Consider the following 117,187-nt stretch of genomic DNA (forward strand, 5'->3'; position numbering starts at 1 on the left):
AGTGGGGCTTTAAGCCTGCAGATCAAATGCAGCCCTCCACACTTACCGGTAGCTATCAGGCCCCTGGAACTGTTTCCAGCCACAACCACTTTCATCAGGCCATATCACCTCACCACACCCTGTTCCAGACCCTTCTTAATTGCTTTTGCCTGGCTGGAATGTGTCTTTGAAGTGTCATTATGCCTCTTACTTGACTGTATGCTGGTGAGTATGTGTAGAAACTTCTGGCTTCAGCATGGCTGGAAAATACCCTACCATATAAAGATAAGAATCATATCCATTGTTCTGCTCGCTTTTACATCTAGCCTCATCCACTTTTGTTTCCGATCTCATTCAGCACTGACATGTACATATCCAGAAGGTTGCCTGCAGTGAGAGAATGTGGCCTCTGGGATTAAAAAGATTCCTTAAAGGTAAAGGTAAAGGAGCCCCTGACCATTAGGTCTAGTCGCGGATGACTCTGGGGTTGCGGCGCTCATCTCACTTTACTGGGAGAGGGAGCCAGCATACAGCTTCCAGGTCATGTGGCCAGCATGACTAAGCTGCTTCTGGCAAACCAGAGCAGCACACGGAAATGCCGTTTACCTTCCCGCCAGAGAGGTACCTATTTATCTACTTGCACTTTGATATGCTTTCGAACTGCTACGTTAGCAGGAGCAGGGGCCGAACAACGGGAGCTCACCCCGTCGCAGGGATTTGGACCGCCAACCTTCTAATCGGCAAGCCCTAGGCTCTGTGGTGTAACCAACAGTGCCACCCGCGTCCAAAAAGATTCCTTTGTTTAGTCGTTTAGTCGTGTCCAACTCTTCGTGACCCCATGGACCAGAGCACGCCAGGCACTCCTGTCTTCCACTGCCTCCCGCAGTTTGATCCAAAAAAGATTCCTTACTATTGCCTATATATTGATGCTGGAACCTTACTTCCAGTAAAACCTAGAGCCATTATTGCCACACTGTGTGCAGTATCTAGGACACACTAACATGCCAGGCTGTGTACACACCATACAGTTAGAGCATGTGATTCCCCCTAAAGAATCCTGGGAACTGTAGTTTGTTAAGGATGCTGGGAATGGTAACTCCATGAGAGGTAAAGTGCAGTTCCCAGGATTCTTTGGGGGAGCCATGTGCTTTAAACGTATGTTGTCTGAGCATCTAAATAAAGCTTGTGAATAAACTCTGGAGTGAGTTTTTGTTTGAAAGAACCATGGACTGTGATATGAGCTGAACAGAGGGACCCTTTCCCTTAATTCTAAGATCATATGGCCATACCCACCCACTCCAGCAGCAATTTTGCACTTGCCTTCATTTTGTGGACGTTAGACTTTTAGTGTAAGAACAAAGTTGGTATTGTAAGCTTGCTGTCTTCCGCTTTTTTAAATATAGTATAACTGTGTAGACATGTGCCTCTGTAGATGTCTGTCTTTGATTTGTGCACGCTAAGTGGAATGTCCTAGGAAAACAGATGTTATGCAAGATTTTGCAAGTTTAAACAAATACTTTAACCAACATTTACAGGAAAGACTGTTTGCAAAAGAAATCATTGACCAATGAAATCATACCCCTACCCTTCACACTTAGCAGGAGGTCACTCCTCCCTCCCATGTGAAAAGTAAGAAAGTTATCCCTTGTCATGTGCAAAGAGGGGAGTCATCCTAGCTTTCTTGGGGCTCCCTCACAGGTTAGAAAAATATTATGTGGAAGAAAGAAAATCCAAACACATGGGACACCATACTCAGGAATGGGAGATCTATTGTAAACAATACTGTATTTGATAATATACTGCTACAAAATGCAACAAAATGTTGCAGCATGGAACCACCACAAAAATTTGTTGTGTGAAATCCTTCAGGCCCATTTTCAGCATACTGCATTCCAGAAACCAGAGGTAGCTTGTGAGGTAAGCAAAAACAGTGGCATCCTCCCACCAGCAGCACTGCTGCACACAATACGGATCTCCTTCACTGTTGTTGTGATTATCGCCCTGTTGTTCGATATAGTCTAAGTGTAGGCTCTGAAAGGCCTTTAAAAAAAAATTAACCTCAAGCTTCTTTATTTATTAATTTTTATTGAATTTTACAAGAAAAGAAAAAGAAACAAAAAACAATACATAATACTGTAAACACATTTATATACATGTTTTCCAAAATGCAAACTAAAAAAGAAAATACTTTTCATAACCAATAATATTACCAAATTCATGCCTAAAACATTACAATATATAAATCTTAGTTAAAATATTATAAAAGGCCTTCATGTGGCAACCACATTGCTGAAGTTAAACAGGTCTCAGCCTGCTCAGTGCCTAGATGGAGTAGCCTGATGTATGCACCCTTGTAAGTAATAAATAATAACTGTATATGCTTACTTACAAATCAGTATTATCACAGAACCTAATTACTTGTTACAGCAATTAATTTCTGTTGCTGATCATTAATGCATAGATTAAAAAATAGGGAACCCTCTCCACATGAGCCAACCTGGACCCTGCAATCATCCATCTGAGGCCCTTCTTCATCTGCCCCATAGGAAGTTCAGAGTGTGAAAGCACAAGATCTGGCCTTTTCAGTGGTGGGCCCTTTCCAGTGAGGCACACTTGGTGCCGTCTTAATCCGTCTTTAGGCACCAGGTAAATACTTTTATTTTCCCATGGCCCTTAACTTTGGCCCATAATTTGAAGGGTAGCATGGTTCTGCCTTTGTTCGGCATAGCTATGTTTTTTTATATTTTTATGGGATGTTTTTACTGGCTTTAAAGGAAATGTAGTAGTGTACTGAATTTCAGGACATTTTAGAATTTCCAACATCTCCTCTCTTGCCCATCCTTTAGCCTTTCACTATAAATTAGACCCTTAGGCACCACCCCTTCCTTCAGAATGAGTATTTATAGTTCATCACAAGCTGAACATGAGATTGCAGAGTGATGAGACTGCAAAAAAAGACAAATGTGATTTTTAAGTTGCATGAACAGCTACATAGTTGGCCTAAGACTTATAAAGCCCCATATGACTTAGGTCCAAGCTATCTGAAATACCATATTCCCTCACATGTGTTGTTTCAGGGGGGAAATAGGTAAATAATAATAATAATTTATATGCTGCTCATCTAACTGGGTTGCCTCAGCCACGCTGGGCTACTTCCGACAAATTAAAACACAGTAAGACATCAAACATTAAAAACTAATGTGTTATATATAATCAAATATCGAGAGAGAGAACATGTTCTGTACAACACTTTTCCCAAACAGAGGGTCTGCATTTTGCAAGCAGCCTTCGGCGGCTTCGCCCCTTATACGTGTGTTGAAATAAATAGGTAAAGGTAAAGGACCCCTGACAGTTAAGTCCAGTCGCGAACAACTCTGGGGTTGCGGCACTCATCTCGCTTTATTGCCACAGCGCCACCCGCGTGTTGAAATAAATACAAATAAACAAAACAACAGTGCCAGCCTGTATACAAGCCTCCTCTGAGGTAACTCCTATTGAGTTAAATGGGGCTTACTCCAAAGTAAGTGGATCCAACATTGCAGCCCCATTTAACTCAACAAGACTCGCCTCTAGAGGGGGCTAGTTAGTTATAAGAGCCATAGTAAGAGACGCGGAAACAGTAGGCGGGGACATTGACAATAAAAGGCGGGAAAGCGCCCAACGACCTAAATCTGGACGAAGAACAGTTAAAAAGAGACAGCGAGGGGGGCGGGGCGTGTCACTGCGGGAAGCCCCGCCCCCGCGCTCCAACCCTCTCTCTCCTTTTCAAGCCATCAAAGATGGCGTCGCCGGGCTGTTAAAAGGATCCGCTTGTCAGCGTGAGGCAAATCCTCACCGGCGAGCGCTGAGCCGCCGCCTTCCTGTTTAATTTCCATCAAGTCTCAAAACTGGAGGGAAGAAGGAAAGGGGAAGACGGTCGAGAAGACATATATATAAAAGCGAGCCGGGCCACGAGCGAGCCCGGCCGCGGCTCCCCCGCAAGCCCTCGATGTCAGCCGTGACGGTGAGGCTCGGCCCGCGCCCTGAGGGGTTGCCATGGCGACGGGAGTAATCAAAGCGGCGCCCTCAGGGAACGCAGGCGGGAAGTGGCCGTTGGGCGGCTGCCGTTGAGTGGCTTCGTCCCTTCAGCGCATCCAAGGGGGAAGGAAGAGTCGGGGCGTCCTTACTCTCTTTGGGGAGGTGTTTGGGGTGTCGGACCTCAGGGCCCCAACACAGGTTAAGGGAAGGAGGAAGGGTTAGTTTATTTTCTCTCTCTCTCTTTCTAGATATTTGAATATTTGGCTATTTGTTGACTTTTAGAAGTAAGTGGATGGGATGTTTTTTTAAATGTGTTTCTCTTTCCTCATGGTTTTAATGTATCTAAGTAGGCTTTATTGTCTGTCTGGTTGTAAGTGGTTTAGGGTTGCCGTGGGCAGGATCATTATACTGTAAATCGCCCTGTGCTCCTCAATTAATTAATCAATAATAAACAACGGGCAACTTTGATAAATAATAAATAAATAATTTCTATCCCACACACTTTCAGCATAAATTTATGTTTTAACAGGGTGAATGGTAAGAGTAGTTTCAGGGGGGTGGGGCCAGAGGAAGAAAAGGAACGAAATAAGCTCTGACCTTTCCTTTTTAAAGAGAAAGAAGCTCCGGTTGTGTGCACTTGTCACATATGCAATGACAAGTATTACTACAAGTGTTCATTTGTTAAGGTTTTGTTTTTGTTTTAAGTGTAAGTAAAGGTAAAGGGACCCCTGACCATTAGGTCCAGTCGTGGCCGACTCTGGGGTTGCGGCACTCATCTCGTTTTACTGGCCGAGGGAGCCGGCGTACAGCTTCTGGGTCATGTGGCCAGGATGACTAAGCCACTTCTGGTGAACCAGAGCAGCGCACAGAAACGCCGTTTACCTTCCCACTAGAGCGGTACCTATTTATCTACTTGCACTTTGACGTGCTTTCGAACTGCTAGGTTGGCAGGAGCAGGGACCGAGCAATGGGAGCTCATCCCGTTGTGGGGATTCAAACCGCCGACCTTCTGATCGGCAAGTCCTAGGCTCTGTGGTTTAACCCACAGCGCCACCTGCGTCCCTTCTGTTTTAAGTGTACCTGGTTATAATTGTTTTATCTGTAAATTGCCTTAAGATGGTGATTTATAAGGTGATTAATAAATCAATAATAATAGTTCCTACTGAGAAAACAGACCTACTGAAAATAATGAGCATAACTTACTTAGATCTGTTATTTTCAGTGGGTGTCCTCAGTGTAGAACTTAGCTGAATACAACCAAATCCTTTAAAATAAAGCACACTACATATCTTCCAGGGTTGCAAACAGAATACAGTCGTACCTTGGAAGTCGAACGGAACTTCAAAACGTTCAGAAACCAAAGCGCAGCTTCGGATTGGCTGCAGGAAACTCCTGCAGCCAATTTGAAGCCGCGGAAGCCCTGTCGGACATTTGGGTTCCAAAGAATGTTTGCAATCCGGAACACTCACAGGTTTGCAGCATTTGGGAGCCAAAAGGTCCGAGTACCAATGAGTTCAGGAGGCAAGGTATGACTGTAGTAAGACTGTAGTAAGAAAGAGAGAAGTGCAATTTAAAAATAATGTTCATAATAAAAAATACTCGCATTACATGTCAGTCTTCTTTTTAAAAAATAATCATAATAATTTCATTGCATATCAGTGCAATTTAAATATGATTATCCTATACCACTGTTTCTATGTCCTGCTAAATAAATAAATGATGATGATAAATAATAATAATAATAGAAAAATATTATTATGACCTTCCTTTTTCAAAAATCCTTTAAAGTAGAGATTTTTATCCCAGTCTGTGTCTGCCTTGGATTTGACATTGTTTTTACTGTTGATTTATTATTGGTGTTTTTATTGTTACTTTCTTCAAAGTGTTTCATGGGAAGCTATTCATAAATGAAATGCAATAATAATGCACACTAATGTAGCAAATTAAAACAACAAATTCAAGCAACAGCAGCCCTATTTTCCACCCAACTTTCTTGGTAATCCAGAAAAGATGAGGAACCCCACCCACAGGGGAGAATGAACTAAAGCTCCCGCTGAACTGATTCAGGTTTACCTGAGTATAGTATAGCACAGTTAAGAATCTCCAATGCAATCTACAGTGCATGTCTATTCAGGAGTAAGAACCATGGAGTGCAAGGAATTTATTGTCAATATGCGAGTATAGGATTGCAAGCCTTTCATGACAGACGTTTCATTGGTGAACAGACAGCATGCTAAGAGCTCGAGGCTGGTGTCTAGTTCCCAATTTCTTATGTAAAAAATTTAAATAGAGCAGCATGATTAAAAGAAGCAGTTCTTTTTAAGGATAGTAAATAAGCTGCCTCAAGAAGGTACTTGTTCTGCACACCAATATAATCACAGGGCTACCCTATTTCATACATCACAATGACCAGAAGCAACAGCATTTTCTCTGTTTAAAAGTGTTGTTTTTGCACAAGGGACTTTAATATTTAATATTTCATTCATGCCACACATGAATGAAAAACTGGGGATTTCCCACCCCAGAATAAGTGAAAACATGCACTACAAGAGGGAAACTCTCCTGTATGAAGCACAATAACATCATGTCCAGTCCAACACTGTTTTGATACAAGATGCTGTTAAACATAGCACCCCTATGCTAATAATACACATATAAATGAATAAAGAACTGGAGGTGTGCAGCCCCAAATAAGCTTTGGGCCACTGCAAATCCTACTCACACACACTCCAAAAAAAGCTTCCTCTAGGAAATGCCTTTGTATCACATGTGGCCCAATGCTTCTTGAAGAATGATTGGGATAAAGATGTAATAAATAATCTGCCCTTCTTTCAAGTGCCACATTGTTGGGGGAGGCTGTTCATGTTTCCCAGCTTCTTCAACCTCTCTGCTTTGAGCGTTTCATGTCTTCCATATTTTGGAGACAATCTACTTCTAGGAGCGTGTGGGATTGTGATGTACAATATGGTGATTGTTGTCCAACATCATATGGATATGAAAACAAAGTTCTGTCTGAAGTTACATTGGCTTGTTTTATAAAGCATCATCAAAAAGACAGCTCTTAAAAAAATAAACTACTCTGAGTGATGTGTCTTTTAATGATGCTTTCAGTAAACAAGGATAAAGAGCAGTATCAAACGAGTCTGAAGTATTTAACCACCAACCACAATGTTAAATAGCTAGGAAAGAAAAAGTGAAGATGAAAGAAAGATAATATGTGGGCAGATTAAACAAATCAATGAAGCTGTTTGCAGGATATGTAGGATTATGAGTATTAAAATCTAGGTGAAATAAATTAGAGCATGTATGACAAAAGGGTTTTTGTCAACCGAGCTCTACTCAGCAGGGCTTTTTTTTCAGCCGGAAGTTGCCAGAACACAGTTCTTGCACCTCTCAGGTGAGCACCTTCGCCATTCTAAGAGAACAAGGGAGGTGTTCATTGTAAGTTCCAGCATCTCTTTTTCTAGAAAAATAGCACTGCTACTCAGAGTAAACCCATTGAAATTAATGCATCTAAGTTACTTTTGTCCATTATTTCCAATAGTTCTGCACTGAGTGGGATTAGCATTGGCTAAAACCCAAAAAATACTCTTTTTTTGAATTTTCTTTTTCATCTCAGCCTCACAATGTTAGTTTTGTTAGTTATACAAGTGTTTAAGAAGCTAGTTAAAATAATAAATGTGCTATTCTTATCTTATAAAGAACCCATTGTTCGCAAGTGTTGCAGAGAGATTAAAAGATAATTCAGTCCTTGCCTGCAGACTCACAATCTAATAGACATGTATGAAAAAGAATGGGTAGGGGAAAGGAAAGAAGCTAATTTAGACACCAGTTCTTGATGTTCTTGTTCTCTCAGCATTAATACTATATTTCAGGCATGTCCAACAGGTCAATAGTGATCTACTGGTTGATCCCGGGGTGTTCCTGGTCAATCTATGGAGTTGGACGTCCCTGCTGTATTTGATCTGGAAAACTGAGCCTCCCTGCCTTTACATTCACACAAATAAGAAGCCTTTGGCAGAGACCAATTGGCTGTGCACACTCAGGGCAACTGGCAGTTGGAGCTGAGTGTTATTTCTGCCAGAGAGGACAGAAGCAAGCTCTGTGCCGCTTCTCCTTCTGCAGCCAATGAATTGGGCCACATTCATTTCTCTTTTGCCATGATGTGCTTCCTAGGAGAGGGGACACGGGTGGCACTTATGTCTAAACCACTGAGCATCTTGGGCTTGCTGATCAGAAGGTTGGTAGTTCAAATCTGCACGACAGGGTGAGCTCCTGTTGCTCTGTCCAACCTAGCAGATCAAAAGCATACCAGTGCAAGTAGATAAATAGGTACCTCTGCCATGGGAAGGGAAACAGCATTTCTGTATACTCTGGCTTCTGTCATGGTGTTCTGTTGCACCAGAAGTGGTTTAGTCATGCTGGCCACATGACCCAGAAAGCAGTCTGTGGACAAACACTGGCTTTCTTGGTCTGAAGTGAGATGAGCGCCACACCCCATAGTCGCCTTTGACTGAACCTAACCGTCCAGAGGTCATTTACCTTTTGCCTTACCTGCTTCCTAGGAGACAAGAGGTATGGTCTTCCCTGGCCATTGGATCCCTGACTGGTGGCAGAGGTTAAAGTGTACTTTCCTTTCCTTCTGCAGACTCATAGCAGCAGAGAATGTTAGGGAGAAGTACCTTAGCGTAGCAGTTTAATAAACAATGGCCTTGGTTTTAAGTTAGCTTTGGGCAATATGACTGGTTGCTTTGAAGAGCCTACAGCAGAGACCATATGAGTCATCAAAAGGTGCATGCTTTATATATCAAGTGAACTAAAATTAATGTTGTGATCTGCTTTTTGTTACTGTCCAAATGAGATGGCAGATAGTAGATGTGCTTTAGCAACAGAAACAGTTTGAACTGCCTTTAGGTATTCTTGGGAAGGCAATGTGTTATGTAACACAGGGTATTACATATAATACACACAGAGGGACACACATGCTGGGCACAAAACACTCTTAGGTGTAGACTTCCACCCTACAAATCTCAGTTTTAGTTGTTTGTTCTCTGGTGTATATGTGTGTGTGTTTACCATTTGTCATCTGTTTGCCTCCCATTTTGCTGAAACAGTTAAGGAGAAAACAGGCCTGATGTTTGCCATTCATGTTTATAACTGTAATAGGCAGGCAACTGACAATACTCTTCCTCAAGAAAGTAGTTGTAGGTGGAGGAATCTCTAAGGTAGTTTGCTTCTTTGGCTGGTTTTCTTATCCTACAACTCTAACAGAAACTGTTCATATAAGCTAAAGTGTTTCTGCACTAGTGGGGGTGGGGTGGGAAACCACAGCTTCCTGAAAGCAAACTGAGGACATGGTAAGTAAGCAAAGATAGAAGGCATGAAATTTGAGTTAGCTCTGGCTGCCTAGGCAAGTTGCACTGAGGGACGTGTGCACTAGTGGCTTTCCTTATTATTTTTTGGTTTATCCTCATTTTTAAAGTTCATTTTGTAAGTCACTTTGAGTTTCACTTTTTGAAAGAACAGTTAAAAATAAGGATGAAGAATGAGAGTTGTAAAAGCTCTGAAAGAAAGTTTCTTTAATGTTCATTTAACATAACCAATAATTAAGATCTGTAGATTACATTTGAGCAGCTATATGAATATTTTTATGCCCTTGGAAACGATTTAAAGAGGATCTTGTGTTTGTCTGCTTGTAGCTTTTCACCTAATACTATGCAGCATTCTGTGCAATAAGGAAAGGCCAGCCACAAAGAGCACCACTTAGAAAGAGACTGTTGTCTTCATCTCGAACCCGGAGTCCAATGTCTACTGTGAGTTCAAGCAGCAGGTCACCATCTCCATTGAGCAGACGAGGTATTCCAGCTACTTATCTGACAAAGGGGAAAAGGCATCAAGGAAATGCACCTGAAGAAAGTGATACAGGAATTCCCTCTGAATCTTCAATTGGACAAGGTATAGTAGTTAATAGCATTTTAAACTATACATTTTTGACATTTAGATCTATACATATGCCCGGATTTTATTTTGGTGGGGGAACAATAGAATATGGCTTTTGAACTAGCTTTTATTTCTTGATTGTTTGATAACTATGTATTCCACTATAGAGCACGGTATTTCCAGGCACCTCAACAAATTATAAAAATAAAAACAGTAATACCAAGATAAAATTTCATATAATAATAACACAGGAAAAAAAGAGTTAAAGACAGGAAATAACACAATGCCTTGTTTCACCTGGCATGAAAATGACATCAACAGAAGGTACCAGGTGATGCTCCCTAGGAAGAGCATTCCAGAAACTAATATCTATTTAGAGCATTTTGTAGATAATAAGAGCACAACGTGTTCTCAGGCAGGTGCAGCTGAGTGTGTTTAGAGGTGCCAGAGGGCCCACTAGAGAGTTCTTTTGTTCAGAACCGGAGGTCCTTCTCCATGTGCCCCATCCGAAAGAAGGTCAGAGGTTGGTGACACAGGAGAGGAGCTTTTCAGTTGTCCCAGCACACCTTGCCCCAAACTATGGCATGTTTTAATGTAGCAGCAAAAAGTTGTTGAAGTCAGCACCAGGCAGGGCACACTGAGAAGAACATGGTTGGTGAAAGGACCCTGAGTGAGTGACTGGGAGAAGAAAGGAAAGAGGTGGGAGGGTCCACCACTTTCTGTGTGAGACAAGAGTTAAGAGCTACCTTTGAGAGAGGACTTTCTCTATTTTTGTTTTTGTTAGATTAGTTTCTTTTATCTTGCTGTATTATTTGGAACTCTGGACTTGCCATGGTGGAGAACTTAGCTGCACCCATGTGGGTGGTAAGCTGCAGGCAGCAGTTTTCCCACCAGCAATAATTCACAGAAAGCTCTGAAAGGGGGAATTCTAGGCCAAAGACAAAGACTGGCAGCTTTGGAACATAGGATCTGGGTATGTTCATGTTGGGATAAGTGTTCTGTCAGGGTATGCCTGCTTGGTTTCAGTTGGGAGTGAAATCTAAGCATTAGGCCAAAAGGTTTCATGGAAAAGTAATTTTTAAGAATGCCTTTAAAGTAAGAGATGTTCAGGAAGAGAGTTCAGGAGAAGAAGTGAGGGGAAATGGAAGGAACCATAAAAAATAGAAAAAGAATTATTGAAAGATAATACCCTTCTTTGAAAAGACAATAACTGAACTTTTAAAACAGGGATGGAGAACCTGTGGCCCTCCAGATGTTTTGCCCTGCAGCTACTATCACCCCTGACTTTTGACCATACTAGCTGGGGCTAGTAGGAATCGGAGTCTAATGATATCTGGAGGGCTACATGTTAGGCACTCCTATTGTAAAGAGACATGATAATGGAAAGCAAAGGGGACAAATGGCAAGTTTGATGGTCAATAAACATAGACCATTATGAGGTTCATGATGGAAGTGTCAGTATCCAAAGTTATTAGCTCAGTGATAGAAACAACTCACTAATAGGTTTGCTTTGTCATACTACATATTTTATGAACATGCTAAAAGCACTTTTTAATGCAATCAGATATTTTGTCCTTTATGACAAAACTTTCAGTTGAATGCTTTTCTTTCTATTATTGTATTGTCACACACAGCAACACCTTATTGTTCATTTCAGATGACAACTGTATCAGTCCAGGTATCAGATACATAACTGAGACTCTTATCAAGAAGCTGTCCAAACAGGAAAATCTGGCACGCGTAACTACTCTAAATCTTTCCCTTGCCAAAGATGGGGGAAAGAAGTTTAAGGTATAATGTTTATTATTATTTTTCCTCTCACCTTTCCCCCTGATGGGACTCAGGGGAATGTCACACTTGTGTCTATTCACCTAGAACAAAAAAATTGTTGCATATAGAGCTACCACTGCACATTCCAATTTGCCTACAAAAACTACCCATAGAGTCCTTGACTTTATATCATGCCTTTTAAAAAGTATACAGTCGAATTTTTTATACTATATATTGCTGGTACTCCCTGTTCCAATGACTTGCTTCTGGGGCTATTTATCAAGGCAAATTATCCAGACCAGAAGAAGTGAATTCCCTAGCTTAGAGGTTTTATCTAAAAGCAATAACCTTTCTACAGCCCAAGCAAGGGTGGAAAACCAGGCTCTCCAGAATTTATATCGAGTAGTCAATGCAGAGCATTCATACAAATTGCAAATCACAGAGGCTGATGTTCTACACCTTTATTTCCTTCTGTGCCTGAAGAGAGTAGTGTAAACAAAAAGACCCCTAGTGAGTTCACTTGGCTGGATCCCATTCTGAGAGGGCAGGAGGCTCCCCAAATAAGTCCTGACACCATTTTAATAAACTAAATACAATAGCATATTTCACATTTCATTATAGACCAGGAGTTGCTAGTATGCCCTATATATGTGGGACTAAAACTCCCATCAGCCCCAGCCAGCATGGCCAATGGTAAGGGATAATGGGAACATCTAGAGGAGGTACCATGTTGGCTATCTCTGCAGTAAACCATAGTTAATGGTTTACCCTGAATATTGTTTCCCACTAGCACATGGAGAAAACAAAATAAACCCGTGACTTAGCATTATATTCCTGATTAAAGGACCCCAGTCAGTAAACCAAGAACAAACCATGACTCCAGTTCCTGATTTTGGGGGTAGTGTAACAAAGCATCATCCCTGATTTGAATGTAAAGCTACACCAGCAATTTGTTTCCTTCTAGCATGCGTTGGAAAGAGCAAAAATTGGCCAAGATCAGCACATTCACAGCAAACCATTGACTATAGTTTACCAGGAAGTGTGAATAAGACAATTGGAAGAAAAAATAAAACGTGGTGTCCTGTTGAAGAGAATTAGGCACAGCTTAAAATAACTTTAATTCAATTGAGTTCATTTGCTTAAAATGATGAGTAACCACATGGGTGTAGCCAAAGGTTTTTAGGGGAGGGAAGGTGCCCCTGCCCCAATTCAAATAAGTAAATAAAAATATTTAACTAACTAACCAATTGCATCACAAATAACTTGGTTCTGCGCCCCCCCCAACATAAAGTCTGCCACCCTAAAATAAATCGTGGCTATGCCCAAAGGTAAGCAGAAAACCTAGTAATGATGTCTTTCTTTGCAATTTCTTTCTCAGTAACAGACTGAGATAAAGCTGTTTTTTTACAACCGTTTTACATCTCTGAATTTGGCCACTTGAGAAGCTGCCTCCAAATATTTAAGATGCTCAAAATAAGTTTTTAAATGCCTCTTGGGTGAAACTTTAAAAAAAATTCAAAATCAGTTGGTACAATTACACTCAATTATTAATCTCAGTTGATAGCATGATTGTTTGTCAGCATGGCTCTGAAAAATAGAAGGCTACTGTTTTATCTCACTGTCAACACTATTCTAGTAGTTTTATATCTTGTGTATATTTTCAGTACCTAGAAAATCTCGAGAAGTGTGGTAAACTCGAGGTCCTCAATCTCAGTAACAATCTGATTGAGAAGATTGAAAAACTAGACAAACTTTTAAAGCTACGTGACCTCAATCTATCATTCAACAAAATATGGTAAGCAAGATTATAGCAAAATACTGTTTTCTTAGTATGGTGCATTAAAAGATTCATTGTTGCAAAATGTTGCTACATTGGGATTGTGAACCATGAAACAGGAACAGCTTCCACCAAAGAGAGAACTAAAAATAACCCAGGCTGTAGGAGTCTGTAGCTCTAGTGCTTTTGTTTTGGTCCTGGTACTTTTTTAGCAAAGCAGCTTTCATAATTTGATGCAGAAATGGCATCAAGGTATTAAAATCCTTCATGATTGTAGAGGTAGAACATGGGAAGCTGTCTTATGCCACGTTCTATACCACATTGGTTGTGTTCCTGCTCACTCTGGATATGTAAGTTATACCTTGGAAGTCGTACAGAATCCATTCTGGAAGTCCATTCGACTTCCAAAACATTCAAAAACCAAAGCGTAGCTTCCGATGTGTTATTGTGGGGTCCAAAGTCCCCATGGCCCCTAGGAATTGGCTCCTTTAGTGGTCAGTGGACTAGGGGGACTAGGCTAGTCCCCTAAATGTTCCCCTGGTGCCTCCTTCCCAAAGTCTGGGAAACTTCTGCCCAGCTTAAGGAGGCACAATGCTCCGACGGGTCCAGGATCCCTTTTGTTACCTTCCCAAAACCTGGGAATCTTCTGCTTGGCTTAGGGAGGGAGGCGCAGTGCTCACATACATGATGTCCTCCCCACAATTACTCTCTCAAGCTGGCACCTCTGACCTTACTGTTGCCCTACAGAAAATTTTGCTGCATGCCACTGCTTTGAAATACCCAGCCAGATGGGCAGGGTATAAATAATAAATTGTTTGTTTGTAGGTCAGAGCGAGAACATAGATTTGCAGACCAGGTATTACCAAGTGTCTGTATTTAAAATGACAGGCTGCAATCCTAACCCCATTTACCTAGGTGTAAGCATCATGGAATATGATAGGACTTTGGATGACACCGGTTTTCACTGTCAGGCTGCAACACTTCAGAATAGATATGTCTAGGATTGCAGAGTTAGCTCTGTGAAGTTAAGTTGCCTAAACCTGAATGCTACCATTTAACTATCTTTTTGGATCAGGCTGCCCATTGATTTCTACACACTACATTTGATGCAACTTCCTCACTTGGTGAAACAGCTTTTCTATGATGAAATGTGGATTAGAGCAATGAGTTGTGTGGGTTTTTTTAAAAACAGCAACAACACCAAGGCATAACAACGCAGGCATGATAAACCTTTTCAAACGAAAGCAGAGAAGGGCACAAGCAATTTCCCTCCTACCATATGCTGATTAGAATGGTATAGTTTTTGGAGCGTAAAATAGAACCTTTCCAAACAGTCAATAGTATTTACAATAATATTTTAATGAAGTTTTGCTTAACATTCCTGAAAATCCACAACAATATTGCAACAGTTTTCTGATTTCAGAAATTTTATTTACTGGCATAGAATCTTGATAGCTATCGTTTGTCCTCCCTAAATAAATGTTTTATTCTATATTTGTTTTAAAATGGCAAAATGAAAACAGTTATGCAAACACGAAACCAGGTATCAAGCCGAAAAGCTGCATGTAGTTTTGGAGGAACTCAATTTACATGAAATAATCATTTATCAAACATCTATTGTAATTGCATCTTACTCTTTCTTGTGCTTGCTGTAAATTTAATTCCTCAAAGCTTTTTGGCTTGGAGTCTCATTTTCTGCTTGTAGACTAAACAAAACATACTTTACAGATGCAGAGCACTAGGATTCCATGACTCCAAATCCAAAGGTTTAGGAAGAAATAGTAGAATATTCAACAGGTCTCCAGTGTTTGTGGCTAAGCCTTTTAAAAAACTATGAAGCCAGATGTGAGCACGTATGAGAGTTGTTCCTGGTTTTAGAAATCATGGTTTGAAAATGTTCCCTGTGTCCTAGGAGAAACTTAAAGGTATACAGATGTTGTTCATCTTATAATATATAACTTCAATATTTCTCTCTGTTCACCAGTAAAATAGAAGGTATTGAACATCTACAGAATTTACAGAAGCTGAACCTTGCTGGGAATGAGATTGAGCATATCCCAGCATGGGTAGGGAAGAAACTCAGGTCCTTGCGCATCCTGAATTTGAGAAAAAACAAAATATCATCAGTAAGTGATTTCAACTTGGAGCGATGCTTGCAGAACACTCCTTGTTTTTGGATTTTAGTTGTTGTCTGCTTACTTCTTTCTTTAAGCCTTTTCCTTAAGATAACACTTATAGACATTTGAAAATCGCTGTCTCTGTAGAAGATTGATAATAACCATGTGTACCAGTTAGCTAGATTTAATTATTATTTCTTTACTTTTAAAGAATGAGCCTTCCAAGCACCTGTGAATGCTTTCATCTGGTGAAAAATCACAGAAATACATGATTTTAAAGGAAGATAAGATGAAGTAGGGTACATTTCTCATGTGAGGAAATGTAAAGAGGACTAGAAAATGAGAGACAATCATATAGTTCCAGCAATTTTTCCATAAAGCCAGGAGCAAGTGTCAGTGTGAGGATTTCCCCCCAGAGATTCCCACTGTATGATGATTAGAATTATATGTTGACATATGCTAAGGCAGTAGCTTGCAAAACTATTTTCCAGAAGACCTTTGGAGCTTTTCAGGAGTTCTTCAGTGAGAAGATTAGTAATTCTGGCTGAGTGCCCCTGATAGGCACATTGCTCTCCAGTGGCACTCTCTCCAGCAATGCGCAGCTGGAGGAGAGTGGGTGTGTTCTCCATCCAAGTGGAGAACAATAAGGTTGTATATATCAGTTCCCTGTATGAGCTTAGTGACTGTCCTAGAATTTATCATAGAGTGCTACGTGGAGCACTGAGATTCCATAACAGTCACATTAGAATGCCCCAGCAGACACAATATGCTAAAGGATTCCTGAAGTTTTTTTTTAACCTATTGAACTGAGGCCTTTTGTCTTCATTCAGGTCCATGTATCACAGATGTTGGGATCCTTTGACCATCAGCCCCAGCAAGCATGGCCAGTGGGTAGGGATGATGGGAGTTGCAGTTTAGCAAAATCTGGAGGGTCAAAGGTTCCCCACACCTGATATATTTTCTTCATTTTAACTAGGGCTGAGTCAAAACTATTCAGTTTTGCTTTAATTTTTGGATGTGCTTCATTGAATTATTTAAGCTTAAGACCTTCACAAAGTTTCTTGCACCATTAGAAACAGCCCTTGGAGGCATTTTGTACAATACTCTGAACAATACTTGTGTTTAGGACTTGGATGAAAACTAGAGAAACAGTTCTGATGGGGGGGCATATCTCTTCATGGAAAGATGCGCCCTTGTTGGGAACACATGTTTCAGCACTCAAATGAAATCTCCTAACATTTTGACTCAGGAGCTCTGGTGTTTTTTTGCCTTTGTGTAACACTGTTAATGCCTTGTTATCACTGACACAGTATGATTTCACTGGTCTGGGTTCAGTTTTAACATAAATAATTGACTTAATATTTTATGTTAGATTATGTGTCTATAAGCAGAAAATGGAATATGTTTCATGCTTCAAAGAATATCTAATTCTTGTACCTCCCCTCCTTTCTTTCAGCTCCATGAGGTAGCTAAACTGAAGTCTCTTAAAGACTTGACTTCTCTGTTTCTGGCAGACAATCCTGTTGTAAACCTTCCTCATTATCGTCTGTATACCATTTTCCATTTGAGGTCACTGGAAGATCTTGAGGGACAGCCAGTGACAAACCATGACAGAGAAGAAGCTCTTGAGAGGTTTAATTTAGGTAAATATGATAATCATAGGATTATAAAACAACAGTTCTAGCTAATACATGTCTACTCATTCCTGTTGAGATCTTACACGATGAGGGGCTGGAAGAATAAAGGAAAGCTCTCAGCTGAAAGCTGGGAGGGTCCACCACTTTCTGTGTGAGACAGGAATTAAGAGCTACCTGTGTGAGAGGACTCTGCATGTTCATTTTCTTTAGTTTATTTTTTTAACTGTATTGTATGGTTTGTCAGAAGCGGCTTAGTCATGCTGGCCACATGACCCGGAAGCTGAACGCCAGCTCCCTCGGCCAGTAAAGTGACATGAGCACCGCAACCCCAGAGTCGTCCATGACTGGACCTAACAGTCAGTGGTCCCTTTAACTTTACCTATTATAAGTACAGTAAAAATGTTTTAAATCTTGCCAAAAAAAGGAAAGTGAGAAAGCCATAATAAACATGAGTAACAACAATTACTTGGGAAGCCATGGTTGGATGTGACTCTTTTTATTGTCTTATTGGCAGCACACATGGGTAGTTTGTAAAGAGACCTAAGATTCAAAATATATAGGCAGTAGATATAATTTTACTTTGGGAGTATCACATCTACGAAAAGCACAAGGCATGTTCAGGCGTTCACTTGAGTATGTGAATCTGAATCTTTAAATGAAAGGGTGGATCTGAACACAAATCCTGCCTCCAACATCCCTACCACGTGTGGCCCTGCCTCATAAGTCCCCAATGTTCTCTGTGTTGAGCAGAGACAGTTGTTATTCCACAGTCATAAACCATTCAGAAATAGGTTGGCTCTTCCACTTATTCATATAGGCCAGGCTTCCTCAAACTCAGCCCTCCAGATGTTTTGAGACTACAATTCCCATCATCCCTGATCACTGGTCCTGCTAGCTAGGGATCATGGGAGTTGTAGGCCAAAAACATCTGGAGGGCTGAGTTTGAGAAAGCCTACAATAGGCAGAACTTATGCAAATAAGCTTTGGAATCTTTGTCCTTGGCAGTTAGAAGGACAACTGCTCTTTTCTGACCTGTCTGCTGTGTGGTGACAGGGCTTCAGAGGAGTTCCAGCTTCCCTGACTTTTTTAAAACAACAAGTGTGAGGGTGGTAGGTATCTTCTCACCTGAACCTAGATTAGATTGGATGGGAAGACCTCTTCCTTCTGTCTATTAAACTGTGAGACTTGGTGTTGATTTTATGCCCATCAAGTAATTTGCACGCTTTAACCACATGCATCTTTGGGAAAAGCCACTAGTGTCTTTGGTTTCCTTTTCTGTCAGTGATCAGTAAATGTAGCAAAAGGAGTGTATATGATTTGCTGATTTGCCTTATTCTGCAGAAGAGATAGAAAATCTAGAAAAGGAGTTGGAGAAAACTGTGAAAGAGTTGGAAGACCTTAAAACCAAACACTCTGACCTGGGTGAACAACTTCAGCAACAAGATGACCTTAACAAATCATTAAAACAAAAAAATCTGCAACAGAAACAAAGCTGTCATGATCTGGAAAGTGAAATAGAGACACAAAATGAGCTGGTAAAGCAACCTTGGTTCTTAAAATCCCAGTAGACTGTTGAATATCTCTAGAAATTTCTTATGGCATTGAATGATACTGTTTTGAGGAGGACACTAGGTTAACATTTACAGTGTGGTAGTACAATTGACTCCAGTAGGACTACAGCAGTACAGTCGTACCTCGGGTTACATATGCTTCAGGTTACAGACTCTGCTAACCCAGTTAAGAACTTTGCTTCAGGATGAGAACAGAAATTGTGCTCCGGCGGCACAGCAGCAGCAGGAGGCCCCATTAGCTAAAGTGGTGCTTCAGGTTAAGAACAGTTTCAGGTTAAGAATGGACCTCTGGAACGAATTAAGTACTTAACCCGAGGTACCACTGTATATCAAGTAATGGGAATAATCTCATTATTTGGCTTTCTATTTGGTTTATCTGACAATAGCCATTATTATATTATCATTATATTTGTATGTGTTATGTTTAAAATTATTAGAAAGCTAAATGTTTTCTAGCCTTCTTAGTACACATTTTTTGTCTTCAGATAGATGGATTTAAATGTTTTCTGGTTGGGCATTAAGCCATGTGTTCTGTTGTTGCCATAAATCCCATTGTATCTATGGTTTATTTCTAACATTCAATGTGCTTCTGAACAGAGCCCCAACTTTTATTTCTGGATGTAAAATCCACAGGTGGTTTGGTGGATTTTGTATGCAGAAATGAAAAATTAGGATTGTATTTAAAAACCTTAATGGCTAATTAAGCTTTGAGTTTCTTTATTAAATCATTATTTGTCATGTCTGCAATAATTACTGGGAGTTAGGTCTTCCCTTTTAATTAAGATTCTTCAGAGCTGGGCTTAATGAAAACTGGCTTTGTAAGGTGTGTGTCTTTATGACCACGCTGTCATTATCCCACTGAAATGAATGGGAGCTAGATTTTTTCAATGGATTGTATTCAGTAGATAACACACACATCCAATTGAATAAACAGAACAGACAGTTTAATCTTATTAGTATCTTGATCTGGTAATGTATATTTTTCAGCACTGTCTTCTCTTGTCCTTCTGGTGACTGATTTAGTTTGCTCCTCTTTTCGTTTAGCCTGTATCTTGTTTTGTTTGATCCATTTCCTTTATTGCTGACTGAGCCTTTATTCTTCACTAAAGGTAGCCTCTGTGTGTATAAGCTTGACTACACTTTTTTTTGGCTGCAATCCATAGTGCTTCTTTGCATGGTCCTGTTTCGAATTATTCAATAATGTGAAAGCTGTACTTGTTTTATCATTATTTGTTCACCAAAAACACTTCCCTGTGTCAAATATTTTTCTAAATTAGAAGTTGTGCATGGTGTTGGATACTTTGATTTAGAAATCTAATTCTTTTCCTTCTTCCAATCTTTCCTGTTTCTACCCTTTTCTCTCCCCGTCCCTTCAGTTCTTCCTACTGCTACCTATTGGAACCTTGCTGCATGCTCTCCTTCAGGTATCCAACAATAAAACAGTCAAAAGAGAGAGAGCACCCACTTCTCTTCCAGATAAACGAAAATAATAGGATAGTTTCAAATTGGGACTTCTTATGTTTCCATCAGTCTGTTTGGTTCTTCAAATATATTTGTGATTATAGGTAAAGGTACATACAGATTTAGGTGGATCCAATGCATTTATGATTCTTAAGCATTGTTTGTTTTCCATATTTCATGGTTAGGCACAAATCAATATATGAAACCAAGGTTTGCGTGAGTTGTGGTTAAGTGTTATAGTTGCACTTGATCAAGTCAAAGTTAAGGCAGTTTCTCCATCAGAAAAGAGGAGTTTTCTGATGGCAGTTTTCTAAGGCAGTTTTTTCTAAGGCAGTTTAGGTGAAAGAAGATTCCACCTAAACATTAGGAAGAACTTCCTGACAGTAAGAGCTGTTCGACAGTGGAATTTGCTGCCAAGGAGTGTGGTGGAGTCTCCTTCTTTGGAGGTCTTTAAGCAGAGGCTTGACAACCATATGTCAGGAGTGCTCTGATGGTGTTTCCTGCTTGGCAGGGGGTTGGACTTGATGGCCCTTGTGGTCTCTTCCAACTCTATGATTCTATTATCACTCATAGTAAGAAGGTCTCCCGGGTGGCTCTGGAGTATGCATGAACTCTGGGGCAGGATGAGCTGCAGTTGACTGTTAACCAGGCTTAGGCTACAAACCATGGTTTGTGCTTTCCATCATCAAGTATTATATCTGCAGAAGGCAGTAGTCCCAATACAACTTACATGCAAAAAGTAACTGGAAAAATATGACCAAGACAGCATTTTTATTTTTGTTGTGTTCTGCTAGCTTCTAAAAGTAAAAGAGGAAAAAAATGCTAACAGAGTAAGTGCCTCATTCTATTCAGTTCAGAAAAATGGAAATAATGAGGCTAGAGCACTTGGTGCCCTATTTTTATTTTAGTATCAGATTTGTCAATATTTGAATACTACAGTAAAGTGAATGACTGGTTAATTCTTTTTTATTTTGAGTGTACATGTATTTTCAGCATTGTGCATGACATACCATTTGCAGATACCTTAACGTGATTTGCATTAGATAGTAAATTGTTGTGATGCAGCAAATCTTGCATACAACTATTGCCAGCCGCTCCATAGCAGACAAGCCACTCCATAGCTGACAATTTGAAAAGACTCGAAGTGCATGCTTGGACTGGCTTGCTTTGTCATGGCCGGTGTGTGTGTGTGTGTGTGTGTGTGTGTGTTTTGTTTAACTATCTGTATAAATGCAACATCTAAAGCAAAATGCATTTTGTTATGCAAGTCTGACTAGTGTACCCTGTATTTTTACTATATAAAGATGTTTGTGTTGTGTCACTCATGCATGGATCATATAGCGACCCATGACACTGGCATTCCATTTAAATATATTTGTTTATAAGACACAATTTGTTAACCTTTTGTTTGTTTTTTTGTTTGTTTGTTAGCTAAAGCAGAAGACGGTGGAATTAACCCGAGCCTGTCAGAAACAATATGAGCTGGAGCAAGAGCTGGCTTTTTATAAGATTGATGCCAAGTTTGAACCATTAGGTTATTATCCAATAGAGGTAATTATTTGAAAATAGTATTTTCAGTTTTAGAGAGCCTACTTGATCCCAAACATGTGCTGCACATCTGAATCAAAGTACAAAATCAGAACTGACACTCTGTTCCCCTCCTCAACTCCAAACTGATGGTGAGGATGGTAGAGGAGCATATCTCCAGTTGCACTAAACTGCCAAGGCACTCCAGTCTGGCTGAATTTGTACTATTATGTCCTATTTCAGGATGTTGAACTTGATGATGTACCAGGTGAAAGCCCTTACATTGGGAAATCTAGATACAAAAGGAACATGTATGCTGTAGAAGGCTATATCCCTAGCAAGGCTCAGAAGATGCAGATGGGAAATCTGGAAGAAGCAGAAGAACAAAAGATTCAGAAGCTGAAACTGAATATTCTTCAGTCACTAGATGCACAACTAGAAGAAAAAGAGAGAAAGGTTAAAGGAGGTACTTCCAACTTCCCCTCCCCTTGCAAAGTTAAATGTAGAAAACCTTTCACTCTGTGTATTGTCTTCCATCTGATGCTCTTGATTTCTGCTGAATGTTAAAGCTGACAGTTAAATTACTAACTCAACAGCATCTGAGTATCAGTCTAGTGAGGCGAGGGCTGAGGTGACATTTGAATACAAGACTTCCCAGTTTACACTCCTAGCCATTACAGTAGGTTTCAGTAGGCCAAAGGAATGGGTTTTACCAAAGCAGCTTCAGATCTCCTTCAAAGTGGAGCAGTTCAGCAGTTTTAGGCCCTGAACTTAATGGTCTAGAGGGGTGGCCATATGTGTTACATCAGTGTTATGTTAAAGCAAAATCCAAACAAGTTTGCCAACCCTGATGAAAAGGAAATGCTCTGTGCATGTTCCACAGTTCAAAGCCAAATCATGGCACCATCATGACTACAGAAATAAAATGTGGCTTGCTTCTGCCACCCCAATTGTAAACACTTCTACTTGGGAATAAGAATCATTTGGTTATGGAAAAGGATAACATGTTTATCTAGTAACAATAAATAACCATGTGCAACCATGTACAAGTGTAGTCGGTTATCTCTTGATTATAAAACATTTTACAATATAATAAGAAAACATGCTGTAGCAACCAGAAGCAGGCCAGGTACAGTACTGGACCTGTTTGCCACTGTCATCCTCATCTGCTGTTCTCTGGGTGGTTATTTGGGGCCCCAGATTTAGTCCCAAGACCCAGCTCTAGTCTGCACTATTATTCAGTCACTTGAATGCAACTCCATTCAAACTGGCTCACAATTGACCTTTTTCCTAACACCTTCCTAATTTTTGACCTGCTAGATCTCATTCAGTAAATCTATGTAAGCATATACATAAAAGACTACATATAATGCAATCCAAGCCTGCTCAGAAGCAAGCTCCATTGCCTTCAATTGAATTTATTTCCAAATCAGTGTATATAGCACTATAGCCTAAAAGACTTGCAGCATCCACAAACTTTCCTGTGCACTTCCCTGCATTGTGACCGCTGCTTTCTACCCTTCTGGAGACATTCACCATAACTGCAACATATGTCCATGTTGGCACTGGATAGCTGCAATTGGCATGTCTTTATCATTGTTTCTCATTTTCCCAGCCCAAGAAAAATTAACAGAATTGCTAGGTGAAGTAGCCAATGCAGAGCACCGTGTTTTAAAAGCAACAGAGGAGCTTAAACTAGTCCAAGATGTTGTGGCTCAGAAAAAGGTATGTATATAAGCCTCTACTCCCCTGCTAGGTTCTTCCCTAGAGCATTCTGTACATATTTATAGGCACAAGGTGAAAACATTTCTCTGTAACTATGGCCTTTTAAATGTGTTTGTGGGAGGGGGGTATTGATTCATTTTTGTTTCATTCTGTATGTTGTGTTCTCAGTTTGTATTTTTATGTTGTATACACTTTAATGCAGTATACAAATTTAATAAACAACAATGTGGCAATAAACTGAAACAATTGAAAAGACCTGTTTATTTTTTTGTGCATAATTGCCAAATTTCAAGCATTCCAATCTAATGCTTTGGGGCTGCACAGTAAAGCTGCATACCTTATTCCAACACTTGGCCATATGTAGCACTAAGGAAAAAGGCAGATTTTCATAGATGATAACTTTTCCCTGTGAAATGCAGTGATAGACTGATAGCTCTGTAGATGTTTACTTGAGATGCATTGGCTGCATTGGGACTAACATCTACGTAAGCATTTATAGAATTGGGCCCACACTGCAGAATTCAAGTTCACAAGGAAAATCACTGAATCGTATTTTTAAACCATACAGCTTGTGTAGTCTCTGAATCCTTTGTATCTCAATCTTAGTTAGGTGTGTTTTCTGTTTGTTCAAATCTAGATGTCAGACGTGGAAAAGGATTGTCTTAGGCAAGAGCTAAGCAACAAGATACTTCTCCTAAATCAACTACGAGAAGAAGCTCTAGAACTAGAGAAACAGATGGAAAGGCAGCAGGAAGACATGGCCAAAAAAGAGAAGGAGTTAGAAGAACTGCAGCGTTTTATGGATTCTCTAGACCCTGAAGATCCAAGACATGTAAGTTTTACACACACATATATACATGAATTCAATATATATAGTATTAATAGGAAATGCCAATTAAATTATTGAATAAATATCCAGTTAGCAGGAATAAAATTAGAATCTAATTTTGTTTGAGTAATAGAGTAAATGACACTGTGCCCACATGATTGTAGGAAAAGAGTTCTGCTAAATTTCAGTGGAGTATCTTTGCCCATTAAAATATATTTTTTCTAAAGAATTGTTTCAAAAATATTTAATAAACGTATACAGTGTTTGACATTTAACTAGCACATTACTGAAACATCATCAGAAAAGTTCATAGGTTTGGATGCAATTCCCTAGGTTCTTTCCTTCATATAATGAAACAAGCTTCATTTATGAAAAGAAAATATATGCATTCATGGGGTGGTGAATATGTATTAGTACTGCATCTTAGGGTGATATTATTATTAATTTGATCATTTTATGTTTTTATTTATTTTATATGGTACAGAAGATACATTTTGAGAAAATCATTGCTACCACAGTAAACAATAAGCAACATGTCCCAATAAAATTACTAACTTTGGTCGTGCTATGTAATCAAGTTGAATTAGATTACTCTAAGAGATTATGCCATATTTTCCCATGCGTATTGGGTGGATTCCTGACATAGTCTGAACAATTTATATATTAAATAAACATTTGCCCTATGTTATAAAAGGAATAGGAATTGTGTTTGCCCTTTGCTGCTCAGTCCTAACATGTTAATTTCTTAGCCAATATTATTGTCCATATTCTGGTGTACCAAGAAGCAATGTTAAGCCCAGTGCCAGTTTTCCAACAGCCAAGGCAATTAATTTGATATTGGAACTCTGGGGTCCTGGTCACGACATTTTCAAGTAATAAATGGATTGGAAGCAAGCTATTTCAAGGTCTGCTTCTTTCTCTATCTGGTATGGAGAGCCTCTGGCCCACTGGGCCTTTTTCATCCATACCCAAACAGTCTTCCTGAGACATGCTTGCTTCTTCCATACTATTCTGCAGAAATCTAGCCATACAGGAATACATCTCTTCCTACATGGTCAGTTTGTTTTATTTTGGGTGTGTGACAGGAGTTTCCCTTTCTCTGTGCACAGCAAACAAATGCAGAAAGAGATTTCCTGCCTAGTCAGCTTGCTATGTTTCATCTCTAGGCATTGAGAAAGGAGATACAGTCATACCTCGAGTTAAATATGCTTCAGGTTGAGCATTTTCAGGTTACACTCTGCAGCAACCCAGAAGTAACGGAACGCATTACTTCCGGGTTTCGCCACTCGCACATGCGCAGACGCTCAAAATGACGTCACACGCATGCACAGAAGCGGCGAATCGCAACCCGTGCAGACACACAGTCATGGGTTGCATTCTACTCAGGATGCGAACAGGGCTCCAGAACAGATCCCGTTCGCATCTAGAGGTACCACTGTACTTTTTTCCCAGGCCTGCCTGCCTTCTCCAGAAGGAATGTTTGGGTGGCCTCAGGGACCCATTCTACATTGTTCTTTTAAAAGCATAGCTGCAGTCTTTCAGATCATGTGACAGATAAAAAATACCATGTGAGAACATTCCAGATAATGGACTATGCATGCTCAAGATGGTCAAACAGCCATCCTCAGTCTGCATGGCAAACTGCTTTTGAAACTGAGTATGGAGATTTGCTATTCCAAAAAAAAGTCAAAATGTTCCACAAGGTTCACCTAATAGCTCTTTGTATTCTGGCCATTATCCTTTTTAAATCAATGTGGGAAGCTGCCTTATACTGAGAAAGTCCACTGTGCCATATAACTCAATACTGTCTACATTGACTGGCAGCAGTTCTCTAGGGTTTCAGGCAGCGGCCATTTCCAGCCCTACCTGAACATGCTGGTGATTCACCCTGGAAGCTTCTGCATTCAAAGCAGATGCTCAGCCACTGGGCTATAGTCCTCCCTCTATTCAGGTGCTTATATTACCCTCACATGACATTTCAATCCATATTCACACACAAATATGATTCATTTGTGCCCTTGTCTTAAGAAGCAGCCATGTGGCATGACCCTAAGCATGTTTATGCTAAGTAAGCCAACCAAGCTCAGTATTATTTGTTATTAAACATATTTTTTGAGCTATTGCAGATGAGTTTGTGGTTTTTTGAAATAGTATGCACAAAGTCTTATTTCTCAGGAAAAGTTGGTGCAGTCTGCTGCACATCCTAGGCTAAGTTCTAACCTCACATTGGTTAGAAATATTTTAGCAGGACAGAAACAAGGAGAAGTAACATATTTCCTTCTCTCCGCAAGGCAGCATGTGATGCAGACACACCCTAAGAGAAAAATTGTCATTCCTTCTAAAACAATGTAGATTGACTGGTTTCTTAATCTCAAGATGACTCATATTTTAAAGTTGTCTTTAACTGTTTTGGGTGTGGACAGCTTTGTTTAATTGAACACACAGAATAAGGAATGCAAACTGGACCTACATTTATTGGTGTAACTGTATAAGCTTCTTGGTGTCACAAAGCTCTAATTAGGCAGACCAGACCATTCCATTGTCCCAAAAGAGCAGTGCTGCATAATTAAGGCTGCAATTCAGTGCACACTTTGGACTACAGTAGTTACACCAAGCTTAGTTGGGCTTGCTTCTAGCTAAACATGCAAACAACTGGGCTACAAGAATCTGATACAAAGTTACCCCCATAAATATTAGTTTCATTTAAAAAATGCATTCCTTTTAATAAATCAAACAATTTTATGTTGGCACAAACAAACTATAAATGTTAAGAGATCCATATTTTGCAAAAAGAAAAAAAGTTTTGCAAAACAAAAGTTAGTATAGCTTTTCATGCTTTCCAGTTATGTGGATATACTTGAAGTCTCATTCATATCTGGCTTATTTTTGAAGCTCAGAGGCTGATTATAAAAAGAAATTGTGAAGTCAACAGTCCAAGACCTCGGTCTCTCCAATAATAACTTTCCGTGTGTTTCAGGGAGGCTTTCTAAATGAAAGGAAACTGCTTTATTTAAGCTCAGCCTCTTGGAGAGTGGAGCTGCCTGTTACAAGCTGTAGAGTTGATTGGCTGCCTGCACTGCTTCCTGTGTTGTGATTTGAAGCAAACAGGACGCAGCCCAGCTAGCTGAAACAAGTAGGGATTGGAGCGCATGTTACCACTGTGCAGGCCTGACAAAGAGTTCTCACAGCTCCTGGGGCTTAGTTTCCCCCTTTCAAACCACATCCTAACCAAAGTGCAACTGTCAAACAGAAAAGTTTGGTGTACGAGACTAGATAGAGATTAAGAGAAACCGTGTTTGAGCTGAGCTACTTTTTTAGTACTGCTCGTCTTTCACAATGAATTCCAACTTTTAAGTGGGGCTTTCAACACAGGATTTGAAAAGAAGAAAAGACAAAGCAAACGCTGTAAGTGCCTCCCTCTCCCCTCCCTCAAAATACCATTGAGGAATCTCAACAGCAGCATACAATTTTAGAAGATAACATTGCTAAGTTATAGATACTTTTAAAACAGGACAAACTTGACTTGGCTTATTATGGATATTTGGACATTTGCCTCTTTTGTTATCTGCTCAGAAAATTAAATGAAGATTTGGTATGGGGATAGTCTGATAAAGTGAAACTTTTGCTTCAGCCATTTTGCATTACCTCAGTATTTAGGAAAGCATGCTTTTTCCTGAGATTTTAACTAATAAGGTTTTTGTTTTAAGTGTAATTGGTGGAGTTGTGCATTTATTTTAAAAGTACCATCGGATAGTTGGATTGCATTTTTGTATTAACTATTTTTTGTGGGGGCTGTTTCTGTACTCTTTATGCCAATTAGCACTCTGCTATTTTTGGTTCATAAAAAATATGTTGCATGTTGGATGCCTAAAACCATGAATGGAAGTAGTCTGCCCTGTAAGATTAGACACTGTGTTTCTAAGCCAAGCAAACACTATCAAGCTTATAACCAAACTTGTCATTGTAACAGTTTCATTCAACTGTGGTTAAGTATGGTACTTAAGAGAAATGGTACACATAGCTGTGTTCAGTTGACACTGGTTATAGCAGCTTGAATAAATGTGCTATTGACAAAATAAAATAAAATCTGGGTTGTAGATTTTGGGGGGAGAAGTATACAAATAATATTTTGGCATGAAACTGAAATTATTGGCTTATATTTTAATACTGAAGATCTAGTATCCAATTTCTTTAGCACTCATTGGAGAGAGGCATATGAGGTTAGTCTGACTGGGTTGAGAAGGGTTTACAGAATGGTCTGTGTAACTTAAGGGGAGAATGGTAGTGTATAAGAAGCACTGGGCTGCAGCTACAGCACCCGTGGGTTGAGTTGTATCATTCTGTAAGGCAGAATACAAGTTACATTATACCCTGATGTCATCACACTGTACACTTCCCTATTTGGAGGTAGAGAGACACTTAGCACAGTGACATTGGGAGTGAAGGTTAGAATTACACTTTTTGCAGAAAGAAAGCAGAGAATGCAACATAGGATGTCACTTTATGCACCTTCATTCTTGGACATTCTTCTAGGGATCAGGAATCATATTAGCAGACTAGATGGTGGTGGTGGTGGTGGGAGTTTTCTTCTTCAATTTTACAAGATACTATGTGCACCATCTCCTAATTACCATGCTTAATCTAAGGGCACAGTTGAATGAAGCTGTCACAATGGTATGTTTTATTATTAGTGCTCAACTTTACAAGGAATGCATGAGTCTCATATTGGTTAGGCATTCAGTATATATTGGGCATGCTGAGTTGCCCCCAACATTGCAGGGGCCTGTCATGTGTGTAAAACATCATACATGTGCCACCCCCCCAACCCATCCAGGCCAACTCAGCGTGCCACACACCCCTTCACCACATCCCTAGCAGAGGACAAGCCAGCACGAAGATACTTCTCGTTGGCAATCTCCCACTCTTGCAATCTCCACCAGAGCACTTTCCTGGAAGGTGGCCTGGTGATCATCAAAGGGACGGGCCAGCATTTCCTGCTGGTGCATCCCTTTGAGGATCATAGTGGATTTTTTTTACAAAAATTTTTTTTGAGGGAGTGCTGCTTGAAAATTTTAGGGAGCCCTGCCCCCATGCCCCCTCCACAGATGGCACCAGTGGTATGTATAGAGGCAAGAGAGAGCAAGAGCAGATTAATAAATTCTATGTAAGCTGCTAGCTACTTTAACGATTTTGTTTTAAAAAACAGGCTTCAAATCTTAAAAATAAAAGTTCTTCCAGGTAGAAATTCCAGGTGTGCAAAGCCAACTCAACTAATGCAGAAGGAAATAGTTTGGAGAAAGGTGTGAGAAATGATGTGGCCTACCCTATGGGCTTCTCCCAGAAGGATATACTGCTTATAAATGATTTTTCAACCATTCAACAAAATAAAATTTAAAAAACGATTTTTCAATCATTTTCAAACTTCCTGCAAATTGTTTGCTCCTAAGAATTTATATATGCTGTGGTCAGAATTGTAAGAAACTTGAAGCCCATCTAGCTGAAAGCCCTGTGACTGAAGTAAAATTGTCCATTTACATAATTCGGTTAATCATATAGGCAAAGCAACATAGTTCAACGGTAGAGCACATGCTTTGCATGCAGGTCCCAGGTTTCATTCTTGGGCTTTAAAGACCCCATCAGGAACCCTGGAGAGCCCCAGCCAATACTAAATTAACCAGTTGCCTGACTTGGCATAAGATAGCTTTCATTGTTCTGTACTGTGAAGTAGAGATGGGGAAACTTTAGCCTTCCAGATGTTGTTGAACTACCAACTCTCATTAGCCCCAATCAATATAGCTAGTGCTCAGAGATGACAGGAGGTGTAGTCCAGCATCATCAGAAAGTTCCCTGTCCCTGCTGTAGAACATTTGTGGCAAGGGTGCAGGAAGATCAGGATTGTTTGGGGTGCTTTGTTTGTTTTTAAACTACTGCCCTGAGATGTCCATTTAACTTCCACTCACAGGCTCATATGAAGGCTCAGAAAGCAAGCAAAGAACAACAACTTGACATGATGAACAAGCATTACAAGCATCTTGAAAGTCGCCTGGATGACATGCTGTCTCGGATTGCAAAGGAAACTGAGGAAATTAGGGACCTGGAGCAACAGCTCACAGATGGTAAAAATGTTATTCAAAACAGACTTTAGCTCAGAGGCTTTGGGCTTTTCTATAGTTTACATAGCATATACAGATTTTACACTCTGCAGGCAACAGTTCTTAGAAGTACATATGCATGCTTTTAAGTATTTGCTGTAGGAAGTGCTCACTTAATAAATGCAGCAACCATGTTTGTTATTTGAAATGTGGAGCTATCCTTAATACGTGGCATGAGATTAAACTCCATCACTTTGGCTCTCCCTTCTGAGCACACCAATACCAGCCAAATTCTGAAAGCCTCAAAGTGGCATTCTGCCTCTCCTAGCAGGAAACCCATAAATGGCATCCAGGTATCTTTTCAGCTCACTGAAGAGGTTTGCGGGATGACTTTATTTGATGGATTCAAGTGAGGTCACCTACTAGTGTAAGATCCCTACTACTGTTGTTTAGTCAAGTAGAATTTTTTTATCCTGACGTTATTTCCCATTTGTAGTATGAGAACTCTTGGTGGAAGTCTCTGGAGATTAGTTTCCTGAAGAACTCTTGTTGATTTTCTCTTAGAGCAGTTAGGAAAGTGAGGAAAAGTGGCACTACCTAGAGAAATGATGAGATCCTGGTCAAGAGAAATGGAACTTCCCATCTAACTTAAAATTTGTGAACTTTTACTGGCTAGGTTTAAAGAAAAAATGTATAGTTTCTGGGGGAAAACATTGTCATTGCAATTCCTGGTTATCCAGTGCTGTATTTCTCCCTCCCTTCCCCACTTTATTTTAATGTTACTGTGCTGATCTAACAGAGTTACAAGCACAGTAAAAATGTACAAGGCTGCCAGTCTTACTGGACCAGATTTCTTCTTTAAAACACAAATGTTGGGTAAATGCAAATATGCTGTCACTTCAGATACTGAAATCAAAGTTTGTGTCTCCTATGTAAGTCTATTTTGAGACATGCTCAGTGATGTCACCTCACCTTCAGATAATCAGGGATAGCTCTCATGACTTTTTGGTGTTCCCTTGCAAACTGAAATACTTCTTTTTTCGTATTTCTTAACTCTTTCTCCTCTACCATTCACAGGCCAAATAGCAGCAAATGATGCACTGAAGAAAGACCTGGAAGGAATTATCATTGGGTTACAGGAATATCTAGAGAGTGTTAAGAGTCAGGCCAAACAAACCAGTGATGAATGCAAGGAGTTGCAGAGGGATAAAGAGGTGTTATTGCAAAGGCTGGAAGAACTCGAGGAGGAGAGAAACCAGCTGGAGATAGTTGCTATGGATGCAGAAAACCTGAGAAAAGTAAGATGCAAGAACTGTTATATTCCAAAAAGTCCTGATGCTTTTCCTCACTGGCAAACATAATTTAGAAACCAGGACAAAACAATGAGGTTAAGATTGGCAGAACCTTTTTATTTATTTCAACAATTTATATACAGTGGTACCTCGATTTATGAACTTCTGAATCCATTCTGGAAGTCCGTTCTTAAACCAAAGCCGTTTTTAAACTGAGGCACGCTTTCCCCACTGAGGCCTCCCACCGCCAGTACCCTTCCACCAATCGGCTTCCGTTTGTAGACCGATGTAAAGTTCACTAACCGGAACACTTACTTCCAGTTTGTGGAATTCATAAACCAAATAGTTCGTTAACAGGGCTGTTCGTAGACCGAGGTACCACTGTACTGCTTAACACCATAGTCTCTAAGAGGTGTACAGTGAAGTTACAAAACTGGTATAATGGAGATAAAATCAGTTAAAATTAACCGTAACATCAGGAAAAAAATCCTACTAAATTGAGAAGGTCTTCACTAACCTCTGGAAGTTCAAGAGAAAGGCGGCCTGCTGGATCTCAGCCAGGTGGGATTTCTACTGGGGTGGACCCACAATACTAAGTTCCTCAAAGACCTCAGTGATTGGACAGGAATATATGGAATTGATCAGTCTTTAAGGATCAAAGTTGTTATGAATCTTCTAAATTAATACAGGAATGTTGAACTTGGCCTGGTAGCATATGGGCAGCCAATGCAAGCTTTTAAACACCAGAGTTTTATGCTAGAGTAATGTTTTGCCACACTCATAAGGTTGGTGGGTGAGTGGTTGTGGCCCAGCAGAGGACATTCTCTTTGCTGTTTCCAGATTTGTGTAATCTCCTGACTGAAGTGCATCCAGCATCTTCACTTTACAGCTTTTGTCATGTGCTGAAGATCCATTTCTCTACCCTTGCCTTTGATGGTTGAAAAGTATTTATGACCTACTCAAAAATGTGATTAAATGTGGTCATTTTTTTATTTTAGTGTAATTGTCTTTGTTTGTTTTAAACTGTATTAATAGCTGGTGGGCAGCTCACAACCACCTGCCACTAATCATGGTATTGCAGTTTCCTGAATCAGAGCAACTGCTGATGCTCTGTAGACCTTGGCATGTTTGACCATCCTACTTGTCATCCTGGCAACACCAGGATGTTTTCTATCACTGGGGGGGAAAGCTTGATCATCCTTCCCATCCCACTTTTCCTCTGCAAACATCCATTTTTCTGTCACATCGCACACTGGGATAATATGCAGAATTGGGAAACCCACATTTGCCAACAATTATGTACACCTTATCCTATGGACTTCAAAATAGTATGTTGGGTGTTGGGGAGGTACTCTTCCAGTCCAGCAGCAGGGGTGGCTTAGCTCCCTTCCCCCCATCCCTTGCCCCTGTGGTAGATGTGTAGGGGCACAGTCTCTGTTTAGCAGGGATACATGCTACAACCATGTTAATGGAGAACTGATGAACTCAAAATTATAAAACACACTTTCGGTTCCAGGAAATCGCAGACCTTGAGCAGGCACTTGAAGAACAAAGAGAGCTCAATGAAGCCCTGCATGAGACTCAAAGGGAACATATCACATATGAGGCTGAGCTGGAGGCTGAACTGAAAGCCCGAGACATTGAAGCCAATCAGCATGAGGAAGAACTGCAGAGGCTAAAACAACACGGTCAAGTAAGTGGACATTCAGAGAGAAATGTCTCCTTTCCTTATACCTTTCATGTTTCTCCCAATCCATATAGGTTCCAAAACGTGACTTCTTTTTTCTAAAACTTATCTGTAAAGAATCCAGGTTGGTAGTAGTCATAGTGAAATGGAAAGAGCTCTCAGGTAGGTGGGTGGCTGAGGGACATTTTGTCTGGTTTTCCTTGCTGCCGCAGTCCTGCCAGCTCTTCCAGTGGCTTAAACTGATTGGACTCTGGCTTTTTAACACAGTAGGGAAAGAAGACATAGCTCAGTTGATTAAAGCACTGTGCTGATAATGCCAAGGTTGCAGGTTTAATCCCTGTATGGGACAGCTGCATATTCCTGCATTGCAGGGGCTTGGAGTAGGTGATCCTCAGGGTCCCCTCCAGTTCTACAATTCTATGATTCTAAGACAGGCATTGTGATTGAGGAAGCTGGGGGACTTTATCTTACTCAATGAACAGTTTCCTGCTGTGAGGATTCCTGTTAGGTCTGTGTTACCTTGTCACCCAGCAATCAAAAAGCAGCTATTAGTATTGTCAGAAAGATGTTGATGTTCTCAATCTTTCTCCCAATGAACCTTTTTAGTTCCATGAGAAAGAGTTTTGACCCTCTTAAATGTGATTCAACTTGGTAGCAGAGGCTAATCTAGGCGTGTCAAATGCATTGGCCCAAGGGAGGTGTACTAGGGTCATGGGGCTGGCCCAAGCAAAAAGAGTAAAGGGTCCACCCAACCCATACAGCATCCTAAATTATTGATTAAGGTTCAGGACAGATTTATAGTACTAGGACAATCAAGACATGGTCACGGTTTGTACATTGCCCATGAATACATTTTGAAGTGTGAAAAACTCTTGTGGGCACAACCCACCCCATACTGCCTAATTCCCCCCAGCAATTAGGCTTGAAAAGGTGTTTTCATCCACCCTCCCCACCAAGATAGGTGGGGCATGATCTCCTGGGGAGTGCAACTGGAGAGGGAAGGTTTATCTTCCTTTTCTAGGTGCTATCTCAAGGAAGATCTCTCACACACACTGCTCTGTTTAGGTTTGAAAAATTCTAGGTAGTAACAATTTTTTCAACCCTTATATCAGTTGGTAAGAGGTGACATCAGGGTGACAACTCCCCTGCCAACTGTGACCCTCTGCCTCTGAAATTGTTCCTCTGTTGTAATTAGACTTGAAAGAAGCCTTCTATTAGCTACAATGTGGCTTTTTCAAGCCTAATTGCAGTGGCAGAAGGGATGGTGATGATGATCCTCAGGCACCCATGAAAACTTTGGTGGACCAATGTATGCCCACAAGTGCTAGGTTGGCAACTCATACAATATCCCATGGTTAATGGCATATTAGGATTGAGCAGCATGTTCATACTAGCATGCTACTCAAGCCTGATATCATTATGCATAAAAGAGGCCAGTCATGACAATAGGGCAAATGGAAATTGAGAAGTTTGCTTGTTTTGTGGACTGTCAATGTCTTCCTTAGAAGAACGAGCTGTCCTTGCAAAATACATATTCTATTCAAATGTTACCTGATTCTTTTTTTTTTTTTGTAGAGGAAAGTGAGAATTTTTTTCTTTTTTCTTTTTGGGATGGGGTAGCTGGAGCACTCTGCTCTCCAGGCTGAGCTCAGCAAAGAAAGGCAAGCTTTAGAAAATGCCTTGACAAAAGCACAATTATCAGAAGAGAGAGAACACGAAAATAATAAACTGCTTTCTCATCTTAAACAGCTACAGGTACAGTATTTTTTTCATATTTTTTTGTTTTTCAGAGAGCATGTCTGGCAGTCTGATATATAACCTTCTTCAAAAGGCTCCAGCTGTTGAAAGTCAATCATGCAAAACCACCTTGTATATTCTTTCTTGTGTGTCTGTTAAAGATTAACAAGAGTTGTATCTTGGAAATCATCCAGAGTTAATAGGGGAAATTATCATGCTTTATTTATTGATTGTTTTCTGTAGCAACTAGTCATTTAGCTCCACAGGTCAGCTATGCTAGTGAAGAAATGCAGTGAAATAAGTGTTATGTTTAGTCTTCTAACATTCTTATACAGTCAATGCAAGAAGAAATCATTGAAAGCATATAATGGTAAAGGTGACCTCTGAAATCTCTTTTGTTACAGAAAGATAATAACCTTTTGAAGCAGCAGCTTAAAGATACTCAAAATCAACTGAATCATGCAGTTGACAGCTTAATTCATCCTGAAGAATTCTTGGCTCGTGTGAGAGAACTCAAAGAAAATCTACAGACTGGGGCAGAATTCAGGTGAGCTAAATTCAGAGGTTTCATACCTTTATCAGAAGGGGAGATCTAGCTGCAAACACTTGGCTAGTTAATGCCTAGGCAGTTCCCAGCTGTGTATCTGTCAGTGTTTGAAGATAAGCATCACTCTTTCAGATGGAGAACACTCTGCAGAACACCTTTTTTTGTAGTTGTATGAAATGGCCTTCAGTCTCAAAGTAATATGTTGCTGTCAAAATGGATGGAAAGACTTGAAACTGGGAATCTCAGTCTTCACAAAACATCCAAAAACTGACAGACCCTTCTCTCACCTATTCTTCACAACCCTTATCTCCCTCCCCCTCACTTTTCCCCCATCTTGAGTTTGCAGAGTGTGAATGGGGTAATAAGTATCTCTTACCTACCAACTTGCTACTTCTCTTCAAATTCTGCTCTGCCACTGCTTTTTAGATGTTTTGGCAAAGACGTCCAACATTTAGTTTAGCCATAAGACACAGGTCTTCAGATGAGCATTGATGGTAAGCCTAGGTAGCAATTCTCCATAACGTATTTTCCTTTTTTTGTATAACTGATTATTTCAGGTGCCATAATGCAAAGGATATTTTAGGGAAAAGCCTTGCAGATCTACAGAAAGAGTTTGGTAAGGTCCTTGCTCAATCTCAGCAAAAAAATGAGGCCATCCAGGCCAGAGAGAGACAGCTTCAGAAGGAGATGACATCCCAGCAAGCTAAGTTGGAAGAGGCACAAGAAAAATACAGGCTGGCCTGTAACAAAGCTGCAGAAGCCAAAGTAAGAGAACCAACTACAGTCATACCTCGGGTTAAAGTAGCTTCAGGTTGAGCATTTTCAGGTTGTGTTCCGCGGCGACCCAGAAGTAACGGAATGGGTTACTTCCAAGTTTTGCCGCTCGCGCATACGCAGACGCTCAAAATGACGTCACGCGCTTTCGCAGAAGTGGTGAATCACGACCCGCACAGACGCAGGTTGTGTTCTGCTCAGGATGCGAATGGGGCTCCAGAACGGATCTTGTTCACATCCAGAGGTACCACTGTATTACCAAAAGGAGAGAGAAAGGAACTTCCAAGGAGATAGCCATTCTGGTCTGTTGCAACAAAGTGTCTTGTTGTATTTCAAAGACAGAGAGGTCTACTATGGTATAAACTTTCATAAACTAGAGTCTACTTCATCAGGTGTCCACAAAAGTTTTCGCTGTAAAATTCTTAAGGAAAGAATTGCCAAAATTATTTTGACAGAAACCTTGTTTAATGGTCAAATACATGTCAATCCTTCATGAATATTTGCATGATTTGTGTCTGTCTTCCTTCAATCCCTCCTCAAAATCAAACTTTTCCATAAAGCTTAATCCAGTACTTACCTTGAGTGGTAACAATTATTTGCCATAATTCCTGGGAGTGAACCCCACTGAACTCAGTGAATTTTCTTTTGAGACAACTCCTATAGGATTGTGCCTCCATCCCAATTACCTTGTTTTTCTCTTCTTTGCCTTGCTGTTGAATTTAGATTATATTTCCTTGAGGGCATTTTTTTGATATGGAATCATGAGTGATCGTGTGCATTGGTGACCCTGAATTATTATATTGGAAAACTTCAAATTGGTGATGATTTTATGTTGTCTTTTTCATGGTGTGTCTACTATTTGCAGTTTTGGAAAAGGACCAAATGTACTTGTTTGTAAAGGAGGTAAAAAGCAGAGGCTTTTGCAAAAGATTCCACATGCTGCTAACTTTATGCCCTAGGAAAGATTACAACTATCCTCAAGCTCTCATCATCTTCCCTTTGTTTCAACTTCAGATTAAATCTGAGAAGATGCAGAATGAAGCCAGAGTACATCAACTAGAGAATGAAATCCAGCATCTAAGTGAAAAGCTGAAGAATATGGAAGAAATCCAGGGCCTAACAGATCAACAGCTGCAAGAGGCTGATGAGGAGAAAGAAAGAATTCTTGCACAACTAGAATATTTGGAGAATAGGGTAGGGCTACTCCTATTAAAAAGCGTGTGACTAGTAAGGCATGTCCCTCTGCACAACACTTTAAAAAATACTGCACTATTTGCTTATATTTTAATGTGAATGCATCCTACCAGAGAAGAAAGCAAGATATACATATATTTGTGTGTGTATGTTGTTTGTTTTGTCACATCTGTTGAATAGCATTTTCCCGCTCTTTCAGAAAAAGGTGGAAGATGCTAAGGCACAAATGCAATTCATTGACATTGATAAAGAGCTGCAGGAGTTAAAGAGAGTGATATCTACTTCAGATAAACAAGCAGCAGCAGATCTCTGTGCAGCCAAAGATCAGCTCAGGTCACTTCGTGGAACTGTATGCAAAATTAATCAGGAACGCAGTGAGGTACAAAATTGGTAAAATTGTAAAACTGAATTGAAACTTCTTCTCTTGCACCACATAGTGTGTTTCAGTCTCTATTAGTCATTCTTATCATTAAGGTATACATTTCTGCATGGAAGCAACTTTCTTGATTTCATTTAATAATAAAATATGTAGTTGTTATTATTAACAGAGAAGGCTCTGCACCTGACTGTATTGAGAACCTAGAATAAGCATAGTGAAAAAGGAACAGAGAAGGGATGGAACCACTGCTCTGGTCAAAGTATTGATTTCTTATAATCAATACTATCTTGTTTATTATATGTTTTGCTGCTATTTTATTGGGACAGTTTTGTGTTTTAATGTATGATTGTTATTGTAATGTATTGTTTCTTTTTGATTTTCTGTTATACTTCATGATTGTACAATTTTGTAAGTCACTTGGACATTCTTTATGTGACAGGCAACTACTAAATTTATTAAATAGTAATAATAATACAAAACATCAACAATTGCATCAGATAAGCTAAGTAAAACACCTTTTCCTCTTCTGTAGGAACTTCGGGAAGCAGAGAAGTTCTGTATGCTTGCTACTCAAGCTTCTAAAGATCTTGCCAGAGCAGAATCAGAAATAGAATTGTTGCAGAAACTTCTGAAAGAAAAGGAGGAATGGGTAAGTTATAAGTCCCCTTACTGTACACATTGATAAGAAACACGAAATAGAGGCAAGAGTGAAAAATTTCTACATGAATATGAATACTATGAGGCTTAGTGATGTGTCTCCCATTGAGTTCTAAAAATTAAAGTCCTGGTCAGATATATTGATTTCAAGGGACAGAAAATCTCAGTGATATACAAATGTTCAAATTGACTGAGCCAGTAATGATTTAATCTGCCTGGAGAGAGAGAAGTCAGGACATGGCATGTGAGGCCAAGACTTGCTCATTTTAAACCCCTTTTCAGAAAATAGGATCAAAATGGCCTGTAGAATCTTCGTCTACATTTTTTTTACATTGTGCACTCTGATGATGCTTTACTCCAATGTACACAAGGGCAAAACATGAGAAAATATGACTAAGATGCTTTTTAATAGTTTCAGAGTGAAGTGGGAAAAGCTGATGCCGAGACTGCAGCTTCTGCTTTTCAGAAAGAGGAGATTGGTAAATTAAAGCAGCTATTGAAATGCCAAAAAACAGAAATTGACCGACTGCACCGTGTACTAGATCAAGTTCAGTCAGGTAATGCTTTCCTTCCATTTTTTCCTGGAGCATGTTTTCAAACTAATTCAGATGTCTTCCCATCATTCTCTGTCCAGACATGTGTTGTTCCACCCATTGTCCAGGACCAGCAAGGTCATGTGGTCCTGCTTTGTAGATCTAGGCAGGCAGATGAGATTCCACCCTAGATTTTTTTTACTGCCTCTCTAGGTCAGAGCAGCTTTCTCATAATTTGTCTTCCAGTGGGGGGTGGGGGTGGGTAAGTGTTGTCTCTCAGAGTCTTTTAAAGAAACAATTGGGGTCTACCCAACTAAGTTAGAATAGACTCAATTGAAATTGATGGATCTAAGTCATGCCCATTATTTTCAATGGATCTACTCTGCATAAGACCGGCATTGGATACAGCCCTTGTTTTTTCTTCCTTCTTAAGCTTATTTTCCCTGTTATTTTTTTCGCCCAAGCATGGGGCTGTTAGAGATCATGCATGTCAGCAAAAAGAAAATAGTGTATGAAAGGAAGTCATTTAAACTGCTGAGATGCAGGTTTAAAAGCACTGCTTTGAGTGTCAACCTCCTTACTACTACCTCAGCTATGAGATTCCATCCAGCAGAGGAAGTATTGGTAAAAATTGAATGCTGAGCCTGATTTTTTTGGGGGGGCGTCTTTAATTAACTGTAGTCCTCACAAATATAATGGGCTAAAAATCTAAATTCTTCTGCAGGCAATAGGGAAGAAATTGACAGCATATTGGATGAAATTGCTGCACTCAGGCATGCTATATCTCACCAGAATGGCGCTATCACCAGCATAATGAATCCACTGCAACGGAGGGGCCATCTGTATTATGTGCCATCATCGCAAGTATGAAAACTAGAGTGGCAAATGATGGAAAGGAATCAGATATGGAGATCTTTCCCCACCTGCTTTAGAAGCACTTAAATTAATTTAGAAAAATCATATTCGGAGATAACTTGTAATTTTCCATTAATATAGTTGGGAAAGGTCATTTCATTCAAAGTCCTTTGTCTCAAGGAGAGCCCCTTAAAAACAGGAATTCTCCAAAGTTAACCATTGAAATATTTTGAGCCTTCTGAATCTGAGGCCTAAACTACACATTTATTTAACAAAATTTATATACTGTCCAGTTGTAAAAAGAAAGGTTTACGCTTTCCTTCAATATGACACTGCAGAGGCCAGTTTGTACAGGAGGATCAGGTGGCCAGCCACTCTCCAAATTCTTGCTTTTCCCCTTTCTCAGCCAATTCCCTCACCCCCTTGGATAGCAGACATGTGGAAACATGCAACAACCTGGAGAAAGAAGAAATGCTGCAGTTTCTGATAGCTATTTGTGATGAAAATATATATGCCTTGCACAAATAGCTGAATATAAATCTTTACTTGTCAGGCTGGCAACATTTGAACAACAAGTATTATTTACAAAATCCTCCAGACAGTGTCTGCATGAAGTCCCCACACCTGTCACCTTCACAGTGAAGACAGAACTACGTAGGATAACCAACCAACTTCCAACTGCCAGCTGCCATCTCCTTTCTCCAATACCATCTATTCTTTGTGAAATACATTCCCAATGAAATTACATTACAAATACTAACAGTTTGTTGAAGAGCTTCAAGTTGAGGATTTTCCATAACAAAATGGCTGCATTTATATGTTTGTCTCCTCTGCAAATGGTAGCAGCTCATTTCCATATTGATGTTTGTTTAATTACAATACACATGGATAATCCCATGTGAACCAGCAATGCTTAGACATGGACTGCCTTCATTTTATTAATAGAATTCTTTGGTTTTTGTGCAGTGCATTTCCAAACATGTTGCTCAAATCAGTAACTTTTTGCTTTGTGTATGTTACACCTGCTTGGAGTTTAACCCAAGCCACCACTCAAAATGAAATTTACTTAGTCAAATCTCAGTCACGTTAGTTGCCACTTTTAATAGGCTTATATATTTATATAAGCATATACTTATTACATGGAGAAAGTCCCTGCTGCCATCTGTGTGCTCTTTGATAAGGAACTGGAAGAGTTCAAGGCAAAGACAGGTGAACAAGGGCCATTCTTCAAAATCTAAAGGCACTAGCAGAAGGAAGGAAATACTCTCCTATGTGCAATTTAGATAAGCTAGTTAATAGTTTGGTCAATGCCAAAGTTAGCTCTTCCACCAAGCTAAACATGTCTAACTATCTGCTAAAAACATTTCTGTTCCAGCAAACATACCCAGGCATGCATTTCTGACACATGATTTTAGTAGATGTAAGTCCTTTAAAAATACTGATTTTATTTTATATTTTCATTTTTTAATGTCTCTTGTTTCGATTTTTGATTGGTATTTTAAGTGAGTATTTTAGACTGTCTTGCAAATCACAGAAAGTTTTTTTTGTTCTAGTAAGCGGTATTTACAATGAATAGCCAACACTAGGACAACACTATATATACTTCTCCATGTAATATTTGCCTCAATACAAGTTGTTCATTATTCTTACTTTCACTTTCTTAAAAATGTTTTAAAGACATCCACTCCTGCATCTCAGAGTACCAAGGATTCTGGTGTTGGCCTGCAGTGTCCTTTGTTGACCCCAATAAAAAAAGGGCAGAGCAAGAAGGAATGTTCCATGTGTCCTGCTGCCAGAGGGTGCTTGGTGCATGCACCAGGCAGGAATGACCTGCAAGACTCTCCTTCCAATGGAGGTAAGTCAGTTGGCTTGTCTTCCCGTGTCTGGCAGTTGTTCTTGTGCTTTTGTTCATGGCTGTCTAGCAAGAAACTGTTCTCTGTTGGTGTAGGAAAGTCACCAGGTTGGCCTTTTCTCCTCTTGCTAGCTGAAGAGGCACGGAGGAAAGCTAAGATAGTTGTCTTCTTAGAACCCCTTTCTGCCTTCCTACTTTGAAGCCTGGCATGTGCAGACCACCCTATTTTTGTAGCCATTCTTAACCAATATCCTGACTGCATAGGGGCAGCTCCATATATATTGCTCTTATGTATTGCTATTCTAGAGATTATTTGTTATTATATTTTATTTTTTGATAAGTATGGCCTATTTCATAGCCCCCCCCCCCATTTTTCATCATGGCACATAAAAGCATTTCATAAAATTGCAATAAAATTAGACAGGTAAACAACAAAAAATAACATCAAATATATAATCAACTTATTAATTTTATGTATCTTATTTTTATCGTGTTTCTGTCCCCATCTTATATTGAGGGCTTTTAAACTATGCCTTTAATCTCTCAGCGTGGATTATTTTTGTTGAAACCCAAAATTCAGGGATCCAAGAAACTGGAGAAGTGAAGATTCACAGTGCCTCATCTTTCGTGCCACCCCCTGGCTCCATCATTTACACTCTACTTCCAGATGGTGCTCCAGCCCCTCCAGCAACAGTGGTGTGTGGCCCATCTTCTCCTGTCTCTGCCAACGGAGGACCACTTGCTGCTACTACAGTTATATATGGTTCATGTCCTGCTGGAGCTCAGCTTGTATATAGCCCTCTTCCTGCTAACTGTTCAATGTCTTTTGGAACACATCACTGCAACATACCTGAGCATCATAACTTGGTAAGATTCTTGGCTCATTTGAAATTAGAGTACCGTATTTTTCGCACCATAGGACGCACCGGACAATAGGACGCACCTTGTTTTAGAGGGGGGAGAACAAGGGAAAAAAATTCTTCCGCTCTCTGCCCAGCGCCCCTTCAGCGAAGCGGCAGGAAGCGCTGCGCAGAGAGTGGGAGAATTTTCCCCCTCTTGTTTTCCCGCTCTAAAACAAGGTGCCGTTTAAGGTGCGTTCAGGCGGCTACCTTGGAAGCCTGGAGAGCTAGAGGGGTCAGTGCGCACCGACCCCTCTCGCTCTCCAGGCTTCAGGTTCCTTTCGACCTGCTCTTTGGGGCTGGCGGGGGGAAGCCCACCACCAGCCCCAAAGAGCAGGTCAGGGAGCAGCGGAAAGGCGCAGCGGAGAGGCTGCTGCCATAGTCATGCGTCACTTCTCCAGCTGGGAGCTAAGATTTCTCCCTTAGCCAGGAGTTTATAATTTTTTAAGGCTAACTAATTTCAGCTTTATAAAGAAGACTCTTTTTCCTACTGAGTCTTTCAAACAAGGAAATATATACAGCAGAGCTTTCCAAACTTCATGTTGGTGACACACTTTTTAGACATGAATCATTTCGCAACACAGTAATTCAGTTCTACTAGCGAACTGGAGATTCCAGCCCCAGGTGGAGTAGTCACACAACACACCTACACACTGCAGCTGACACACTAATGTGTTATGACACACAGTTTGAAAAGCTCTGATGTGTAGTAATGTACTTTGCACATATTGGGAGAGAAATACCAGCTGATAACACATGTTGCCAGCAGTGCATCATTTTGTGTAGAAGTAAATTGTGAGTATATTCTTAGAAATAAGTATTTACCAATACTGTAGGTAATTCCAGGGAACTGAATCAATATAAAACTGGGGGTTTATTCTTTCTCTTTGGAAGTCTTTATATATCCATGTTGTTTTATATATCTGCAATTGCCATATTTTATGTAAAATACACTAAACCTCAAGAATGGGTACAAATGGTTGCCTGCAGCACAGTTTTCCAGGCATTATTATTTCTATTTCACTTTCATGTAGTGAACACTATAATAACTGATGCTGAGATTCATATCTAAATATACAGTGCACAGAGCCATGGCCAACTGTGACTTCCCAGGTTGCCTCTGCCATGTGCTTCCACATCTTTTCAGACATGTATCTTCATTTCAGATCTTTCTCTGGTCTGATTCACACATAATGCTTAATGTTAATTAATAAAACTTAGATGAAGCTGAGGCATCTGGCAGATGTTCACTTAAATTTTGGTTTAACACATCACAGAATAGTTAAAAGCACCAGCAAAAGCCTCTAGAGCAGTCTGATTTTTTGCAACTCACAGCTTTATAGCTTTTCATCAGGGACAGTCCTTTATAAACCTTGGTTAATAAGCAATCTTTACCTTTGTTAATAAAACCATAGTTAAGCTGCTGGGCTGAGTTCACACATAACACTACGCTGCAGTTTAATATACCATAGTTTAATAAACCATGGTTTAGCATTCTGTGTCAATAAGACCACTGCTCAATGCACATCATGCAGTGAATATGCTGGAAGCATCATGTCAGCAAGTGAAGCTCCCTTATATAATCAGTAAGAGTAACCGTTTCATTGCACTGTTTATATTCATCTGTTGCAGGAGAACGAAATCTCAAGGCTAAAAGACAGCATAGAAAACTTAAAGTCTCAACCCAAAAGCAGTTGTCCTAGATCCTCTCATCGTGAACATGATCAAGAGATGGATGAATTGCATCAGGGCATTCAAGATCTGTTGAATGAAAGAGAAGAGCTGGAGTACCAAGTAGCAGAGCTGCGTAGAATAGCCCAGAAACGGAATAAGCGAAAGTGAGGATGCTGTATTAAATCTTTAACAAGTCTCCTAAGTATCTTCCCCTCTTTGCTCTCCACTCAACAGTGCCACAGAAGCCTGTTGTGTATGCGCTTTCAGCAGGAAGAATCTAAAAACTCCCTGTAGGAAGTTGCTTTCTTCCAAATCAAATTGTCCAGTTCTGATTCAGTATTGCTTACTTTGACTGGCAGTGACTTTCTGGGGTCTCAGGAAGAAGAAATCTCCCATCACATGCATAATGTTCTTCTTGCAACTCAGCCCAACTCCTCCACTTCAGTCTACAGTATATTGGGGGTGAAAGTTGAATTGCCACCTGCTTACCATGACACAGTCCTATTTTGGTTCAAACAAGTCATCCCCCCTCCGCCCAGTTGAACTTGCCTGCCCATCTTTTATTTTACTTTGCCCACAGATTTCTTCCAATGTGAGATCCTTTACCCATAGGGTAGTTGCTCCCCCCCTTTTTTTAGAGCTGTGGGGAAAGTAAAGGTATAGGGTTGCAGTATTGGGGAAAACAGTGCTTGAGTTCCCAGGGATCAGCCACTTTTTGTTATTGTTTTTAGAAAGCTGTATAGGGAGATCAGCTAAAATTGAGGGAAAGACAGGGAGTGGGACTTGTGGGTTTTTGTTTGGGTCACCTTCCTTAAGAGAATCTAGAATTTTAAAAAGCTATTGATGGCTATTCACTTTCTGCATTAACTTCTTAACCCTCTTGTGTTTTAGAGACTTCATTGATGGGCACCTGAGTGGCCTGATTTCAGAACTGGAGTTAGAGAAATCTCTCCAGCACCATGAAAACATTGTGGATGAAATAGAATGCATAGGAAAGACTCTCCTAAAACGACAGGCAGAACTCAGGGAGGCCAACAGACTTCTTGCTGAAGCTGAAACTGAACTTGAAAATACTCGGGGGAAAGTAAGGATTTTTATTACTTTGTTTCAGGAAGATGCAGAGAAACTTTGAATTACAAAGGAGATCTTAGAACTCCCCACATCTCTACACTTTGGCTACAAGTAGAATAGTAGTATATGAAATAGGAGGTATTTTTTCTAATGCTTTTTCTTTCTCTAGACCAAAGAGACTATTCAGAAATACAACAGTGCTAAGCAGCATTTGTCTCGGATGGAGAAAGAAGCTGAAGAGCTTGAACGGCGGGCTCAGGTGATGGCTCTGAAGCTTGTAAATGCAGATCAGCAACTAAGGTAAACCAGAAATGTTAACATCACATTATTTGGTCCTATATAGCAAGGGTGGTCATGCTGTGGTTTAGGGGGCACTTGTGGCTTCTGGGCAGATGCACTACACATGACTGAAGAAAGATAGAAGCTACACACTTGTTTATGGTTTCACTGGATCCCCTCATTCACCACAGTGACTATGTAACAGCTACTCTGTGAAAGGGTGACAGGCAGACAAAGATACCCTGGTTTCTGGATCAGCTGGGAGCCTGTTACAAATGACATGATTGTTTTAATTTTTTTATAATGCAGCTGCTTTGGTAAGAGTCATCAATATTTCATTAATAGTGTTGGTTTGTTTTCATGGTGTGCTTAGTCATTTTATTATATGCCTCATCTGGAGCCTATTTGAGCCAACATCCTATATACTAATAGCAAACTCAGCCTCAAAGTGTGGATCCTTATGTAGGACAAATAGAACAATTGTCTCATAACAGGGATATATTAGCAAGCTAAAGCTGGGATGGGGGGTGGGGAAATGCACCCCTCCAACAGCCCGGTAAAAGTTGAGCATGTTCAATAAAGTTAATGGAAGTTGATGAGAAAGTTCCGGTTCTACATGCATACATGTCTCACCACAACATCTGTCTTCCAGACACAAGCTGGGGCCAAAGCAGCTAGGTAGGGTGTACTCACTTTAAAATGATCGGTGTATTGTGGGTGTTGGCTGCATGAAGATTATGAAGTTTTGTTCTTTTGCCTTAGATTCTAGAACTTGGAACTTTGATGGCCCATGATTTAAAAATAAAAACCCTTTAAGAATTTGGACCTATCATTGCAATGCTACTCAAAAGCAATCAGCACTAGAAAGAGATTTTTTCATGCATTTCAGATTGCTTCAGGCAGATGCAAAGGACCTAGAAGAGCACAAGATAGAACAAGAAGGGATTCTGAAGGAAATCAACAAAGTTATATCTGCAAAAGATTCTGAATTTCAATCCTTGAGCCAGAAGATTGAAATATTGACTGAAAGGCAAGTTAAATTGGTTTGGTTTCAAACCCAAGTATGTGAAAGATCAATTTTTCTGGTTAATTAAGGCAGTCCATAAGAGTTTTTGTTTTTAATTCACTTCAAAAAAATTCCTCCTGCTACTTTATACTGCAACAAATGCTCATAATATGATACTTCAAAAAGAGCCACACATAAACAAACAAATACATTTGTCACTACCTCTGAAATATGCCTACGCTTGGAACAGTCTCCACCTCTCTACAAGTCCTCACTGTTCAAACTTGGTGTTGTGAAAGACTAGATTCTAGTCCTAGAAAGGGGGTGGCAGAAAGAGAAATAAAAGGGATGACCCTTCCCATTGGTGACATATGCCACCCCAACAGTAAATGAGGCCTTCAGTAGAACACAGGGTTCCCCATTCCTGAACCTAGAGCTTTGTTCTTCATTTGAGCCTCACACCAGGCCCACCTATTTAGATATTCCTATCCTCTCTCCTCTATAAATTTGTCAGCTGCTCTCAGTGGCTACCAGTACACCAGGCCCTAGAAATTCTCTTCTGACAGCAGTGCGCTTCAGTGGGCATGTGGCATCAGCAAGAGAGGCTGATTGGATGCTGAGATGAACTGAACTAGTGACAGTTCCATGTGGCTGACTAGCTCAGCAATTCAGATGATCAACACTGGACCACAGCGTATTTTCATTTCCTCAAAAACCATTTTTTTGCTTCTAAACTTTTCTAGCCTTCAGAAGCTGCAGGCAGATATACAAGTTGCAGAAGGTAATGAAGATCACCACCTCCAAATTCTTAAAGAAGCAGAGAATATTCTTCGGAGCAAAAAGAGTGATCTAGTGAGGCTGAAGGATCAGGTGAGTAGAATTGGTGGTACAGCAAATCCTTCCTCACCCACACTTTGAAATGCAAGTGGCCCAAGATGCCAGGCCCAAGAGTAGCTTTCATGAGAAGGGCAGAAGTCATTTTTACTGACCAAAGAGAATGGAATATATCAATCTTATTAGCTCACATTGCTTTTTTTAAATAAAGCACCTACAGTTACTAAGTACTGTAGAAACATTTAAAACATCACAGGCTTTGCTATCAGGTTTTCAACCTAAAGGCAAACACAAGATACGTTGGCGAGGAAAGTGAATGAAGGTCATTTGAAAGCAGCTATAGTGAACAAATGTGTCTTATGGAGGTGCTCAAATGCAAGCATGAAGAGAGCTGGATGTGAGATGGAATAGGAAAAGGGAATAGAAAGGCATAACTAGAAAATTGGTACTTGCAGAGTGAAAGAGGATCACATAGGAAAAGAAGATAGTTGTACAATGAGGCATTTGAAAACTCATATTTTAGTCTAGGGTGATCTCACAGTAAATCAGTAGAAAAGAAAAAGAGATACATCAAATAAATATAAATATATTTATGTTATAAAATGTACATGAGAGGGCCTGTTTGTTTGTTGCTTGCCAACAGCAGGCTTCACACTCATAGGGCCCCTGCACCTGTTTCCCCTGCTGGAGCTCAGCATTTCTTAATTTTTAAAAAATCTGTGACCCCTTTTAGCTAACAACCCCCTCCCTTCAAACCTGGCTCCTCTAATTGACTTTTCAAAGGGGTCAAAATGTTGTGACTATTAATTAGAAAGAAAATTCATGGCTTAATAATGGGGGAAAAAATGTTTTTAAAAAGTGCACTGTGCATGATAAACTGCTGTGCACAGTAGATCATCCGGTGCAGTGCTTGCAAGATCATGCCAATCTACTGTGCAACTGTGATGACATGCAGATCATGTAATAAGCTGCATACAGTCTTCTCACCTTCTGAACCTAACACTTAATATTTTTGTATTTTAATATGCTTTGTTGATTTTTACTAATAGAGTGTGTGTGTGTGTGTGTGTGAGAGAGAGAGAGAGAGAGAGAGAGAGAGAGAGAATCCCACCCTGAGATGTTCATATACCCCCTTGGGGATATATCCCCCTGCTGAGAAACACTGCTTATAGGTGGTAATGATTGTGGTGGTGGTGGTGGTGATGATGATAAGTATTTACGTAGTACTTTAGGGTGTTCCCAAAATATAAAAATAATATACAGTATTATCTCGGTAATCCTTATAACAATCCTATAGACTTACTGTTTTATCTCTTTACTGAAGTTAGGAAGGGAGCGGGGGGGGGGTTAGGGATTTACAGACAGAATAATGGACTGCCTGAGACTACCTTGTGAGTTCACAACCAGGAGTGAACTTCAAAACAAAATCCCCTTATCCCAATAGCTCAGCCATCACACTCAATCAGCTCTTGAGAGTAGCAAGTGTCTTCTGCTCAAAGAATCTCAGAGGTCACATAGGGAGTGCATAGTCCCAAAGTGTGACCAATAAAGACCCACATTGTGTTTTTCTCTCCCCCTCTCCTCATTTTTGTAGACTGCAGCTCAACAGCAGGAGCTGCTAATTTTGGACAGACTTCTTGGTCAAAAAAATAAAGAACTCCTCCTCCTCCAAGAGAGCATTGCCCAGAAAAATGCTGACCTAACAGAAGCTCTTGGGCATGGCGAAGCTGAAGTGGCTGAAAAACGGCGACAAATAAAGGTTTTCTAGTCTCTTGTTTATTTTAAAGCCAATTTGGATTTTTCTTAGATACTGTTCCCTTTTGAAGGTTTATATTGAAACTATTCCAATGTTTTAAGTCACAAAAATTGTGAATGAATGTCCAGCTGATAGTTACAACAATTTGAATTTTGTCAGTAAGATTAGTAGGGGTTGTATCCAATGCTAGTTTTACTCGAGAGTAGACCCATTGAAAGTACTGTGCATAAATTAGTCATTTTTTATTTTCAGTGGGTTTACTCTTGAGTAGAATTAGCATTGGCTATCATGCTAAGGTTGCAGTCCTGTTCACACTGACCTGGAAGTAAGTTCCATTGAACCTAATGGGTCTTTCATAGTACTCCACTAGGGGTGGAGGAGAAATTCAATTCTGATCTCACTTATAGGCAAATCTACCTAATTCACTCTTCTTAAAATGTTATGCAAACTGTAACACAGCCATTATTTGAAAATCACACTTCTCTGAATTTTGCAATACAGTTCCCTGGCCTAATAGTTTATAAAACAATGCATATACTAGGGCAAAGTGTACATAAAATCATTACTGTCAGGGAAATAGCATTGCAAAATGTGTATATCAGGGAAAATTACATACAAACATGTATATTAAGAGAAAGTCATTAGAATGCTAATGAATTTACATGAGGACTTTTTTTTAAATTGGAAACTGGTGTGGAATATGGAGAATAGAACTTAAGATTGGAAAACTGAGAGAAACCAAAATTGACAGATTCACCCATCCCTAAACTGTACTGTCTGTAGAAGCATACTTTTTAAGCATGGCAATTTTTGTTCTTTTGCTTAGGAAGTAAAGTCTTTTCTAGAGGATCTGAGTGTTCAGAAAGGAGAACTCAATGCCCAACTAAGTGAGAAAAGATCCCAACTTTCTCTAGTAACTCAGGATATCCAAAAAGAGGAGGAGAAATTGCAACACATCCTGGGGCAAATAATGAAGCATAAGACAGGTTTGGCTTAAAATGATTGCTATTTTCTTCACAATATACCCATATTTGCAAAAACAACCAGGTGACAAAATCGTGGGTTGCTGTTCCAATGATTAAGCTAATTGCTTAGAAACAACTAAGAAGAGAGACCAAAATCAGTTGGCTTAAATATAGGTTTCTTGCTTCTTAGGTTATTTGATTGGGGATAGTTTAAAACCTTGAAATAAAGATGAATGTTGTTTCAAAGCTATTCCCAAGACTAGTTTTGCATGAGAATACATGGGACAGCACTAACACCGTGTGAGGAATGTTGAGCTGACAGTTCTGCATGGTTAACAGGGCTACTTTAAGTCTCTTCTTCAGCAGCCTCTGGCTAGTTGCACATATCTTAGTTTTTGACAGGGGACGTGGGACAAATCCTGTCTTCAGACCCCACACCTGCTGGAAGGCTACAACTTTTGCAAGATCTCTGTTCCTCTATATAAATATTGCAAATGAGGATCAAATCTGAGCAGAATGTGATTTTATAGGTTGTGTAAATTCACAATGAAAAAATTATGTATAAAGCTCCCTTCCACCAATTCAGGGCTTAAGCCTCTTTGGCCCAGTATAGTAAGGAGCTTAAGCCTCCAGAAGTTGTTGGGCTCCAGCTCCCCTCTCCCATCAACTACAGCCAGCATGGTGAAGTCAGGGGTGATTGGAGTTGGATATCAGCAACATCTGGAGGGTTGCAGGTTCCCAGCCCCAGTTCCAATAGGGGGTTCTTCCCCAGCAGTATTATCTGAGGTTTTTTTATTGTTGATGTTTAAACTGGAGATAGTAGAAACTGATCCTGGGGGGCTGTGTATGATTCAGTTCACTTATTTGGAACTTACCTAGTTTTGTTTCTGCTGTCAAATTATTAGAACTCAGGCATGTTCTTGAAATGTTGTGCCTCAAAAATGATGAACTAGAAGGCCTAAAACTCCAGCAAAGCCAAAAAGTTAGTGAATTGGAAAAAATGCAAGTTGCAGTCCTGGAGGTAAGTGAGGGTTCATTTTGCCATGATTCATACCAGAGAGAAAGCATTTTACAGAGCAGTTTGCAGGCATCTTTTATCTCAGCAAAATCTATGTTCACACACTACCTTTATAAGTTTTATCCCATAGGTAGGCTATATGGAAATGACATAGGAAGTGTGGTTTCTCAAACTTACTCAAAGTATCAGTAGGGCAGTCAGAGTGCAGGTGTATGAAAACTTTCATAAGTATGTATCCTAAAACAAAGGCGCTGGAATAATAGTGTATATAAAGCTATGTCCTACTAGGCACAAGGCAAGCATGGCAAATAGGAACACTGTGAAGTAAAATCCAATCTGCTCCACTGTTTCATTTGTGTTTAATTTCTAGAAGAAACTTGAGTTGGAGACTCTCCAGCAAGCATCTCAGCAGCAGTGCAGGGAAGTGGAACGTCAAAGGCAACTTCTTGAGAGGGCTCAACAAGACACTGAGAGGCTTAGTTCCCAGCTCCATTCTCTGCAAAACAGTATCAAGGCATTGAGCACTGAGAAGCAAAAGCTGGAAGAAAACTGTGAGAGTCTAGAGGAGAAATTGTCGCAAACCAAAAGGTGAAGGGGAAATGTTGCTTAGAAAAAATATATTGTGGTATTATGAAGGAGATTATCATTTTGGATAATTCCATGATTTTGTGGCATGATTTTTGTTCTCTGGATTGGGTAAAGGAGGCGTCCACTAATGGGTTAAGTCTTTTTTTCCATCCAGCAATTTTGTAGACTATCCACCGCCTTCTGGTCACTCCTCAGTTTCCATTTGTGGCCTAGCCTGTAGGCAGAAATCTGATGGGGGGAAATGAAAACTTTTCACTTGAGAAAAATAAGTATAAAGAAGATAGAGGGGAGCATAACACTTGGAAAGAATTTGGCATGAACATGCAAGCATCAGGTTAGGCTTGAAAAGCATGGATGGGAACTGTGTGGGAATAAGTGAGAGGTAGACCGGTGCTTCTTTCACTTCAGAGAATGTACTTCTTTGTACAAGGTCAGAGCTTGTAGGGCAGCAGCTGAAGAAGGAACAAAAAGGGTTTTCTTGTGTGAGTTTCTTGTGGCTGATTAGCTGCTTTCTCTGTGCAAAGGTCAGAGGGGGCAGGGCTTCTGTTGAGGTAGGTGATTAGCTGTGGGAGGAGCTTGTCAGAGCTTGTAGGGCAGCAGCTGAAGAAGGAACAAAAAGGGTTTTCTTGTGTGAGTTTCTTGTGGCTGATTAGCTGCTTTCTCTGTGCAAAGGTCAGAGGGGGCAGGGCTTCTGTTGAGGTAGGTGATTAGCTGTGGGAGGAGCTTGTCAGAGCTTGTAGGGCAGCGGCGCGCGCCTAGTGGCGCGCGCAGTTTGATCCATCTTTTAGATTTAGGGGAGCTAGTCTCAAACGTTTGTTGGGGGAGATATAGGTTTATTTGGGGGGATTTATTTGTCCTGTCTTCACACTTTTTATGATGGAGGACCGCTGTAGTCACCCCCAACGACACCTTCTCAAGATGGAGGGTGAGGGAACAGCTGCAGTCGCCTGTGGTTCCTGCGCAATGTTTGCCATCTTGCCAAAGGTTGCAGGCAGCTTTACCTGCAGCAATTGCATGTTGATTGCCCTCTTAAAAGACAAAGTCCAGCAACTGGAGGAACGTGTAGCTACACTCCAAAGAATTAGAGAGCTGGAGCTCTTCTTGGAAGCAACAGAGCACACCGTCTCCACCAAGGAGGAGACAGGGGACTCCCCTGAGGAGGCTAGTTCACCAACACAGGAGCCAGATATATGGAGAAACGTGACTCAAAGAAGTAAGAGGCCCAGGGTTCGCTCTGATTGTTTAGAAATACGCAATCGCTTTGAGGTCCTTTCCCCTAGCATGGAAGACGAAGAGCAGACTCCATTTGAGGATCTCTCCCTCATTACAGTCGATCAGGTATATGAAGACGAGCAGCAAAGGCAGTCCTCAGGGAATGTGCATGCGACCTTGGAACGGACAGCTCACGGAAGAACCCCGACCAGACCTAAGAGGAGGCGTGTAGTGGTGATAGGGGATTCCCTACTGAGGGGAACAGAAGCAGTGATCTGTGGGCCTGACAAGATGTCTCGGGAAGTGTGCTGTCTCCCCGGGGCTAAGATCCAAGATGTAACTGAACGACTGCAAGGAATCATAAAACCCACTGACAAATACCCCTTCCTCTTGGTTCATGTGGGAACCAATGACACCGCAAGCAATAGCCTCCAGAAGATCAAAAGAGATTACGAGGCTCTGGGCAGGAAATTGAAGCAATTAAATGCACAAATTGTCATCTCATCTGTCCTCCCAGTTGAACGACGTGGCCCAGGGAGAGAGGGAAAAATAGTGGAAGTGAACAACTGGCTTCGCAAATGGTGTAAACAGGAACGGTTTGGATTCTTAGATCACGGAATGCAGTTTCTTGAAGATGGACTTCTGGCAAGCGATGGGCTGCACCTCACAACGGTTGGGAGGAATGTTTTTGCAAAAAATCTCAGAAACCTCATCAGGAGGGCTTTAAACTGACTAATGTGGGGGAGGGAGACAGTGCTCCTGAAGGTAGGAGTCTATCAATTGATGAAGATGATCATCCAAATGTCATAGACCGAATGGAGCAAACAGCATGCAGACCTAGTGGTGGGAGGAAAAAATCCTTAAATAAGAGACACGGGGGAATGATTAATGGACTTCAATGTCTGTACACTAATGCGCAAAGTATGGGAAATAAACAAGATGAGCTTGAGCTCTTGGTACAGCAAACTAAATATGACATAATAGGAATCACTGAAACCTGGTGGGATAAGTCCCACGATTGGAATGTAATAATGGAGGGATACAATCTATTTCAGAGAAACAGACCAGACAAGAAAGGAGGAGGAGTGGCGTTATATGTCAGGGATGTGTATACCTGTGAAGAGATCCAAGATTTAGAACCTCAAAGCGAAAGTGAGAGCATTTGGGTCAAAATTAAGGGAGAGAAGAATAACAGTGACCTCATTGTGGGAGTTTACTATAGATCCCCAAGCCAAACGGAGGACATAGATGATGCCTTCCTGGAACAGATGGCCAAGCATGCAAAAGGAAGGGAGATAGTAGTAATGGGGGACTTCAATTACCCAGATATTTGTTGGATGTCAAACTCAGCCAAGAGCATAAGGTCAAACAGATTCCTCACTGGCCTTGCAGACAACTTCATTGTCCAGAAAGTGGGAGAAGCAACAAGAGGAACAGCCATTTTAGATCTGGTCCTAACCAATGTTGATGACCTGGTTAGTGGGGTAGAAGTGGAAGGATCATTAGGCGCGAGTGATCATGCTCTTCTGAAGTTTACTATACAGCGGAAAGGAGCAGCCAAGCATACTAGGACTCAATTTCTCGACTTTAAGAAAGCCGACTTCATAAAACTTAGGGAAGTGCTTGGTGAGATCCCATGGACAGTAATACTAAAAGGAAAGGGAGTTCATGATGGTTGGGAGTTTGTTAAGAGGGAGATAGTAAAAGCACAACTTCAGGCAATACCAATGAGACGGAAACATGGAAGGTGCCTAAAGAAGCCAGGGTGGCTATCTAAAGAACTTTTAACTGAGTTAAGATTAAAAAAGGATGTGTACAAAAAATGGAAAAGGGGGGAAACCACCAAAGAGGAATTCAAACAAATAGCCAGCACGTGTAGACACAAAGTCAGAAAAGCTAAAGCACAGAATGAACTCAGGCTTGCTAGAGAAGTTAAAAGCAACAAAAAAGGCTTTTATGGGTATGTTCGTAGCAAAAGGAAGAACAAAGAAACAGTGGGGTCACTCAGAGGAGAAGATGGTGAAATGCAAACAGGGGACACAGAAAGGGCTGAACTCCTCAATGCCTTCTTTGCCTCAGTCTTCTCCGATAAAGAAAACAATGCCCGACCTGAAGAATTTGGAGCAAATGATTCAGCAGAGGAAACACAGCCCAGAATAACTAAGGAGATAGTACAAGAATACTTGGCTAGTCTAGATGTATTCAAGTCTCCAGGGCCAGATGAACTGCATCCAAGAGTATTAAAAGAACTGGCAGATGTGATTTCAGAACCACTGGCAGTCATCTTTGAGAATTCCTGGAGAACAGGCGAAGTCCCGGCAGACTGGAAGAGGGCAAATGTTGTCCCTATTTTCAAAAAGGGGAAAAGAGAGGACCCAAATAATTACCGCCCAGTCAGTCTGACATCAATACCAGGGAAGATTCTGGAGCAGATCATTAAGCAAACAGTCTGTGAGCACCTAGAAAGGAATGCTGTGATCACCAATAGTCAGCATGGATTTCTGAAAAATAAGTCATGTCAGACTAACCTGATCTCGTTTTTTGACAGAATTACAAGCCTGGTAGATGAAGGGAACGCAGTGGATGTAGCCTACCTTGATTTCAGCAAGGCATTTGACAAGGTGCCCCATGATATTCTTGTAAAGAAGCTGGTAAAATGCGGTCTTGACTTTGCTACCACTCAGTGGATTTGTAACTGGCTGACTGACCGAACCCAAAGGGTGCTCATCAATGGTTCCTCTTCATCCTGGAGAAGAGTGACTAGTGGGGTGCCACAGGGTTCTGTCTTGGGCCCGGTCTTATTCAACATCTTTATCAACGACTTGGATGATGGACTCAAGGGCATCCTGATCAAATTTGCAGATGACACCAAACTGGGAGAGGTGGCTAACACCCCAGAGGAGAGGATCACACTTCAAAACGACCTTGACAGATTAGAGAACTGGGCCAAAACAAACAAGATGAATTTTAACAGGGAGAAATGTAAAGTATTGCACTTGGGCAAAAAAAAATGAGAGGCACAAATACAAGATGGGTGACACCTGGCTTGAGAGCACTACATGTGAAAAGGATCTAGGAGTCTTGGTTGACCACAAACTTGACATGAGCCAACAGTGTGACGCGGCAGCTAAAAAAGCCAATGCAATTCTGGGCTGCATCAATAGGAGTATAGCATCTAGATCAAGGGAAGTAATAGTGCCACTGTATTCTGCTCTGGTCAGACCTCACCTGGAGTACTGTGTCCAGTTCTGGGCACCACAGTTCAAGAAGGACATTGACAAACTGGAACGTGTTCAGAGGAGGGCAACCAAAATGGTCAAAGGCCTGGAAACGATGCCTTATGAGGAACGGCTAAGGGAGCTGGGCATGTTTAGCCTGAAGAAGAGGAGGTTAAGGGGTGATATGATAGCCATGTTCAAATATATAAAAGGATGTCACATAGAGGAGGGAGAAAGGTTGTTTTCTGCTGCTCCAGAGAAGCGGACACGGAGCAATGGATCCAAACTACAAGAAAGAAGATTCCACCTAAACATTAGGAAGAACTTCCTGACAGTAAGAGCTGTTCGACAGTGGAATTTGCTGCCAAGGAGTGTGGTGGAGTCTCCTTCTTTGGAGGTCTTTAAGCAGAGGCTTGACAACCATATGTCAGGAGTGCTCTGATGGTGTTTCCTGCTTGGCAGGGGGTTGGACTCGATGGCCCTTGTGGTCTCTTCCAACTCTATGATTCTATGATTCTATGATTCTTTGGTAAGCTGGAACATGTGCATAGGATGGCAATATGATCTATGGTCTAGAAGCCAAGCCTTATGAGGAACGGTGGAAGGAGCTCTAAAATAGCAATTATGGCTCAAAAGTCCTGGTCAACTTGAGATCTTTTTGGTGATGACCACTCTGTATTCCCATTTTAATGTTTGCAAGGAAATTTAAACTTGTCAAAAATATCAACATGAACCCAAAATAAAAGTTTATCTTATCCCATTTTACAGATCCTTGGCTTCTGCCGAAGATAACAATAAAGCCACTCTCACCAACATAGAGAAAATGGACTTAGAGGTCCAAAAACTGCAGCTTGATATTAACCAACTACAGAAGCACAAAATGCTTTTGAATGGCAACATTACTGACTTACAGAAGCATATTCAAGGTAAATAATAGCTTTCCGGATTCCAACAAAATAGTCATCTTTTTTAAATATATGCCTAATGTATGGAATTTCTTTCCATATCCAGTATTTGCACCTTCCTAGATTATTGTATTTTCTTTCAACGAGCTGTAAAATGTATTTTCTGTAGAAAAAAAGGAGGAACTGAATATTTTGAAGACTGAACTGAATGATTCCAGGCAGCATCTTCAACTATTGGAACAGGTTGGTTTGTAGCACTGGAATATAACGACAAGAAGCCTACAACTGTATTGAAAGAGGAGGCCTTTATCAAAAATTAACAGCCCAATCCTCTCCGTGCTTAACTTGGGTTTATCTCCCATTATGTTAGAAGCTGCCCAAAAGTGGCTTGGGCAACCCAGTCATATTGGCGGGGCAAAAGTAATAAATAATAGGTGGTGGTAGTGTTCAGCTCAAAGGGATTCATCTTCTGAATAAACATACATGGGCTGAGAGAAGGCATCTACAAATATGCCATTTTGAGAGTTGTGACTGCAGTTTTTCACCTATGGTGTGAGCCTAGCTCATGCATGACGTCATTGCTTGGCAGCAGTGGTGCATTTTGTAGGTACCTGAAGTCTCACGGCTGAAACATGTTGGAGTGCAACATTTATTTGCATGTGTTTCCTTTTTTGTGTTTTGTTTTCTGGATTTTCTTGCTGTGAAATGACAGGATGTGAAAAATGCCACAAAGCAAAAAGAGGAGCTACTTCAAGAACAAGCAGCTCTGAAAAACACCATAACAGAATCTTCAAGAAAGTGCAGGGAATGCCAGGAAATACAGAAGAGGAAGGAGAACGAGCTGCAGAAGCTTTGCAGGGAAATAGAAGAGCACGAACTACAACTGAGCAAACAGGAGATGGTATGTGTTGCTCTCTCATGAATGATCTGCTCAGCTTGTTTTCTTCATTTTAAAAGAATCCAAACTGACTAGTTCTAGAATATAAGGATAACTCATCGTAAAGACACCAGCTCTAAGTAAATCTATTTATAGAGCGGGAGCTCAATTAGAGAACGTATATTCTGATCTCGGGGAGCATAAACTGCTGCCTTGTGCTTAATCTGAACTATAATCCATATTCTGAGTGGCAGCAGCTCTATGAGATCTAAGTAGGAATCTTTCTCAGTCCTTTTGATTAGAGGGGCCAGAAATCAACCTGGCACCTTTTGCATATAAAGCATGTGTTCTTTCACTGAGCTGTGACCTTTCCCCAGTTACTTCCTAAATTTAAATACAGTAATCAAAGTGTGTATCTGAGAATGATGGATGACATCCCCATATTCCATACTGGAAGGAGCAGGCAAGAGAATCCCCTGGTCCTCTTGTTGTCTCTTGAGTGCTTGCCTTTTCTTGGCCTTGTGCGTTTCCTATTGTACATTTTATGAGCTGCTGATTTTTTACCCACCGTATCTCAACCCAAAAGAACTGTTTTGACCTCCCTCCCAGCAGAAGTCTGTGCACATCCTCCACCTGGTTGTGATGCTCTGTGATGATGGCAAGAAAGAGCAATGTCTTCATCAAGTAGAGTCTTTATGGAGTGGTTGGGCAGGGGACATCCTTCCCTAGCCCCAATTAACCCTGAGATACTATATTAGAATTTAAAATACCTTGCATGAAATATATCAGGCTCCTCTTTGAAAAAGGAAAATTTTCAGCTCAGAGCTTTTATATGACTAAAGAGACAGAAAGAAGAGCAGCTGCCTGTGAAGGTCAATCCCCACCCCTGCACCCCACCCCTTGCAATTGAAGGTTCACTCTTGACGTGTTGTCCTTGGCCAGGTCCTTCATCACCTCAGGGAGGACATACAACATGAAGAAAAGAAGCTGGAGAAATGCACAGCTGAACTGAAGGATCAGAAACAGCTGTTGGAACAAGGACTAGCAGAGCAGCAATACCAGCTGGAACAAGCAATTGCTAAAGTTCAAGGAAAAGAAGAACAGATCCAGAAGCTTCAAGAGGAGGAGTCATGGTGCAGAGCTCTTGAAGAAACAGTCAGCAAAACCCGTACGTTGAGATAAAGGCTGCAACAGCCACTGATGCATTTTTATAAATTTGATAAAAAAAATTTGAAAGTATATGAAGAAGTCCTAATATAAATTCTGTGGTATTATGGCCTCATTGTGGATGTGGAACTCTCAGATTGAGATACACACTGAACTGTACAATCCCTAGATAGTCATAGTCTCAAAAGAACCTTGTGAGATAGGTTTAAATGCTTCTCTAACCTCTTTAGCAAAACAGAAGGATGTACATGTAATAAATTAAAATTGCATACAGTATGTAATATTTTAAAATTGCAAAAGTCCTTCTTCACTATATAGAGAACTGAAATTTGGTACATGCTTTTCTGGTGACATAGGCTGAATGAATCTTCTTGATTCCAGGACATCAACTCTCTGAGAAAGAACTGAAGTTGCAAGAAAAAAATGGTGAGGTTTTATCCCTCCAAAGGGAGCTAGAACTCTCAAAAGCCAAGGAGACAGTGCTCCATGATCAGATTGAAACTGAGAGGGAAAAGGCTGAAAAGCAAATAGAAGGACTGAAGGAAGCCATCAAGATGCAGAAGGCCCAACTCGAGAGAGCACTTCACGTACGTGGTTTTGTTTTTGTTGTAATAAAAAATGTGATAGTTGGTTGAACCTGATTCCCACTGAAATCAATGGGACTTGGCTGCTTCATTTCAATGGAATGTAAATTCAACCAATTTAGGCTGCAATCTAAATCTCCTTTGCACCAGATTGAGGGAAGGGAGTGTATTGGAGGGAGGTACCCCAGCGAGGGACTGAACAAGTGCAGGATTCACTAGATCCCAAGCTGGCCCCACTGTTGCTATGTTGTAGGCCTCCTCTTTATGAAAAACTTGTGAGGTAGGTCAGTATTATTATTAATAATAATAATTTATTTCTACCCCACCCATCTGGCTGGGTTTCCCCAGCCACTCATTACTGTTGGGGAGAGGAGAGTTCACCCAAAGCCATCTTCTGACTCCTTGGCAAGGTTAAAGCTAAGCTGTTCACAAGTCAGTCTATTAGCTGCTGCAATCACATGTGCATAATTTAATGTCATTTGCCATGGGTTGGGCCCTGTCAAAGCACTGTTACCTGAATGGTAATTATCATGCCAAGTTTTTGTTTCACAGGAGCATAACTGTTCATCTGAAGGAAAACAAAATATAAAACTGTGAACATGCCCACCCACCAATTTTTATTTTAGGAACAAAAACAGGAAAACCACTGTTTGCAAAAAGAAGTTGCCTCCATAGAGCAAGTGGCACAAGACAACCACCTGCGAGCAAAGCAGCTTATGAGGGACCTTAGCCAGATCCAAGTGGAGTACATGCAGCTCAAGTCACAGGTAGGACTTGGATCCAACAAATTGCCTCTCTATCATGTGCTACATCCTGCAGAAAGGTGGGCAATTCCACCTTCCCACCTTCCTCTGTATTTTTTACACTAAACACAAAAGAATAGGGATTATCAGTAGGGTCGATGACCATTTCATGTGGGGGTTCCGTTCCTGGCCCTTGTGCATGTCAGCAGAGCGCATGTAAGTGCGCCCTGCACTGCCCACATCACCCTTTTAGTGACATGTTTTGTGACATTTTCAGTCACTTCTGGGTTTGGCACTGTGCGCACATGTGCAATCACATGTCTTTTGGACATGCGTTAATCAGTCGTTGCCTGTATATCTATAGTGCAAAAAAAGTGGATCGAGAGTTTTCCTCGCTGTTTCCCATAAACATTAAAACTCAGGATTATCCAATGAAATGCATATTCAGGGTGAGCAATAAGGGAAGACTTCACAAAATGCAGAATTAATTTATGGAATTGGTTGCCATAAGATGTGTTTATGACTACAGAATTAGATAGCCTTTGATAGACCTCACCTCCTCCAGGAAAAAGCTATCAGCCATCCATGTTCAGAGGCAGCAAATTGCTGAGAACAAACAACACAGGACATCTGTTTACTTTCATGCTCCGCTTGGGGATTTCCTATGGGAAGGAAACAGGTTGCTGGACTAGATGGAATTTGATCCAGCTAAGATCATTTTGAATGCTTCCACAGGAACAGTTTCAAGGCAGGCTTGACTTCTAACACTGCTCACTTTATAACTCAAGAGCAATGGCTTCTTTTACACATACAGAGGTTTGGTTCCAAGGGTTCTGTGTATACATGAAAACACACATACTCAAACCCTTGGAGCCACGCCCTCATGTGCATCCCTAACCTTCCAAAGAGCTTTTAAATTCTCTCTTCCTTTACCTGAGAAGGCCCACTCAGCACACTGGCTCTGGGATGATCTCACAAGATCTTGCAAGGCCATCAGAGTGCCTGCAAGACCATGTACAACCATCCCAAGGCTTCCAAAGCCAGCACGCTGAAAGGCGTTGCCTAGTAAGCAAGGCAAAGAGCTTAAAAGCTGTTCTTGCATGCATTTAATTTGCACAATTTCAACCAGCCAGCCTTCAAACATGCAAGGTTAAAATAGTACAAGTTACATGTGCATAAGAAATTATTGTAATGTAGCTACAAAATCTGTAGCTCCAAGATGTGATTTCAGTAGGAGAATTAAGCCTGGGCTCAAATATTTTCTGTTGGCTTACACTCTGGTTGGATTATGTGCCATCTTTTATCATGCCCAAAGAAATCAAACTCCTCATAAGAAGGAAATTGTCATCACCAACAGTACAAGCTGGAATTGTGTACAGCAGTAGGTCTTGCCTATATTTTTAATACTTAAAGGGTGGTTGTATGGAAGTGGCTAAGGTGGTCTTTGTAATTTGATAAATTAGTTTTCATTTGGCCAATTTTGTGCCCACATGATTAAATAGCTAAGTTTTGACTACTATGTCATCCAGCCATTAACATAGGTTGTTCAGTTACTCAGCAGATTCCATACAATCACTTGTGGGGCTATTGCCACAAACACAACCAAGCCAAGTCACATAGAGATGGCAGTTACAGGATGCAGCTGTTGCAATTTTTGAGATAACGTAGGCCTGAAGAAAGACAAATTGCACCTGTGATGTTACCATTACCTTAAAAAGGTAAAGGTAAAAATACCCCTGACTGTTAGGTCCAGTCGCGGATGACTCTGGGGTTTCGGTGCTCATCTCGCTTTATAGGCTGAGGGAGCCGGTATTTGTCCACAGACGGCTTCCGGGTCATGTGGCCAGCATGACTAAGCCGCTTCTGGCGAACCAGAGCAGCACATGGAAACGCCATTTACCTTCCCGCTGGAGCGATACTTATTTATCTACTTGCACTTTGACGTGCTTTCGAACTGCTGGGTTGGCAGAAGCTAGGACCGAGTAACGGGAGCTCACCCCGTCGTGGGGATTCAAACCACCAACCTTCTGATCGGCAAGCCCTAAGCTCTGTGGTTTAGACCACAGCGCCACCCACGTCCCTTTACCATTACCTTATTCTCACATAAGCAGCAGTTCCTCCAATGCTGGCCAGATTAGGAGCCCCACCAGTGGCCCTATTCATTTCTTCAGCTGATCACATAGGGCCTGCTGGGTGTCTGCATTGGGCCTGGTTTGCTAATTGGCTGTTAATCCTTAGCATCCTCTCTGAAATCCTGCTGTCTCACCCTTGTGTTCCATTGCTTAGATGAAGAGTCAAGAGAATTTAGAGAAACAACACAAAGAGATGAAAGGGACAGTGAAGTCACTTAAGCTGGAAGTGAAAGACAAAATGAGAACCGGTTTGAAGGATCTGAGTCAATCCCCTCAAAAGCTTTTAGGAGAACTGGAGACTACTTTTGAGATTGAAAGAAGACCTCAGAGTGACTTGGAAAGTCTGAAGGAAAATTATCCTTTCACAAATAATGAGGGAACAATGCTGTGCTTTGATGAAAAGCTGGACCTTTCCAAAGTCCACATCACGGTAAACACAACCCTACTAAAATCAGTGTTAAAAAAATCAGAGCTGCTTCAGACTATCAATTTTGCATGCAAGCAAGCATCATTCTTCCTGTATTGTGCGTCTTATGAATCTCAGTTTGAAGCAACCAACTCCTGCATCTTCCCTGCTGTGGTACACCTGCATTGGAAACACAAAAACGGGAAGCTTTCCCCCACACTCAGGCTCCTAGACTTTGATCTCTGCCACTTACAGTCCTAGTTTCTATTTCTTTAAAAATAAAAAACTAGAGGTCTAAAACCTGTTTTAAATAAATAAATCCTGAACTCCTTGAGCTGCTGGAACTTGTAAGTAGGGTTCTGTATTTAAGCAGAGTAGCTGCAGCTGCATGGTGTTCATAGCCCTGCTAATTTATGATGTCACTGTCCTATGTTCATTATATGATGATTACCAATCAGCAAATCCTACCTTAATCTTTTTATCAGGCCACCTGTTTCAATCTGTTCTCTTTTCTCTCAAGGATGAACAATGGCGTGGAAAAGCACGCCGAGAACAGCTGCAGCACCATGAGGATCGGCTCAAGGTACCACAACAGTTCATGTACTAGGTTCCCAGCCTTTGAGTGGGGCAGGGGGCTAATATTTCCAGTTATTGTGGGGCTCATAGTTTTCCTTGATAGTATGTAGACCTTTTCCCCACGACGGGGTGTGCTCCTGCCCACTTAGCAGTTCGAAAGCACATCAAAGTGCAAGTAGATAAATAGGTACTGCTCCAGTGGGAAGGTAAACAGTGTTTCTGTACACTGCTCTGGTTTCGCCAGAAGTTGCTTAGTCATGCTGGCCACATGACCCAGAAAAACTGTCTGCAGACAAACATCGGCTCCCTCGGCCTGTAAAGTGAGATGAATCGTCTGCAACTGGACCTAACGGTCAGGGGTACCTTTACCTTTACCTTTATGCACCCCTTTATTGATATAGCACAGAATTATCTAATAAACCAGTCAGTTAACTCAGTGTGTTCTTTAAGGCTCAGCTTCGTCAGTGCATGTCAAAGCAAGTGGAGGTGTTAGTTAAAGGAAAACAGCAGACTGAGGGCACCCTCCATAGCCTGAAGAGGCAAGTTGATGCATTGGATGAACTAGTTAGCAGTACTTCAACAGACTCGCAGTTTCCGTCCTTGAACTCCTCAGGGTTAACTGACTCTCTGCACGAAGAGTCAATTCTCACAATGAACCAGGTAAGTTTCCACATTGATTTGGATTTACTGCTTCTGTGTAGGAGAGAGCCTTTCTATTTTCATTTATTTTAAAGTATACCCTGCCTTTTGATCAAGTGATGATCAGTGGCTTACACCAGAAAAAAATAGCCAATGGCTCTTGTTCCTCTGCTGGGGGCAGGGTCCTCCTTTCCCTCCTTACCCCTCCCAGAACAGCTGTTGAAGCAGTTCTTTCTGGCTGGAGGCAACTAGTAGAAAACTTTCTCCCCATGTCTTGGGTTTGCTTGAATATCAGAAATTATTTTTTTAAAAAAAATATTTATTGAAGTTTTAAACACAAACATATAATCACACAATACAAAATAAAAAAATTAACAAACTAAAGAAAAAAAGTGAGAAAAAACACATAGAAAAAGTATATATAAAAAAAGAAAAAATCATAATAGCAAAATATAAGAAAGAAAAACAGAAATAATTCAAAATTAACTCCATCTTTCAATAGTCCTTAGTCTCATTTCCTTAATTCTTTGACCTCCTCACACCTCCCCTTTTGTATTCCCATTTAAAAAGTCCTTTCAGCAAATCCTTACCCTCTACCATTTTTCATAGCTCAATATCATCATCTATTGTAAATATATATTTTAACCGTTATCAATCCATACTTGCATATTCTTGTAAAACTTTTTACCAATACCACTTACTTTCCATCCAACATCATTTTAACATTCCTTAATTTTACAGTGTTTCTGCAAGTAGTCTTTAAATTTCTTCCAATCTTCTTCCACCGACTCTTCTCCCTGGTCATGGATTCTGCCAGTCATTTCTGCCAGTTCCATATAGTCCATCACCTTCATCTGCCATTCTTCCAGGGTGGGTAAATCTTGTGTCTTCCAATACTTTGCAATGAGTATTCTTGCTGCTGTTGTTGCATACATAAAAAAAGTTCTGTCCTTCTTTGGCACCAATTGGCCGACAATGCCCAAGAGGAAGGCCTCCGGTTTCTTCAGAAAGGTATATTTAAATACCTTTTTCAATTAATTGTATATCATTTCCCAGAAGGCCTTAATCTTTGGGCATGTCCACCAAAGGTGAAAGAATGTACCTTCAGTTTCTTTACATTTCCAACATTTATTATCGGGCAAGTGATAGATTTTTGCGAGCTTGACTGGTGTCATGTACCACCTGTATACCATTTTCATAATATTCTCTCTTAAAGCATTACATGCCGTAAATTTCATACCTGTGTTCCACAACTGTTCCCAGTCAGCAAACATAATATTATGTCCAACATCCTGTGCCCATTTAATCATAGCAGATTTAACCGTTTCATCTTGAGTATTCCATTTTAACAGCAAGTTATACATTCTTGAAAGTATCTTAGTTTTGGGATCTAACAGTTCTGTTTCCAACTTTGATTTTTCCACCTGGAAGCCAATTTTTTTGTCCAAATTATATACCTCTCTTATTTGATAATAGTGAAGCCAATCTCGCACTCTATCTTTTAATTTCTCAAAACTCTGCAATTTCAATTTATCTCCTTCTTGCTCCAAAATCTCCCAATATTTTGGCCACTTGGCCTCCATATTGAGCCTTTTTTGAGCTTTTGCCTCCATTGGTGACAACCACCTTGGGGTTTTATTTTCAAGTAAGTCTTTATATCGTATCCAGACATTAAACAATGCTTTCCTGACAATATGGTTTTTAAATGCCTTATGAGCTTTAACCTTGTCGTACCACAAGTATGCATGCCATCCAAAAGCATTATTGAAACCTTCTAAGTCCAAAATGTCTGTGTTCTCAAGAAGCAGCCAGTCCTTCAGCAAAAAGCTGCTGATTCATAATAAAGTTTAAGGTCTGGCAGGGCAAATCCCCCTCTTTCCTTAGCATCATTTAATATTTTAAATTTTATTCTGGGTTTCTTGCCCTGCCAGACAAATTTAGAAATGTCTCTCTGCCACTTCTTGAAACAGTCCATTTTATCTAATATTTGTAACGATTGAAACAAAAACAGCATTCTTGGCAATACATTCACCTTGATAACAGCAATTCGGCCCAGCAAGGAAAGCTTCAAGTTTGACCATATTTCTAAATCCCTTTTAACGTCCGACCAACACTTTTCATAATTATCCTTGAATAAATTCCCATTTTTAGCTGTCATGTTAATCCCCAGGTATTTCACCTTCTTAACCACTGTTAAACCCGTCTCATTCTGAAACCTCTCTCTTTCGGTCATTGTTAAATTTTTCTCAAGAACTTTGGTTTTTAACTTATTCAACTTAAATCCTGCTACATGACCAAACTCTTGGATCAGTTCTAATACTCTTTTGGTGCTAGATTCTGGCTCCTGTAGTGTCAATACTAGGTCATCTGCGAAAGCTTTCAATTTATATTGTTTAGCTCCGACCATTATACCTTTAGTCAGATGGTCCCTCCTAATCATGTTTAACAAAACCTCCAGGACAGAGATAAAAAGTAGAGGGGAAATTGGGCAGCCTTGTCGTGTCCCTTTCTCTATCCTAAATTCCTCTGTTACCACGTTGTTAACTATTAATTTGGCCTTTTGTTCTGAATAACTTGCACTTATACCATTTTCAAACCCTTGACCGACCCCCATCCCCTGAAGATTTTTCTTCATAAAACTCTAAGAAATATTATCAAAGGCTTTCTCGGCATCCACAAAAATTAAAACTGCTTTTCTATTGATATCCTCTTGCAGCTTCTCCAATATGTTAATTATATTCCTCATATTATCCGACAAATGTCTGCCTGGAAGAAAGCCAGCTTGGTCTTTGTGTATCACTTCCTTTAATACTTTTTTTAACCTCTTGGCCAAAATGTCAGCAAAAATTTTGTAATCCACATTTAACAGGGATATGGGTCGATAGTTCTTAAGTTGTGTCTTTTCAGACTCAATTTTCGGTATAAGTGTAATATATGCTTCTTTCCACGACTCTGGCACTTTTTTCCCCTCCAAGATTTCATTGCAAACCTCCTTTAGTGGTTGAATTATCCTGTCCTTCAAAGTTCTATAGTATTTTGAGGTTAAGCCGTCCGGCCCTGGAACTTTTCCCAGTTGCATATTCTGAATGGCACCTTCTACCTCCTGTTCCGTAACTGTATAGTTCAACATTATCTTATGTTCTTGTGAGATTTTTTGTAATCCATTTGTTTTCAAAAACTGGTCTATGTCGAACTCTCTCTGGGGCCCTTGTGTATATAGTTGTTTAAAGTACCTCTGGAAACATTTTCTAATTTCCGCTGGATTCTGGATGTTTTTTCCTTCCACTTCCAAATTAGTGACGGTATTAAGTTTTTGTCTTTTCTTCATCTGCCAAGCTAGCAGTTTCCCACATTTATTTGCCGATTCAAAAGTCCTTTGTCTCATTTGTTTAATTTTCCATTCAATTTCCTGGTTTATCATCTTCATGTACTGCACTTGATGTAGCTTTATTTCTCTCAGAATCTCTTGTGAATTGAGTTTCGCTCTCAGTTTTTTCTCGCCCTCTTTTATTTTTTCCAGAATTTTTTCTTTTTTCGCATTTTGGGCTTTCTTCTTTATTGAATTCTGTTGAATCAGAAACCCCCTCATAACTGCTTTACTTGCGTCCCAGATTATTCTTTTTTCCATGGTAGTTTTCAAATTTATCTCAAAATAGTCTCTCAGAGTTTTTTGGGCCTTTTTGGTCACCTCTTGATCTCTGAACAAGGTGTCATTCATCCTCCATCTGAAGGAACCAGTTGGTGTTAGTTTCATCTCCATTCTCACGGCATTATGGTCGGAGCACGTCTTAGGGCAGATCTCTACCTTCCTAATCTTGGGTGCCAGTCCTCTAGTTATCCAGATTTGGTCAATTCTTGTCCATATCTTTTGGGCTTCAGAGAAGAAGGTTCCCTCTCTACCCAAGGGATTCCTAGATCTCCAAATATCAATCAAGTCCATATTGTCAGTCAGTTCAAAAAAGGTTTTTGGTAGTCTGCCATCTTTGGTAACTACCTGTCTCTGCGACTTATCCATGTTTGTAGATACCACCCCATTCATATCTCCCATCAAAACGATGTTATAGTCCATATAGTCCAATAGAGTCTCATGCAACTTCTTATAGAATATAGATTTCCCCTCATTTGGTGCATATACACCTACTATCAAAAAATTTTCTCCTTCTGTTTGAATTTCAATTGCTATAAGTCTTCCTTGATCATCTTTAAAAACAAATTTCGGTGACAGGCTCTCTTTTGCATAGATGACCACTCCTCGCTTTTTAACCTTGTCTGATGAGATAAATTCTTGGCCCAACCTTTTGTTAGACAATATTTTCCTATGTAGCCTTGTCACATGTGTTTCCTGTAAGCAAATTAAGTCCAATTGTTCCTTTTTAAGTATATGAAAAACTTTTTTCCTTTTCTCCGGGGAATTAAATCCGTGAATGTTCCAACTTAATAGTTGCAGAGACATGATGTATTTAAATTTACTCTCCTCCAACTGCTCCCAATGCTTCCTCTTCTTCTGACGGTGGTATCACTTTCTTTGTCTTGTCCACTCCCAGAAGTGGTAGTCCTTTGTCTAATATTCCTGGTAATAAGGCTCCTAGCTCTCCTTCCGCTCCTTTTTGCAGATCTTCTTCGTAGTCTCTCAAAAAAATTTCTTTCTCCTCCACTGATCTTATCTTAAACTTCTTACCTTTAAGACTGAAAGATAGGCCTTGAGGGAATTCCCACCTGAAAATAATTCTGTTTCCTCTCAGCAAAGTCACCAAGTCTCCGTAGTTGGACCTAAGTTCCAGAAGATGTTTCGGGATGTCCTTGAATATTTCTACTTTTGACTCTTGTATTATCAAAGTATTCTGGTAGTGCAGACTCAATATTTTATCTCGCTCCTCTTTGGATCAAAGGGTAATCAAACAGTCTCTCACTCTGTTCTTTCTCCCTCCTTTTCTAAGTCTAAAGGCATTTATTATTTTGAAGTCTTGCTTGTCCTCCAATTTCCAAAAGTCTACAAATTCCTGTGTCAAAAAGTCCCTCAAACTATCTTTCTCAAGTTCAGGTACTGCCCTGACCCTCAAATTGGTCTGTTTCTCCTTCAATTCAATCATAGACAAAAGTTCCTGATGGGCCCCAAGCCGTACCTGATGGTCCCCAAGCTGTTTACTTATCGGTGTTATCTTTTCTTCTACAGCAGCTGCTTTTTCTTTTGCTTCCTGGGCCATCTTTTGATTTAATGCTGACTGTTGTAGTAGTTTTTCGATTGAGTCTGTATTAGAATTCACCTTCTGACCCAAATTGTTGATACTTGTAGTGTTCTGGTCAATTTTATTTGTTGCTTCTGTAACTTGTTTACTTACTTTGTCCAAAGTTTCATAGATCTTGTTCAAAATAGAAGTAAATCCTTCTTCTGTCATCCCTTTTGACCCAGCTTGCACTGGGTCTTCTCCTTGTGACACAGGAGGGCCAGAGGCGGATGCCCTACGCTGCTGCAGTATTGTGCTGGTCTGTTGATGTCTGACTTTGCCTGATCTCGTTACCTTTTCATCCGATTTTGTTGGCTTTTCATCCATGGCACTTTATCTGGAAGTCAAGGTCACTCCCACAGTCAAATTTGTTTTGCTATGGGACTTTCCCAGGCTAGTACTAGATGGAAAATTCCCCAGTCAATTGTAACGTTTTCAGTAAGCCTCTAGGGGGACACAGTATCAGTCAGTAATGATGCAACAAAGTATCTTAATGAACTTTCAAAGGCCCCCTTCAGCAGGAGAAATAACAGTTTTAACAGTTTCAAAATGTCAATTTTGCAGAGATAGCATTCAGCAAGTTACATTGTTCATAGAGAGTGCTGTTCTCAATGTAACCAATCTATTCAGTTTTGGCAGTCTATTCCCAGGGATTAAGAGGTGGTCTTACGTCTCTCCTTTCTCTCTTATACTTTAAGTAAACACAAGAAATACTGTCCCTTCTTCCCTCCCTTTCTTTCAGTTCAGGGAGGGAGTTCCTTAATTTTGACGTTTAAGATTTAAGTCCTTTTAGCGCTCCTTGCCCGGTATTTGGCTTAAATTGTCTTTGCTTTGATCTTTATACAAACCGGAAGGTGGACTTCCTCTTTGCACCTTCCCGCTTCAGTGCCAAATTTGACTTTGTTTTCCCTTAAATTTTCAGTCTTAATACTTGACCTACTCACGGGTTGTTGTTTTGACAGCCGAATTTTCAGAGGAAAAAAGGTCAGCGCTCTCCGGCAACAGCTGCGCGGCTTCACTCCACAGATATAGCGATCGACTCTCAGTGCCGCGCCACCCCCGTTCCGCTCCGGAGCCCCTCGCGGGGTCCCTTTGCTACTTGGGGGGGCGCTTCTGGCACCCGCCGAGTCCCACGGCCGCAGGCTTCTCCCGCCTGCGGTTTTTAAAAGGGTCTCCGCTGCGCCATAGCGGATAGACCCGATTTCTGTGGAGCTTCTCCCTCCAAGTTAGGAGACCGCCATTGCCGTTGGCGCCGCCTCCGGAAGCCATGAATATCAGAAATTAATTCTCTGTGGTCTGAATATGTATTGGCTTTTCACATGCATATTTTCTAAAAAAATTGGAGCTTAATTGTATGTTGGTTTTTAACAGGATTTTGTGATAGCTTTGTGTTAAAATGTGTGCCCCTCCATGCATAACCTGATACTTCAACATTTCATCTCACTGAGGCTGTTTCTCCCAAACTACACCCACCTGTCCCCCATCTGATGTCAGCTGTGGGGCAGGTGGAGATGTGGCTAGATAGACTGTGGAACTGATCCCTGCAGAAAGCAGTCCTGTCAGTCTTATGCTCAGCACTTGGGGAGCACTGAGCACAGGACTTGCAAAGTGCTTTCCAAATGCCCTGACAATCACCTGGCTGCTGGGCGCTGGGAAAGCACTGCACAAGGGACATCCCAACCATCTATCAAAGTTGCCCCATAAGGGCTGATAAGGATCTGGTCCACTGAGCCAAGCAGGCTTTTCACTCTTGATTCACTGAAAGCAGGGGTGTGTGTCTTGAAAATTTAGCTGCTCCTCTTCTAGTTCAGTCCCTGCTTTTACTCAAAGCAGATATGTTCTTTTTCTCCTATTTGTGTTTCTGCTCAGTTTTTTGTTTAGCATTTCTTTAAATTCCTTAGTATCCTTTCTCTCCTATTTGTTTCTACGTAACCACTCTAGTTTGTATTTTGCTTTTTTTCCTTACCTCTTTGCTGTTGGCTCTTCTTGCCCTCTGTCCCTGTTTTGTGAGATGGCTGCAACGACCAAAGCTAAAATAAAATGCATGTTACAGTGGTTAAGAAAAAGCCTCCCAGGTGGCTACCTTGGAATAAACTGCCATGGATCTCTTTCAAGTCCTTTTAGTAGACGCTCCAGTAACAGGCTTTCTCTGCAGAGCCAATTGCCTAAACTATAACAGGTTTGATTCTAGTTATATCCTTTTACTGAACCACCTTGTTAGCAGTTTATATTTTGTAAGGGTTTTGGAAAACTTCAGCACAGGAGGAAGGGACTGGGAGATGTACTACTCTGAGCAATGAATTTATTCAGTTTGAATGTTCTGACCTGCTTATCTTGAATAAAAGTTTTGTGTATCCTTTCTCTTTATATTTTACCAAATATTTTAGCCTGCTGTAAGTCTTACAATAATATAATCAAAATAATAATCATAGGGATTATGCTGCTGCTATTATCCATATTCCAGAAGCAAGAAAAGTCAAGGGCTCTTGCAATGTGTTGTCTTCTCAGTTTTTTTGCTCATTGAATGGGGATATCTTTTCTAGTTTTCTAGATCTCCTTCCAGGACATCAACAGGTATTTCAACAAAATCTCCAGGTACTCATCAGTACAAGGCATAATCCCAGCAGGTAAGAGGGGTGGGGTGATAACAGTGGAATTGATCAATAAATGTTAAAATTTAGACTGAAATATAAACACAATTTCTAGGGCAGGGTGACTGTGGCCCTGCAAATGTTGGACTCCAACTCTCATCAGCCCCAGCCAGCATAGCCATTGGTCAGGGGTGATGGGAACTGAAGTCCAGCAACTCCTGGAGGGCCACAGGTTAGCCACCTCATTCAAGGAAGTATGTAGTTCTTATTTCTAAGTATGACATTTTTTTGAAAGTCTAGCATCTGTGTAACCAGCCTTCCTCCATGTAACTCGGGGGGGGGGGGAGAGTTACAACTCACACCTATATCTTGCATCAAACACTGAGGTCATGCTCATGATTTATGGCACTTATGCTTACAGTTTTTAATTGCTAATGACAGCCTTCCCCATCCTGGTGCCCTCGATCTGTTTTGTACAATTCTGTGTAGCCCCAGGTTGGGGTAGTGTAACCTGTGGAGAGCAGTGCATGAGGTTCTTTTACATCTTCTGTAGGGCATTCCAGAACCTTAAGTGGGATCCAAGCCTGTTCCCTGTTCTGGAGCAGGAAAAGCTCAGAAAAGCAGGGGGAGGGGGAGACACCACTCCAAGGTCACATCTTGCCACAGGAAAATAAGAAGAGGACATAATTGCCCTCATCTAACTGTTCCTCCATAGCTCCTCCAGATTTGCAATCTCCTGCCTGTTGTTCTTACAAGCACATAATTAAGATTACACCCCCACTGAGTGATGAGCAGGACTCCTTAAAGTGTCCAAGTCATGGAATTCTGCCCATGGTGTCCTGGCAGCAGTTTTGCCTTCAAGCAATGGCACATCAGCACTGAACAAAGAGCACCTGGGTTGGATCAGGCAGAAGACTTCTCCCACCTAATCTGAGATGTTAGTGGAAGCAATGCCAGGGAGCTGTCAGAGAACCTGAAGACATTTTCAGTCTCTCAGGACTATCTTTCCCCCCTAGATTTTATTTCCAGCATTGTTGGTCAAGCCCACATAACAGACCAGAATTTAATTATAGCACCTCTGCCCTGGATGAGGTCACACCAGCAGTTCCCAATGGAGTAAAGGTCTGCCTAAGCCTATAACAGTACCCTTCGCAGAGTTTGACAGGGTACGTAATGTTGAATGAAACAACCTTCCAAAAGGTAAAGCATTTCTGGGTGGCATAATCCCCACTGCTCCCTAGTGGACCATTATCATCTCTTTAGAACTCATCTGTTTCTAGAGTGGCCTCCTTGCTGTAGTGATCTTTACTTCTCCCTGCTGCACATTGTGTTGGATTCATTATTTTTCTATAGTCATAAAGGCTATGTGGTCGGTTGCCTTGCTCTTCTAGTACTGTACATTGTGGGGGAAGCTAGGTAGCGCCTTCCACTGGAGAGCATCAGTTGTATTGAACCCTATATTGTCACCTAGAGGGAGGTGCTCTCGCCAGCCTTCTGGACTGCCCTTCCTAGATGCATTCATGGTTGGCAGCTCCCCTTTTCTTAGCTCTGCCAGCAATTAGGAAGGTAACAGCTTACCCAGAACCTGAGGCAACACAGTACCTCAGTTTACTTCCAGCCAGACCAGCATCACCTTTTATGCTTAAGAAATGACTTCTGCTAAAAAGTTAACTGAAAATCCTTTGTTAATCAGTAAATTGGTATGATTGTAACCTTGCTTGCCATTTGCAGCAAGCATATTTTACAGTAATCACTGAAGTTTATTATTATTATTATTATTATTATAGGTAAGCAGCGAAATGCAGCTGTATTGGTGCAGCCCGTGCCAACAGCCTGGCTTTGAAGGCATCAGAAGACTACCTCATTGGTTTCCATGTCCCTGTTAACATTCCTAAAGACATTTTAGGTGTGAGCTCAGGTGTTTTTTATTACGTATGCACACTTACTTGAATTTTTATTTCTATGGAGCACTTCTGCAATGCAAGCTAGAGTGTAGCATTTGCAGTATTGAAAGTTACAGCCATTGATGTCTGCATCCTTTTGTTTGTGGGGTAGGGGTGCGTGCATTTATTTATATGTGGGTGAATGGGCATAAGCTTTTTAAGCATTTTTAGTGAAAATTTGTGTTCTGTTGAATTTTGTTTACAAAAATAAATATTCCCTCCCCCCCCAAAAAAAATACACCTTGCGTTTTCTTCTGCTTTCTATAAACATAAATATTTAGTGACTGGTTATTCCACCAGGTTCCTATGCATACCTAGGATGTTACAAGGCAGGGATGGGGAACCTCAGGCCAAAAAGCAAAGTACAGCCTTCCTAGGCTGCTTTATGTATCTAGTCCTTGGGTAGATACCCTTGTGTCATGCATTCTTTGCCTGCATGGTGTTTGTGTAGAAATATCAACCTGTGCACAGCTGGAATGTTGCCTACTTTACAAATGCAATGGATGTGACTTTTTGAAACTAGCTCCACCCAGGTTGCCTGTAAGGAATCAAGGCTCTCTGAAAAATGTTGCCCACCTAAGGGATTTGAATGTGTCCTAGATTTTGCAGCAATAACTGCTTCCATATTTCCACCAGAAGCAAATTTACTCCAGACTATGAAGGAGGTATTTAAAGTATGGGGGTTGTCTCCATCTACCTACTTAGAAGATGCAGGGTCATGTGACTTAACTTTTATACAGACTGGCTGTCTCACCTCACTTCCCCTCCTCACCCCCCCAACAGAGCTTTTTCTCAGTTTACGCACATAAGTTTTGTCTCAGCTCTTAATTCTGTTGCAGTTTACCTCAAATAGTACTTTATTCTAATTCCTGCTTAAACTCTTAAAATAAAAAGTAACTTTCTCCTCTATTTCTCTCTCTTTCCACTCCCATTCTGTGATCCAGGACTGCAGTGGATTCTGCCACAGCAAATGGCTGTTGTCCATTTGCACTACTGTGGAAAACTAGCATAAACTTTATTAACATAGCAGAAGCTGACGTTTGTTCACTAGGGGTTGTTCTAAGTAGACTCATTGGAAGTAACATGACGTTACTTAGGTTTACTAATTTCAGTGTGGTGTCTACCATTTGAATAAAAGGGTGGAATACAAAACAACCCTTAGCTATTTTTTACTGGTCTGAATGTTGAGATCCACCACGCATACTTGAAACTTAAGCAATGCTGCACTTACAAAAATGAAGTGAGCCCCCTTTACCTAACAATAATAAAACATGTGCTTTTCAAGATCAGTTTTTCTTCCATCAAACTGATTATGCAACTTCACAATTCTTCAGTGATATTCTCCAATGAACTTTAATGATTAAGACTGACGAGATCCAAGAGCAAGTAGAAACAGAAAGTTCAAAAGCAAAGCTCAAGAGGGAGAACTGTACTTTCCACCATTCCAAATCTAGGGCTAGGTAATGCTGCATTGGGTGGGATTTTCAACACCATTCCACCATGTGTGAGGATTGTCCCTGTTAAAATGGGAACTTGATTTTATTCTAACAGTTTCCTCTATTTGGAGAGCCTACCTTTCAGCCAAGATTAATCCACAGAAATGTACATTAGTGATAAATGAGTGTTTTCTGGTTGTTGCCTGTTTATAGCAATAAGGTTTTAGGCTCTTCCCTACAGGAGGTTTAGATAAAAAAGATGATCTGCAACTAGACTTGAGGACTGGTTGATGGTGAAGCAGCACATCTGTTGGTCTTAACATTCCGTGCTTTAACAAAGTGTTCTGCAAAAGGATTTAAAGTCTAAAGGCAAGCATGCTGATTGTGCTTCAGCTACATAGGTATGTAGCAGCTCACCTAGAATGATGGCAGGGTTTTTTGCTTTCACACTACCATAAATATTCATAGAGAGCAGGCTAGGGAGGATTAAGTTTGATACATTATACAATAAAGCCATCTATCACCTTCTGTGACAAATATTACACGGGTCTAGAACCTTCACACATGGAATAATATAGCAAAACTACAACAACTGTGGTCTAGTGGGTTCATATAAAAAGGGATACTTGCTTCATGTGACCCACAATCCACACCCTCTTGAGTTCACATCTTCAAAGAACGACCACTGTCATTTATCTAGATACAGGTACTTTATTTACAAATATTTAGATAATAGCATTGTTACAATAAATGAGTACAGCAGCCCAAATAAGTCCTGTCACAGAAACAAAGACCTACTGTAACTTATAATTTGGAGGATATAAGGGGGGGGGTATTGCACCACCAACAAGCTGCAGAAAGTGATTGCCTTTGCCCAAACTTAAAATTGTATATCAACTGGTCATGGTCCCCGGGCAAAAACCCCACATGGTGCAATCCAAGCTGCATCTTTTGTAATACCCATCTATTTTAAGAATCTTAGGTTGGGGGAGAGAAACCTATCCAGAGCCAAACAAAAAAGAAACACACAAAGGGACAGTGTACACATTATCCAAACACTTAAATCATCTGCACATTCCAGTTTTGGCTTTTATTTAACATTGACTGTACAGTATGCTGGTTATCACCCTTTGCTTTTACATAGTTGAACATGGCCTTGCTTAGTGTCTTTACAGGGCTAAAAACAAAAAAAACACAACCCTATGCTATATTTGAAGCATTGCAGTCAATATAGTGAAACAGTGAAACATAGTGAAGCCCAATCAAGCTTAATCCATTTGTTGCCCTCTTTTTCTTTTAAATAGCAGGTTGTTATGGAAGAGTTACAGTACAGTTGAGATTGTTTACATATGTGGTGGCTCCAACCCAAGTAGACAGACAGGTCTGCATATACACAATTGCTCTGAATTACTTCTCTCAACGTTCTTTGCAACCACAACATGGAGGAAGAACTGAGGAGGAGCAGAAATTAAGCCTATGTCAACTGTAGTGTCAAATGCCACGGTATGGTTCAAAATCCCTAGAGTGTAAAATGCTTGACAGTCCAGTTGAGAATATATCTTTTCATAAAAGTGTAAGATGTCCAACAGCCCATCCTTCCTATACAATAAGGCAGGAAATGAAGCTGGATTAATGCAAAAAGTCTTCCCAAAGAGAGAGGAAAAGTATATTAGCACACCAGCAATTGCACAAGACCAGGAATATTAAACAAAAGCAGCAATAGGCTGACGACAGTGCCGAGATAGGACAGATACTATTACACTGGGGTAGGTGTTCTTTTGCACTGTGTCAGGAACCAGCTTCCTAAGCACAACCTCCAAATGCCAACACCACGGAATCAAGCCAATGGTCAGTGAATTGCAGTTACTAAAGCTGGGGGTGATGTGGTCATTATTAGGTTGAACTGTACAGACCAATATATTACCTATTCTAGTGCCAGTAAATCAGTTTTTATTTCATTAAGATCATATACACAGAATGTACTTTTTAAAGTGTTAGCTCTGTTCCTTCAAAATTTATACATATTTACGTTCTGTTAACAAGGGCCACAAAAGGTAAAAATGGTAAGGAGGAGGAAGAGGTGGGTGGCATCAAGCTACAGAGCACAAGCACAAGATAGATACTTGCCATGTGGGAGGCCAAGATGGATGAAGGCTAACACTCCTGCAATGAGTGCCCCCCACGCCGCCACCACCACCAACTGCGTAATAGGGAATCCTTCCCACTAAAAAAGGAATCTTATGCAGGATCCCACTCTAATCATGTAGGTTGTTTCACAGCAAATCAACTTTTTTTGTTACTAAAAAGGACAGATCCAGACCACTTGCAGACTGCGAGGAAAGGCTGAAGCTAGTAAAGTTAAATTTTACAAGAGACAAAGCCCTGCAGAAAGAGAAAGAATAATAATAAAAATCATGAGGTCCAACCATCAGTGCTCTGTTTTGTAAATCATGTATTGGTGACACCTATTCACAAGGACTGGGGTGGGGGGAGACTTCTAGATTTACCATGCAGGGAGAGGGTATGACTCTACTTGCCTTTGATAACCTGATTACATCTAAGTTTCTCTTATTTATTTTTTAGCAGTTTAGTGCTGTGTTAAACTGTTGCCTCAGGAGTTTTAATTAAACCCAGTAAGATGGACAGAGGAAACTGAAGCAGCCAAAAGCACTGCTCCTAACAGAGGTGAAAGGTCAGAAACAGAGCCGAGAAGTGAGGTCACTAGCAGCCACAGCCTTCTCTCTGCGGCTGGGGTTCACTGGTTAGTCGGCCACCCTGTGGAGCTGAAGGCTTATGTTGTACACCAGATTCTGCAGCATTTAGATCCAGGCTCCCGTCTTGGATGTTCTGATAGATTTTCTTGGCAGCCTCTAGGAATGCATCCTCAACATTCTCTCCTCTGATAAAAGGGAAAGCAGCAATGTTAACTTAGAATGTATATAGAAAGCCTGTTGCACAAAGAATTTCACATACCCACCATTAACTATCCAGGAGCAATGTAGCACAGAGCTTCTACCCTTTTTTCCATTCATATTTCATAGGTATTAAGGTTGCACAACCCATCTATTTTAGCCGCCACCACTATGGAAACATCAACAGAACATCTTGCAATGGCCATTTTCTTTGCTTCAGATATTCTGCATCAGCAGCCCTAGTGTCTTCATAGCACACATCAGGATGGTGTGGATTCCTGCACGCCTTCCTGCCATATGTCCCAACTAACCCCGGATTACTCTTCTCACTTTTACATGGGGCAAGGAAAGCAGATGCAAGAGGATTCTCAGTTGGTACACCCCACTTCAGATTAATGGAGCCAGCTGAGGATGCCCTGCCTGAAGGACCCCAAACTCCTGTAGCCAATGTTGCCTTTTGCATCTGTTCCATGGAGCACTTGAATTCCACCACGCACTACCTTGCTTTAGAGCAAGAATTTCTAGTTCACAGGGCAGAAATTCCTGAAAAGTTCATGAGTCTAAGATCCCAAAACATCAAATGATTGATAAATTATGTTTAACTTGAAGGAGCAAATTGCAGTGAAACTATGGCTCACACACTCCTTCCCTCCTCTCCTCTGGCACAGCCACAGGGAGATTTGAAAGCCTCCTTTTTAAAAAGTAAACCTCAGTTTTAGCACGGCACCCAAACTCTAAACTGCAATTAAGATTAACTATTCCCTGTTTGAAACAAACATGGTATGAAGATGGTTTATTTCAATAAAGTGCAGTTAAAATAAAGCAACAGTTTGCTTGATACAAAGACAAACAGTTTAAAAACTGAAGCAAAAACTTCCACTCTCTTCCTCGAGGCCATGCCAAAAGAGGAATGTGTGAGCCCAAAGCTCACTCTAGCTCCTTCCCATCATGATAAACCATGGTTTTTTGTGACATCTGAACACAGCTGTGATATTATCTTTTTTGAATTGCTGTGGTTGGCGTTGGGGTTGAGGTTAGGCCAGTGTGGACATTCTCAGACAAACCCCTGAACATGCCAGAATTGCTTCTTACCGTCAACAAGGAACAGAACTCAGATTCCTCTTGTTTCCCCAACACCAAAGCCACCTTATGGGGCTTAGCTAAGCTTCTATGCACTCACTATAATGGTACAGTGGTACCTCGGGTCATTCTCAAGGTGCATACTTAACCTGAAACTGTTCTTAACCTGAAGCACCACTTTAGCTAATGGGGCCTTCCGCTGCGCCATCAGAGCACGATTTCTGTTCTCATCCTGAAGCAAAGTTCTTAACCCGAGGTACTATTTCTGGGTTAGCGGAGCCTGTAATCTGAAGCGTATGTAACCTGAAGCGTATGTAACCCGAGGTACCACTGTATTCTAATGAGCAAAAGTCAGACATGTGACACTGATGAACACAGCAACTAATGTGAGGAAGTAAACAGTTAATTAACAACTGAGTGAAGAATTACACTGGACAAAGGGGTAAGCAATACCTAATGCTTTTCCAGGAAAAGAGCAAGTAGTGACAGCAAGATTGGGAAGGTATCAAGGGGGTATAATTGCTCAAGCTACAGAGACTAAAAATCAAAGTACCCTTCAAAGCAGATTATGGATGAATCCACATAAGCAACTTCGGTTTCAAGAAATCAAGACTCAGTACTTACGTTTTAGCACTCGCTTCAAGAAACAGCAATCCTGTTTAGAAACAAAATACAACTTTAGCATAGGCAGGAATAGCAAGTGCCCCATACCAAACCTCACAAATAAGAGTCCCCAAAGAACTCCAGGGTCAGTAGTTTGCATAACCAGATCTGTAAGTGAGACAACTCAGGCCCTGAATCGCTGAGGTCTCCCCGCTCCCCAAAACGGCTTCTGGGAGTTATCATGGCCTAGAATCCAACCTATACACTCACAGCACTGGAGTAGCAACACCCACCATTCTCTTCAGCAAACTGTTTGGCTTCTTCATATGTCACATCCCTCTGCGCTTCCAGATCCGCTTTATTTCCTATAAGGATTATCACCTGCATCCGGAATAAGGCACAAAAAGATTGCTGATAAACTGGCAGTCCCTGTTGAAGGCAAGAGGTCAACAGCTGCATGCTAGTCCTACTCACTAGGCTCCAGCATCCTGCAGCTGCCACTTTAGCCCTCCTGTGACATGCCTGAGTAGAGCTGGTAAAGATAATCCTTTTATGCAAGGCTATATAGATCAGGAAAACCAAAATCAAATGCTGCCAGAACTTCAAGTGTGAATGTTAAGTGACACTTCAACTTCTTATTGCTGCAGGACCATTCAGATTCAAGAAAGGCTATTATGAAATAAAATAGTCACACTGATGAGGAAGTGAACCTGACTAGCTAGAACTAACTTCTGTGGAGAACAGAACCAAAATCAGGAACAGATGTATTCAAATCACTTGATGCTACACAGGGTGGAAGGAAACCAACTTCAACTGCAGATATAGGGTGGTATTTAGCCTCAAAAAAACCCCCAAACCAAATCCTATGTGTCTTTCTGTAAAAAAATAAATGATTTAAATCAAGTCTTACTGACTACAGTAGTGATTTAAATCGATTTGATTTAAATCATATCCACCCTGGTTGGCTCTTTCCAACTATTTTTCTTCCCTTTTCTCCTTAATGACTCTTGCCATTACCTTCACATTGTACTCCTTCTGGCAGCAATTATGTTCATTTATAATTTTGGGGAAATTATACTTCATAAGAAGACAACCAGCAGCAGCTTATGCAACAGGGTGGCAATTTAGGCTTGTGTTCTGATTCCATGCTTTGGGACAAGGCCTTTTAATCAAAGCCACAACCTTCGCTTTAACAATTTAATCACTGGTAGCAAATTTAAAGCCAGTTCAGTGTGGATGAGCGTTAATGGCACCCTTGATTTCAAACCAACCCCATTTTGATGCGTTGATGTAATGGGAAATAAAAAATAAAAGGTAGCTTTTCCTTTTGGCAAGTACTGTAGTAGTTTAAGTGGTAACTTTGTGTCTTTATGAACAAATTGCTACTTATCACACTCTCAACATCTCCCAAAGATATCAAAATAGGTCATATTTGTTTGATTTTAAATGTAAACAACGAAAAGGCAGATGTTCAAAGGGTGTTTGACAGCCCTACATTTAATGCAACCATTTTTAAACAGCCAAACTCACAGTATTTGGATTAGTTAGGTTCCTTGCATCTGTCAGCCAGCTGCTTAGATGGTTATACGTGCTTCTTCTGCAGAAGACAGAAAGGGCAAAACTAAGTACTTATAGGGTCACACCAGCATAATATGTCAGTTTATTTCCTATTACGCTTTGAGGATGGTACTGGACACAACAGGAACATGTTACTTCCAATTTAGGCAATTGAATTGAGCTGTTAACAGAGATTCTTGCTTGTTTTTCATTTCCCTGATTTTCAAAGGGAAATCTATTAAGACAAAATGTTGCAAAAATCTCCTCTTAAAGAGCTATTGTCTGGAGGGTGGGGTCGGGGAGAACACTGATCTTGTGTGTCTGGGGAACATACACATATGCCCAAGATACAGAAAGGTGAAGTATTGTTTGCTAGGGTTTACAATGATCTGAAAAACCATTCTCTTCTTTTGTAGGACTAACCAATGTGCCCCATTCCCAAGCTTGCTCTGTATCTTTTCCAAAATTTGAATAGTTAAAACTTAGTTTAGAAACCTCTGGTTTCAATTCACCCAGCTGTAAAGGCAGTAAAATATCAATCCCATAACTAGACTCCATAATTTATTTATTTATTAGCCCAACACAGAGCTGACAAATACTCCCAACTTCTTGCACTTAGCAACAGGCTTCATGTCCTATTTAAAATAGACTAAAATAGGGCTAAAAATAGTCATATTTTTTCCGTGGGGCATTCTTCACTCAGTTCAGTTCCATGACACCATACAGGAAGCTAGATGCACAGGAGATAGCGATGTATTCCCAAAAACAGATGCTCCTGATGAGCCAATGTGTCTCTGTCCCACTTACTAGCAAAGAATCTTTGGCAAGCTACCAAAGCCCAGAAACTCAACAACCCCAGATACTTGACTTTTAAGAATATTGCTCTTCCTTCTCCAGACTGTTGTTCCTGGGCATGGCCAAAAAAGAGAGAAGTGTTTACAGGTATTACATAACATTAAGGGCTAAGAAAGGAGCAGCTGTTAAAGCCGCAACCTTGCCTAAAGTTCCTCTTAAAATCAAGACAATGACTTGACACTTATATCATCCTGAAAAGATCTAATTAGGTTTGTTTTTCTAAAAAGTGACCATGCTTTTAAAATCTGTTTTGAGTCACGTGCCCCTTGCAGAAATATCAGCAAAAGCAAACAAACAAACAAAACCTTGGTGCATTATGTTGATAAAGTCAGCAGAAAAGGCCATTCCACCACCAGCACCTTTCTCCTGCAGTACTAGAACTTGGGGTCACCTAAAGCAACAAACAGTAGATTCCGGCAGGCAAGAGAAAAAATACCCTACTTTGTGCATAGCTAACCTCTGGAATTCACTTCCATAAAATGTAGTGACTGCTGCTAGTTTTGAAATGAATTAGCTAAATTTATGGAAGCAGGTCTTTCACAGTGGAGATGGCACCTTCATGTCCAGAGCCGAAATTCCTGGGATTCTGGGGAATATTGCTGGGGCAATAATGACAGAGGGCCACTGTGTTCATGACCTGCCTGTGGGCTTCCGAGAGACATCTGATTAGCCATTTTTTGAGAGCAAATATATTGATGAGAAGGAGCCCCCAACTGATCCAGGAGTGTCATTCTTGTCCTATTAAGAGCTAGGAAAGTAGTGAGTTTAACCTCAGCAGCTGCTGTATGACTGCTGTAGGTAACATAAGAGTGTACTAAGGGTGTCTATAGCACAAGAAGGCCTCTTACCTAGTAATATCGTAGACCATAAGAGCGCCTGCTGCTCCTCTGTAGTAGCTCCGTGTGACAGCCCTGAATCTCTCCTGTCCTGCTGTATCCCAGATCTGCAGCTTAATTTTTTGGCCACTAACTTCAATTATTCTTGTACCAAACTCAACACCAATTGTATGGGGACAATCTGCCATAACTGTTGCCAAAAAGGAGAGAGAGAGACAGAGAGAGAGTCAGGCGACCAGTACTTCCATTTAGAGCTCTCAATAGCAACACTGAGCATGTGCATGTAAAACTGAAAACCTGCTTAATCTCAATTTCAGATTTCATCTCACCCATCCCCCCAAAAAAGGAAATCTAACTGCTATTAAAGTTCTGTACTTCATTAACAAAATTATTATCTTTTTTCTATATAACACTATCCCATCCCCACGCTGTTCAGGTTCATTTTCTCATCAGGAATGAGAAAGAGACAACTGTCCTGCCAAAAACCACACTAGCTCTTGACCTCCGTTATCTGTTTTGTTCTTAAACAAATTTAAGGTATGCCTTACTTTTTAAAATCCTGGTCAAATAGAAAGATAGCTGGACTTTAAGGGATTTGGTAACTTACAGTCCAGTTAAAACCTACGCCTAAGCTGGGAAAAGTAATACTGGACCTAACTGCTAACCAGGCAGTCAATCTTAAATAAACCAGCACAAGGCACATAAGTGAGTCATGTGGCCTCAAGCGAATGTAGAAGCTTTTTCAACCCATGATGCTCTTCCAACCCCAGTTAAGACAGAGACTGAAAATAGTGTCCAACTGTAATAGTGGCACATTAAACAATTTTGCTAAGTGTCTTTGCCTCAGCCGTGCTGGACCACTCTCACAAATAGAGCCAGGCAGATCAAAGACACAAGAAAAGCCCAAATCAACTTGTGCAAGGAGGAGAGAGAAGAGGCATGCTGTGGATTACCATCTAAAATCACTTGAAGGTCAGTATGTGAAGAGACTTACATTTCTTTTCTGTAAACTGGTGGAGCAAGCAAGACTTTCCTACACCCATGTCCCCTACGGGACAGGGCGGAGGGAGGGGGGAGAAAAGAAAGAAACAAGTCTTAGTAACAAGCCATGTACTATTATCACTGTGCTTGAAACTTAGTATCACAGAAGAGGACTGTGCAATAATGTGTCATTCACACAGGGCCGGCCCAAAACATTTTGGCACCTGGGCATCACCTAAACATGCATCCTCCCGACTGCCTTACTAGGACATTTTCCACATCGGTATAGCGCGTTTGTACAACACCAAGCACTCACCAGCCCTCAGGCAGCATGATCAATGGTCAGTGGTCAGGGATGATATGACACTGAACAGCCAGTGTGATATAGTGGCCAGAGTGATGGACTAGGTCCTGGGAGAGCAGAATTCAAACCCCCACTCAGACATGAAGCTCAATGGGTGGCCTTGGGCCTGTCTCTCTCTCTTCTCTCCGTCTCCTCCTCCCCCACCCCTAAACCTACTTCACAGGACGGTTGTGAGGATTATATGAGGAAGAGGAGAATCTGTGTACACCACCTTGAGCTCATGGGATAAAAAGGTGAAGCATAAATCCAATAAATACTGTATTGAATGCACCATCGAATCTAATGTGCGTCCTAAACATAATTTGGCAAAAAAATGTGTGCATTAGACCACCAAAACTATCTTGACTTGCAGGGAGGGCATGCCTCCTTTTTTACAGCCCCCATCCTGCCACCCCTGTGACCCAGAGGCTCCTTCACCGCCTGGGCACATTGAGGACTAGCCATGTGGCTGGCGCGCTCTCCTGCCGGCCACCTTACCTGCCCAGAAGCCCGCCTTCTCTTCCTCCTCCTCTGCTTCTCCATCACCAACCACAGCCTGGACCCCTCAGGAAACCACACAGCAAAGTCGCCCTGCCCTACCCAGTGGGATTCACTGCAGCCTCCTGTGCAACAGCGTCCACCTCCGCTTCCCTCCGACAGAGGAAGCTGCCAGGCTGACTCAGCTGATCCGGCAGCAGGGCCCTGGAGTGTGGCAGCGCAAAGCAGGAGAGCAGGCATGCACCAAGAAAACAGGCCCCACAGTGCCAGCTCACCTTTCTCTCTCTTGCAGTGTGGAAGTGCTGGGCCCCGCCTGTGTAGAGGAACTGAGGCAGGTGGGAACCATGTTTTGGTTCACCTCACTGACAAAAGGAGTATGAGGGACTTTTCCCTCATGGTGCTTTCACTGAGGGAGAGAGGGGTTTGCTTATTATGCCCCTCTGCCTTGCTTTAGGGTGCGCAATAGAAACCTCCCCAGGAGCTGAGCAAAACAGTAACAATTATTTCCCATCCCCACACACTTTAGATAACTCAGTGGGTTACACAGGCCACTTAACTACGGAGAAAGTCCCAGACCTACTTCTGAGTAGGTAAATCAGGATCAGCACTATACACTGTTGTATTTACTTCTAATGCACCATTGAATCTAATGCACATCCTAATTTTCGCAATGTAATTTGGCAAATGTATGCTTTAGACTCGAGTAAATACGTAGCCCAGCAACATTTGAAATATGCAATCCAATGGAGGCAGCAACCAAGGCAAAAATTTAGGGAATGGGCTGGAGAGGTGGGCAGAGGAAAGTCAAGAGAGTGTAGAAATAGGTGGGTAAGGGAGGAGGAGGAGGAGGAGGAGGAGGCAGCAAGGTGGAAGACACTGCTCCACAAGGTGGGTCCTCAAAGTCGCTGTGTAATGCAGCGGCAATAATGGAGCAGTAGCTTGCTGATCTCCAGGTGCTCAGTGAACAGGCTAGCTGCTCTCATACATAAGTAATGAAAGTAGCAAGCCTGTTCGCCACGGCTGTCCAGAAAGCGGTGGCACTTGGAAGAGGATGAAGAGAAGCCCCTGCCTTGCTGCCACTTTACACAGCAACTATGGCAACCCCACCATGTAAAAAGCAGCAGCATGGCAGTGGCTGTGACTCTTCAAAACCACTTCTCTCAAGTGCCATCCAAGGCAGGTGCCTCACCTCACATTATTGAAGGGCCAGCTCTGTGTTCTACAGTCTACTGGCGAATAATCTCTGTGCACCAGTTGCTTGTAACACTTCATGAGTAAGAATTATAAAAGTAAATTTTAAAAAAATGAAACAGAAAGCACTGCTACAGCACTGCAACAGACAGCACTAGAACTATTAACCTCAGCATCTAGTGCAAATGTTTCTCCCCTCCATTCCTTCCACGTTTTATAAGACAGAGGATTTTTTTCATTATCCTGCACTTCCTCCAAAGAGTTCAAGGTTATGAACACTCATCCATTTTCATCCTGACTGCCACTCTGCAGTCAGAGTTGAGTGGAAGAGGGAGAAACCCAGAGTCACACAGAGAGCTTACAATCAGGCAGGGAGCTGAACCTAGGCCTCTCCCAAGTCTAAGACTGGCTTGTTAACATTAATACAAGATCAGCTACTTTAAGAATAGCAGCGAGTAGTCCAACAACTAGTACACAGACACTTTAGTTCTCCCTCACTCAGAAGTAACCTAAGCCATGTCTAGCATGAGGAATGCGCAAAATATTTAAGGCTTGGTGTAAACAGCACATAAGCCATGTTGCAAGTTTCGGGCCCAAATGACATATACAATGTCAACTATAAACTCTCCCCTGCTTTATACCACCATATGACTATTTGTAGGCCAGTGGGTCACTGCGTGCCAAGCACTGAGCAAATCACAGCACAACAGCCGCCGCAGCTAAATGAAGGGAAATGGCTTGGAGCCACTATCTCAGTCTCCACTTCATGACTATCAAGCACAAAGTTTTACAGGTGCTTTTACAGGTGCACAGTGAGAAAAAGCTTTGTGCAACAGGAATTCCTTGCCCAACATGGCATACTCCCAAATGAAGTTTCCAGTGAGCTTTGCAGAGGCTGCATAACCAATAGTCCTGCAGGCTAAGCCCCTCAGAGCAGTTTAAAACAACCAACCACAGCCATGAACTTAGTATTGCTTAACTCTGTATCTTTGAAGGCGGCTGTCATTAACTGAAATACACTGGGCATTTCATAGTTAACTGGTTGCCAGTTAATTTCAGGTCCCATTTCAAGGTGCTCACATTGGTGTTTAAATGACTTCGGCCGCAAACGCCTGAAAGACCAACCCCTTTCCTCTAGATCCTCTTGGGTGTTAAGCCAGGCAGAGAGGGCCTTCTTGGTAGCTCTACCACCCTCAGAAAGTGTGGGGAGTAGTGGCCCACGGCAGGCTTTTTCTGTGACTGTCCCTAAATTGAGGAATTCCCCTCCAAGTAAAAGCACATCCAGCACCATCATGATACAGCTTCTGCCATATGCTGGCAGATGTCTTTACCTTGGCGTTTGACATCAGAGATATTTTTAGGACTTGTCCTATTTTTCTAATTCGAAATTGTTTTAACCAATTGTAATAATCTATTTTTACATTGTTGTAACCCGCCCTGATGGTGAAGGATCAGTGAGAAATCAAATCAATAATAGCAATATATGTATTATCGTTGTTTCTTCTCCTGGAATCCAATGCGGGTTGGAAATTTTCTTCACAAATGCTTTGTTTCACAAGGACTATCCTTTGATTTCCACCACCCACCCCGTGAAGCTGAGACTTCGTTCTTCCTTCAATCAGCAAGACAGTGATACCAAGAGCAAATCAACAATTCAAAACAATTTTTAAAGGAAATACAAAGGTAATAAAAATTTCAACAATCCAGTAAGTATTGCAACAGATATTTCAAAGTAAAAAATACAAAATTCATGCAAAGGGGACAATTTTTAAAGCAATAAAAGAAGACTGAGCTGCTTCCATTTTTAAGCAAAGGTTGCAAACTACAGTTTTCTTATCTGTAGTTCTAAACAGATATAGCACTTCTTTTCATACTGCCTCCTTAGCTGCTCTTTTGGAAAGGAAGTACATAGAGATTACTGGCCTATCAGAACACCAAAGCATGCTAACAGCAGTTCAACCCTCTAACAAAAACTTACCCACCAAGTAAAACAAATGATACATACAAAGACCTGGTTTATATTTATACTTACCAATAATGATGTACTTAAAGATGTAGGAATAGTTGTAAGGTGCGGTTGCCATGGTGGCACTAGAAAAAAAAGAGAGTGGATGTTATCACACACTACACCAGTAGTTCCCAATTAGCTAATTACTGAGAACCCCCTATTTTTCAAAAGTCAAGCCACAGACAATCTACTTTTGAAGATTTTGATAACTCTGTGGTAGTTACCTCTGCAAAGCAGTGTTTTGAACAAAATGTGGGGTAGCCCCTAATAAGAAAAAGATTTTAGGAATACTAAAAAACAGACTAGGGCCAAGCAATGTCTGGTTTTCATTATCATTATATATCAGCAGATAACATCACAATATTCCGAAATATCACAATGTCTGAAATTGGAGATCAGGCACAGGGATGAGAGAAGGAGAAGTCATGGGGATCGGGTGGTAGAGCTCGGGAATAGCAGCTTTTCAACATTGTGGTGTATCACCAGCCAAACATCACAGTTTGGCGATACACCACAAGGCCGAAAAAACAATATGCATTAGCCTCTACCTGCAAGACATAGGGTGAAACTTCCTCAGCTCTCACCTCAAGAGCTGAGGCAGTTTCACCCAGGCTCATGGTCTGGAACAATGCAGCTTGTTTGCGCTGCTCAGCCGGGGGGAGGGAATGCCCCCCCCCCAGCTGAGACAGCCCTGGAGCTTCGGGGCTCCTTTAACTGCTCACTGCAGAGAACGGCAACTGTGCTCCCCTCAGCTGAGCAGTTTCACAGAGCTGCCAACTTGCGGGCGGGCTGGGGGCTCCTTAAATGCGTGACTGAGACAAGGGCAGCTGAACATTCCTCAGTCTAGCAGTTTAAAGATGCAGAGGGAGGAACAAGCTGTATTGGTGCCTCACCAATACAGCTTTGTTTCACCCTCTCCATCATATGAGTGGGATGGCGGGTTCACTCAGCGATCTATTGCTGGTAAAACCGCTGCTGTTCCTAAGTCCCTCTGCTAGCAGCGCCTCCTGGAGGAAGGAACTCTGGGCTCCCTCCAGCGGATGCTGCCAGCAGAGGGACTCAGGAGCAGCAGCAGTTTCAGCAGCGATATACCATTGAGTAAAGCCAACATCGCAGTCTGCTCCTCATACCAGTCCTGGGCAAGGCACAACGACTTTTGCCACAGAGCCAGGCTCTGATGAAGGAGCCTGCAGTGGGGTGCCTGTTTGCGCTCCCTCTCAACATTGTGCCTGGAACCACGGACTCCACAGATCCCCCACACTGCATCTCTGTGATCAGCTGCCCTGTTTTCCCTCAGCGTGGGGGAAGGCAGCTCAGATCAGCAGCGTTATCGGCTGAGATCCTCGTGTAATATGGGCAGTGCCTTGAAATCAGTTGCTCTGCTCTCCCTCGTGCAAGAAGCGATATATTGCTGTGTATTGCCAGATCAAAATCACTACTGCGGTGTGATTTCAAAACAGATTTTGGTCAATATATTGCAAAATCACACAGTGGTAAAACAGACCATAAAATTTGTGATATTACCATTGCAAAAATGACAAAAAAATTAGTTGGGGGAGAGGCAAGGGATGTGGCCGCGGACCCCTTGGATGTATTCCGCAGACCACCAGGGGTCCCCAGACCCCTAATTGGGAACCACTGCACTAAGCCATTACCACCAATTCCCAAATTACAGTGGTACCTCAGGTTAAGTACTTAATTTGTTCCGAAGGTCTGTTCTTAACCTTAAACTGTTCTTAACCTGAAGCACCACTTTAGCTAATGGGGCCTCCAGCTGCCGCTGCACCGCCGGAGCACAATTTCTGTTCTCATCCTGAAGCAAAGTTCTTAACCCAAGGTACTATTTCTGAGTTAGCGGCGTCTGTAACATGAAGCATATGTAACCCGAGGTACCACTGTATATGTTTAATAGTGCAGCAGACTTAAGGTAAAGAACTACAAAATCTCAAGGTAACCAAATCCAGTTCCGCTCACATATGTTCCTAGATAAAGTTTCAAACACAGACTACAAGAGTTTGAACTTAAAAGTCATTTTTACTCCTAAAATGCTGAAATATTTTTCTGATTACCATACTCATAGCCTTCCATAAATGTTATCACAATTAGAGGAATGGGGGAATTTTGGCCATCCAGATGTCATTGGACTATAAAAGTCCCATCATTCCTGACCACTGTCAATGCAGTGTGGGGTTGATGGAACATGAAGTCCAACAACATCTATAGCATCCCAGGTTCCCCATCCCTGCTCAAATCCAGCACAAATAATCCGCAAGTGGTAGTGATGGAGAGCATATTGTTGTTGTTGTTTAGTCATTTAGTCGTGTCCGACTCTTCGTGATCCCATGGACCAGAGCACGCCAGGCATCGCCAGGCATATTAACTTCTTGCAAAACCCAAAGTTGCAAGGGACACTTGGGATCCACAGTTGTGAGGTAACCCCTTTGGGGAAAAAACACTAACAGTGCAACACTTCTTTATTCTGAACAGTTAAAGCTTCTGAACAATCAGTAACAGCCCCAGCAATACTATAGCACTCAATGCTTTGAAGACCCAGGCGGCACAGAAGGCAACAAGGACATGAGCAGTCACTCACCACAGCCTGCTAGCATCTGCCTATCAGAGACAGGATGAACAGTCACATCCAAGCTGGAATGATATTTTGCAGACAAAATGGTAGACATTTTCTCTGTCACCACTGCTCCATCTTCCATTTCCAAGAAGCAAACCTCAGGTCAACCACAGTGATGGCACAGACTTCCACCACCACTGTTCTTTCCAAACAAAAGGTGTTCTGCACTTTTCTGCACATTATTTTTAAAAGAGTTGATCCACAGCATAGATGCTGCACTCTACATTTTACTCCAGTCTAGATTCTACTCTGCACATTTAGTATTTGGCCTGTATCAACTGTAGCAGCCTTGCAAATAATCCATAACATTTACTAGCTTGACCATCTAAATATCTCTACGGTAGGCACTTATAAACTACATGAGAGATCAACTTTTTCAAAAGCTTCTCACAGTCCAGCCACATGGAAGCAACTTTTAACACCACAGGCAACCAAATAAACAGCTATTTTACAAGGCACTATATCCCTTAACAGTAGCCAACTAAAAGTATAATAGCTGCCTATAGACTTTTTTAGACTGCTAACAGAGTCACACAGCTTCACTACCAAGATAGCTACAGACCTAACATAGCTGCCCCTAACATACCTTTTACTCATGGGTGGCTGAACATCTTCTGGCTTTGCTTAGCCTATTACAAACTTCTCTTCATTTAAGTATTCCCTAGTCTCCTTATAGAGAGGAAAGGAACACCTGAGAATTCATTATTTTAAACACCCACAGAGAGGTTACTTGAATCAGAGAGCTTACTGGATGCTCTTTCTAACTGGTTCTTTTTGTAAACTGAATTTATTTATCTACTTAGCTACAAATAGCCTCTCTGTACAAAATTTATATTTAAGGATTCCTTCAAAAAGCCATAGTAGATTTTCAGGACTAACTAGACTATCCCAGTGGAGCAACCAAGGAGTTGTATCCAACTAAGTACCACTACTCACTTGCCCCTCACATACAGATGGATGAGGGAACTATTTCCACAAAGAATCAAGAGCTAGCATAAATGAGATTGTAAAGTAGGCTCTACAATTTGAATCAAACAATTCTAATCAAAAGTGGTCATCTTAATACAGTGAACAGAGTTGCCAGGCACATCTTTGCACTCCACTCTTGAACATTCTCTTCAGCCTGAAATGACACTTCAGTGTAAAACAGATTTGCCCCATGACCAGCCACCCTGTGAAATTTAATGTAATCTTTTTTTACAGAATGCATGTAGTGAGCAAGAAGAGAAATGCTGGTGCTTCTGAAACATCAATGTACCCCACATACATCATTGCTTGAGTAGATGATCTGAAATCCAGGAGAGGTAGAAAATAAAAACCAAGCCACATTTAAGATTCCCTAAGTGAGATTCTTCCTATACAAGGAATTTTACTGCCCATTTTATACTGCACTTATTTATAATTGCAGGTCTAACTGCGCTTCTACCAAGAGTGAAGAGTGAAGCTACACAACTCATACAGGGTACCAGAACAGCTTGCAAATCTCACATCTATTCTGTAATGAAATCAGATCACAATAGCTGCTCTTGGGAAGCAGGGGTGTGTGTCTTGGTGTTTGGTAGCTTAAAAGAGCCAACCAGGAATGCCTGGGAAATTGTTGGTGGCCTCTTCTTACATTTTAGGAAGTCCACACCATAGTTTTCAAATGAAAACCATTGCAGATCCCTAAAAAGACAGCCTCATTGCTAGAGAAGCACAAGTTCAACCAGCAATCTCTATAGCCTTGATACTGATTGAAGAGAAACATCAAACTGCATCCCACCTTCATGTGACTCACAAATAGCAACAGTTCATTAACTAATAAGGAGATCTGCATACCTGTACAGTGGTACCTCGGGTTAAGAACTTAATTCATTCCAGAGGTCCGTACTTAACCTGAAACTGTTCTTAACCTGAAGCACCACTTTAGCTAATGGGACCTCCTGCTGCCGCTGCGCCGACAACATGCGACTTCTGTTCTCATCCTGAAGCAAAGTTCTTAACCCGAGGTAATATTTCTGGGTTAGCGGAGTCTGTAACCTGAAGCGTATGTAACCTGAAGCGTATGTAACCCGAGGTACCACTGTACATTGGTGTGAACAGAGGCAAACCCCGTAATTGCCATTTACTTTTCCCCACTACAAATCTGAGAAAGCAGATAGTGCATGCAGTTTGTAGTAATATATAATGTTTGTGTGTAAGTGTGGATCACCCGTTTCTCCAGGCTGCTTCTCTCCTGGGCCACTTAAAGCTCAGGAACTTGAGATGCTCCACAGGGCTGCATCCTCCCTGTCCATAACTCCAGCAAAAGCCATCATATTTCCTTTGTTGCCTTAATTATCTTTGCCAATCATGTTTCCCTTGGCTAGCTACAGCCATTGTTGCAAGCCTTCAAGCTAAGTATTTGTTGGGTGTTGCTTTGTGTCATCTTGGGAAGGAGAATATACAATTCTATTTTATAAAATACAAGGACTCAAATGGGTGGCATCCAACTAAGTTCTATGCAGAGGAGACCTATTGAAATTAATGGACTTGAGTCAGTCTTCTTGATTAATTTGAAAGGGGCTACTCTAACAATGTATGCTAACACTAGACCCAATACAAATATTGAGGTTTTGGACCAAGAGTGCAAATCAAATGCATAGTTGAAACTACATTCTAATGAAATCTAAGGGTTGAACTTTAAACGCATGTGATTAGCACAGGATTATACAACAGGTGACCTTATGCTTGCATTCCTTATTGATATAGCATACGCAGAACTGGTAAAGATACCTAGCCTCTAGGAGTCTGCGCCAAGCTTCCAAATGCCTAAGATTTCTCCCTAGGCCTGCTCCAACAATAATTCAGAGCACCACAAATATTTAACAAGTGTAAGCTTTCCACGGCCACTGACCTAGTCACCTGTATGAATGACTCAGGTGACCATGTGGGGATGCTACATCAAAGTTGGGTTTATTTACCTATTTATTTTATAAAGTGCTTTGAAGTTTCATTGCAATCAAGCAGTATACAAGTATTATGAAATAAATACACAACTATACTTATTGTGTTTCTAAGCTTACTGTCTATCCACTGTGGAACTTAAAGGAGCAGAGTTCCCAGGCAGTCTCCCACCCAGGCACTGACCCAGAAGTACCAGGTTTCTGGAAGGTAGCTGGAACAAATTCCTTTATCTAGCCAGAGTAGGAGGGAAAAATGAGTACTTTCTATTTTTACAGATTTGCTTGCCAAATAAGAGGACATCCCATGTTGGGACAAGTAATGTGAGGAAAAGCAACTGCTAGAGATAATTCCAAAAGTAAGCTATTGTCTACTTTCTTCACATCATCTACAAGACATCTCCAAGTTGTAGAAAAGCACTTCTCACCCACAGAGTTAAGTGGGAAGCTAAGATTCTCCACAGCTTTGATTCAAATTTATTAATTATGACACAAGCCAAATGCATGAAAGCTTTTTCCCCATGGTAATGCTTCCATTGTTTCATAGAATCATAGAATTGTAGAGCTGGAAGGTACCCTGAGGATCATCTAGTCCAGTCCCCTGCAATGCAGGAATATGCAGCAATGTAGGAATATGCAGCTGTCTCATATGGGGATCGAACCTGCAACCTTGGTGTTATCAGCGCCACACTCTAACCAACTGAGCCATCCAGGCTATATTATGCGTGGATATAATGGAGGGCAACAGAGCAGGCAAGGGGCAAAGAATGGAGCAGCAGAGCTCAGGGGAACTGGGGAAGAAGCTCATGGGAGGGTCAACGGGCAGAAGGATTGGGAGTGCAGTTCAGAAGGTCCCATGTTCAATCTCTGGCAGCATCTCCACTTAAAACTGGGGTTGCCAACCTGGTGCCCATGAAGACCTTTGTTGGGGGCTCCAGGCTTGGAGCTTTCATTAAAAAAAAAGCACCTAACCCACTTAGAAAGTTATAAAACAAAATGTGCAGGCATCCTTCTAATAAATTTCTTTGAAATGAGCCAGCCTGGCTGTTCCCGCTTGTCAGTGATTTTAGCCAATGAGTGAAATCAGAAAAGGCTGCTGAAGAACAGGAATTATCCTGCCCAGGGACAGTGGAGTTTAAGTTTATAGTGCATCCTATCTCCCCATCTTCAATGTATTCAAAAATCCTATCTTATAATGAGCAAGGAAATACTAGTCCATAGAGAGCTCAAACAGTGATATTTTAAAGCTTACAGCATTTCTTCCACCAGATTCCTTGCAGAAGTTACCATATTCACCAACACCTTTATTTCAAAAAGCTACTTCAGCTTTGTTAACTCGTTCTTCCTCCAGCACACAATGTCATGAGAGCTTTTCCCACAGTGAACACACCCAGATACTGCAGACTTTCCAACTGCACCTACCTGCCAGGCCTCCTGGTAAAACAGCAGCAGAGCAGACCAGGAAGAGAACTCAGAAAACCTAAGAGGTGAATTGATGAAAGCATGGATTTCAAGGCTCAATTCCACTATTTTTACTACCAACTTTCCCTGTGAGAAGTATTCTGAAAGACTTTCATTCAAGACCGTGAAACTGAAACCATGCTTGAGCATCAAGAGCATTTACCCAATACTTGATAAAGGACTTAATAAAGGCTGCACAAGTTAGTGACTAATTGCTATGACTATGACAAATGCAAACTGTTTAGAATTAAGGCTAGGATAGGACAGCCAGATTCCAAACCTCTGGAAGAACAGATGTTTTCCAAGGTGCCTTTTGCCTAGAAAAAGTGCAAACCTTTCAATGCAAGTCTATCCTGCAATGCAATCTACCTATATATACTGCAAGGATTCATTCAGGTCTCCTGCTGCCTCTTTGTCTCTGAAAAGCCACCCAGAGCTTGCAAGTGTATCCAGTGTATCCAGACAGTTTTCCAACATGAAAGGGATCCCAAGGTCCATCTTGTCCAACCTCCTGCAATGCAGGAATCCTGCCCAGGTGCCCCTGCCTAGGCTTGAACCACCAACCTTCTGGTTAACAGCCAGAAACAGGGCAGAAACTTTTTTTGCTTAAACTGCTCTAAAGAACCATGCCCATTGATACTATGGTGCACAATCTTTTACCCTTCAAATGCTTCAATATATATGTTCAATAGTAGCCATTAGCAGTTCCTTAACATGCTAAAAATAATTTTGAATGTTTAGATACTTGCCATCTCAAAGCCGCCAAGTCAGGGATGAGGAACCTCAGGTCCACCCCCATTGTTCTGCACGGACACTGAGGTCCAGCGCCAAGGGCCTTTTGGCGGGTCCCTCACTGCGAGAAGCAAAGTTACAGGGAACCAGGCAGAGGGCCTTCTCGGTAGTGGCGCCTGCCCTGCGGAACACCCTCCCATCAGATGTCAAACAAATAAACAATTATCTGACTTTCAGAAGACATCAGAAGGCAGCCCTGTTTAGGGAAGCTTTTAATATTTGATGAATTATTGTATTTTAATATTTTGCTGGAAGTCGCCCAGTGTGGTTGGGGAAACCCAGCCAGATGGGCAGGGTATAAGTAACAATGTTGTTGTTAAATGCAGTCCTGTAGTCCAGGCATGTCCAACAGGTAGATTGTGATCTACTGGTAGATCACTGGACGTCTGTGGTAGATCACTGGCTCCCCCCAAAGAAGCTGAACAACTGTGGCTAAAAAAAGCTCAAAATTTTACCTCCTCCCTGAAAAAACTCAGCAACTTTGACCCAACCCAAAAAAATGGGGTAGATCACTGCCAGTTTTTAACTCTGTGAGTAGATCGCAGTGTCTTGGGAGTTGGCCACCCCTGGATCTAGTCTCTCTACCTGGCCACACTCCCTCCCAGCCACACCCACTTTCCCAAGACAACATCCCTCACTGCTCCCTGTTTGCTACACTCTCCTTGAGTATTTTTGCCCCGGTGGAGTGTGTCCCTGAACTCTGATCAGGCCTTTTCCTTGCCTGAATGAAGGATAGAGAGGGAGTGACAATGTGAACTAGCCTACTGTACAAAAGTAAAGTTTACATTTGTTGCTCTGCCCACCTCTACCTCTGGCCCCACCCGCCACTGACATTTGGCCTCTGGAAAGTTGCCCAGAAGGGAATGTGGACCTTTGGCTGAAATGCATATAAAATATACTATCTATCGTATACAAAGTAAGTCAGTTTTTGTATAATGTTGAATTAATAAAACATTGCCCCAGGGCTAGGATTACCATACTGAACACTAGGTTAAGGTTGTTTGAAAACAAGACCAAGTCCACTAAGTATTTAAACTGTAGTGGGTGCTTTGTATGCAAATAGCTACACTCCACTCTTGGGCCAACTGAACTACCCTCAAATATACAATCCCATTTTATGACAACATAAAATGAAATACCTATTTTAGAACATAAGCAAATCTGCCACCTTAATAAGGCACTTCAGAGATTTAGGATCAGATAAGCCTGCTAAAGAATATGTTGACACCAGGGATTAGATGCTGACCAGATATGCAGAGTGCCCAAGGGAGTTTAAGTGCTGTGCCACACACGCAAAAAAAGTATTTAGCTTAGCAGAAATAGTCCAATTTGCATATATCTATTTTATGCTACTGCTACTATTTCACAGGGAAGAACAAATAACAATGCTTGGTCATAAGCTCATCTCCCCTGTAGGGGGGGTCAAAGGTAGAACTAGTACTATACTACGTTCTGTGTCCAACAGAAGGCAAGAGTCTTCCTCTGGACCACTGGTAACCTTGTTCTGGCCCAGCTTTCTGACACTGATAGGATGGTCAAGCTAGGCACTTTTTAGAAAGAATCTTTTTTTAAAAAAAAAAAGGCAAAACTGAGATGACATGGATGCACATTTCTCCAGTACACTCAGTGCAGACTCCACGCAGCAAAATTCCATTCCTCTTTTTTTGCATGCACTAATGACTGCTTCTCCACTTCTGCTGGGACTGGGTGGCTGATCCAACATTTAGGCTACATTTCCTAGCATATTCCTTTCTGCAGAGGATCTTGAGGTGCCTAATCACCCTCCACATACCACTTTCTGCATTCTCTGAGGATTCCTTACAACTATTATTCCCCTATCCCTCCAACAAAGTAAGAGACAGCCTTGCCTAAGGCCACCTGCTGAGTTTATGGCTGGTCTGGGAACTTCCTATCTTCTATCTCATGCTCTCAAGCCATGGTGCTACATCAGCCCAGGGAAATAGGAACTCAGAACAAATTAATATCTACCTCACATTATGCTCCCATACACATAGCTCATCTTTTCCCAGTCCCTTCATGTAACATTCATTTTTAGAAATTAAGAGAGTAAAGTATGGGTAACGGAAGTAAGAAAGCTGACCAGAACATCTCCAGTTTGCTGCCCTTCCCCCTTCCCTACTTCTGGTTTCTAGATCCCCATGTTTTATTCAGTTTCTCTCTGCTGGAGAGCACTAGCTCCAAGTGAAACTCAGTTTGATACCTGCAGCAGAAACAATAGCTGTGTTCAAACCTGAAAACAGGATTTTGAATTAGACCCGAATGAATTCCATAAAGAGGGCTTCTTACAATCCTACTGTGAAGCACAATTGTGTTCAGCTTAAAAAGCATTTAGAAATCCTTGGACAAAAAGGTGCTTTAAAAAAATACACTAAACTTGGGCTCTTATTTCTGAATCACTTTTGAGTCTGCAAGTATTCTGCAAGTATTCTGCAAGTATTCTGTCCCAAACTCCCCCAGAATAGTTCAGTCGTGTTTCTACTATTGCTCTTCCATAGTCTACATCTCCAGGTCTATGCTTCACTTCAATGCTAGTGATTACATGCTAGTAATACTTGGTTCATCCACTACCAAGAATAGCAGGAGCTGTAATTAGAGGAATGATGTCTGAATGATGTGGTGCACTTTTCAGCAATATCTAGTAGATCTGGGTGATGTATTGATACATTGCTTGAAACCGGCTTGAAGTTAAAATCACAAGAGCAATTTCAGAATTTCCAACCAGGCAAAGTATCATGAATCCCTAGGCCGGCTCGCAGCCAGCATAGTGCACTTCAACCAGGGTGCATGATGCTCACCCACTCCCTCCAACCCTCCCTTTGCAGCCCTGCCACCAGCCTCGGGAGTGGCGCTTTCCTGCCAGCCAGCCCCTTATTTCTCTGGCTGTATGAGTGGTAGCAAGCTGCCTACTCCCTCCATTCCTTCTCATGCCATGCAGAATGGTGGCTTCCAGTAGCCACCACTTGTACAGCAAGAGGATATTGTCAGGGCAAGCCACAGCTAGCAGTTCCACGGAGGCTGGCAGCTTCACACTGCCATGGCATGTGGTGCCTCAGCTGATGTGCACTGCCTTAGGCAGTACCACCCACCTGCCCTTGCCAGGAAGATGATGATGCACACAGTGATGCTAATTATCTCCATGACCAGCAACTGCCTTCTTCCTCCCCACCTCCTTTCCAACATCATAATATACCACCATATCACAAAGTTTAGCTGGCGATCTATTACAATGTTGGAAAGCAGGTATCGTCCAGCTCTCGTATTTAGTTTAAATGCTACACTAAACATGATTTTATGAGCAGCCAATAGCACTTTTGACTTTTCTTTAGACAAATCCTCTCCCAATCTATCCCATGAAACCAACAGCACCGACTGCCTGAGAAAGAACAATGCTTATCAGGGGCTTCTGCTTTCATCCCTATGCTCATCACAGCCTTCACCAACCAGACACCATTCAGACATTTCAAACTACAACTCCCATCAGCTCCAGCCAGCACATACTAGGTGGGTTTGATGTAAGTTCAGCTCTAAACAGCTGGCCAGTGCCAGGCTGGCTTATCAGTGCCAATCATCTACTCATAAATAATTAAGGCCTCCATCAGAGCAGCCACCACCACCAGGTCTGAAACAGCATAAGCTACTTACAAGTAGTTAAAATGAATGGGTAGGATTTTTGCCAACATGGAAGCAATGCTCAATATAGCTCTATATTCTACATAAGAGTGGTGCTGCATGCTAGTGGAGCACAGGACAATGGTAATTAGGGTTACCTCAATGTTGTGATTTTACCATCTCTGCCATAGTTTCCTCTCAAAGAAAGGAAATTTAGTTATGTAGCACTTGGGCAGCTAGTTTCAAGGCTCATGTTGCCACGGAGACCATAGGGACAGTGTTAGAAACTGGGATAGGAAAGCTAGGTGTCATGTGACTCCTGAAACCTATGTTGAGGGCAAGAAAACAAAATGTCTATGCACCTTTTTTCTTTTCTTTTTGCTGCCATGATACCAGACCAGGTGATTTGCTCAGCAGCGTGGAAGACAGACAGACAGACAGACAGAGAGAGATATACTGATCAAATCAGGTGGTCTGTGGAGTAGTGTGGAAATCAATGAGGTGCAACAGGGAATTTTAGGCACAGCGATCACCTCTGGAACTCCATTTCACAGGGCAGCACAAGACTAACTGAGCTTAGGCAGGGAGCAGACAGCCTCCAAGGGGAAGGCAGCTCCCAACCAACAAAGCTCACAACAGATGCTGAGCCAGAGCAGCACCCTTAATTCTGCCCCCAAATGTTACTCTGTTGCCTTCCCACAGCTCAAATATGAGGTTAGAGGGACCACTGAACAAGGGTTTAAAGAGCTATTTCCACCCATCTGCCCCCAACCCTTTAACTCCTGCATAAATGTTAGATGGCCTTTGGCCAGATCCAGCCGTGATTTTCTTAGTTTTTTACTGAAAGGGGCCAGCGAAAATGTAATTAATGTAAAGGAAACATAGGGAGCTGCCTGAGTTCATACCACTGATCGATCAATCAATCCCAGTATCGTCTGCATAGGCTGGCAGCAGCTCTCCAGGGTTTCAGGAAGGGGACCTTCCCTGCCCCCACCTGGAAACGCCACTGGGGATTGAACCTTGGACCTTTTGCATGCAAAGCAGATGCTCTGCTGCTGAACCAAAGCAGCAGCAAGAAGAAGAACCACTATGCATTCCAGATTCAGAGTGGGGGCCCATTAACCCAGCAGCATCAAGGCCTGGAAAAGGGGCTTCTCTCTCTCACACACACACACTAGTCAATATCACATGATTGCAGGCTCTAAAGCAGCTGCCACCCCAGTAGCTCCCCATAGAAATCAAGTCGATCACCCCATAGAAAACTCTGATTATGGGAAGAGGGGGAACATGGAGGATAATCTGGAATCTAAGTTGGGGGGGGGGGAGCTCTCAAAATGCAACCCATCACCCCTCAGCTATGATGCACTACAAGCATTAAATGCCACACCTGCCCACCCCCCAACGTTCTCCTATAGAGACAGCAGTAGGCTGTGTATGCTAAAAAGACTCTTTTTGGGGTGGGGCAGGGGAGAAGAGAATACAGTGGTACCTCAGGTTACAGACACTTCAGGTTACAGACTCCACTAACCCAGAAATAGTACCTCAGGTTAAGAACTTTGCTTCAGGATGAGAACAGAAATCGTGCGGGGGCATTGGAAAGCCCCATTAGCTAGAGTGGTACCTCAGGTTAAGAACAGTTTCAGGTTAAGAACGGACCTCCAGTAGGCATGGTTAGGATTAGAGCAGAGAAAAAGCACTGTGACCCTACCCTACCCTTCCCTCTATTTCTCTATCTTCCCCCCACCCTTCGCTATACCACCTGTATATTCTTTTACTGGAGAAGGGGTTGGGGTAGGGGTCCATCAAGGCTCCTTTTGGGGGAGGTAAGGGTACAATTTGGGTGGAAGAAGCCACCAAAGTCTTCACTCTCACCTAAACATGCCATCCCTTTCATCCCCCCCCCCATAAAAAATTAGCCACAACTGTGAGTGGAAGGGGAAACCCAGGCAAACTTCAATTGTCGCTAATGTTACCATGGGGAGCACATTCATGTGAGCTACAGCACTAAAAGATCTATGAGTAAGTTAAATAAGCTCTCCCCCTCCCAGTATAATGTATTGCTGAAATAAGTTTAAAATTTTCCAAGGAGAATGCAGTATCTCCTTTGCTGCAAACTGTCAAGGAAAAAAGAATGAAGTAGCAGTGTTAGAAAGCTAGGAGCTAAATGACACCTTAAACCTGGGTTATGGGCACACCAGTGGAATGTCTAGACATACTTTTTATAACAAGAATACAAAGCTGAAAATGAATGAACTGCAGCTAAAATCTTATATTCATTTTTCATACAGTCTAGTCCTCATTTGAAGGCTGCAAAAAACAAAGCCATGCTTCCCCTGTCAGCCCACCTAATATTCTTAAGAGGGTCTCTTTTCCAGTGTTCAGAGTGGCTGGAAGTGGGAAGGCAGAAAAAGGTCCTCCTTTTCCTCGGAGTTTTGAATGCTGGAAGCAGGTACCAGCAATCATTTAAAATGGGATACCCTCTCATAGACATAATACTAAAATGTACAACTGCTGGATCACTTACATTGGTACATTGGTTCTCAAACTTAATCCGTTCCGGAAGTCCGTTCCAAAAACAAGGCGTACTTTCCCATAGAAAGTAATGCAAAACGGATTAATCCGTTCCAGACTCTTAAAAACAACCCCTAAAACAGCAATTTAACATGAATTTTACAATCTAACGAGACTGATGATCCATAAAATGAAAGCAATAATCAATGTATTGTATTATAAAATAAATAAGGCTGTGTTACAGATGATAAAAATTAAAATTAACTTTATTCCTTACCTGCACTGATGATAGTCATTGTTTGGATGAGGAGCTTTTATTCATTTTGACAGTCACATAATCAATTAATCAGCAGCTGAACTGGGTTCCACACAGTCACAAAAACAAATTAACCAAAAAGCCTCAAAAAAAATGCAAAATAGCAAAAACAAACCAAACTTAATCCGTTCCGGAAGTCTGTTCAACTTCCGAAATGTTCGAAAACCAAGGTACACTTCTGAGTGGTGCAGGCGCCCCGGAAACAATAGCCGACAGCCGCATCGGACATTCAAATTCCGGAAAACATTTAAAAACCAGAACACTTACTTCCGGGTTTTTGGTGTTTGGGAACCAAGGCATTTGAGAACCAAGATACCACTATATAGCTATGATAAACCAGCAACTTCAAAGTTTGCTCTTATGTCATCCTCAATTTCTACTCAGTCAGACATTTCCCCAAGAGCAAACTTCAGCTATTAAGCACAAGATCCTGTTCCATCACCTGATTTGAATTCATCAGTTTTGCACTGAAGAGCATGTGCACTATACCACAGCGAAGTCAGTGTTTTATTGTTACACATGACAGCCTGCTGTATTTATGAATGACACCAACTGAGGCTAGTCCGTATTGGGAGTATCATATGACACTTGGTTTTGTTAACTTTTTGCAGCAGTCACTCACAAGACAAATAAACACCAACTCTGAAGATTATCAGAATAACTTGGTAGAGGAAAAATCTTCAAAAGCATCTTCTGTTCCATACATACACCTTTTTACTTCTGAGTTGCATTCATAAGCACTAAATCAGGAGCTCCCAAATTTGTTTCCCCCATGGACCTCTTGAATATGGCCAAGTGTATTAGCAGACCATTTAATGATTTTTTATGTACATTGTAACAATTTTAATGTGTTGTGCTAGATGCTGTATAATTTTCAATTGTTTTTTGTTGATTTTTATTTCTTATATTGCATTTTACTGTATGACAACTGAAATTCCGCAGAATTTAAATTGTAACACAAAAAATACAATATAAGAAATAACAGAAGCAATAAAAATAAAATTGAAAATCACTATGAACATTCACAGACCACCTGAATGAAGCTCATAAGCCACAATTTGGGAACATCAGCATTAATTGATCTTAGGGCCTCTATTCTGTTTCATACATAAGATTGTCTTTTAAACATTAGTACAAAGCAATCCTAGATAGTGGTCATCCTTTAATTACCAACATTAACACTATCCCTCTTCAGAGGAGCCACGCTCAGTTAATAGGCTAAATCAATACTTTTGTTTCCAGGTCAGTCATTAACAAATACTGCTAAACAAAGCAAATACTGACTGAATGTGTTAACAAAGGCCTCAAACATGTCCAATTTTTGATCCCAGTTAACACTACTGGGGATTCTTACCTTACCAAATAGGACTGAAACTCACTGAATTCAAGGGGATTTTACTATGACCACAGCCTAACAATGTGCAAAAACTGTAGTCGTGACAGTTATAATTACAGTGGTACATCTGGTTGCGAACAGGATCCGTTCTGGAGGCCCATTCCCAACATGAAAAGAGCGCAACCTGAAGCGCCGTATCTGCTCAGGTATGTGGTGCGATTTGGCCCTTGTGCGCGTGCGCAAGCAGCGAAACCCAGAAGTAACCCTTTCCGGTACTTCCGGGTTGCCATGGGACATAACCTGAAAGAATGTAACATGAAGCAAACGTAACATGAGGTGTGACTGTACTGCACTGAGGAATTTTGGGGAGCATATCCATGACCTAAGGTGATTTTTAACTATTACCTGGTGCTGTATCCTTATGGCTGCTAATAAATACACAATGTCATTTATTTATTTATTTTTGGCTACTTTAGGTTGTCAGGATATAATTATTATTGCAACAGCAACAAGCTTAGGTTCCTGCACTTCCCCCTCTAGCACAGCTACAATGAATAATCTGGAAGCTTTCACTTCCATTTTATTTTAATTAAGCGCAGCTTAGCATTTGTCTCCCAAATGCAACCAGCTAACTATGATTTATAACAAGCCAACACCAAAACGTTGTTTATGAAACTCACTTGTAGTTCCAACAAATCACAGTTAAGATTAACCACTGTTTAGAGTTTGGACTCTAAACTGTGGTTAATAAAAAACGTAAGTGAAAGCTCCTCCCTCCAGCTGCAGCAAGAACGCACAAACCCTTTCACTGTTTACCATGAAATCCAAATGAAGTCATTAACTCCTGGAGAAGAGAACATAAGACAGGTAAACTGCAGCCCTTCAAGACTTTGTAGGATTGCAACTCCTACTATATTTGACAAGTGGCTGAAAGGAGCTGTATATATTCTGAATATATATGATACACAAATCAGAGCTGTTGAAGGAAAGTGAATTAAGATTCCCACAGCATGCAAGAATGTTTTGACTGACTTACACCTCAGGAAAGAATACATTCATCTGTTGCATTCTGTTTGGCATAAGATTCTGGCAACTTGTGCACACATCACAGACACTGTTCTCTTTGAGACTGTAAAACCTGTGTCCGCATTAAACCACCTTGGGAGAGGAGAGGATCATAAGTTAGATGGAGGAGATTCCTTTTGTAGAAACTAGCATGTTGGGAGAAAAGCTGGGTTCATCCTGACATTTTTCATTGGGAAAGGGAGAGAGAATAAGTGCACGTGAAGGAGCATTCCAGCATATGAACCTTCAACCTGTGTGATGGAAGTGGCACAGGACGATACATACTTTTACATTAAACTGCAGCTTAGGGTGTGGCCAATGTGTAACTTCAGAAATTTCAAGCAGCAAGTATTACTTGAAATAATGTTCCCCTGTACAGTGGTACCTTGCGTTAAGAACTTAATTTGTTCTGGAGGTCAGTTCTTAACCTGAAGCACTTTAGCTAATGGGGCCTCTCGCTGCCACCGCGTAGCTGCTGCGCGATTTCTGTTCTTATCCTGAAGCAAAGTTCTTAATTCGAGGAACTATTTCTGAGTTAGCGGAGTCTGTAACCTGAAGCATATGTAACCTGAAGCGTATGTAACCCAAGGTACCACTGTACTCTTAAATCAACTTGCAGCTCTATTCTTATTCAAGTCCTACCAAGCTCAATGCAGCGTTCGAAACTCCCATTGTTCCAGGCGCATTTTGCGATGAGACTTTCATGAACACGAGCAGTTTCTGAGTTCTGGGTGCAGTACTGCGCCTAAGATTTCAGATTAAAATTGCCACTGTTACTCAGAAGTAAATCCCTACCAAGTTCAATGGGGCTTCCTCCCAAGTAAAACATTTAATTTGAAATATACTAGTCAGTTAGTTATGATGGTTTAAGTAGTGAATGTTAAAGTGTTATCTACCTCAGACTCTTAACAGTGATGCTTAAAATCAGAACACATTTTAGAATGGGATCATTGAAGGACCCTTAAGTCTTAGGTTTGTGAACTGGACACTCAAGGTGGATGTCTCTGCCATCAGTTATATAGGCATTTAATATGCTTTATTTATGGTGCAAAGAAGAAGAAGAAGAAGAAGAAGAAGAAGAAGAAGAAGAAGAAGTAGTAGTAGTAGTAGTAGTGGAGGAGGAGTTTGGATTTGATATCCCGCTATATCACAACCCGAAGGAGTCTCAAAGTGGCTAACATTCACCTTTCCCTTCCTCCCCCCCCAACAAACACTGTGAGGTGAGTGGGGCTGAGAGACTTCAGAGAAGTGTGACTAACCCAAGGTCACCCAGCAGCTGCATGTGGAGGAGCGGAGACGCGAACCCGGTTCATCAGATTACGAGTCCATCGCTCTTAACCACTACACCACACTGGCTCTTCATATAAGATATATTTATATGACGGAAAGGGGGTACAGAGAGAATCCAGGGTTTGTCTGCAGAGTGGAAGGAAAGGAGGACCTTTTCTGCTTCCCCACTTCTAGCCACTCATTCATTTTTAGCTTTGTATTCTTGTTATAAAAAAGTATGCCTAGACATTCTGTTGTTGCGCCCATAATCTAGGTTTAAGGTGCCATTTAGCTCCTAGCTTTCATATCTCAGTTTCTAACACTGGCTCAATGTAATTTATTCCCAATTGTGCTTAAAAAAGCAGTTTTAGATAAGAACTCTGTATAAAAGCATGGCCGTTGCATAAGTATGCCTGTAGTAACAGCACCACTGTCCTTTTAGAAAGTTTATGATCCAAATAAATGTTATGAATGTTAAATGTTATGAATCCACAACACATACATCAGTATAGGAAAAAATATGAACTCTCTAGCACTGGCCACATTTGTACATAATGCTAAGCCATGGTTCACTAAAGCCTTAGCTAATAACACAAGTTAACCACGAGTTGTCCCACAGATGACTGAACAAACCATGGCTTACCACTGCTCTTACCTCATGCCTTTAGCTAGGTGAGCATCTAGTGTGGAATGGGCAAAAAAATCCTGCTGTTCACACCTAACACCAGGTTTGTAAGCCAATAACAAATAAAGGCTTCAAATTCTAGTTAATTGGCAGACCATTGCTAAGCTATGGTTTAATAAATCAGAGTTTAATAAACTATGGCTTAGTGTTGTGTGAAAATCAAGACGCTCATTACCAACTAAATTAAAATACATGCAGTCACTTCCATTTCTAAGCACAGACATCAAGATGGAGGCACAGCAATTGAATCTGACAAGGTTTCCCCAAAATGCAGAGTTTAAGGCAGATATCCCATGGAAAGGCAGATACAGGGGGAAGCTATTCTCACACATACACGCAGTCACACTCCAGGATGCACACACATCTAGGATGCACAGATGACAATTCTCGTTTGATTCTTTTTTGTGTCCGTTGAAGTTCCTGAAACTAACTCAAAGGATTTCACATAAGCATGAGTTCTTAGAATCTGAGTTCAATGATATTTCTTTTGAGTATTTCATTAGAAAGCAGCCATTTCAGTGGAAGGGGAAAAAAACTGCATGTAAGCAGGGTAAATGCGGATGCCTTAGCAACCATAAATCAAACTTTTGGGTGAGTTCCCTTCTATAAAGCTTTCTAAAAGACCCTGCTGATAGAGTGAAAAATATATTCCAGGATTTCCCCTTGCAACATTAAACTCTTTTTCTAACTATACAAAGCCATAAAGCAAAACTTTGCTCTCTCTAATATGAAATAATAATTCATTTTCATTATTAGCAATCGACTGCCATGTCAATTTCAACTTAAAGTGTACATATTAAAGGCTTACTTACATTCACCCTGAATGCTCATAGGAAAAAGTGAGTGTATAAACAAGCACAGCCTATCCCTCATTAAGGATCTACTGTTTACATACAGTATGAGAGAGGGAGGGATGCACCCAGTTCATCCTACACATTAAGAAACAGAAGCACTTAATCTGCTATTTCTCTTACTGAGGAAGTACTACTACAGTTAGTTATATAGTAAGGATTGCACAACCTAAACTGTGAAAATTAGAGTGCTAGTAAATGATGCACATACTGCCACTTGGTACCCTTTTAAGTTCAGATCCAAATTTTACAGTTCAATTCTATGCAAATCTATTCCAATTAAGTTCATTTGGGCTTACTCCCAGGTGAGTGGGTATAGGACTGCAGCCCAACTACGCTATCTCAGACATTTTCTATTTGTTATTCAAGCCACAGATAAAATGCACATTCTTCACTATGTTGTATGCCAGCATAATACAACTAGCACATAATGAGCACTTTTACAGAGCTATAAATTGTGTGCATGTGTGCATGGACACACACGGTGTCTAGATAACAAACAAGGGAAATTTGCACGATGTTCCCCTGCATAATAGATTCCCAGTGCATATAACTGTACAAATGTGCAAATTAAAGGCACACAAGCTTTTCTCATTATCACAGAGACTATCACCATGTATTAAAACATCATGCATGAAAATCACACGCATTCACATAGAATGCAATGTCTGCAATGCCTGTCTTACGCATTTGCATAACAGGCCTTTCCACAATGCCTTTTCAAGCAGACTGGTCATAAATGGTGATGTGCCTCAGACACACCCTGACACTTACAGGTGCATATAACAAAATTGTTATAGAAATAAGCACCTATCATTAATCTGCATACAAATCAGATACACATCTATTGGATTTGTGTCATATTATCCCCTTTGACTTAGAGATGGGCTGACCTCAAGACCCACATAAAGAGTTCAAATAAGTTTGCCATATATGGGGGAGCAACCTTTTTTCTGTCAAGGGCTCAGAAGTAATCAAAAAAGCCTGTACACTGGCAACTGGTAAACCCAGAGCCAAAATGGGCCACATCAAAAAGAAAAGGTTGGTGGGGGTACTCCTTTCTCTCTCTCTCTCTGCCACCCACTTTCCCTATATTTTTTCCTCCTTGCCCCCTGCAAGAAATTAGGCCTATATAAGCTACACGCAAACATATTCCACCCTCTAGCTGGGCAGTTACACTTAATAATACACCTAGATTCCATGGGAATAAAGACCATCCACCAATACACCAGGAGTGAGCACCACACTCCCTTGTAGCAGCAGTATTCACTCTACAAGGCACTTATCAATATTTGAGACACGGGGCTCAACAACTTACAATCTGTGTAGTGCAAGAAGCAAATACCACACAGAGGAGCATCTATTAAAGCCAGAGGAACCATCTTAGGCTGCAACCCTTACTTTTTTTGCACGGGGGTGTGGGGAGACAAGGCTCATCGAGCCCAGTGGGATATGCATCTTCAATACTTACAAAGGCTGATGTGGAGAAAATGGATAAAAGAGGAAGTCTTTCTCCCTCTCTCATAAAATACTAGAACTTAAGTATTGGGAAAGCCCAGACAGAGCAGAACAAAATCATTTCTTCACACAGCCCAGAGCTGAACTATGGAATTCTCACCTCAAGAGGTAGTGGTGGCCTCTTGAGTTGGCTTTAAAAGAGGATTAGGCACATTTATGAAAGGTAGGATTATCAATGGCTATGTTCCTTCCCTACTCTTGGGAGCAAGTACGCTTCTGAACACCAGTTGCTGGGGGTGACAAGAAGGAATGAGGGCTGTTGCACTCGGACCCTGCTTGTAGCCTTCCCAGAAGCATCCCCTTAGCCCCTGTGAGAAAGAGAGGCTGGGCTACATAGGCCTCCCTTGGCCTCATCCAGCAGGGCTCTTCCTCACATCCTCCCCCTGACTCAGGCCCATCGAGCTCAAGCTGGCAATTGAAATCAACGATGCTGAAGCCCCGCAGGATTATGGTGGGGCTTGCTCTGAACAGGACCAAGTCCGGATCCAGCCCACCTTATCCGGGAGGGCAACACCTGTGCAAGAGCAACACCCGAATAAACATGCACAGGTAGGGGCGGGGGCGAAACGGGAAGGGATCGGGGTGGGAGTCTTTCAATCCCACCCCGCCAAGTTAAGAGAGAGGAAAAGGGCACATCTCCAAGGGAGGCAAACGTGAGCGGCGGTTTTGCACGGGCGGAGGCCTCCCCCTTTCCTCTGGAGCTGGGTGTGGTGGGCCCACCTGCAAAGCGGTGAGCAGGGAGGGGAGGCCTGGGCACCCGCAGGCCTCTAACACGCAATACAAAGGAGGAGGAGGAGGAGGAGGCCTAGCCGCCCTCAAGACTCACCGCAGACCCTTCCCTCAAAAGCCCCCCTTCACCACCACCCAGCCAAGAGAGGGAGGGGTCAAGTGCCCCCCACCCCGCCTCCGGTTGCCAGGCAACCCCGCGCGAGGCCTTGAAACCCGGCTAGGCCTCGACAAACCTACCTGGGTCCGAGGGACTGGTGACTGGGCAGCTTGGTTCCGGCTGTGGCGGCAGCAACAAGGGAGGTCTCCTCCCCTTCTCGTTCCGGGTTCGAGACTCGGTCTGGCGCCGGCCCCACCACCGCCTTACGCGTGCTCTGGGTATTGTGGGTGGGGAGGTGGGGGCCTGTGTCTGCGCGCGCGCAGCGAGCTCCTCTCCTTTCTTTCTTTTTCCCCCACCCCCACTCGTCCCTCGCTGCTGTTACTGCCACTCGCCACCGCCCCTCCTCTGCTCCTTTCAATCCGCTCGCACAACACACTCTGTCCAAGATGGCGGCCACCCCTTACACGGGGTTTCCCCGCCCACTACTGACGGAGGGAGGCGGGAGGAGGGGAGGGGGGCGGTGGGAAGAAGAGCCGCAACGTCCTGTCGCAAAAAAACCCGACCACACACACACACACACATACGCAGAAAATCGCCTCACTCGGGGAGGGGAGGAGACGGAAAGAATACAGGCGGGCGACTGATGCCAACCCAGAAAATAAAAATGAGAAACAAACAAAAAAAAAGAGTTCCGTTGACAGTGATAACCAGGAAAGGGACCAATCATCGAAGTAGCCGGGGGAGAAGAGGCGGAGCGGGAAAAGGGCAATGCTAGGGGTGTGGTTTTTTGGGGGGGAGAAAGAAAGATTGACCTTCGGGGAGGCGCGACGGGTGCGCGTGCGCACAGCCAAGTGCCTGCGCGCACGCAAAAAAAAAAAAAATGTTAGGAGAGTCTCGGTGTTTCCTTCGGGAGGATTTTTCTTTCATGGTTTGGGAGCATGCGCTCTTGCGAACGACGCGTGAAGTGGGCGGGCGCGTCTTAGACCTTGTTTTTAAAGAGCTGAATCGGCTCCGCTTTAGAGCTCGTTGGCTCCTCTCGCTGGTCAAGGCCTCATCCCGACCCCTCAGCCTCCGCAAACACACACGCCCCAAAATCATCCTCCTCTACTGTGGAGGATGATTGTTTGCACTACTGAACGTGGACGCATTTCTACTCACGCTCTGGACTTGGAGGCCCAGTAGGCAGGAATTCAACGGGTGAAGCTTTTTCCTGAGTGCCAGCTTTACAAGTTGAATTTCGGCCTTTAGCAAGCTCCTAGCAGCTTAATATTTTTTGGTCCCGCTTTAGGTAAACGTTGAAACGCACATGCGTTTTCAACCAGAGGTTACAGTATTTCACCATTAATTGATAGTAATTTTATAGAGGACTATAAAGCAGCATATAAATACAAAGTATAAGATCAAAAGGTGACCCAACGCAATGAAATAATTGCAGCAATGCTTGAAACAACTCCAGGAACACAGCTTCAATCACAGGAATGCTGTAAAAATTACAAAATCACATATTCAGTGAACAGGAGTTCATTGCAGGGAAACAAATCAGATTACAGTACAGTGGTACCTTGGGTTACATATGCTTCAGGTTACATACGCTTCAGGTTACAGACTCCGCTAACCCAGAAATAGTGCTTCAGGTTAAGAACTTTGCTTCAGGATAAGAACAGAGATCGGGCTCCGGCGGCACGGCAGCAGCAGGAGGCCCCATTAGCTAAAGTGGTGCTTCAGGTTAAGAACAGTTTCAGGTTAAGAACGGACCTCCGGAACGAATTAAGTACTTAACCCGAGGTACCACTGTACAGACATCATGTGCAGACATCCCCACCCTCACTGGTCTGCACATCAACCTAAGAATGCAGCTTTAAAAAAAAAATCAATTTTTTTTTTAAATTAAAAGTTTTCAACAGAGAATACAATAAAAGCCAAATGAAGCTAAATTAAAATAAAGCAGAGAGAAAAGATAGAATAAGAGAAATATGATGAAGAAGTATAAATTAATGCAAAGCCCTCTATCAAGGCTGTGTCTTAACCTTTATTCCACATAAGAAGGGTGAACCCTCACAGCCACCACTTGGGAGCTTCTCCCTTTTCTCCCCAGCCTTCCACCTTCAAAGATCCTCTCTACCCTGTCCCTCACTCAGGGCCCTTTATCTTCCACTCATTACCATCTTGTGTTTATCCTCATTAATCCAAAATAGGAAACATCAAAGAAGAAAACATAAATATAGAGTTAGCAGAAGGAAACAAGAATTAGAATTCATAGAAGAAAGAGAGATAAGATATAAGAAGGGCTTCCAATTCTCCATCTACCAATTATGTACATAAAGATTATTCAAAGTACAGTGGTACCTCGGTTTAAGAACAGTCCAGTTTAAGAACGATTTGGTTTACAAACTCCACAAAACCAGAAGTAGTATCCCAGTTTGAGAACTTTACCTCAGTCTAAGAACAGAATCCAAACAGTGAAAGGGCACCGGCAGCGGGAGGCCTCATTAGGGAAAGCATGCCTCACTTTAAGAACGGTTTTGGTTTAAGAACGTACTTCCGGAACGGATTAAGTTCGTAAACCAAGGTACCACTGTATTCAAAATATACACTCCAGGATAACACCTAGCTGTGTTTCAATATATCCAGCTATTTCTCAATCTGCTCAGCAGTGTTTTCCCAGTCTTCAGTCCCAGTCATCACAAGTTTGTTCTTTTTTTTCCACCCCAAAAAGTCCAAAAGGAGCCTGTTAATTAGTGCTCTTTCATCCTCCAGCAGTCTTTGTTTTCTGGGCGCTAATTAACTGGCAGATATAAAATCCATTTCATACTTGCTTCCAGTCTCAAAAATAATTAAAAGAAGGAGGTTTTGCTGACCCGGTGCCTTGAATTAAGGGCTATTATGTGGTGCATGGACCCAATAAAGGGTCCATGAATATTCCTCCATTCCCCCTCAAAAAAAAGTTCACATAGAAAGCTGTCTCTCAAAGTGAAGTGATTTGACCTAGCCACTCCATGACCTGCTAATTTTCTATGTGCAAGGGAGAAGGGGGTGCCGCAAATTTCTCATAATGTATTGTTTGGGTTTCAGGCTATAGTTGGATACTGAATAAGCATGGAAACCAAAAAGCTCAAATCATATTAAAAATAATTTGGAGTTTGTTACCAGCAAGGTGATGGTGTCCTCTAAATCCAACTGCCAGGGATTCAACTATATATAAAATGACCAGGCTGGAGTCGGGGGTGACAGAGAGGGAGAGAGACAGAGGAAGCTGTCTTATATTGAGTCAGAGCATTGGCCCATGTAGTTCAGTATTGTTTACACTGACTGGTAGAAACTCTTCAGGGTTGGAATGGAATCCTGAAGCTCCCTTCAAAAAGAGTATGTTGTGGTGATGGACCAATCATCCTGATCAAAAAAACCTGAAGAATGACAACCCTATGTAACTCAAACTAGTAAATTAGAACAAAGCGTTCCCAATTCTCAAAAATCGTGACAAGCAAAGGGCAAACACAATTCATATTTATTTTATAACATATGGCAAATGTTTATTGAATACATAAATTGTTCAGACTGTGGCAGGAATCCACCCAGTACTCATAGGAAAATGTGGCTTGATCTCTTAGAGGAATCAAATGAAACTTGTAACACATGGTATGATAAAAGTCTGTAGTTTTATCAGGAAAAATTGTTTGTTGTTTACTGTGGTAACAATTGTTTTCTCAAAATTTACCTTCTGTTCCATGAAAATAAATAAAATCAGTATTTTAAAAGATAGGCGTAGGGTGGGAATAGTGACCAGCAGTGAGTTATCAGAGACAAGTTCCGGAAAACAATGGGCACAATTGCAATAATCTTCTTGACTAAGCAGTGAAGCAATTCAATTATGTTAGACTCTAGTCTTAAATAACCTCCTTACCAGCACTCGTTTTGATGGTGTTGCAGGAATTTATGTATAGGTTGGGGGGGTTGCCCCTCCAGGAGATATCATGCACATGCAGCCCACTACCAAAATCAGCAGAATCACTTTTGTGACTTGTCCCCACAAAACACTTCATCACAGTTTCTTCCTATCTATTCAAAGGGCCTTTGCTGCACGATACCAAATGTAACAATTCAATCATAAATGTATCTATGTACTGGCTCACAGGGAAAACTTCAGAAATTAATATAGACATGTGAGCTCAGCTATTCAGCAGCCCCTCTGCCTGGGTGATAATCCCTGGCATCTTGATACCTGAGTGCCAGACAGGTAGCCATTCCAGAAATAACAAACCCAGATGAAGACAAAAGGGTGTGATTAGCTGGGAAATGGGGAAATGTAAATATCTCTTTTGTTACACTTGATGGGTGTTTGGTGGGAGGGCAAGGAGAACCATGGGGCAGGGTCCAGGATGCTCAGATTACTGCCACCAGACCTCCCCTTTCATGATGTAACCGTGATGAATGAGTGAGGTAGTTTGGGGGTGGGTGTAACATGGGGATAAGCAGCTAATAAAAGTTTGGGGGCTCTTTTGTTCAGGGCTTCCATTTTGTTCCACCTTATGGCAGGTGGGAGTCCTATCACGAAAGTCTTCAATAAAGACCAAGCTTACTGGCTGCTGTTTTGCTCTGGTATTCCTGGCTGGTGTCCTTGGGTTTTTTTGTCCAAGGGAGCCCTCAGATTTCTCCGTTAACAATGGTAATGTGCATGACGTTAGATACAGTAAAGGTAAAGGGACCCCTGACCATTAGGTCCAGTCGTGGCCGACTCTGGGGTTGCGGCGCTCATCTCACTTTATTGGCCGAGGGAGCCGGCGTACAGCTTCCGGGTATGTGGCCAGCATGACTAAGCCGCTTCTGGCGAACCAGAGCAGCACACGGAAACGCCGTTTACCTTCCCGCCGGAGCAGTACCTATTTATCTACTTGCACTTTGAAGTGCTTTCAAACTGCTAGGTTGGCAGGAGCAGGGACCGTTGCAGGGATTCGTACCGCCAACCTTCTGATCGGCAAGTCCTAGGCTCTGTGGTTTAACCCACAGCACCACCTGCGTCCCAGATACAGTAAGTAAAGGTAAAGGGACCCCTGACCATTAGGTCCAGTCGTGACCGACTTTGGGGTTACAGCGCTCATCTCGCTTTATTGGCCGAGGGAGCCGGCGTTTGTCCGCAGACAGTTTCCGGGTCATGTGGCCAGCATGACTAAGCCGCTTCTGGCAAACCAGAGCAGCACACGGAAACACCGTTTACCTTCCCGCCAGAGCAGTACCTATTTATCTACTTGCACTTTGACATGCTTTCAAACTGCTAGGTTGGCAGGAGCAGGGACCGAGCAACGGGAGCTCACCCTCTCGCAGGGATTTGAACCACCGACCTTCTGATCGGCAAGTCCTAGGCTCTGTGGTTTAACCCACAGCGCCACCCGCGTCCCAGATACAGTACTGTACTTCAAAATGTGGCACACAAGCCCTGCTGTGTTTGTGGGCCCTCTTGCTGATTCTGCTAGGTGTGGGCCAGGATGTCTGCCTCAAAATCCTTTCCCACTATGGCTAAACAAATCTAAACCTGGGCCTTCCTCCTTTCTTCATCAACCCAATCCAACTCTAACACACCATCCACTGCACCACACAGAAACACTCACAAAAATCAGCTCCTAAATCAGCTCACGAAGGAGCAACACAACGTAACGTGTTTGCAGATATGATAGAACATCATCAGGGAATCACAAGCTGGTAGGAACAGCATGTGGGGTGATTAATATATGAGCCACATGTGCCCAAACATCATATGAGAAAATGAGGCAATTGTGTGATCACCATCAAAAAAATTAAAATATCTGTCACTGCTAGAGGGCAGCCAAGCACCACAGCAGACAGGCTGGAGAAGAAACCGTATCAGCTTCGACAGAGTGGAAAATAAAATAAAAGCTGGGCATTAGGGAAGGCAAGAGGTTCAACTGGCAAGTTTTAGAATTAAATTATGCCAAGCTAAACAAAAATGTGCAGCAACAAAAGTTGCAGCCTTTGGTCATGGTGGCACACGGCAAGCACATTATGGGATTATATTTCAATCACTGGGCCAGTTTCTAAATAAACAGAAGCAAAAGCAGGCCTGTAGTTGGAGGCAGGGATGCTTAATGAAACAAAGAATCCTTGCAGAACAGAAATGCAGGCCACTAAATATATTTACAACCTGTGGTTGAAAAATGAAGTTTTTTATTAATGTAAATGAAATATACTCGGAAACGAGAGTGGATTTCATGCTCTTTATTCAGCTCATAGTGGTGAGGAGGAATGGAAGTTTCCCCACAATATCTGCTTTATATACATTATTTACACAATGGGCTGCAGTTGATTGGCTAACTCCGGGATTCTCCTGTAGGCCAATCAGGTTGTGGATTCACTTCCACCTGGAGCTGGATTGGGTGGCTCCTGCGGACCAATCATAGTGCTGCATTGTTCTAGGACCAATCAGACTGCTGCATTTTGGATCCTATTGTTCTAGGACCAATCAGACTGCTGCATTTTGGATCCTATTCAACTCAATACATAATAGTAAAATTAAAAGTACAAACAAGAAAAAACGCAATCAAAATTACAAAACATAGCAGTGCAGAGTTGTATTTCCCCAGTGCTTTTTTGGGGGGGGGAGACACATACCCCTAAACATTTTGTGAATCTAAGTTTGGCCTCATTGAGGGGGCAGTATTTCAATATGAGTAGGAAAATAAGAGTATCCCTAAACATTTTTTTTTAGAAAAAAGCACTGTATTTCCCAATAAAGAGAGAGCATATAATGTAGAAAAGTAAGAGCAGAAAAAACACATCATGAAAGCCAAACTTTGGTTGAGGAAAAGTT

General features: G+C 41.6%; 2 protein-coding genes across 7 annotated transcripts; one reads left to right on the plus strand and one right to left on the minus strand.

Annotated features, from left to right (window-relative positions):
* The first annotated feature begins 3,740 nt into the window (after positions 1-3,740).
* CNTRL (centriolin) lies at positions 3,741-74,492 on the plus strand. 6 transcript variants are annotated; one of them, XM_053374614.1, is made up of 44 exons: positions 3,741-3,982; positions 9,696-9,951; positions 11,594-11,727; positions 13,371-13,501; positions 15,468-15,609; positions 17,057-17,243; positions 18,579-18,772; positions 21,701-21,820; positions 22,040-22,262; positions 23,412-23,521; positions 24,159-24,353; positions 30,313-30,466; positions 31,520-31,740; positions 33,251-33,427; positions 35,042-35,176; positions 35,563-35,705; positions 36,263-36,470; positions 37,494-37,673; positions 37,873-38,052; positions 38,585-38,701; positions 39,122-39,266; positions 39,967-40,106; positions 41,775-41,952; positions 42,530-42,816; positions 44,481-44,686; positions 45,414-45,606; positions 45,763-45,893; positions 46,762-46,902; positions 47,622-47,748; positions 49,307-49,471; positions 50,295-50,454; positions 51,339-51,454; positions 51,822-52,039; positions 57,238-57,395; positions 57,544-57,617; positions 58,087-58,275; positions 59,194-59,419; positions 59,800-60,005; positions 60,629-60,769; positions 63,032-63,307; positions 63,804-63,866; positions 64,310-64,519; positions 72,267-72,350; positions 74,102-74,492. In XM_053374614.1, the coding sequence occupies exons 2-43, from the start codon at positions 9,801-9,803 to the stop codon at positions 72,339-72,341; spliced, it is 6,927 nt and encodes a 2,308-aa protein (XP_053230589.1). In that variant the 5' UTR covers positions 3,741-3,982; positions 9,696-9,800; the 3' UTR covers positions 72,342-72,350; positions 74,102-74,492. The 6 variants fall into 6 exon arrangements, with proteins under 6 accessions (XP_053230589.1, XP_053230594.1, XP_053230592.1 ...); XM_053374615.1 differs by lacking the exon at positions 3,741-3,982 and adding an exon at positions 4,098-4,280; XM_053374619.1 differs by lacking the exon at positions 64,310-64,519.
* A 1,892-nt stretch (positions 74,493-76,384) lies between these two features.
* On the minus strand, positions 76,385-110,813 carry RAB14 (RAB14, member RAS oncogene family). The gene is made up of 8 exons (XM_053374621.1): positions 110,508-110,813; positions 88,582-88,640; positions 84,531-84,584; positions 83,549-83,726; positions 81,819-81,885; positions 80,582-80,669; positions 80,310-80,340; positions 76,385-78,592 (listed from the first exon to the last, which is right to left on the minus strand). Exons 2-8 carry the CDS (start codon positions 88,631-88,633, stop codon positions 78,415-78,417), a joined length of 648 nt encoding a protein of 215 aa, XP_053230596.1. The 5' UTR covers positions 88,634-88,640; positions 110,508-110,813; the 3' UTR covers positions 76,385-78,414.
* Positions 110,814-117,187: the final 6,374 nt, after the last annotated feature.

This window comes from Podarcis raffonei, chromosome Z (genome assembly GCF_027172205.1).
Source record: "Podarcis raffonei isolate rPodRaf1 chromosome Z, rPodRaf1.pri, whole genome shotgun sequence".
Lineage (NCBI taxonomy): Eukaryota > Metazoa > Chordata > Lepidosauria > Squamata > Lacertidae > Podarcis > Podarcis raffonei.

Coding starts and splice junctions, on each gene's coding strand:
- CNTRL (XM_053374614.1), top strand. CDS start 9,801: ATGTCTACTGTGAGTTCAAGCAGCAGGTCACCATCTCCATTGAGCAGA. Junction 17,244..18,578: donor TCTTGAGAGGTTTAATTTAG/GTAAATATGATA, acceptor CTTATTCTGCAG/AAGAGATAGAAAATCTAGAA. Junction 31,741..33,250: donor ATGCAGAAAACCTGAGAAAA/GTAAGATGCAAG, acceptor TTTCGGTTCCAG/GAAATCGCAGACCTTGAGCA.
- RAB14 (XM_053374621.1), bottom strand. CDS start 88,633: ATGGCAACCGCACCTTACAACTATTCCTACATCTTTAAGTACATCATT. Junction 80,670..81,818: donor ACCTAACTAATCCAAATACT/GTGAGTTTGGCT, acceptor TTCCGGATGCAG/GTGATAATCCTTATAGGAAA. Junction 78,593..80,309: donor CTTGAAGCGAGTGCTAAAAC/GTAAGTACTGAG, acceptor CCCTTTTATCAG/AGGAGAGAATGTTGAGGATG.